This window comes from Myotis yumanensis, unplaced genomic scaffold (assembly GCF_028538775.1).
Source record: "Myotis yumanensis isolate MYYU_CA2020_CCGP unplaced genomic scaffold, mMyoYum1.0.hap1 SCAF_10, whole genome shotgun sequence".
In the NCBI taxonomy this organism is placed as follows: Eukaryota; Metazoa; Chordata; class Mammalia; order Chiroptera; family Vespertilionidae; genus Myotis; species Myotis yumanensis.
This window is the reverse complement of record NW_027223761.1, coordinates 69,958,336-70,097,215: the sequence shown is the minus strand read 5'-3', so window position 1 is coordinate 70,097,215 and position 138,880 is coordinate 69,958,336. Positions and strand designations below refer to the sequence as shown.

General features: G+C 41.4%; 1 protein-coding gene across 2 annotated transcripts; it reads right to left on the bottom strand.

Annotated features, from left to right (window-relative positions):
• Positions 1–22,774: 22,774 nt before the first annotated feature.
• RDX (radixin) lies at positions 22,775–123,963 on the bottom strand. 2 transcript variants are annotated; one of them, XM_070425956.1, is made up of 17 exons: positions 123,837–123,963; positions 106,220–106,295; positions 95,293–95,376; positions 87,749–87,844; positions 86,498–86,772; positions 81,071–81,154; positions 80,732–80,878; positions 77,140–77,236; positions 76,131–76,294; positions 65,441–65,571; positions 56,876–57,036; positions 56,072–56,164; positions 51,166–51,408; positions 49,198–49,358; positions 40,739–40,791; positions 26,122–26,215; positions 22,775–24,023 (listed from the first exon to the last, which is right to left on the bottom strand). In XM_070425956.1, exons 2-16 carry the CDS (start codon positions 106,229–106,231, stop codon positions 26,160–26,162), a joined length of 1,857 nt encoding a protein of 618 aa, XP_070282057.1. In that variant the 5' UTR covers positions 106,232–106,295; positions 123,837–123,963; the 3' UTR covers positions 22,775–24,023; positions 26,122–26,159. The 2 variants fall into 2 exon arrangements, with proteins under 2 accessions (XP_070282057.1, XP_070282058.1); XM_070425957.1 differs by lacking the exon at positions 40,739–40,791 and having other exon boundaries at positions 22,776–24,023; positions 123,837–123,962.
• Between the last annotated feature and the right edge of the window lie 14,917 nt (positions 123,964–138,880).

Genomic DNA, 138,880 nt, shown 5'->3' with positions numbered 1-138,880 from the left:
TTTTTCCTAAAATTGCTTTTTGCCATTGTTAGGTATTTCTCTTTTTTTTTTTTTTCACTTCTCTTCAGCTGTTTACCGGGAATCTTATGGATTTAGGTAATTTATTTCAGCTCCTGAGCAGGTTGGATTTGATGTTCAGTTACAGTTGGCAGAGAACTCAGGATATCCAAAGCCAGTGTTAAGTGGGAGAGACGGAGCTGAGACGCTAGGGCAGCCGTGGGCAAACTACGGCCCGCGGGCCGGATCCAGCCCGTTTGAAATGAATAAAACTGAAAAAAAAAAAAAAGACCATACCCTTTTATGTAATGATGTTTACTTTGAATTTATATTAGTTCACACAAACATTCCATCCATGCTTTTGTTCCGGCCCTCCGGTCCAGTTTAAGAACCCATTGTGGCCCTCGAGTCAAAAAGTTTGCCCACCCCTGCCTAGGGGAATGTTCGTTTAGGCTACAGTGTGGCCTAGAGTTAGTAGTATATCCCTTACACTCCTCTCCCTGCCCTACCTAGTGGCTTTGTCTAAAGAGAAAGGACTCGTGCATATTGATGAATCAAGTCATGTTTGGAAAGAGAGAGTTGTAAAAGCAACTATAATGGTGAACTTATTGAATGTATTCAAAACAAAATACCTATCGTTGCACCTCATTAAACATATGTACTTAACTAATATTTGTGCCTCAAATACTGTTTTAGAGTTGATGATATTCATTAGGTGTTTATAAAGGCGTAAAGGACTTTTTAAAATCAACACTTTAAACGTTTTAAGGTTTTTAAACTAACTTTCTAAAAATGCATTCCTCCCTATGTGCAACCATCAGCCTGTGGAGGCTGCATCCCACTGCATATCCTACAGGTAGAGGGTAGGTCACTAACTGCAGGGAGCAACTGCCTATCACCTAGTGTGCTAAGACCAGGTAAGTAAACCCTTTCAACAGGCAGGTCCTTCGTGTGTGTGCAATACAGGACAGCGGTTATGTGAATGCTAGGCATTTAAATACACAGTCATTTTGAGGTGTTCTTATTAGAGCCTTCCTGTCTATACAGTTACGGTGGAAGAATTTTAATTCTAGCAACCCTGTAATGTAATACATTCCATCGTGAGGCTCATTTAGAGTGACATTTTAACCTTGAACTGAGGGCTAACAACAGCTTCTACAAAGCAAGTAAGAGGGACCTCAGGAACGGAGAGATAAACACCCCACCCTCAGTGCACCAACATGCAGCAGGGAGGTAGCACGGAGGGGCCCACACACAGACTCGCCCGTCCTGGGGCACCATGAAAAGACTGGTCTAAAGCGGATCTATTCCAGAAATAAATCCATTTACTAACCCTAGAGCATGCACCACACAGGAGGGGAGCTGCAGGAATTCCCCAGTGTCAGGTGAGGGCACCGCGTGTTGTGCTTCCCTTACCCCCCTTTGGCCACACAGGCAGCAGCACTATCCACGTGCCCTCACCATCACAGCACACCTGAGGCTCACCCCCGGGATTCCCACAGCCTCTCCAGCCACAATGCTGGGCTGTGGTATGCTTACCCTTGGGTCTCTCCTTAGCCTGCTCCAGCTACAGCTTTCATCCAGGCCACCAAGGTGGCTCCAGTGCCCTTATCTCTGAACTCCCACATGCCCACCCTAGCACAGCTCCCACCCAGTGCAGCGAGTTCCAGGGATGCCCTACAGACCACTCTCGCTTCAGCTACAGCACCAGGGTTTAGCACAGCTTGCCTCCGGGACTTCCGTGGTCTGAGCTCACTCCAGTTACAACTCCAACGGGCCTGCCAGGGCTTTCCCAGCACAGCTTGCCCGTGGGACTCACCAGGTCTCACACATGCTCCAGGTAAAACTGGGTCCCAGGGTGCCTTGCACCTAGGACTTTCCACAGCCCATGCTTACGCCAGCTATAGCTCCTGCCTCAGCCAGGCCTACTTCTGGGATTACCTTTGGCCCAAGCCTGATATAACTACAGCCCTGGCCACCCTGCCAGCACAGGTTGCTGTTTCACTTAATTCATACAAAAACACAGAGAGATAGCCAAAACGAAGAGACAAATGTGCTGCAAACAAAAGAACAGAACAAAACTCCAGAAAAAGAGATAAGCAATCTACCAGATAAAGAGTTCAAAACAATGGTTATGAAGATGCTCAATGAACTTGTGAAAGATAAACTCAGTGACAAAGAGATAGAAAATATAAAGAACCTGTCAAAACTGAAAAATACAATAATTAAAATGAAAATACATTAGAGGCAATAAATAGCCAATTAGATCATGTAGAAGAATGAGTCAGCAAGCTGGAAGACAAGGTAGTGGAAGTCACCCCACTGGAAGAGCAAAAGGAAAAGAATCAAAGCAAATGAAGATAATTTAAGGGACCTCTGGGACAACATCAAGCATACTAACATCAGGGTCCCAGAAGGAGAAGAGAGAGAGAAAAAGACAGTAAACATATTTGAAGAAAATCTCTAAAAACTTTCCTAACAAGTGAAGGAAATAGACATTCAAGTCCAGGAAGCACAGACTCCCCAAAAGATGAGTTCCACACCAAGACACATAATAATGCCAAAAGTTAAAGATAAACAGAGAAACTTAAATGCAGCAAGAGAAAAATAGTGACATACATAGATTTTTCCCCATAAGACTATAAACTGATTTTTTAGCAGAAATTTTGCAAGCCAGGAGGGAATGGTACAGTCTATTCAAACTGATGAAAGCTTACCACCAAGAAGACTCTACCCAGTAAGATAATCATTCAGAATTGAAGGAGTGAGAAAAAGTATCCCAGACAAACAATATCTAAAATTCATCACCACAAAACTGGCATTGCAAAAAATGTTAAAGAGCCTCTTTAAATTGAAAAGAAAAGGCCAAAACTAGAAATAAGAAAATAGCCCTAGCCAGTTTTGCTCAGTGGTTAGAGTATAGGGTCATGGGGTCAATTCTGGTCAAGGGCATTGTACCTTGGTGCAGGCTCTATCTCCAGCCCCAGTCAGGATGTGTGCAAGAGGCAACCAATCGATGTGTCTCTCTCCCACCAATGTTTCTCTCTCTCTCTGTCTCTCCCCCTCCCACTCTCTCTAAAAATCAATGAAAAAAAAATATCCTCAGGTGAGGATTAACATAAATTAAATAAATAAAATCTCACTGATAAAGGCAATCATTTTATAAATATAGTGGATCAACCAATTATAAAGTTACTATGAAAGTTAGACAAAAGTAGTAATGAATTAAGAAATACACATATGTACACACACACATACACACACACGAAAGATGTAAAATATGTTAAAAACATAAATGGGTTGAGTAAAAAATGTAGTGCTTTTAGAATGTGTTCAAACTGAAGTGACCATTAACTTAAAATAGACCGCTGTAAACATAGCTTGTTATATATTAGTCCCATAGTATCCAAAAATAGATGCCCAACAAATTTTACAAAGGAACCTAACCAAACAAATCACTATAAAAAGTCATCAATGTGAAAGAAAAGAGCAAGAGAAGAAGAAAGGGACAAAGGAGAACTACAAAAACAACTGGAAAATGCTAAAATGGAAATAAATACATACCTATCAATAATTATTTTAAAGGTAAGTGGACTAAATGCATCATTTAGGACAGCGGTTTTCAACCTGTGGGTCGCGACCCCTTTGGGGGTCGAACAACCCTTTCACAGGGGTCGCCTAAGACCATCGGAAAACACATATATAATTACATATTGTTTTTGTGATTAACCACTATGCTTTAATTATGTTCAATTTGTAACAATGAAAATACATCCTGCATATCAGATATTTACATTACGATTCATAACAGTAGCAAAAGTACAGTTATGAAGTAGCAATGAAAATAATTTTATGGTTGGGGGTCACCACAACATGAGGAACTGTATTAAAGGGTCTTGGCATTAGGAAGGTTGAGAACCACTGATTTAGGATGACCTGATTGATGTGGCTCAATGATTGAGTTTCAACCCATGAATCAGGAGTTCAGGGTTCAATTCCCAGTCAGGGCACCTGCCCACACTGCAGGCTCAATCACCAGTAGGGGGCATACAGAAGGCAGCCAATCAATGATTCTCTCTCGTCCTTGATGTTTCTCTTTCTCTCCCTTCCTCTCTCTGAAATCAATAAATATATATATTTTTTAAAAAGACATAGAATGGCTGAATGAATAAGAAAACAGGGCCCATGCTAATGCTGCCTATAGGAGACTACTTTAGATTGAAAGATACACAGAGACTGAAAGTAAAGAGATGAAAAGGATGTTGCATACAAATGGAAATGAAAATAAAGCTTGAATAAAAATACATCAGACTAAATGAACTTTAAAATGAAGACTAACAAGAAACAAAGAATGCCATTACATAATGATAAAAAGATCAACCTAACAAGAGGATAACACTTGTAAACATCTAAGCCCCTAATGTAGGGACACCTAATACATAAAGCAAATATTAACTGACGTAAAGGGAGAAATAATATTACAACAATAGTAAGAAACTTTAACACCCCACTTACAACTATGGATAGATTATCCAGATAAAATTTCAACAAGTAAACAGTGATAACACATTAGATAAGATGAACTTAATAGATATTTACAGAACATTCCACCCCAAAATAGCAGAATATGCTTTCTTTTCAAGTGCATATGGAACATTTTCCAGGATAGACCACATGTTAGGACACAAAACAAGTCTCTAAATTTAAGAAGACTGAAACAATATAAAATATTTTCTGTGATCACAATGGTATAGAACTAGATATCAATTACAAGAAAACTTGAAAAAAAAACACATAGTGACTAAACACATGCTACTAAATCATCAGTGGGTTAATGAAGAAATCAAGGAGGAAATGTAGAAATATCTTGAGACAAATGAAAATGAAAACTCAATACCAAATCACTGAAACACAGCAAAAGCAGTTCTAAGAGAGAAATTTATAGTGATAAATGCCTACATCAAGAAATAAGAAGAATCTCAAACAAATAATTAACTTTACACCTAAAGGAACTAGAAAAAGAAACAGACCAAAGCAAGTAGAAGGAGGGAAATAATAAAGGTCAGAGCAGAAACAAATGAAATACAGATGAAAAAAAAACAATAGAAAAGATGAACAAAACTAAGCTGGTTTTTTGAAAAGAAAAACAAAATAGATAAACCTATAGCCAGACTCATCAAGAAAAAAGAGCGAAGATCCTAGATGGCAGCAGAGTAGGTGGATGTTATACTCACCTCCCAGGACCAAAATGGAATTACAACTAAAATATAAAATATAAAACAATCACCCTGAATAACCACCTGAAGATTAGCTTAAGTCTTATAACTAAGGATTTATAGGGGAAAAAACACACTGAGACCAGTAGGAAGAGCAGAGATGTGAAAAGGGCTGGCCCACTGCCAGTCAGTGGTTGAGATTCCAGAGGGATATGTCAGCTTCAAAGGTTCCCCCTGAGAAGCATGAGGTCTCAACCCCAAACCCATCTCCCCAGCCACAACACCAGAGCTGAGAAGAGGCGCCCACATAACACTGGGCTGTGAAAATAAGCAGAGACCCTGTCTGCCAGGGAGAGACTAGAGTCTACTCGAGATGCAAGTGCCCTCTTAAACGACCAACACAAAATCCCATTCACAGCCACTCACCCTGGGCTCCAGCAAAGGGAGGGTGAAGTGGACCAGAATCCTGTGAAGAGACTGGGGTTTGTGGCTCAGCTGAAGGGACAGCCACCATGATACCTGTGCTAAGTCACTTTCCCACATGGCAGATGTCAACTCTCTTGGGTGGAACACTCCCCTCCATGCAGCATCAGCCTGGGGGAATGCAATAGCCCCACCCTGCAAAGCTTGTGCCCTGCTGAGGAGTCAGCAGCCTGGCCTGTCATGTAAAGGTCTGGGCAGACTCAGGGGGTATCAGTGACTAAATTGTGTGGCTTTGGGGTGGGGGTCATTCTCACTTTGCATAAAACTGACTAGTGCCTTCCCCTCAGGAGAGATCTGCTAGCCTTACTTTTCAGACTCCCAGCAGCCCCACCTTCCCAACTCCTGGTGGCTCCACATTACCAAGGCCTGGGCAGAATCTGGGATAGACTGAGTGGTGTGACGATAGGGCAGTGGCTATTTTTCCCATGCACACCTGAGCAGTTCAGAGCCCTCCCTTCACAGCCAAATCTTGGCCTTTGCACTGATAAACTCTGCAGGCCTCACCCTGATGACTCCCTGAGACTCCCCAACCCCACCACAAAGGTGTACAAGAACCCAGAGGGTGGCAGCGAGACTTGGTATACCCTGGGACATTTGCTCAGTGGCTTCAGCAACTAGCCCCAGGTTTGAACCTGTATCAATCTGGTGAACAATATTTGCCCCTACCTGGTGACTCTCTGAGAACCTACCACATGCCACCCGAGTACTGCCAGAGGCTCTTTCAGTGACTGAGCCTAACAGGCAACTGGCAAGCACAGGCAGGCAGAGTTGGATCTCGGAGTGCCTTGGAACTATTACTGATCTGCCCCCAGGCCCAGTGCTGGTAAAGCAAGCCTTGGTGAGCAGCTTAATCCTTTCTTCACACACCCAGGTCCAGCAGAGGAAGCCAGAAACTGTTGATCTTTTTTTTTTAGCTCCAAACAGGTTGCCCAGAGCCAGTCACGGACAACTCCAACACTGGCCTACAGCAGAGTCCTGCCCAAACCAACATAACCAGTGGCCAGCTTCAGACAACATCAGAGCAGGATCCAATCAGTGTCACAAGTGGCATATCCAAAGGGACATCTTGGCAGCCACCAGACTGTGCTTAGGCAAATTTGAGCCTCACAGTAAACCAGCCTAAAGATTGACTCCACACACAAATGGGCAATAGCAGTGAAGACTCAATTACAAAAGGAGAATCCATGTAACCTACACAAAGAACATTCCTGAAGCACCCAGCTCAAGTGATCAAGAAGACTGTGCCACTTGGTCCCACACAACATCTACTACATAAGGCCACCCTACCAATACCGGGAGTCATAGCAGTCTTGATACATAGACACAAACACAAAGAGGCAGCCCAAATGGGAAGACTAAGCAACATGCCTCAAATGAAAGAACAAGAGAAATCTCCAAAAAAGAACTAAAAAAATAGAGGCAAGCAATTTATCAAATACAGAATTAAAAAAAAATCATTATCAGGATGCTCAAGGAACTTAGTGAGAACTACAAAAGCATTAAAAAAAGACATAGAAATCATTAAGAAAAACAGTCAGAAATGAAAATCTGAAATGAAGAATACATTGGAAGGAATAAACAGTAGGTTGAATGAAGAATCAAATCATTGATTTGGAAGACAAGGTAACAGAAAACACCCAAGAAGAACAGAAAAAAAGAATAATTAAAAATAAGGATAGTTTAAGGGCATTGGAACAACATGAAGCATAACAACATCTATATCAATGCTGGGGTCCAACCCCAGCGGGTCCAGGGGTCCCCAAAGGTGTGGACGGAGTCGGCGATGAAAGAATGACACGGAGACAGCCTTCAGTTGATCAGCAGCCTAGTCAGGACCTCTAGCCAGGATCTCCAGCCAAAGTTCTGGTTAGGAACTCCAGCCAAGCTCTGGTCAGGATCTCCAACCAAGTTCTGGTGCCATGTTCTCTCGCTAGGTTCTCCAGCCAGGTTCTCCAGGTTCTCCAGCCAGGTTCAGTCACCAGGTTCTTTAGCCAGGTTCTATCCAGGTTCTTTAGCCAGGTTCTCCCGCTAGGTTCTGTCTCTTGGTTCTTCAGCCAGGTTCTAGCCCGGATCCCCAGTCAGGTTCTGTCTCCAGGTTCTAGCCAGGGTCTTTTGCCATGTTCTCTCCCTAGGTTCTCTCTCTAGGTTCTGTCTCTTGTTGTCTTGTTACATCTGTATTTATACCAGTTGATTTTAATCCTGCCAATTTCTATTGCAAAGGTTAGGGCGTTTCTTATCTCCATTCCAGGAAGTAAAGATTATGTAGCTTAAGCGTGATTGTTCATAGTTAAAGTGATTAACTACCCACCTGGCACTTAGTTAAGAGGTTTTATCCCCTCCCTAACTTCAGGGAAAAATCCCTACCTGGGAAACAACCTTTCTCGGAGAGGTGACCTTGGTTAAAACACATAGTGCTAAGGGGAGCAAACATATTAATAACAGTATGCTATATACACCAGGTCCCTTGAAACATATGCTGTGCAGATGTTTCTTCCCTGCAGCGACTGTGTCAAGCAGCAAGGATGGACCGGCTCCCGGCATATCATCAGGATACCAGAAGGAGAAAGGAGAAGAAAGAGAGCAAGGAATAAAAAAACTTAGTTGAAGAAACAATGACTGAAAACTTCCCTAACCAGGTAAAAAAAAAAGATACATAAGTCCAGGAAGTGCAAAGAGTTCCAAACAAGATGAAGCCAAAGAGGCCTATACCAAGACTCATCATAATTAAATTGCCAAAGGTTAATATTAGTTACCAACAAGGGAGCTCTCATAAGACTGTCAGCTGATTTCTCAACAAAAACATTTTCAGCCAGAATGAATTGGCATGAAATATTTAAAATGATGAAAACCAAGGATCTACAACCAAGACTATTTTACCCAGAAAGGCTATCATTTAAAATTGAGGAGAGATAAAGAGCTTCCCAGACAAAAAAAAAAAAAAGTGAAAGGAGTTTTTTATCATCAAACCATTATTACAATAAATGTTAAAGGGTCATCTTGAAGACGAAGACGAAGAAGAAGGAGAAGGAGGAAGAGGAGGAGGAGGAAAAAATCAGAGAAACATAGTTAAAAGATTAAAATAGCAATAAATATGTATTACCTATCAATAATTACTTTAAATGTAAATGACTTACCGAAAACCGGTTTGGCTCAGTGGATAGAGCGTCGGCCTGCGGACTGAAGAGTCCCGGGTTCGATTCCGGCCAAGGGCATGTGCCTGGGTTGTGGGCACGTCCCCAGTAGGGGGTGTGCAGGAGGCAGCTGATCGATGTTTCTCTCTCATCGATGTTTCTAATTCTCTATCTCTCTCCCTTCCTCTCTGTAAAAAATCAATAAAATATATTTTAAAAAAATAAAAATAAATGTAAATGACTTAAATGCCCAATCAAAAGTTATAGGATAACTGAATGGATAAGAAAACAAGACCCATACATATGCTGACTACAAAAGACCCACCTCAGAACAAAAGACACACACAGACTAAAAGTAAAGGGCTGGAAAAATATATTTCATGCCAATGGAAAGGGGAAAAAATTGAGGTAGCAATGCTAATATCAGATGAAAGAGACCTTTAAAACAAAGGCTATAAAAAAAGACAATGAAGGACACTACATAATGATAAAGGGAACAACCCAACAAGAGGGTATAACCCTTCTAAACATTTTTGCACTCAACATAGGAGTACCTAACTATGTAAAACAAATCTTGATGAACATAAAGGTAGAGATTGACAGTTACACATTCATAGTAGGTGATTTTTAATGCCCCATTGACATCAACGGATAGATTTTCCAGACAGGACACCAACAAGGAAACAGCAGCCTAAATGTCACACTAGAACAGATGGATTTAATTGATAACTTCAGAGCATTTTACACCAAAGCAGCAGAATATACATTCTCTCAAGTGCCCATGGAACATTTCTAGGAGAGACTACATGTTAGGACATAAAACACATCTTAGTCAACTTAAGAAGAAGGAAATCATATCATGCATCTCCTTTGACCACAAAGATATGAAACTATAAATCAATCACAAGGAAAAAACTGAACAACACACAAAGACACAGAGGCTAAATAACATGTCACTAAACAATGAATGTGTTAACAATGAGATCAAGGAAGAAATCACAAGATACCTTGAAACAAATCAAAATGAGACCATAGCAACCCCCAAATCAATGGGACACAGTTAAAGCAGACCTAAGAGAGAAATTCATAGCATTACAGGACTACCTCAAGAAAAAAAAAAACAACTCAAGTAAAGATTCTAACTTTATAATAAATGAACTAGAAAAAGAACAACAAAGAAAGCCCAAAATTGGCCCTACCTGGTTTGGCTCAGTGGATAGAGTGTCTGCCTGTGGACTGAAGGGTCCCAAGTTCAATTCCAATCAAGGGCACATGCTCAGGTTGTGGGCTTGATCCCCAGTGTGGGGCATGCAGAAGGCATGTGCTATTGATTGGAATTGAACCCAGGACTCTATATACCACATTAAGAATAAAAACACTTTCAGAGTGCTTGACTAATTTCCCTTGTGATGAAGTATTTACAACTTTAACTTTAATGTCACACACTCTTCAAACTGAGAGAAAGCAACATATAACTGACCATGTCCAAAAATGGGTTCAGGTCGGAATATTCCTACTCTGTCTAGAGCAGTGGTTCTCAACCTTCTGGCCCTTTAAATACAGTTCCTCATGTTGTGACCCAACCATAAAATTATTTTCGTTGCTACTTCATAACTGTAATGTTGCTACTGTTATGAATCATAATGTAAATATCTGATATGCAGGATGGTCTCAGGCGACCCCTGTGAAAGGGTCGTTCGACCGCCAAAGGTGTCTCGACCCACAGGTTGAGAACCGCTGGTCTAGAGTTTGTCCTTGTGATTTATTAATAGTCATCGCAAATGCTGGCATCACAGGAAACTTTCTTTGAATTAATTTAAATGAGAGGCCAGTGTCAGATGGGGACAGTTGTGCCAATTGTTGGTCTTCAGATATATTCTGTCAAGAACACCGCTTTCTTTCAGCTTCAGAATGTCAACAAAAACAACCAAATTCACAATTGACAATGACAGATCAAACATGCATGCGATTGGCGCCAGTGAGAGCTTTATATGTATTGTGCATGAGCGAGTCAACATTTATTTTTAAATTGCCAGTGCGCGTCATATGTACTGGCCAGTCAGTCAGTCAGTAGAATGGTTGGATAGTCAGATGGACGGACAGTTGGTCACTTAGCCTTTTATATATAGAGATAGTAACGGAAATCCTAGCCACAGCAATGAGACAAGAAGAATAAATAAAAGGCATCCAAGTTGGAAATAAATAAAACTGTCATTATTTGAATATGACATGATATTATATATAGAGAACCCTAAAGATTCCACCAAAAAAATTACTAGGACTGATAAGTGAATTCAGTAAAGTAGCAGGATACAAAATAAATGTCCATAAATCACTTGCATTTTTTAAAAATATATTTTATTGATTTTTTACAGAGAGGAAGGGAGAGGGATAGAGAGCCAAAAACATCGATGAGAGAGAAACATCGACCAGCTGCATCCCGCACATCTCCCACTGGGGATGTGCCCGCAACCCAGGCACATGCCCCTGACTGGAATCGAACCCGGGACCCTTCAGTCCGCAGGCCGACACTCTATCCACTGAGCCATACCGGTTTTGGCTATCAGTTGCATTTTTATACACCAATAATGAACTATCAGGAATGGAAACCAATGCACACAGACAGTACGGGGCTGAGGGCATGTGCTGGGGGGTGGGAATGTCTGGGGAGAGTCTAATGGGGGGAAAAGGAGACATATGTAATACTTTAAACAATAAAGAATTTTTTTAAAAAAGAAAATGGAAACTAAGAAAACAATTCAATTTACAAGTGAATATATATATATATATATATATATATATATATATATAACACTTAGGAATAAATTTAATCAAAAATGTAAAAAATCGACCCAAGTCATTATGCTCAATTAATATTTGACAAAGGAGGCAAGAGCATTCAATGGAGTCAAGACACTCTCTTCAATAAGTGGTGTTGGGAAAATTGGTCAGATACATGCCAAAAAATGAAACTAGACCACCAACTTACACCATTCACAAATAAACTTAAAATGGATAAAGGACTTAAACATAAGATGGGAAACCATAAAAATCTTGGAAGGGCCGAAACCGGTTTGGCTCAGTGGATAGAGCGTCGACCTGCGGACTGAAAGGTCCCAGGTTTGATTCCGGTCAAGGGCATGTACCTGGGTTGCGGGCACATCCCCAGTAGGAGATGTGCAGGAGGCAGCTGGTCGATGTTTCTCTCTCATCAATGTTTCTAACTCTCTATCTCTCTCCCTTCCTCTCTGTAAAAAATCAATAAAATATATTTTTTAAAAAAATCTTGGAAGAATCCACAGGCAGCAAAATATCAGACATATGTTATAGCAATATCTTTACCGATACAGCTCTTAGGGGGTTGGAAACCAAGGCGAAAATAAACAAATGGGACTACATCAAAATAAAAAGCTTCTGCACAGCAAAAGAAACCATCAACATAAGAAGAACGCCCACTGCATAAGAGAACATATTTGCCAATGTTATCTCCAAAAAGGATTTAATCTCCAAAATTTATAGGGAACTCATACAACTTAACAAAAGGAAGCTAAATAATCCAATCAAAAAATGGGCAAAGGACTAAATAGACACTTTTCGAAAGAGGACATACAGAAGGCTGAGAGACATAAGAAAACATGCTCAAAGTCACTAATCATCCGAGAGATGCAAATCAAAACAACAATGAGGTACCATCTCACACCTGTCAGAATGGCTATCATCAACAAATCAACAAACGACAAGTGCTGGTGAGGATGTGGAGAAAAAGGAACACTTGTGCACTGCTGGTGGGAATGCAGACTGGTGCAGCCACTGTTGAGAACAGTATGGAGTTTCCTCAAAAAGTTAAAAATGGAGCTCCCATTCAACCCAGTAATCCCACTTCTAGGAATATATCCCAAGAAATCAGAAACACCAATCAGAAAGGACATGTGCACCCCTATGTTCATAGCAACACAATTCACCATAGCTAAGATTTGGAAACAGCCTAAGTACCCAGCAGCAGATGAGTGGATTAAAAAACCATGGTACATCTATGGAATACTATCTATAATAATAAAAGCATAATATGCTAATTAGACCAGACGTTTTTCCTGATGACCTTCTGGACAAAGCCAGGGCTGCGAGGACCGAGGCAGAGGCGGTGGCAGGGAGTCGAGCCCCTTGCACGAATTTCATGCATTGGGCCTCTAGTGCTGCTATAAAAAAAGAAGGAACTTTTACCATTTGCAACAGCATGAATGGACCTGGGGAGAACTATGTTAAGCGAAATAAGCCAGTTGGAGAAAGATAAACATCACATGATCTCACTCATTTGTGGAATATAATGAACAACATAAACTGATGAACAAAAATAGATCCAGAGACAGAGAAACACCAAATGGACCATCAAACCTCAGAGGGAAGGTTGGGGAGGGGTGGGGGGGTGGGGGGGAGGAGGAGCAGGGGGCGAGGGGGGAGGGCATAAGAGATCAACCAAAGGACTTGTATGTGTGCATATAAGCATAACCAATGGACACGGACACTGGGGTGGTGGGGGCTTGTCCTGGGGGATGGGAGTGGCCAGGGAGGGTTCGATGGGGCGGGGGGGGGGGGGGGGGGGTAGGAGACATATGTAATACTTTAAACAATAAAAGAAAGAATTTTTTTTAAAAAAAGGTAAATACAAAAAAAGAAATAATTCAAAGAGAAAAAAAAGTAAAAGACCTGTACTTGGCTCTAACCGGTTTGGCTCAGTGGATAGTGTGTCGGCCTGAGGACCAAAGGGTCCCAGGTTCAGGGTTTAATTCCGGTCAAGGGCACTTGTCTTAAGTCCAGCTGGCATGGCTCAGTGGTTGAGCATCGACCTATGAACTAGGCAGTCAAGGTTCAATTCCCGGTCAGGGCACATGCCTGGGTTGCAGGCTCAATCCCCAGTTCAGGAGGCAGCCAATCAATGATTCCCTCTCATCACTGATATTTCTCTCTCTCTCTCTCTCTCTCTCCTTCTCCTTTCAATAAAATATATTTAAGAAAAAAAGACCTGTGCTTGGAAAATTATAAGATACCGAAGAAAGAAATTAAAGAAGATACAAATAAGTCGGAGCATATCCTGTGTGTTCATGGATAGGAATAATTAACATCATTAAAATGTCCTTACTACCCAAAGCAATCTATAGATTGAATGCAATTCCTATCAAGATAACAATGGTGTATTTCACAAAACTAGAACAAATATTCCAAAAATTTATGTGAAACCACAAAAGACCCTGAATAGCCACAGCAATCTTGAGAAAGAAGAACAAAGTTGGAGGAATCATACTACCTGATATCAAACTATACTACAAGGCCATTGTAATCAAAACAGCAGGATACTGCATAAAAACAGGCATATGAATCAATGGAACAGAACAAACCCATACCTCTATGGTCAATTAATATTTGACAAAGTAGGCAAAAATATGTAATGAGGCAAATATAGTTTATTCAACAAATGGTGTTGGGAAAATTGGACAGATAGGTACAAAAATGAAATTAAACCACCTTCTTATACCATACACAAGAATAAACTCTAAATAAATTAAAGACTTAAATGTCAGATTCTAAACCATAAAAATTCTAGAAGAAAATATAGGCAGTAAGATCTCAAACATTTCTCATAGCAATACTTTTTCTGGTATATATTCTCAGGCAAGGGAAACAAAAGAAAAAATTAACAAATGGGACTACATCAATCTAAAACCTTTTGCACAGCAAAGGAAGCCATCAACAAAATGAAAAGACAACTCACTGAATGGGAAAACATATTCACCAATGATATCCTATCTAATAATAGAGAAACATGGTAATTAACCGTACCTCTGCTACCCTTCCCATTGGCTAATCAGCAAAATATGCAAATTAACTGCCAATCAAGATGGCGGCCGGCAGCCAGGCAGCTTGAAGCGAACAGGAGGCTTGCTTGCTTCAGTGATGGAGGAAGCCAACGTTCCCCGTCTGCCACTGCCGGCCTCTGAGCTTCCAGTTTAAGAAACATTATTGCAAATATAGAAGCTAAAAAAAACCCCAGAAACCTGCTTTCAGCCAGCCGGGCCTCAGAGCTGGAGTTGAAACAGTGTTTCAATTATAGAACCCAAACAAACCAGATACTTGCTTTCAGCAGCCGAGTGCTCAGAGCTAGAACCAAGCCTCAGAGAGAAAGCCGGCTCTCAGTTCCAGTGACAGCCATAGAAGGTAAATAAATCCAAGAATAAAAAAAAAAAAAGGAGAGGTTTGGAGCTTCAGTCACCCGCCAGCCTGAAATGGCCCTCAGCCCCTCACCCAGACTGGCCAGGCACCCCAGTGGGGACCCCCACCCTGAAGGGGGTGTGACCAGATGCAAACAGCCATCATCCCCTCATCCAGGCTGGCCAGGCACCCCAGTGGGGACCCCCACCCTGATCCAGGACACCCTTCAGGGCAAACCAGCCAGCCCCCACCCATGCACCAGGCCTCTATTCTATATAGTAAAAGGGTAATATGCCTCCCGGCACCGGGATCAGCGGAGCCGTGAGGCCTCCTGGCCCCTGGAGCAGCGTGACAGGGGGCAGAGCCCAAACCCCCTGATCGCCCTGCGGCTCTGTGTGTGACAGGGGGGGGGGGGGGGGGGGGGGGCGGGGCCACAACCTCCCTATCCGCCCTGCTCTGTTCGTGACAGTGGCGGCGCCCCAACCCCCTGATCGGCCCTGCTCTGTGCCTGATAGGGGGGAGCTCCCCAACCCACTGATCAGCCCTGCTCTGTGTGTGACAGGGTGTGGCGCCCCAACCCCGCCATGGGCCCTGCTCTGTGTGTGACGGGGTGGAGCCACAACCTCCCCATTGGCCCTGCCCTGAGTGTGACAGGAGGGAGCTCCCCAACCCCCTGATCAGCCCTGCTCTGTGGGTGACAGAGGGCGGCGCCCCAACCTCCTGATCGGCCCTGCTCTGTGTGTGACAGGGTACGGAGCCCCAACCCCCCTGATGGGCCCTGCTCTGTGCATGACAGGGGGTGGCACGGCAACCTCCCCATCGACCCTGCCTTGAGTGTGACAGGGGACAGCGTCCCAACCCCCCAATCGGCCCTGCTCTGAGCCCAACCAGGGGCTGCACCTAGGGATTGGGCCTGCCCTCTGCCACCCGGAAGCGGGCCTAAGCCAGCAGGTCGTTATCTCCCAAGGGGTCTCAGACTGTGAGAGGGCACAAGTGGGGCTGAGGGACATGCCCCACCCCCTGCCAGTGCACAAATTTTTGTGCACTGGGCCTCTAGTATCTAATAAGAGGTTAAAATCCAAAATTTATAAAGAACTTGTGCAACACAACATAAAAACAAACAAACAATCCAATTGAAAAATGGGCAAAGGATCTGAAAAAACACTTCTCCAAAGATAATGCCACCTTTGTCTCAGCAGCAGAAATGCCACCTCTGCCTCCCGCCTTCCCCAGGCCTCTGACAGGAGTTGGACTCCCTCTCCTTCTGCAGGCCTCTGCTGGGTCCTGAGGCTGCATTTAGGTTAGTTGCTTGCTTACCTGCCATCTTTCTCCCTTTGCCCACATCAGCAGTGACTGACACGAGAGCGGTGGCTGCATTGGGTTCCATTTTTTTTTCTTTGATTGATTTATTCATTCATTCATGTAGCAATTGCTGAATGAGCAGTTGCAAAACAAGGTGCCAAAGGAGAAGAAAATGGGGAGAGAACTAATGATTAGCATCACCTACTTCATGCTCAGGGCTATACTTTAGCTGTCATTCTCTTGGCTTCTGCCCTTGAGGAGATCACAGTCCAAGAGCAGCAAGGGAAGTGGTCCAGCATACCTGCCATCAAGAATAATGCTGTGACCTTGGACCTGGGCCCCGGAGGTTGGTTGCTTTTGGGGAGCAGAACATATAAAAGTTCTAAGAAACCGTGCACAAGGCAAGGAGGCGGGACGGAGCACCTCCCAAGGACAGAGAGGTGTCCACAGTGACTGGCTCCTGGGGAGGAAGCTGGGAGGCAGGCTGAGGCCAGATTGTGGACACTTGGGATTGGGTCTTACACTAAGGGTTACAAGTAGGGGTGCAGGAGCCTGACAGGATGATGGAGACAGTCACTTGGCCAGCACGACTTCCTCCTTGCACTCTCCACGGACAGCCTCTGGCCAGGGTATGCACTCTCCCCTGGGGCCCCCCACCCCAGCCCCTGATTTCAGCATGCCTGAAAACAGGCAATATTAGGGCCACTAAAAATGCTGAAGATTTTTAAACAGGAAGTAAATAGCGGATCACAGTTTTGAAAAGGACAATAACAATATTTATTTTTTTAAAATACCCCCCAAAAAGAAAGAAAAGGACAATAAAACTAGAGGAGGGTCAGCAGTGGGGAGATCCCCTGGGAGATCCACTGATCCCAGTGGGCAAAAGGAAAAGAAGCTGGGGGAGCAGGGGGCGGGGCGGGGGGCCAACCTCTAAGCAGAATCACACCGCATTGTTACTGGGTGAATATTGGACCTGCGTTTTGCCTTGTGGCCACAGTTCCATGTAAAATCAGCACTAATACCGCACTCTAAGCATTACACTGGCCCAGAGCAGTTGCCCAGCAAATGGCCATTCCCGCCACCGCCCTGGCCTATGCATTCTCTCTAGAACACTGAGAACTCATCTTCCCAATTCCACTCTTCCCCCCACCCCCACCCCCCCCACCCCCGTTCACCCCCCACATAGCAACCAGCATATTGTAAAGAAGGCCAGTCAGTAGCCTACTGCAAACCCTCCGGGGGTTGCAGACTTGCGGGAGATGCGTCCTCCTTTAGGCCGCTCTGCCTGCCCTGCATGAAAGCTGCCCGTTGCCAAGTCTGCGGCCAAGTGTGCAGGTTCACCCTGTCCTTCAGCTCATCATGCCATGAGCCTGCCAGCGGAGCCACATCCTCTTCCTTCAACACCCAGGTTTTCCCTGTTAGCTGCTGGGCCTGGCCTTGCTCCTCCTTGGCCCCACCTTTCAGAAGCTTCCCCATCTCTCCGGTCAGACCTGAAGGAAGCATCCCCTGCCAACATGCTCTCCTGCCCCCTCCCTCACAGCAGGTGTCACCTACCTGTCACCCTTTCCTCTGCAGCTCTGCACTCCCAGGCCTTGTCCGTGAGCCTTCCCCAGCACCAGTGATCAGCCCGCCCCCAGCATCGCCCTGCCAGGCGCCACTTCCTGTCTGCTCACCACCCAACACACCTGTGGCTCCTCCGTCGCTCATCTCCCTCAGCTGGAAGGGTGAAGGCCACGAAGGCAGGGACTTGAATTATTTGTCTGCTCCGTACACATATGATGAGCAAATCAACAAAGCTCCGTTGGAATGTGTCTGGATCCGCCTGACAGAGCAGTGAGCACCGCTGGGGTGGCTGGGACCCAGCCCTCCTCGGTCCTGAGCCACCTGAGGCTGGCCCCTCCCTACAATCTCCCACGGCCCATCTTGGGTGGGCAGGAGGGGGAGGTGAGCCTCAGGGCTTGGCCAGGAATGGGGCCTTGACCCTGGGCCCTGTGACGTGGGTTTGAAGGCAATTCCTGGGGAGGGGAATGTGTAGTCAGGCCCTCGGTTGTGCCGTCCAGAGCTGAGCCAGCACCTCCCAGCAGAGCAAGGAAAGGGAGCAGCTGCACCGGTTACCACCGCACAGGTGAGAGGTACTAGGGCAGAGTCGCTTCTAATCAGCTCCCCCCTCCCCCACCCTCACCCCCACCCAGTGGCCTGGAGAAAGGGCTGCGTTTACTCCCCAACATTGTTCACCACCTCCCACTCGGGCCCAGGAAACACCCAGGAGTCAACGCTTGATGATTTGGACATAAGCCTCGTTCACATGGCCCCACAGAGGGGTCACTGTTGACCCCTCCAGTCCCTCTCACAGCCGCCTGGCCCTCCCCGGCTGGTCTCTGGACCAGGGCCAAGCTCAGGGAAGGTGGACACAGCAGCTGGGCTCAGCGCCCGAGCAGCGCTCTCAGAGCAAAGTGCTGCCATGTCTAAGTCTACATGGACTGCCAGCTCACACTCTGCCTGGAGCCGCCAGCGAGTGAGGACGAAGGAACACCACCAGCCTGCCCAGCGCCACTGGAAGAGAAGAGGAGAAACTCCAGGACAGGGGTCCTTTCCAACTACTGATCAGACAGCCGTGCCCAGGGACACAGCCGAGGGTCCTAAGTCGTTCTCAAATGAATGGATCGTGCATGGCATTCTCCGGTGACCCTGTGTTTCCGAACCTGTACCAAAGTCCCTGCACTTGTCCGAGGGCCCTCCTGGCACAGGTCCCACAGGACCAACACCGCACCTGAGCAGCATTGCTGTGTCAAATGAACACGAAGGGAACCCAATGTAGGTTCTGAGCACCTACAGACTTTATCAAGTCGAAGAGGAAAATGTATGTTATAGAAATCAATGATTTTACCGGTAGAAATAACCTCCAGAGAGGTTAACAACTTGCTGAAAGTCACAGCAGAAAGTGATAACTTGGCATTAGAATGAGTCTCCTCTTCCGGCCACAGCGGCCTGTTCAGCCTGTTGGCTGTGAGGACAGGGAAGAGGATGACTCACTGGCTCTAACTTGAGTTGCCTTTGCCTTCGTTCAACCACCAGCAAACCAGAAAAGGGGAGGGGGGGAGCAGTGCCGTAGAGAGGGGGCACAGGCTTCCGCTGCGGTGGCTCCCAGGTGCCCGGGGCCTGCCGGCCTGTGCGCAGCGAGGGGAGGCCGGAGCGGGCCCTGGGCGTGCTGCCCGCTGAACTGTTGAGGCTGGAGGAGGCGGGATAGCACTCAGGCTTCCTTCTTCTCAAAGGGCGAAGGGAATCATGCTCGGGTTTTAGGAAAGTGGGTGGCAGAGACCGGGAAGCTCAGCAGCATCCCCTGCCGGCCGGGCCCCTGCGCCAAGCGTGGCCCGCACTGCTTCTGTGAATAACCGGGAAGAAGCGGGAGCTCCTGGGCCGGCGGTGGGAAGGCCCTGTGGGCAGCGCCCGCTCTGCGCCCCACGCGGGGCCAGAAACCCGGTCCCCAGGCCTGGGAGAAGCAAGGCCGCCCCAGCGCCCGGATCCGGGGCTGAGCCGCGGAGCCGCGGGCGCCGTGCGGACCGTGGCCTTGACCTTTGTGAGGAATGGAACCTGACGCAGGGGAAGCTTGGAGAAAGGCCGGGGTGGGAGGCCCAGTGTTGACAGTCAAGGGGCAGCCGGGCTCTGGAACAGCCGCTCTGCGGAGGGAAGCGGAGGAGGGAGCAGCAGGCGGCGTAGCCCCCTCACCCCACCCCACCCCACCCCGGACGGGAGCCTGCGAGCAGCTCCGTGCCGTGCGCGGTGGGCGGGGCGGTGGGCGGCAGTGAGTGCGGGGAGCTCGGGCGCGGCTGAGTGAAGGGAACCAAGCCCGGAGAGCAGGCGCCGAGCGGGGCATTTGCAGGAGGTGCCCATGGGGGCGGGGAGCGCGGCATTTGCAGGAGGTGCCCATGGGGGCGGGGAGCGCGGCATTTGCAGGAGGTGCCCATGGGGGCGGGGAGCGCGGCATTTGCAGGAGGTGCCCATGGGGGCGGGGGACCGGGCGCTGCTCTCCCGGCCGAGCGGGGCGCGCGGCTGCGGGGACCAGGCTCTCCGTGCCGACCAGCGCTGATCCCGCGCGGGCTCAGTCCGTAGAGACCTGCTCACTCACCCGCACGTGTTTGTGTTTTGTGTTTCAATTAAAAGCGTTTTCAGGGCACGAGCGCCATCGCTGTGGCACAGCCCCGCCCGGGCGTCCATGGGCGCGCGAAGTTTTCCGGCGGGAGAGCGGCCCGCGCCGAGGGAGTCTTTCTAGCGCGGCGTTTCGGGCGGATGGATGGCTGGCCTTGGCTCCCCGCTGTTCTCCTTAGAACAGAAGTGCGTTTGCTCCATAACCATTCGTCTCTCCCAAGGCCGCGGGCGCGGGGACGATATTGATTTGCAGGTTACTCATGCGGCCCGAGAACGCTGCCCGCCTTCCCACGGACGCCGCCGACTGGACGCTCCGTTCCGCCCGGCGCCCCCTTCCCCGCCCCCCCGCTCCCCGCCTGTGAGTGTGGTCCCGTCCAGCGGCCGGGCTCACAGCCTGTTCTGCGCGGGGGGGGGGCCTTAACACAAGTGAGAACCATGTGCTCATCAGTGGGGAATTACAGCAAAATAAAAGCAGGTGGAGGCCATGGGCCTTGGTGGCTGATGGAGCTAGTACTGGAGAGCGCGGGCTCACCCCTGCAACTAGCTTCCTGTGTGGAGGGCCCGGGCCTGCCTCTGTGAAACTAAGCTCTGGGGGAGCAGCCTGCAGACCTCGGCTCCACGGGGGAGAGAGGAGGGCTGGCCCACCCCTCCCCACACTCGCCTGTCAAGCGCCGCATCCCACCTGCTGGGAGGGGGCTGAGGGCGGCTGGAGGGCGGGAGCCAGTGCTGACCCGCCTTGTGTCCGCCCTGAAGGAGGGAAACGTCCCATCCACGTGCTCCCTTGGGTGGGTGCGGTTGTCCCTGATGGGAAGGGTGCGTTTCCCCCTCTCGGTGGCCACCCTCCCTCAGCTCTGTCTGTTGACCTGCACTGAAGTCCACTCTTTCCAAGGGCCAGGGGTGCTCTTCGGGGGGCCTTGGGGGGGCTGGGCGGCCCAGGAAGAGAAGTGGACTCTTATTTTGAGGTTTCAGTATCCACCGGTTTGTCCTGGTGACAAGTGCGGACGGCAGTCCTGCTGCCTGCCCTCACGGAAGGTACCCCAAGAAGAAATCCAGTGGATGGATGTGCACAGGGAAAGCCCAATAGATGGTCTCCCAGAGGGGGCTGGCCTGGTGCTGCTCTGACTTGTTCTTTTCATGCATCTTGGTACCTGAAAACCAGTGGCCGTCACACCTGTGTCCTGCCTCTCCGTTGCCCATGTTGGCCATCCCATGACCTTCCTTTTTAGCGTTAAAAAGTATGCCTCTCCCTCCCCATTCCCACAGGAGGAGAGACTCAAGGAACAAGAACCTTAGAAATCATTGACTCCAAACACTTCGTGTTCCAGCAACGAATTAGAGGCCCGGAGAGCGGGAGTGACGTGTCCCGGTTTAACCTCTAATTAGTGGCAGAACCACAGCCCACATCCAGGTTTAACGCCACAGGCTGCACGCCCTCAGCTCCGCAGACAAGCTCATGAACCGTTGCTGATACAGCATTACCCACAGTGGGCTCATCCTGTACCACACTATCACCAGCAGCAACTGGTTCTTTGTCATGTATCTTTTTTTATTTTTTATTTTAAATATATTTTTATTGATTTCAGAGAGGAAGGGAGAGGGAGAGAGAGAAACATCAATGATGAGAGAGAATCATTGATCCGCTGCCTTCTGCACACCCCCCACCGGGGATTGAGCCCGCAACCGGGGAATGTGCCCTTGACTGGAATCGAACCTGGGACCCTTTGGTCCTCAAGCCGAGGCTCTATCCACTGAGCAAAACCAGCCAGGGCTGTCATGTATCTTTTAAAATGATTTCTCCCTGTGGCACCAGTCCTGCCAGAAACGTCCGTGTAGAGGAGGGTGTGTCCCTCGGACGTTTGCTGTGGAAGGCGGCAGCCCACACTGTGCCACTTTATCTTTGGACCCTGAGCCTCGGGTCTATTAAAAGGTGAAAGTGAGACTAGACCTGGCTTGATGGATCCTTCAGATAGTTATCTGATCAGTGGCTCTAAGGGCTCAACCAGGTGACTTCGTCAAGTGCTTCCGGTCTGTATGTTTTAATACATAAGAGGTAGTGTTGCAAGTGCTGCCTCCGGGCCCTGCCCTGGCACACGCCTCTGGCTCCACGGTGCTCCCAGGCCTTGTGGCAGGAGGAGGAGAGACCTGAGAAACAGCAATTTGATAAGAAACCACAACAAAGTGTTTTTTAAGTGATAGCAGTGCCTGCTAACCATAGACTTCAAATAAATTATGAGACTACGTTGGGAACCAATAGTCTTTAATGTTAGACAAACAACATTAGTTCTGCCAAACAAAAAGTTATTATCTTATGCGTCCCCTGTAGGAGGACACTGTTTCTAAAACACCCAGACTCAGTATTCTTGGAAAACATCAGGTTCAGATGGAAAATTCAGTATCGCATTGTGACATGAGTCAGCTATTTTTGTACTCACTCTTACATCCTTCAAGAATGCATTGTGGGGCCATTATGTGGCAGGTACTTACCTGCTGGGCACAAAGATACCCCTTAAAGACTTTCAGAGAAACTACACAAAATCTGCCAATGTGATATTGAATTTTCCATCTCTGTAGTTTCTCTGAAAGGCTTTAATGGGTATCCTTGTGCCCAGCAGGTAAGCACCTGCCACATGATGGCCATGCAATGCATTCTTGGAGGATGTAAGAGTGATTACAAAAATAGCTGACTCATGTCTCAAACTGTCACCCAATCCTCTGAGCTTCAGTCCCGGACATTCAAGCCACCTCGGGGTGCCAGGGATAGTGCCACCTAGTGAATTAATCATGCTGCTTCGTGTCCCAGTTCTGCTACCGGACTCCCCAACCTTCTTTCTCCACACCCGGGCCAACTCAAACTAACACTTTGTGAAATCAGAGAAGGTGAGAACCTGAGATGGGGCAATAGGGCAGGCCCTTGAGAACGCGATATGCGCTGTGCCATCACCATGCAGAATCGAGTGGAAAGCAGTGCCCAGCTGCTGTTAGAATAGATTTATTGCTACATTTATATACAATTATACAAACAGCCCAGACAGGAAGAGGAATGTTGCATCAGTGTCTCCAGATTTCACAGATGGGCGCAAGTAATCAGAGCTGTTGAAAAAGTGGAAAATTCTTGGAAATTCTCTCTCTCTCTCTCTCTCTCTCTCTCCCCGTTCAAGCTAGTCATGCAGAGAAAAAGTGGGCTCTCAGAAGCTGGTGCCTTCCGGCGCGCCTGGGGCACGGTGCTTTGGAGATGGGATGCAGTAGACGCTGGCTCAGGGCTGCCGGGAGCAATGCAGCGTCCTCCAGTCCCGGCCCATCTTTCCAGGTTGTGTCCCTAGGAAAGGCAGCTGAGAGGGGTGTGGAGAGAGAGAGGATAACAAGAAAGGGAAACGAACAGTAAACTGAGATGTGGAGAGAACCCTCTGTAAGAGCCCTGGTTTCAGGACATGTGCCCATCCAGCTGAGACTCTGGCTTTGGGTGGGGGGTATTCACATTCAGAACATCAGACATGTCTTGGTAAGTCTGTATCCCAAAGCTCGCCATATGTCAGATGCCAGGGACCTGCATGAAGACATAGAAAGGGAACAGGAAAGTTAAGTAAGAAAGAAGACAATGAGACAAATATTACCATAATAGGGTTGAAATGGGCACGAGACCCTGAAAACCTTTCCACAGGTCATAAGTAGCAGTTAGCTGGTTGCGTTCACTGTTGAATTACGAAGGCGAATGGATGCAATGCCATGACGTACAGATTGCTCCCAGTGGGGTGGGCCACAGACTCTGCCCTCTGAGCTCAGCCAGGCTAGAATGATGTTTGGGAACCTAACATAGATCTTGCAACCTGCAGGTCCAGAATCTGGATGTGGATATGAGATCCCGGTATAAACACACTTCCTTTCACGTCAGTCATATAAACCTTTGTGACATGAATCACCAGAGAGGTCGCAGAGCAGCCCGGGGGGCATGTGTGCCCAGGGGGTGAGCTCACTGTATTTACACCAGCTCCGTCTTACCCTCGTCAGGCCACTCCCCAACACCGGGGTCCAGGAGAGAGTGTCTTCAGGTCTAACCGCCTCCTGAGCTGAAATCAGCCTCGTGCTCAGAGAAAGGACAAGGCCTGCAGGTTGCGAGCAAGAAGCCTGTGGGCCTGAATACACCAGGCTGCAGGGCATCCTACCGCTGGAGAAACCACCAGCTCTAGCTTGCCTGTGCCTTTAGATGGCCCCCTGATTTCTCACCACCACAATCCCACAGGCCACAAAAAGGCAGGATGAGAGTTTGGTGGAGAAAGCCCAAAGTCTGGAGGAGAAGGACCAGAAAATCACTGAGAAGTCCCTGTCTTTTTTCTTGGGTCAGTAACATTATGATCACTTGTGGAGGGAGGGCCCCAGCACTTCTGAGGCTGCCCACTCTGTGCCAATTCTGTGATCCTTTGATAAATTCATCTCTGGATAACTCCAAATCTCTGTCATTTGATCTTGACTTTTCCGGTGAGTCATTCAGAAAATTTACTTTCCTACTTCTGACAGCAACAGGATGGAGTCAAACTCACTTGAAGTCTTTGCTCTAAAAAGCAAAACCATTATCGGATAAAAGTCAGTGAGGAAAAACTGCAAGACATCAGGCAAATTTTAATTTGGGGGATTTTACCAATCACAGACCCTGGGGAGGCTGAATCAGCAAGCTGAAGGAACTCAAGAGAACCATTCAAGATCTACTAGATAAACTGCATCGCTGTGGTTTTATTTAGAAAGGGGTGAGCCAACACAGTGTCTGCCAAAGAAATTAATGAATTGCAAAACAAGCTGCTGTCATGGTAATCACGTTGATCAATGATTTTTAAACATTTCCAAATTGAGATCAATGCATAACAGTAACCTGGCTTATGAACCAGTTCTGGAATTTGTTTACTCAATATGTATGTGTGGCCCTTCATTTTTAAGTATATCTAAATATTTTCTCAAAATAAGAGAAAAACCAACAGCAGCACACAAGTGGCCTATGTGTGAGCTCGCACCATAATACTCCCCATCAAGGGTGTTCCTTCACACCGGTAAGAGAACAGTCTAAAGCAGCCGGTGCAATCAGGCAGCACTTCACCAGGATTATAAGTAAAATCTCAGTTGAATAAACTATCTGGCCCTAGCCTGTGTTTCTCAGTGGTTAGAGCACTGGCCTGCACACGGAAGGGTCATATGTAGGTTTGATTCCTGGCCCTGGTTGGGGCATGTGTGGGAGGCAACCAATCGATATGTCTCTCTCACATTGAAGTCTCTCTCTCTCTCTCTCTCTCTCTCTCTCTCTCTCTCTCTCTCTCTTCCTCCCTCCTTCCCTTACATTCTCTAAAAATCACTGGGAAAAATATCCTCAGGTGAGGATTAACAACAACAAAAATAATAATAAGATAAACTATCTGACCTCAAAATTATTCAATTGGAAGAAGATGTTTTTGACTGGCAAAGAGCCCAAGAGATGTAAATAGCTGAGAAAGATCTGGAAGGGGTGGAATTAGATGCTATAATGGTAGGGTTGCTCTGAGTCAGGTCCTTTGACTGAGAATTCTGATACTGTGGAGTCCTAGCATCTTGGCAGTAGACAGATGTGGCAGGTCTAATGGGAAGGTGGGCTGGCCCTGGCCACAGCTGCTACTAGTACTTACCTAGTGAAGGAGGGAGCCTTCTTCCTGTTACATTTGCTTTATGCTGTTTTGGCAAGAACGGATCTGGAAGAATGCGTACAGTTTGGGTCCCCACCTTTCAAAAGAGACATCAAGAGGTTAGAAAGCATTTAGCAAAAGAACACAGAAGGAAGCTAAGTAGTATGGAATGCCAGGAGGACGGGTCACCCTGGATTGGGGAGGGCCTCTTGGTAACCAAATTGCCCATGTAATCTCCTTCTTAATCTTTTTTCCAATCCACTTATGAATCTCCCATTATTACAATATAAAAATAAAAACATTAAATCTTCCTTTTAAATAGATGTTAGAATTCTAACAGTTGCAGCAACTCTACACAAACTAGTCCGTTTCACAAAAATAATGGATCTCAAAGCCATAAACATCAAAGCTTTGTATTAAAATACTGTTTGAGAGTGAGTGTATATGTTATCTGCAGTTCTCTTGGTTAGCGGGCACTTTTAAAATGTTTTTTAAGCCGAAACCGGTTTGGCTCAGTGGATAGAGTGTCAGCCTTTGGACTGAAAGGTCCCAGGTTCGATTCTGGTCAAGGGCATGTACCTGGGTTTCGGGCACGTCCCCAGTAGGAGATGTGCAGGAGGCAGCTGATCGATGTTTCTCTCTCATCGATGTTTCTCTCATCAATGTTTCTAACTCTCTATCTCTCTCCCTTCTTCTCTGTAAAAAATCAATAAAATATATTTAAAAAATAAATAAATAAATAAAAATAAAATGTTTTTTAAGCACCAATCAGACTTACGGACCCAAGATACTCTGTGGGGCCTACTTTGAAGTCAACAGTTGCTACCCTGGAATAAGCAAATGCTCCCTAGCCTCAACCTGCCAACTAAAAGCCTGGTGTGGGGGAAGACAAACAAACAATAAAAGCAACCTCTCCTGCGGCCATGTCGGCTCAGGAGATCAGGGTCAGCCCTCCTTTCTCTGGTCTGTCTTCTCCAGCTGGCTCGCCAGCCATTCTCAGATACAGCCCTGAGACACCAGGACAGTCACAGTTAACTCCACAAAGCAACTGCTACCCCAGCCACAGGGAGCCCAGTGCCAGCCCTCTGGGTGGGAAGAGCATTGCTCACAGTATTTTCATGCTTAGGGTTAAACAAGTAGAAAGTCAGCGACTGGCGATTTCTATCTTATAAATCAGTTATGTGCCACAAGAGCACCTGCGGTGGGCTGTTGCCCATGGAAACCATGCTATAGAGGGCAGTTCGGTTGCCAGGCAGTGTAACCCATAATGAAAAACTGAGTTATTGCAGTAAAATGCAAATTTGTCCGGGCCAGTAATAAAGGAAGATAGAAACAATGAAACATATTAACACTATTATAATTTTTCTTTGATACTTTGGCTTAATGTTAAACTGGGCAAAATTAATTAGATGACTAAGTAGTGCTGGAAATTTAAGAACATTTTAAAGGGACTTTGAAGTATTTTGAGGATTTGGAAGGTTAGCAGAGCTGGCACTTTATCATATCAAATGTCATTTAAAAAGGTATTACTGTATTTTTCCTCAGTCACCATGATTAACTGTAACTGAGGTTGATTTATGCTCATAACTGAGGAATGAAGGAAGAAAGAGCAAAGGAAGGAAATGTGAATGATTTACATGGACATCAAGAGAAAGGAGAGTGAAGTGGATAAATGTAAGGTACCAGAAAGAAAACAGAATACAGTGATAACCCAGGAAACTCCATTTCCTTGAGAAGAAAGGTGAATATCAAGTCCGAAATTTCCAAAGTTTGCCACCAGATGGCGCCATGAGACTAAAACTACTTGGTTTGAAGGGGAGTGATGGGGAGATACACACAAATCAGAGGAGTAGAATATTCTCAGCACAGGGGCTCAGGATTGGAGGAGCGCCAAGCCATAGGTTAGATCCTATATCAGGTGAGCCCAGGCCCGAAAACTTGGTTTAATAGTAGAAAATCTACTTATCTGATCCAGTAAATTACAAACAAAAAGCACATACACATGATCTCACTATACACAAGACGTGACATTTGACAAATTTTAAACCTTTTTATTTAAAAAAAAAAAACACAGCTCACAAACGAAATGAAACAAAAAACCTCCAGCAGAACAGGCAAATGTATATAACAGGACGTTTCATTAACCCGATAAAGGGCATGTACCGAACACCCACAGCAAACGTAGTGGCTAATGTTGGAAAAGTTAGAAGCATTCCTCTTAAATCAGAAATGAGAGGCCACTTATGTCGAACATTGTACTGAATGCTTCCGTCAATTCGAAAAGATAAGGAAAAGAAGTCAATGTTCTATGGATTGCGAAAGACTGACAACTGTCATTATTTGCAGGAGATGACTATTCTTGTAGAAAGCCCCAACGATTTCACAACGGCTTAGAAACAATAAGAGTTAAGCAAGGTTCCTGAATATAAGCAAACAATCTATTTCATTTCTACACACCAGCCACCAGGAGTTTTAAAATGTAACTCTTAAAAGATAGTAAAGAATGAGATGCTTAATAATAAACCTAACAAAAAATATATTATCTTAATGGAAAATGTTAAACTTTACTGAAAGGCATTAAGGGAGACATCAATAAGTAGAGCAAATTAACATATTCATGACCAGGAATATTTAATATTAAACAGATGTAACTTCCTCCCAAATTAGTCTATTAATACATCTCAAACCAAAAGTCTTTTTTTTCTCATACACTTTAGGAATTCTAAAATTTATGTAGAAGAACAAAGAGCCCAAACTAACCAGGAGTTATTAACAAAACAAGCTGGAGAGACTTTTAAAGAAAGCTCTGTCAGTCATTAGGGCTCATAGAAAGCTAAGGATACAGGAACTAAGACAGAATGGTATGGACACAGGTGTAGACAAGTTGGCCGTGGTACAGAGACTATCCATGTGCTCCCTTGACACAGGTAAGAAATGGCAATGCCATCGGTAGGGGAGGGGTGGACTGCCAAAGTATTAAGACACTAGTCATCCAGACAGAAAACAATGTATTCACACTTCACACCATAAACAAAAGTTATTTCTAGCTGGACTAAAGACTCAAGAGTAAGAACACGGAAACTTTTAGAAGAAATTTTTTTAAACTCAATACTTTTAGAAGAAAATATAGAAGACATCTTCATGACCTCAAAGAAGAGAATTTTCTAAACAAGATACCCATCAAAAAAATCTCCCCAAATCACAAGGGCAAAATTTTCTAAATTAAGCTACAATAAAATTTAAAACTTTTATCCATAATAAAAATGTGAAAAGAGAAGGCACAGCAAGAAAGGAAATAGCTGTAAAAATTCAAATGTCAAAATATTAAATCAGCCAGGCCAGTGTGGCTCAGTGATTCAGTGTAGGCCCATGAACAAGAAGTCATAGGTTCTGCCCTGACCGGTTTGGCTCAATGGATAGAGCATCGGCCTGCGGGCTGAAGGGTCCCAGGTTCGATTCCAGTCAAGGGCATGTATCTTGGTTGCAGGCACATCCCCAGTAGGGGGTGTGCAGGAGACAGCTGATCGATGTTTCTCATCGATATTTCTGACTCTCTATCCCTCTCCCTTCCTCTCTATAAAAAAATCAATAAAATATATTTTTAAAAAAGTCATAGGTTCAAGGTTCGATTCCTGGTTAGGGCATGTGCCCAGGTTTCAGGCTCCATTCCCAGAAGGGAGTGTGCAGGAGGCAGCCGATCAATGATTCTCTCTCATCATCGATGTTTCTAACCCTCTCTCCCTCTCCCTCTCTCTGAAACCAATAAAAACATATTAAGAAATAAAAACTGGTACAAGGTATCTATTACATATATAATTACATGTTTTCATAATATATACTATACATAATAATATATATTCCTTTATTTATAATTCTCCTAGGTACACATCTTTCCCCAACACTGTTGTAAAACAATCTCTAGTTCTTAGGTGTTTAAAACAGAAATTGATGGCAGAAAAATACTAAAATAGATGGGGAAGTTATACATTTGGTTCAAATTACCTTTGGCCGCGAACTATTAGAATTTTGGATTCTCACAGAAATCATCGAGGCAGCAAAGTCAATAGTTACTCTAGGGCCACTGAGTAGAGGCCACCTGTTGTTCCCACAGTGCTGGGCACCCTCAGCTCTAAACCAGAGGTTCTCAAAGTGCTAGCCCAGAACAGCAGCTGCCTCACCTGCTTAAAATGCAAGTGCTTGGGCCCCACGTGGATGTACTGAACCAGAAAATCAGGGTGCGGGACCTCAGCCTGCATTTTAGCAAACTCTCAGGTGATCCTGATGCAAGCCAGTTTGAGAATCACTACTGGAAGTTTTTTGTGTGTGTTTTTTAAATATATATATATATATTTTTACTTCAGAGAGGGAAAGATAGAGACATCAATAATGAGAGAGAATCATTGGTCAGCTGCCTCTTGCACACCCCCTACTGGGGATCGAGCCTGCAACCTAGGGATGTGCTCTGACTGGGAATCGAACCGTGATCTCCTCAACCACTGAGCCACTGAGGCCGGGCTGCTTTGTTTTTTATTTCTTTCTCCATCAACATTCATCCCCTCTATGCCCTCTTCCACCTCCACCCTGGAAGTTTTTCTAATGTGTAAGGAAACCTCTTCATTCCAACAAAACAAGACCCCCCTGATCAGAACTATGGAGAGCTGAGAAAAGCAGACCATGGCCTTGGGAAAAACATGACTGTTTTATAACACCTCCAATGCAGGGTCAGCAACTGTAGCTCATGGACCAAATTTGCTCCCCACCTGTTTTTGTAGAGACTGTATTTTTTTTAAGTTGATTTCAGAGAGGAAGGGAGAGATAGAAATATCAATGATGAGAGAGAATCATTGATCAGCTGCCTCCTGCACACCCCACACTGGGGATCAAGCTTGCAACCCAGGCCTGTGCCCTGACCAGGAATTGCACCGTGACCGCCTGGTTCATAGGTTGATGCTCAACCACTGAGCCATGCCGGCCAGGTGAGACCGTAATTTTTTAAATTTAATCCAAAGACAAATATTTCATAACAGGTGAAAATTAATTACAATGCAGATTTCAGTGTCTGTAAATAGTCTTATTGGCAGGCAGCCAGCGGCATTCATTACATATGCCCATAGCTGCTTTTGTACTAAAACAGCAACGTGTGTAGTTGCAACAGACAATTTGGCCTACGATGTTGAAAACCTTTAATATCGGCACCTTTACAGAAAAGGTTTGCCAACTTCTGCTTTAATTTGATTATGACCCTATCAATCTAAAAGCAAAATATAGGCATGTTGATTTTTATTTTAAAAATGCAATTTTCATTTTAATTCTACAGACAAAAACATCTATCAGCTTAAAACATAATAAAAATAATTAAATCAGACCCATTTTTATCTACAAAGTAAATTAAATAACCCTATATAGAGCATCGGGGAAATGTCATTAATTATGCTTTCTCTCCTCAAATATTCTAATACTTGAACTGGCGGTGGGTTTTCATGAAGAGCTCTACACATTTAGTGCTGAAAGCTAACTCAGCCTCCTCCCACCCCCACCCTCGGGTGCTTCATTTAAACTGCAAGCTCTCTCCGTGCTGCACGCGGACTTCTTTCCCGGGCCTCACACTGTGACCACCGCCCTCCTTTTCCTGACGCCCTAGCCTTGCTCCCTCTGATCCTCGGCCTCTTGAACATTTCCAGGCCAAGTTCATATCGCATCACTAAAGACCTGCTCACTGAATTCCTGAAATGTTTTATTCAACACCTATTGGGTGGCCGAAAAATCCCATTTTTATCCATATCCATCTTTACTTCTGGAATTTCATCTTCCTCTAGGTTTCTAAGATCCCTGAGCAGAGACCCTTTTGATTTTGAGGGCTTCCGCACTCATAAGAAAAGGATGCTGTCTCACAAGAGTAGTTCATATATTTCAACTGTACATCTTTAAGCTACACTCCCCTTTCCTTGAAAATGAGGCATTAACCCTTAACAGGTTGGTGTCACTAGCCCCACACAACATAGTTGAAGGAGCCTGGGCTTCAGTGTGCTGGGGTTGAGTCTCCAGCTGTTACTCTATATGCAACTTAATATTTAAAGTCCTTCTTTGCCCTCTACATTAATGGGTGCATTCCCTTTGAGTGACGCAGACGAGCACCCGCCAAAGGGCACTGTCATGGACTCAGATCTCAATTGGAAAGGTAGTTAGTGTTTCATGGTCAAAGGACATGGGCCTCCAATTCCAAGAAAACCAAAGCCAGATGTAGACCCGGCCACTACGGTTGCCTTTGGGGCTTTTACTGAACTGTAAAGTGGGAAAATGCAGGGAGACCTGCAGCATTCATGGCATCTTTGTGTGGCTTAGGAAAAGGTACCCCTTCCTCCAGGCAGATGCAGCTCTGTCGTCCTGGGTACACGCTTGTGGAGTGGAGCACCCACTAAACTTGTACTTCTGTCCTGCACTTCTGCCCCTATACTGCAGTGAGCTCCTGGGGTCTGGCTCCCTTCCAACCTCACTCACACACCCTCTCCTACGGGTTCATTCAGCTCTGGACATACTGCCCTCTTTTCTGTTCCCTGAACAAGTCAAGCCCTCTCTTGCCTACAGTCTTTGCACATGCTGTTCCCTCTACCCGGAATGCTTTCAAGTGAAAATTGCAAATTGGTGTCGAGCTGGCCGCTCCTGGCAAGCAGCTACATTCTTTGGCTTGCAAAACATTTTTTAAATAAATGAATCTTATATAATAAAAGGGTAATATGCAAATTGACCATAATGGCAGAATGACCAGGAACAACTGGTCGCTATGATACACACTGACCACCAGGGGGCAGATGCTCAACACAGGAGCTGTCCCCTGGTGGTCAGTGCACTCCCACAGGGGGAGCTCTGCTCAGCCACAAGCCGGGCTGACGGCTGTGAGTGCAGCCGCGGTGGCAGGAGCCTCTCCCGCTTCCTTGATAGTGCTAAGGATATCCAACTGCAGCTTAGACCCGCTTCCCGTGGGGAGTGGGCCTAAGCCGTCGGTCACACATCCCCCAAGGGATCTCGGGCTGCCAGAGGGATGTCTGACTGCCAGCTTAGGCCCGATCCCCAGGGGAGCGGGCCTAAACCAGCAGGTGGACATCCCCTGAGGGGTCCCAAACTGTGAGAGGGTGCAAGCCAGATTGAGGGACCCCCTCCTCCAAGTGCACAAATTTTCGTACACTAGGCCTCTAGTAAATAAATAAAAGCTAACATAAAATTTGGGAAATTTCAGATAAAACTACATTTCAATTTAAATATCTAAAGCATTATTCTTTAAATGCTTTTTTTTAAAAGCCATGTTGGCTTATCTTAGGAAATAAAAAGGTGCAGCAACTGCGCCTGAGGAGCTGGGCCGTCCAGACAGGCGTGAGGCCTGGCTGCAGCCCCACAGGCCCAGGGCAGCCATGGCCCCTGGCACTGCATCACCATCGTGATTTAAATAAAAGAGGAGTCCCTAGCTGATTTTCTCAGTGGATAGAGCATCAGCCTGTGGACTGAAGGGTCTCAGGTTCAATTCTGGTCAAGGGCACATGCCTGGATTGTGGACTCGATCCCCAGTATGGGGCGTGGAGGAGGCAGCCGATCAATCATTCTCTCTCATCATTGATGTTTCTATCTCTCTCTCCCTCTCCCTCTGAAATCAATAAAAATATATTTAAAAAATAAAGCAGAGGACCTAGCCATCTCTTCTTCCACTTATATGCCACCTTCTCACAGACTTTTTGTGATCTTCCCACCCCAAATTACCATTCCTGTATTTTCCCCAACTCAGTCCCTTGTTTCTTTCATATCAACTTGTGTGAATTTGCTGTTTTACAGGTCAAAAATGGTTCAATATTGGCAATTTCACGATTTGATCTAATACAATTTTAAACTTTTATTTTGCTTTCCTATAGGTAACTAAGCCCATTGGGATAAGGATTAAGTCTTAGTTGCTGTTATATTCTCAATGACTAGGACTTACTGAGCACCTGGCAGATCTGAGGCACTGAAATATTTGGATGAATAAGTGAAAGGACTCTCCCCACCAAAAGCTTTTCAGCAGCCCCAGAACATTCATGACATGCATTTTCCTGGCGTGAGATCTCTAGAATTAGCCCACGTTAACAGTGGGCTTTCCCGACCACAGTCCAGAGCAGTCCTACCACTCCTCGCCTGCCCACTCGGCGCTGGAGCTGACTCTAGTCCGACTCCGTCAGCCTCGGCTCACAGAGCTGATGCCCCTGGTCCTGGTGCTGGAAATTACTCCCAAAGTGTGATTTTTCCTGGAGCGCCTGTGCAAACCAGCACTGAGGTCAGGGCTGCACAGACACCTACATGTCCCTCAGCCCTGCAACAAGCTGGGGAAATGACACTTGTTCCTGAGGTGAATGCTGACAATTACAACAGCCTCAGAGATGTCAGCAAGAGGTGGGTGGCTCCCCTGACCTTCATGTGCAGGCTCTTGTTTGCTTGCCTTGTCACACTTAACTCTCCTGTTTCCTCCTCTACACTACGCCTGCTTTTAAAAATTACCTATGAATCCTCAGGACCTAACTTTAGGCACTTAATGGTAAGTGAATGGGTAAAATTATTTGAATGGATTAAATCATGCAAGTGCCACACAGCGCATCCCTAGAAGGCAAATACGGGGGCATTTTTATTTCGTAGGTATAATCCCAGGGACGTGAGCAGGGGTGAGGGGTGGGGTTCATGCTGGAGTGCCAGCTTCCGACAGAGGACACCCCTAGAAAGAGGGTTTTCCTGTTCTTTGCATAGGTTTGTGGGAAACGCTTGGAGAAAACACTGCAGTTACTAGTAAGCTAAGTAAAAACTTCTAATGCCAAGAAAGTGCTTTTTCAATGTTGCTAAAACATGGGCACATTTTAAATACTGTATTAAGCCTTATTTTCTGGCACTGGGGGGTGGTGGGGGATCACACAGGCTAGCCACCTCTCTGTCCAGTAATTCTGTGCAGTCCTCCCCGCTGTGGTCCTCGCCATCCTTTCCTGGACCAGATCACCCCTCTTGCTCTGGCGGGACACACACGGTGGTGCGCACCAAGATTCTGTATTCAGCCGTTTCCTCACAGGGTCCCGGGGGGAATTTCATCGGACACCATCAGCATTCCAAACTAAGTGTCCGAGGAAATAGCAGCCCATCCACACCTGCTTCCCGCATGATTTCCTGGTGTTCCACTGTGCCCTCTTCTGAATCTCAAACTTTATATTTCTTCAGTATAGACTGGCAGGTGGACTACTCTAGGTCTGTGTGTGCCTTGATGTGTTTATATATATAGTTCCTTCTGTCTGGAGTCTTCCTATCTTTGCCCCTGACAAGAACAACTTGTCCTTAAAGACTTGGTCTAGGGATCACCTCCTCCAGGAAGTCTCCCTGGAGCCCTCCAGCAAGACTAGGTAGGTGCCTTCCTTCTGAGATCCCGGAACCCACTCATCCCATTTATTTAACAAGAAATACTATCTACCATGTGCCAGGCATTGGTGGCTCTAGCACTGAGCACATACTGCACAAAAAAGCAAAACTCCTACCCTCACGGAGCTTGCCTTCTAGTGTGAGGAGACAGGCAATAAACCACACAAATAGGTAAAATATGTTAATGATAAGCTATAGAGAAAAATAATGAAAGCAACTGGGCAGAGGATACCGGGCAAGGTACACTTTTAAACAGGGCAGTAAGGGAAGGCCACATGGAAGCAGAATCCCGCAGTTGGCATAAAAGTATCTGGGGGGAAAGGCATCCCAGCTGAGGGAACAGGAACACTGGCTAAAGAACGAACCAGGAAGCCGCCGGCTTCAAGGAGAGAAGGGGAAACGGCAGATGAGGCCCCAGCGACAGGCCAGACTGTTCGGCTCTGCCTGGCCATCGAGAAGGATGAGGCTACTGCTCTTGCTGGGAAACCTGGAGGAATTTGTGAAGCGATGGGATCAGATGGACCTTTTTAAGGCACTTAGACTGTAGAAAGCAAATCAGAAATCAAGAAAACCCAGCAGAAGGCTCTCATGGGAGGGTGATCGCTGTGGAGGAGGATGAAGTGGCCATATTCTGGATATACTGTATATTTTGAATGTCGGGCCAATAGTTTAGGGTTGGGTTGGATGTGGGTTAGAAGAGGAAAAATAAGAGTAAACAAATTTTAGGCCTGATTCACTGAAAAAAATGGACTTGCCATTCATCGGCTGATGCATGGGCAAGCTGTGAGGGGTAGAATTCTTGAGTTTGGATTGACATAGTAAGTATGAGATGATTATTAGATATCAAAGTGGAAAGTTCAGGTAGATACAAGCCCCAAGTTCAGGGGCCAAGTCTGACTGGAGGCTCACGGATGGAAGGAACACCGGAGAAGGTCACTAAGAGAGCCAAGTGTAGACCTGGGCCTTGGAGCACCCCCATAGTAACAGGTTGAGAAAGGAACCCCATTTATCCATAAAATGCAAACACAAATTATGTTTACTGGGCATAAACCGTAAACTGTTTACTGCTCTGGACAGACCCCACACTTAAGGCCTGGCACACATTCTAATAACATGCAGAGCAAGACCTTCCACGAGTCACAAGTAAAATCTCTAAAAGGCAAACAGAAGACATTAAAAATGGAATCCAGAGGACTTGGGTACACACATGAGTATCCATAATACTGACAGACGTACAAAAATATTATGAAAAACAAATGACAGAAGTTACTATTTATTAAAACTTTTAATATGCCAAGCTGTAAACAAAGTATTTCATGTATTTTATTACAATCAGTGCTCACAAGATCACAATTGTTACTCTCACTTAAGAGACAAGGAAATTGAGGTTCCGAATGGCTGAGTGGCTTCCCCAGGTCACGCGGAGAGTGAGTGGCTGGGCCTTTTGAACACAAATGTGGGACTCCACACCCACGCGATTACTGTCCATTATGCTACCTCACTTCTACCCCGAACTCTCTCTGAATGCCAATCAGACAGGCTATGCATCTAATGTGCTCTGAACTGATAAAACCTAGGGCTCAGGATCTTTGGTAAAACAACCAGAACGTGTGCTGCAGCAGCAGGAGAATGTGGGCAAGATCCTTAAACCCTCGCTGGGGAGAGCCAGGGTACATAGCTTGACTACTGACAGTATCTGAGCTTTTCTAGAAAAACTGCAGAAACAGAGGGGCACTGGGCAGCTGAAAGGGCACCAGAGGATGGTGAATTCTGAGCCTCTCATATATCAGCTTCGGGTTCAGTGTGAATCTTGGGAAGGGGAGAGGGAAACTGTACACCACTGAAATGGATGTTTCTTCCGATTAACATGAGATAGCATTAGAACTTCTGAAACAAATCTAGGCTATCTGTGGCCCAAGAAAATCATTTGAGAACTTAGCCAAAGTTAAATACGAGAGCTAGTTTACAGACACAAAAGAAAGCCCTGAAATCAAAGGACACTTTAACTTCAGGAAGAAGAATTACAGTACTACATTGAATGAAAAGATGATGCATATGTTCAGCCGGTGTGGCTCAGTGGTGGAGCATCAACCCATAAACCAGGAGGTCACAGTTCGATTCCCAGTCAGGGTACATGCCTGGATTGCAGGCTTGATCCCCAGTAGGGAGAGTGCAGGAGGCAGCCGATCAATGATTCCCTCTCATCATTGATGTTTCTCTCCCTCTCCCTTCCTGTCTGAAATCAATAAAAACATATTTTAAAAAGAAAAGAGCCCTAACCGATTTGGCTCAGTGGATAGAGCGTCGGCCTATGGACTGAAGGGTCCCAGGTTCGATTCTGGTCAAGGGCATGTACCTTAGTTGCAGGCACATCCCCAGTAGGAGGTGTGCAGAAGGCAGCTGGTCGATGTTTCTCTCTCATCGATGTTTCTAACTCTCTATCCCTCTCCCTTCCTCTCTGTACAAAATTAATAAAATATATATATATATATATAAAGAAATGATGTATATTTATTGTAACTTAAAAGATGTTATGTTAAAAAAACTCAAATTGATCTACTTCCTTAAAAATCATCGAAAACAGGCAGAATCAATTTTTTTTCTAAATATTTCTGCTGTCGTTTGGTGGCATGGTGGTGTCTTACATTATGTATTAGCATGTTGAGTAATGGTCTGAGTTTGTCTTTTGCCATTTTAACAAAAGCAGGCAAACGAAAACTCTAATCACTGAGGAAATGGTGGTAAATTAGATTAAAAACTAAAAAGCTACCAAAGTTAGGGGGGATAAATGGTGATGGAAGGAAATTTGACTTGGGGTGGTGAACACACAATACAGTGTACAGATGACGTGTCATAGAATTGTGCACCTGAAACCTGTATAATTTTGTTAACCAGTGTCACCTTAATAAATTCAAGAAAAAAGAAAAAAAAGAATGTAAGCAATAGTGCTTAATAAATTTAAGCCAAAATAAATAGGTATCTGATCCCAAACATAAAAAAAACGCTACCACAGTATACTTAGAAAATCCTACCATACTGATTTGCTTCTTTTTAAAAATAATGTTTTCTGTTATAGAATTTGCAGAAATCAGAATATTAGTTACTGACAGAACTTTTTCACTTGGGCTCTCAAAAATGAAACATGACCACTATAGCTGTGTCAGCTTTTAAGCAAGCCTGACGTACACAGAAATCCAACTTATGAAAAGAATTGTACAATAAGCATACTACTACTTAACTTTTAAATGAAAAAGTACACCCACATCATTTATGTAAAAAACGTCCTATATTTTAGAAATGTGTAAGATGTAGAAAATCTTACATAAACGTAACCTATTCACTGACTAAAAAGCAATTTCTTAAGAGGATAAAACACAAGCAGTGTTTGTATAAGAACATATCAGTCTTCCTTGTAACAGAAAAGGCTTGGTCAAAACGTAAATGTTCAGGGGGAAAAAGGAGACATATGCAATACTTTACACATAAATGCTCATCAGAAGTTAAGGTGCACATATTTTTGTACTGATATGTAATGATTGCTAAAATACACAGTATTCCCTGAAAGAAGTGCGAAATCATGTTTATAGAATGCCATAACTTATATATGAATAGCAAAAACTACATAGTACATGTATGCTTGTGCGTGTCTAGGTAATCTCCAGAAAGCGGCACAAGCTGAAAACAGTAGCCTCTGGGAGAGCTGGAGACTAGAGGACAGAGAAAGGCTTGTTTTTAAATGTTACCCTATTGCACCTACTGAATTTTGTTTATGTATCATTTTTTTTTGGTAGGCACACTTTTATTAATTATATTTTAAAAGAATTTTAATGATTTCACCAAGTCTTTTGAACTGAGGCTTTAGCCATAAAATATATGACTTAAAGCACCTTCACTATTGGGCAGCTTTGTAATATAATACCAGAAGCCAATGAAAAATATATGCTCCTAAAAATATCTGTCATTTAATACTTTTCTAAGTAAAAAACAACACAATTTTCTTTAGGTGGAAGCTGGAAAATAATTTTAATGAGAAAGGAGAAAATTTGGTAATAACTTAATGATTTAATGCTTTAAAAAATCTCCAATTAAAAATATACTTAAAAAAATCCTTAGCTCCTGGGAGCAGTCCTGTCTTTCCCTTCTCCCTCCCTCCACTCCAGAAAAAAAAAAAAAATCCTTAAATAGCCGTTTTCTGATACTTTGCTATGATACAAGCTATTACTACATAAACTTGCAAAAATCCACACAATTAACAATTGGTAGAAGGAAATTCTACCTGTACTGCTTGAGATAATGGATATCCTGCTATGTAAAGTAGAAAAATAATTTGTAGTAAAAAACTGTAAACTTATTGGCAAGTTAAATGCAGTAAACAAGAAAGGCCACTGAGAAACTTTATGTTTCAATGTTGGCTATCCTATATAAAAAAGAGCTAATATGTTAATTAGACCGAACAGCCAGACAACCTTCCAGACGAAGCCGGGGCTGCGAGGGCCGGCCGAGACAGCCAGGGTTGAGAGGGCCGAGCCCCTTGCATGAATTTTGTGCATCGAGCCTCTAGTTCTAATATAAACCATTATCTATCAAGTTGCTCATATTCAAGACTCCATTATAAGAAAACCACATTTATATTTGATATGAAAGGATATGCAATTTCTTAGTGGCAGACAACTAAGTCAACAAATCTAAAATATTTGCTGGCCTACGTAGTGATGGAGTTATACCTTGTGATGCTCCCCAGCAGCTGTAATTTACAAATGAAGAAAACTTTTTCCAGCCTTATTAGTTAATATCATGCTTATTTGCTAATTAGCACCTACCAAGTGACTTCTCATTTCTCTAACCCCTGAACATTTTATCTCATTTTTTCTTCCAGTATTTCACTATTTTATTTTCTATATCTTAATTTGAGTCCATGTCTCAACTCCCTGACTTAACAACAATTTCCACAATATAGTCACAGGGTCTTATCTATCTCCCATAACTAATAGCCGCTACCCTGTAAGCGTCTGGAAGAATGAATGACTATATGTACTTATGTATTACTCTTGTTACTTTATGAGGGGAAATGCCATGCCGCCTTGTCGTCTCCCATTCAGCATTCCTTTCATAACACTATTAAACTGAAAACTTTTTAAATTTCTAATATTTAAGAACTAAAGCATAATGGTTCAAAAATAAGAGGTGGTAGAGAACATTTTCTTACCTGTACACATACCAGTAATCTGGATGACATACTTGCTTCCAGTCTTCCTAATGCTAGGGAACATTCCAAAAATATTAATGCCAATAATCTCCTCTAAAGATGCAAACCTCCTTTTCTAATGGATACAGTGTCTACATTTGATGCAAAGCCTTTGGCACAGCTGATATCCCCCAAACTCATGATAAATATCCTTAAAACGTCAGCTTGTCTTAGAATGTGATGTGTCCTAGTACATGAAACTATATTATAAACTTTCAGATGATTAGGTTTGGGTTCTAATTCTAGGTTTTATACTGCTTGGTACTCTATTTTTACAAAATGGAGGTATTTTCTCAGGACATTTTAAGAATGCATATAAACTACCAAATAATGATTTTAGTTTGTACCTACCAACAAAAACATTTTCCATACTTATGATCAACTACTTTTAAAAGATATTAATATTCTGGGGTGGGGGGAGGGATGATAGTTTAATCAACTTAAAAGTTCTAAGAAACTAAAATGAGCTACTGTCAAGTACTATCTACATACCTGCAGTAAGTTGTTATATTTTGTAAATCTAGTGGAGGAAAACCATCCACTTGTAACTTAGATTACCAAAATATTCTATTTACCTATATTCAAACACTTTTATAGCCTAAAAATTGAGAAACATATTGTATTAGGAATTATATGGGGAAAATAACAAGAGGAAAAAAAACATGTCATTTGAGCATAAGCAGATGCATCAAATCACACCTCTAGAAAAGCTAAGTTGATGAAGCATGATCACATGTGATCCCCAACTTGAAAACACCTACAGAAATATCCTGTTGCTCAAAGCTGTCAAAGCAAGTGAATAATTAATTGTTCATATATTCTGAGATAATCTTCACTAAGCTGTTTTAGTGAATGTAATTTCTTCATAATGATCTTTTAAGAACGATTTTTCTAACTCCTTAAAAACCCTTCAAGTGTCTTCCAGTCACAACACTATTAGGACCACCTGGGAGCAGAAAGAACACTGATAGAACTGTTGTTGTAAGCATGCTCTGTGTCAACTATAAGCCAGCACTAAAACTTAAAGTACACGGGGTCTGGCATGACATTTTGGGGAAGACAATGCATCTGGAATAGAAGTGTCTGAATCTGACTCCAGAGAAATGTTCTGAAATAATCTAATTCAGAATTATGAACCTGCTTATAAAAGTTAGACAAGAGGGAATAACATCTGGAATTAGAACTCAGAATCCAATCTATTTTTTCTTGGGTGTCTCTCCAGTTCTTTTGTGCCACTGAAGAACCCATCCCCAAAAGGTTGGATGAAAGAATAAAAATGGAGGTCTTAACTGTCCCAGATATTTCCTTTAGGTTCTCAGAAGGTAGTGCTTTAATTGTCGTGACCACAGCCTTTCTTCCGGCTAATCACAGTGCACGCAGTTCTACTAGGCTTTCTTTATTCCCTGAACTTCTTAGTAGACCTTACACAGCAACATGTATGTTCCTTTGGACCTAAGTTTGGAAATTGTTCCCTTCTGTCAGTCAGTCCCAAAGTCACCAGATGTTTGTAAATCAGACCCAAACCACCTCAGCACAGGTTTCAAGGCTCCATAAATCTGACCCAACCCACGCCAGCTCTACCATCGCGTGAGTGCACAGTGACCCCGTCTACTCCAGTCAAGACGGTCTTCTTTTCATCCCTCGACTCTAGCCAGTGTACACCATATCCACCCCGGTCTGCCTCTCTTTAGTAATAAATTTGGCTTCATCAAAATTTAAAATTTTTGTGCATCAGAGGATATTATCAACAGAGTGAAAAGGCAACCCCCAGAATGAGAGGATATTTGCAACTCATATATCTGATAAGGGATTATGATCCAGAAAACATAAAGAACTGCAACTCAGTAACAACAAAAAACAAACTCAATTTAAAAAATGGACAGCCGAACCGGTTTGGCTCAGTGGATAGAGCGTCGGCCTGCGGACTGAAGGGTCCCGGGTTCGATTCCGGTCAGGGGCATGTACCTTGGTTGCGGGCACATCCCCAGTGGGGGGTGTGCAGGAGGCAGCTGATCGATGTTTCTCTCTCATCGATGTTTCTAACTCTCTAGCTCTCTCTCCCTCCCTCTCTGTAAAAAAAATCAATAAAATATATTTAAAATAAACAAATAAATAAATATGGTGAATAAGCACATGAAAAGATTGGTTCAACATCATAGAGAAATGCATCCATGGGAAATGCAATTCAAAACCACAATGACATACCACTTAACCCATTAAAATAGTTATTATCAACAAACTAACAAACATAACAACTGTTGATGAGGATGTGGAGAAACTGGAATGTAGAATGGCACAGCTGTTATGAAAGACGGTATGGCAGCTCCTAAAAAAATTATACACAGCAATTGCATTTGTGGGTGTATGCCCAAAAGAATTGAATGCAAGGACTTGAACAGATATTTATACACCAATGTACACGGTAGCATTGTTGGCAAGTGTTAAAATGTGAAAGCAATCCACATGTCCACTGACTGATGAAAGGATAAACAAAATGCGGTACATAAATACGATGGAATGTATTCAGCCTTAAACAAAACTCTGGTACATGCAATAATAGAAATGAACCCCGAAAACATTACGTTAAGTGGAATAAGTCAGACACAAAAGGACAAATATTATGAGTTCACTTATAAGCGGTACCTAGAATAGTCAAATTCAGAGACAGAAAGTAGAACAGTGGTTACCAGGGACTAAGACCAAGGAGGGATGGGAAGTTAATTAATGGTTAATGAACAGAGATTCTGTTTGGGATGATGGGAAAGTTCTGGAGAGGAGAGTGGTGATGGTTGCAAAAACAAAGTGCCTGTATTAGTATTACTGAACTGTGTACACTTGAAAAATGGTTAAAATTTTCTGTGTATTTTAAATGCAATAAAAAAAATTCAAACCCAAACTTCTAACGCCATCAAACTTCTCAAATACTTATACAGATTATTATTGATTATGATACTTGAATGGTTTATCAACCGGATATAGAACGAATCTTCCTATAGTGTTAGAAAAACTTAAAATTAGGCACTGTTTAAAAGATATCTTTAAATACTGACCAGTGTTTAATATTTGAGCTGTAAAATGAAAAGTAATTTATCAAAGAAAAAGCATACTTGAGAAACTATACTGTGTATTCTTATTCTCTCTCCGTCACTAATTTTCCTCTATTGATCCTCTTTACGTTGTAGTTTCCTTCATCACAAAACTGCATCTTTTATCCAAAATAGCTAAAATTTTAAAGTAACTAATAATATAAATGGAATGATGGCATAGAGATTCAAATGCTAGATGTGAATTATAGACTTTTCAGTATAAACAACAGAAAAGGGAGGAGGATGTATCGCCTTGCAAGTCTAAGGCATTCATGCATTTCCAGGTCTAAAACAGAAGATAAAACATCGTAATGTGTAAAAAACTAAAACGGATATTATGGCATACATTATAAAAATGCAAAAATTTCATATAATAAATCCACGCTTTATCAAAAGGAATTCTTCCAAGGGTTGTCACATAAATCTCAGAAACTCTGATCCCCTATTTACCACTTGGAAGATAGACTGTTGGCTATATTGATTAAGTAAAAATAAACTAAAACCAGTATCACTATTTTTAAGAGCAAACTAAATGACATGCATAAATATCAAAGTACATCTAAATTTTACATGAACATTAAATAAACATAACATACAAATAATAAATTACATGATGGAAGCAACTGACTAGATACAAGCGCGGAGGAATCTGGGCATACAAATAATATGAATCAACAAAATGGTACTGCTATTTTAAAAACAATCCAGTATTTGTAACAGATTAAGGCAAATGGTCTAGGAGCTAATTTAATATTTGAAGTTCCACATTTGAGCAGGGCCATAACAAAGGGTCACAGCCATTCTAACCTGGCTTCTATATCCCAGAACAGAGCTGGTACTTAATGAAAGCATATTGGCTACATGATGATCATTAAATAAAAACCTGAAGCCATGTAGCAGCTAGGGAAGTCCAGAGCCAAACATAAACCTGAATTTAAAAGGTGTGCCACAGGGTAATTATCTCAGTCATGATCTTTGACCTTAAAATTCTGTGGAAAATAGTGATGGATATTTTAACTCCTACAGCAGTGTATGTAACCTGAAATCAGAAAAGTCTCCTATCACAGAGTTTAAGAGAGATCAAAATATTGAGGCAACCAAGCAAGAAGTTATTATTTCCAGAGGGAAAATGGCAGCTCTTAAAATCTTGAGAGATGGACATATTAAGAAGTAGGTCCACTAGGTAAAAATGAGAGTTGATATTATTTAAGTGAAAAAGTCAAGGATGGGAAAGTGATAAGCTTTGATAAAGGAAACGCTATGAGCCAATTTTTCCTGGTTACCAGTGTAGAATGGGAGGAGTCAGATTGCCTTGACATTTTATGAAGTTATCAAAACATCTGCAGAATCCACTGAGCTTTTGAAATGTACCAGAATACTGTCATTCTACATGATAAACCACCTCAGAACATTTGATGCATAATCTTCTAGTTAAAAAAAGTACAGAATAAGAAAATGCTAAAGATCTGTTCACTTAGAACGTAAGAAACTTGTCTACTAGTGTAGTTCCATATTTAAATGTTTTCTCTTATCCTTATTAAAGATATCTAATCAGTTCAGAAAATTAATGCTAAAGGTGGTAATTCCTTATACTTCAACTTTAAGCTTTAGATTTTTAATAAAAACTAATTGGCCCTACCCAGTTTGGCTCAGTGGATAGAGCATCGGTCTGCGGACTCAAGGGTCCCAGGTTCGATTCTTGTCAGGGGCATGTACCTTGGTTGCAGGCACATCCCCAGTAGGGGGTGTGCAGGAGGCAGCTGATCTATGTTTCTCTCTCATCGATGTTTCTAACTCTCTATCCCTCTCCCTTCCTCTCTGTAAAAAATCAACAAAATATATATTTTTAAAAACCAAAAAAAAAAAAAACTAATTGTTCTTATCATACATACAAAGAATGGGAGGCTTTTGGATCCAAAATGTTTTTATCTTCATTGCTAACAAGATCATGATAATGAAAACTGAGAAAGTGGTAAGCATATTTTATTTTTAATCAGAATACTCATATTGAAACTCTTCTAATAATAATTGGGAGTGAGAGTTCCAATTCGTTCGAAGATACTTTGTAAGTGAAAATTCTAATTAAGAAAAATTCTGATTAGGTACAAAGCAAAATCTTGTAAAATTCCCCCTTCTGACAAGATCAGAAGAAATCACTACCCGCCTTTGAGAATAGCAATAAAAAAGTAAGTTAAATATTACTATAGCCTGGCCTGTGTGCTCAGTGGTTGAGCATCAACCTGTGAATGAGGAGGTCACAGTTCGATTCCCGGTCAGGGCACATGCCTGGGTTGCGGTCTTGATCGCCAGGGTGGGGTGTGCAGGCAGACTCCATCCCCAGTGTGGGGTGTGCAGAAGGCAGCTGATCAATGACTCTCTCTCATCACTGATGTTTCTCTCTCTCTCTCCCTCCTTCTCCCTTCCTCTCTGAAATCAATAAAAATATTTTTAAAAAATATTACTATAAACTGAGAAGACATTTGGCTTTTCCTATTTTTACACTTAGCTCTTATTTAAAAATAATCTTTATGTTAAGAATTAGTAAGAAGCTTTTTAAAAAAGTTAACTTCTAGATTTATGGTAATGGCTCTGTAATACTACAAAATAAGAATATGTATTTAAATAGATGTACTTTGTGTTCAGTTCTTTACAGAGTATTAGCATTTTAAGTGAGATTAATTAATGACAATGAATCTATATCTTCCTTAGGAAGAAGGAAACTAAACACTATACAATAAAAGCAATGACTAAAAATCCTAATTTGTTTTATCAAATTATTTGTCAATTTAATTTTTCCACAGAATTAATAAGCACTATTATTTCCATATTAGAATAGGTATAATTTAGGGGAAAGAGTAACTCCATGAGGATTTTGACATTTTTCCTAACCACTTTTCATTTTTAAGATGAGATTATAATTTTCAGGAAATATACCAAAAAAAATCCATGTTAAATAACAACAGTGGACCTTAAAGGCATGAGCTTTTGTCACTTTATTGTTAACCAATGAATGTTATCCAAAATTATAGATGTAACTGTAACTTAATTGTACAACACAAAATTATGCTACTGGTAAAAGCCTGCTGGAATTTACCGAATACTCATTAATATATTTTTACATTGCTATATGAACATGTGCTCTCAATTGCTAATAATAAAAGTTATAATTGGTTAATCACTATGAAAATCCATATCGCAAATAGTTTTTCCTGTTTAGAAAAATTCACACAGCTTTAAAAATGGATTAACTCCATTTTAATCCTAATCTACAAATAGATTATAAACAGCCAATATAACTGGTAATTTTTCAACACTGATATCAAACTCATGTAGCAATGGTAGTGCACAATATTCAAAAAGGAAAAAATTAATAAAAATTCACGTTTTCCCGTCATGGCAATTGCTTTAATGTTTTGGAGAAGCATGGCCAGAAGGTTCACCTCTATGTGCTGAAAGTAGAAACTCTTTCCTCCACAGCGTTTTGAAGCATGTGCACAACCACTGTACAACAGTCACTTCAACGTTAACCAGTTATATTTTGTCCTACAAAGTCCAAAAAATATATTAAATGCAACCTTTCCTTTTCATAATGTCTGCCCAGATTAATCCTTTTAAAGTCAGCAAAATCAAAAAAGCACAAGAGATATTTTCAGACACAACTTGAATCTACTGTGCATGAAAATGTCTTAATAAAATGGCAATTCTAATAGATAAATGTCAATTTGAATGCATAATACCAAAAAAAAAAGTAGCTGAACCACACAGAGAAAAAAAGGCTTTCCTTATTTCCAAATCCAGATGTTTACACAATAAAGAAAATGTTAGAACATGTGAATATTAGAACATCTTTCAAACTGGAAAGATTTCTTCTTAAGACATAATTGAACTTAGTATTGCCTAAAATTATAATTTCTAAAACAGGATTAACAAACCAAATTTAAGTACTCTTAATTAGAAACTGAAGGAAAAAAAAGCATGATGATTTAGGAACCAAATATGCTAAAATGATCATGTAACAATTATATCAAGAAATGAAGGTACAGACACTCTTCAGATGGTACAAGGCAACATCTCTCTTACACACACACACACACACACACACACACACACACACACACTTCTTCAGACATACAACACCTCTCCAGGAAGATTGTATACCAGTGAGAGCTTACAATTTTAATACAATTCAGAGTCCCACAATTCAGCTCAACAAAAAGGCAGCTAAAAATTTAGCACTCTAAGATATTCTGAAGGAAAAAGAAACCTGAAACATAGTTGTTCATGATTGGAAGTATTCTATGCTTATAAAACATTAGCTTGAACAACCATTGCAGGTGCAGTAGTGAGGTAGTGTCACTGTGGCCTCAGGGGACTGATGTTTGCATATGCTGCCCTTTCAGGAAGGCCCAAGGTTTTTAATGATTATAAATCAATTACCAACAAATGCGTATTTTCTTTTAGTAAATGTCTGTTTGCCTAAACTAATCTATGAGAGAGCAAAACTTTTTAAATCAGACAACTGATTTATTTGCAGGGAGTATTTCACCAATACACTCTCCTAGGGCACTATTACCTGCTATCTATACCTTTGTGAAATGGTAGGCAAAGAAAACCAAAGGATGACAGAAGATGAAACTCAGATCAATTCAGCTGTCAAAGATGACTGTAAGTATCAAATACCCAATAACATAATAAAATTGGGATTTTAAAAAATTAACCACCAGTTGCACACTACAGTTAAACTTTCTTAACCTTTCATAATTCACAACCATCTTCTACACAATGATCAAAAACTGTGTACTTGTGACCTACCTTCATTTTAAACACTGCCAATGATCTGTATGGTGGCAGAGTTATGGCTATGGGCATGGCAAGATATGAGAAGGGCACACTGAGGAAACATAATGAAAAAGAATGGGGAACTACATGCAGGTAAAATTTGAAAGGGGCAAGGGAAAAACCTAATCATTAAATAAATCACCATCAGCCTTTGAAATGTACAAAGTGCTTAAATCACACCTACACATTTGTCAGACATGATAATTAGTGTTAATTTTCAACAGAAAAAAAAAAAATGGAAAATGCAAAATATGAAAGGAGATGATGAACACTGTTCTCCAGTCCCTGGCTCAAAAGAAAAAGAAAACCAAGCATGATGTCACACTGCCTTAATGCTGAAGAGCTCCCCTCAAATATGTCTGTTAGCCACCGCAGTCAAACTGGTATAAGTGCTTTGGCAAGGTGGGATGCATTCCATCACATCTGCAAAGGCCTGCTTTTCTCTGTTGGTGGTTCAGCTTATGAAGAACATGTATGCAAAATAACAGCTCTCACATTGCTTCAAACTCATCAATACGTTGCTTTGTATTGCCTTGTCGAATCTGTCGCAGAGTCTTGTACTTATCACGGCCTGCTTTAACATTCTCAGCATGAAGAACATCATTTTGTGTTTTCTTAGTTTCATCTCTGGCTTGGGCTAATTCTGAACTTAATGCCTATGTTTAAAAAATTTAAAAAAGTATGAAGATTATTTTTCTTAGACTTTACAAACAAGAAAAAGGCTTAAAGACAAAAATATACATAAAAGAAACCTGCTTTTTAGTATATTTAGCATTCAACTGTGAAATCTTTAAAGTCTGTAAGTTTGTTTTACTTTTAGTAATCATGGGGACCGTGGTTAGGGAAGAATACACATGGCCTTTCATTTCTACACCCATTAACCATTATGATTTTGTGTATTAACCTAAATTTCCTTAACTTTCCCACCATACTTGAAATGACTACCAAAAGATTTAATGTAGCCATTACAAAATAATGTTACTGTAAGATCTAAAATCTATACCAGTGATGGTGAACCTTTTGAGCTCGGCGTGTCAGCATTTTGAAAAACCCTAACTTAACTCTGGTGCCGTGTCACATGTAGAAATTTTTTTATATTTGCAACCATAGTAAAACAAAGACATATTTTTTATATTTATTTTATATATTTAAATGCCATTTAACAAAAGAAAAATCAACCAAAAAAAAATGAGTTCGCGTGTCACCTCTGACATGCGTGTCATAGGTTCGCCATCACTGACCTATACCATGAGAGAAGCTTTCTTCAAAAATCTTAATATATTTATTATAATAATCACCCTATTCTCTTTTAATATCTGAAGATTTCACCAATTAAAAAATTAGAGAACTTAATGACAAAAAAGTCTAGAAATATTAAAATATCCTATTTTGATCTAATTATAATTAGATCAATAAGTAAATAATTCAGATTATGTAATGCCATACAGGTAATCTATTACATTACTGCTTTTTAATATATACTTTGTTTAAAACCTAAATTCATTTGTTTTTTCAAACACAGCATTAAGTATTTTTTTTTTTAATCTTTAAACATGGGTAAACCTATAATCTTCTATACTAATAAAAGGGTAATATGCTAATTAGACCAGATAGACCGGATATCCTTCTGGTGGCAGGGGTCAAGGCAGAGGTGGTTAGCGGTGATCAGGAAGGCAGGCAGGCAGAGCAGTTAGGGGCGATCAGGCCAGCAGGGGAGAGCAGTTAAGGGCAGTTCAGGCCAGCAGGCAGAGCAGTTAGGGGCAATCAGGCTGGCAGGGGAGAGCAGTTAGGGGCGATCAGGCTGGCAGGGGAGAGCAGTTAAGGGTATCAGATAGGCAGTTAGGGGTGATCAGGCAGGCAGGCAGGCAGAGGCAGTTAGGGGCGATCAGGCAGGCAGGCAGGTGAGCGCTTAGGAGCCAGTGGTCCCAGATTGGAGAGGGTGCAGGCCGACTGAGGGACACCCCTCCACCTGTGCACAAATATCATGCACCAGGCCTCTAGTTAAAGAATAACTGCCTGGCTGGCATGGCTCAGTGGATGAGCATCAACATATGAACCAGAAAGTCACGATTCCCGGTCAGGGCACATGCCTGCTTTACCTGTGTGGGCATGCAGGAGGCAGCCGATCAATGCTTCTCTCTCATCACTGATGTTTCTCTCTCTCTCTCTCTCCCTCTTCCTTCCTCTCTGAAATCAATAAAAAATATATTTTTAAAAAAAGAGAAAAGAATAACTTACTAGCTAAAGGCTGATCACACAAGGTAACAAACACTTGCTAATGGAGTCATAGAATGAAAGAAATGATAGATGTGCCTGTAGGCCAAGCACCCACAAACCAATCACAAGGCCAGCTAGTGTTAAAGCTTCCAAAAATCAAATATTCCTTTTTAATAAGTTTGTCTTAATAAATGAGGAAAATGAAAACTATATTTTAATATGTGTACAACTGTAAATTTTAAATACCTGCAGTTGCTTCTTAACACGCTCATTTTTCTGTGTTTCTGTTACACGTTCCTCTTCACTTCTATGGTTCATTACCCCATCACTTGATAATTCAGCACTAGCTTCAGCATTATTCTCATCATGTTCATCATGTTCATTTTCTGTTGGAGGAATGACTGGTGGAGGTGGAGGTGGAGGTGGGCCAGACATCACACTTTTTAACTCTTCTTTGGTCTTTTCCAAGTCTTCCTGGGCTGCATATGCCTGAATAAAAATAAAAATAAGTATATCGGCAATTTTAAAAATCAGTAACTTAAAAAAAATCAAGTACATCTTCCTAATAGAAACTATTTTTCAGATAATGAAAATAGGCCCTATTGATGAAAATTCTATGTCTGGTGAAGAATGCCATTGGGTAGGAATGACAGAATTTTTTAAAAAAAACATTACTTTGGAAACCCTAATAAAATTATTGGTTCTGGCAAGGATTATTGCTGCTAAAATTGTTTTGTAAATGGTTGATGAAAAATGGATATTAGTATAATGCCAAAGAATGCCACACTTAATAGATTACATTTTTCTTTTAGCCACAAGGGGGAAATTGTAACCAATGAAGGAATCAAACTGCTATTACTCTAATCCAAATAATCAATTAAAATTCTTAATGGTGAGTTAACTAGATATTGTCATCTGATATGATGCAACAGAAGTATCCACTATCACCAATTACTTGAGTGATCATAATGTGCTGGTCTTCTTGAAAAGTTCTGCTTTACACTGTTGTCCTAGAGTAATTATTATTATTTTTTAAAATATATTTTATTGATTTTTTACAGAGAGGAAGGGAGAGGGATAGAGAGTTAGAAACATCGATCAGCTGCCTCCTGCACACCTCCCACTGGGGATGTGCCTGCAACCAAAGTACAACCAAGGCCCTTGACCAGAATCGAACCCAGGACCCCTCAGTCCAAAGGCCAACACTCTATCCACTGAGCCAAACTGGTTAGGGCCTGGAGTAATTATTAATAACACCCCCTGCCTTTCACTTTCAAAAATATTCTAATTTGGATGATAAATTATATGGAAATCTCACCTATGAGACATTATAGCCAAAAACTTTTAACTGAGTCCTTTAAGCTTTTAGGTCTATCTTCCACTTTACAGAAAATATTGATGATAAAAGGACAAACTGAAAGACACCATGAAAAAGCAACTGGTCAAATACAAAAGGAGGGAAAATCTGGGTGCTTGCAACAATTCGGTATCATAAAAAGAACTGTCCTACTTAAACATAGACTCAGAGCAAACAGATGCAATTCAAAGTCCTACTTTGGACACTGGTAAATTAACTATAAAATACCTTTTGGGTCAATTTTGAATATAGCCTGCCCAGAAATAAATCCACCCATATGTGTTCAATTAATTGGTGATAAAGCAGACAAGAATATGCAATGAAGAAAGGACAAGTCAGGCCGGTGTGGCTCAGTGGCTGAGTGTCAACCTATGAACCAGGAGCTCAGGGTTCAGTTCCCAGTCAGGGCACATGCTCAGGTTGCAGGCTTTATTCCCAGTGGGGGGTGTGTAGGAGGCAGCCAATCGATGGTTTTCTCTTATCATTGATGTTTTTCTCTCTCTCTCCTGCTCTCTTCCTCCCTGAAATCAATAAAAATATATGTATTTTTTAAAAGGACAATCCTTCAATAAATGGTGTTGGAAAACTGGACAGCCACATGCAAAAGAAGGAAACTGGACCACTATGTCACACCAAACACAAAAGTCAACTCAAAGATTTAAATTGAAGACATAAAACTCCTAGAAGAAATCACAAGCAACAAGTTTCCTTGACACTGGTTTTGGTGATGATTTTTTGGATTTGATACCAAAAGAAAAGACAACAAAAATAAAAATAAACAAGTGAAACTCTATCAAACTAAAAAGCTTCCACACAACAGAGGAAACCATCAACAAAACAATAGGACAACCTACCAAGTGGGAGATAGTATTTACAAATTATGTAACTGATAAGGGGTTAATTCCCAACATATATTAAAAACTCATGCAACAACAGTTTAAAAGAGCAAACAATTCAATTAAAAAATGGGCAGAGAATTGAATAGACATTTTTCCAAAGACAGAGAGATGACTAATAGGTACATGAAAAGGTGCTCAACATCACTAATCAGAAGAAAGATGAACATGGAACCACGGTGAGATAGTACCTCACACCAATTAGAATGGCTATTATAAAAAATAATAAGTGTTGGCGAAGATGTTGGGGGGAAAGTACCCTTGTGTATGTACTATTGATGGGACTTGTAAATTGGTGCCGCCACTACGGAAAACAGTATGGAGATTGTTCAAAAAATTAAAAATAAAATGATGATATGACCCAGCAATTCTACTTCTGGGTATTTCTCCAAAGGAAACAAAAACATTAACCTGAAAAGAGATATGGATCCTCATATGCACTGCAGCATTATTAACAGTAGCCATGATAAGAAAGCAACGTGAGCCGAAACTGGTTTGGCTCAGTGGATAGAGCATCGGCCTGCGGATTGAAGGGTCCCGTGTTCGATTCCGGTCAAGGGCATGTGCCTGGGTTGCGGGCGCATCCCCAGTGGGAGATGTGCAGGAGGTATCTGATCGATGTTTCTCTCTCATCGATGTTTCTAGCTCTCTCTCTCCCTTCCTCTCTGTAAGAAAATCAATAAAATATATTTAAAAAAAAAAAAAAAAAGAAAGCAACGTGAGTATCCATTGATGAATAAATGATGTGGTGTGTGTGTGTGTGTGTGTGTGTGTGTGTATATATACACCTACACATAAACACACACACACATACACACACACACACACACACACAGAATGGAATATTCTTCAGTCATAAAAAAGAAGGAAATCTTGCCACGTGTAACATGAATGATGGACCTTGAGGGCATTGTGCCAAGTGAAATAAGTCAGAGAAAGACAAAGATCATACTAGTATGATCTCACATATTTGTGGAAGGTTCAGGGGGAGATAGATGGTGATGGAACATAATAACATAAAGAAAAAATAAATAAACAAGAAAACAAGACAAAACACTGAGCTTATGAATACAGAGAACAGACTAGTGGTTACCGGAGGCAGGGTTGGGCAAAATACGACAGAGAGTACAAACTCCCAGCTTTAAAATAAGTCACGGGATGTAATGTGCAGCATGACAACTGTAGTTAGCAATACTGTACTGCATATCGGAAAGTCGCTAAGAGAGTTAACTTAAAAGTTTTTATTACAAAGGAAAAAATTTGTAGTTATGTATGGTGGCTTATTGTGGTGATAATTTCACAATGTATACAAATATGAATTTTATGTTGTATATCTAAAACTAATATAATGTAAATTACATCTAAATTAAAAAATTTTTTTTGAATAGTCTAAAACAGCGGTTCTCTACCTGTGGGTCATGACCCCTTTGGGGGTTGGACGACCCTTTCACAGGAGTCGCCTAAGACCATCAGAAAACATATATAATTACATACTGTTTTTGTGATTAATCACTATGCTTTAATTATGTTCAATTTGTAACAATGAAATTGGGGGTCACCACAACATGAGGAACTGTATTAAAGGGTCGCGGCATTAGGAAGGTTGAGAACCACTGGTCTAAGATGAGATGAAAACTGACTGAAATGAAGTTGTCTATATAGGATGACCTCACTCTGAACATATATGTGACACACCTATGCAAACAGAAAGAGACCCTCAAGGGACATGCACGGAGGCGTCACAACATGATGACAGTGTGCGAGAATGTGACTCCTTGTGTGAATTTTCTAATCTCCATAATTCACAGGATTTGACCCAGGATGTTATTTTTTAAGTTTATGTGTTTCTATCAAATTCTAATAAAAAAGTGTTAACAGGTAGCTTAAGAGAGTTTTATTCATTTTGTATAATTATATACACATAATTCTTAATATATAAAAAACTTTCCTATGAAATTTAAACTGCTACAAAGAAAATATAAGAATGAAGAAAACCATATTCATTTTATTGTAGAAAAGTCATGTAAGTATACATTTAAGAATTAATGTTATCTAAAGTTTGAATTAAGCTCTCATTATCTTATATTTCCCACTCCTCCAACTATAGCCTTAGTTTTCACTTTTGTGCAATTTCAGGCAATAGTGGCTTCAAACAAATTTTTTTTCAAAACAAAAAAAAAATCTCAGTATCATCTTCACTGCATCCCTCTAATTCCACTTTATAACCAATCATCTGGTTGCCATGCCCCTTTGAATCCACCACACAACATCTCTCAAAATTCCTGTTCCTCTTTATTCCTGTTCTCATGGCCACATCCTTAGTTTGGGTCTTTAGTTCTATAGTAATCCTACTCACTATCCCAATCCATCCTTCACACTGACTGCCAACTTAATTTTATAAAACTACACCTGATCATGTTACAATCCTGTTTTAAAATCTACGGAACCCAGCGTCTATACAGATATTCCCCACCATCTTGCCTTAGCAGGGCATTTATATAAAGCCTTTCACAACTTCTACCTCTCCCAAATTTTCTGAGTTGCTTGCTCACTGGCTAGCCTCAAATCTGTCGTGTACTTCCATGCTTCTTACACTCATTCAGTTCCCTCTGTCTGGAATGACTTCCTCTTCAGTCCTCTAACCATTCCCAATCTTTTCTACCCCAAAATTGAGTTTGTTATTCAAGACCCAGCTTAAACTTATGTTTCCTGAACACCTGCCGCATTCACCTTTCCTGTGTTTCCAAAGTACTTAGCTTACAACAATAGATTAATATTTACTACAATACACACAAGCATCTTTCCCCCCTAAATTGTAACAGATCCTATTATTCATCTCTATAAAATCGTACAAAATAAGTATTCAATAAATGATAGTAATGAACAAATAAATGATTACTTTTTGTTGCCATTCATTAGCTTCCTCTTCCTTTTTCTTCTTGGCTACTTCTAGAAGTGTAATCCTGGCAGTGAATTCAGCAAGTTCTGCTGCCTAAAATAAACAATATAATTACCCAAACTAAAAAGCAATATATTTTCAATAATTCATATTAAGTCAACAAAGCTTATATGAACATGATTGGGCTGTTTCATGTTTTCTTAATCTTCCATTTTAAAAAAGGTAGTATTTCTTTAAGATGATAAATATCTTATTCACAGATCTAATAAGGAGAAAAAGTGAAAGAATTTTTACAGGCAAGAACTCATTCTTGTTTCAGTACCAGGAATTCAAAATGTGCAACATAGGAGCTATTTTTTAACTTTTATCAATAAAGTATTTGCTAAAGCCTACAAAAGAAAAAATTGTTTTTATTCAAATCCAGTATCTTCTAAGTGTCATGCCTATTCCTTATTATTTGCAAAGAATAATAATAATAATAATAATGATAATAAACAAAACCCAATCAATTATGACCTAAGTTATCTTATAGGAGCTATAATGTATTGTCAATTTATCTAAAGCAAAACATGCCAGTGGCTTATGTGAAGTTTAAGGCGAACCAGAATCTTCTGTTAGCAATAGGCTTCATTTGTATTTTATTCTGTTTCATTTGTAGGTTTATAACCATACTTTGTTATTAAGTTACTTGTATCTTTAGTTTGCTTTCCAGAAGCCATAATAACATACTTAGTTTTACAAGGTTCACTCCCCGCTTTTGTCTACATTTTTCTTTTTCTCTAAGATAGAGCTAAGGCTCCTTACCAGCTGCTCTTGATTCTTCATCTGGTCCGCAGCTTGTTTTGCTATGGCTGACTTAGCCTCTTCAGCAGCTCGACGCTCCTTTTCAAGCCTTTCTGCCTCTTCTTTTGCTCGTTTTCGTTCCTGTTCTAATTCCAGAGCTTTTCGAGTCTGTTCTTCTAGTTCTGTAAATATATGCAAGTGCCATCCCCAACAACAGTTAATTCCAATTATACTCATTATCAAAAGAAGCCAAAATAGTAGCAAGGAATCTAAGCTGTATAGTTTTTTAAAAATTAGCACATCTGCAAATGAACATATATTTCATTTTTAACTTACCAAGAAGCCTAGTAATTTTTAAAAATTATAACAAAGAAATGAAAATCCACACAACTGTTTTTAAAAAAATAGTCTTTCCAGCCCTAGCTGGTTTGGCTCAGTGGATAGAGCGTTGGCCTGTGGACTGAAGGGTCCCAGGTCAAGGGCATGTACCTCCGTTGCAGGTTACCCAACCCTGGTCGGGGTACATGCAGGAGGCAACCAATTGATGTGTCTCTCTCACATCAATGTTTCTTTCTGTCTCTCCCTCTCCCTTCCACTCTCTCTAAAAAATCAATGGAAAAATATCTTCAGGTGAGAATCAAACCAAATAATAATATTATTAATAATAATAATCTTTCCAAAGCTTTTCTTATAATTTTAAATTTATTGGGGTGGCACTAATGAATACATAATAAATACAAATTAATACATAATAAAACCATATAGGTGTCAAGTGTACAATTCTATACTACATTATCTATATATTGTATAGTGTATCAAGTCTCCTTCTATCACCACCACCCCTTTGCCCTCTTCCTAGTAGAGTGGAATAGAGATAGAGGTGGAGCAGAACACAGAGGAGGCCAGCAGGGATCTACCAGGCTGAGAAGACAGATTTTATTTAGACTTTGGGGCTGCCAAGGCAGCCAAAGCTTGAGATGCCAATATCCTGATGAGGAGTGAATAGAAAAGTCCCCAAATCTGTTTGCTACTTCCCTTCAAGATGTTTGTCAACTCCTAAAATATACACATATGGCTAAGACACTGCTAAACAAGGAAAAGGCAGCTGTAAGGCTAAACAGCTGAGCAAAGAGATCATCGCTCTCTTGTAGCTGCAGAATCAAAGGTTGGAGTTCAGATACAAAGACCCTCACAAATATGCAGTCTTTCAGATGGCACCCAAAGGACTACAGACCAGAGAGACCAACCAAACAAAGCCTGAGACTCAGTTCAACTCCATCAAGATAACCTGCACATATTCTTCCAGGCAAAGGAAAATTAAAGTCTCTCTAAAGGAAAATATCATCACCCAGTCTCATACACAATGGTAGGCATTCAACCAAAATTACCAAGCATACCAGGACATGGGACCAAAAAGACAGACTATAGACTAGGCCCATAGATTATCCAGTATTATAATGGACTAGAGGCCCGGTGCACGGATTCGTGCACGGGTTGGGTCCCTTTGCCTGGCCTGTGCCCCCTCGCAATCCGGGACCCCTCGGGGGATGTTGGAGACCGGGTGCACGGATTCACCCTGATTCCTGCAGGCCAGGCCAAGAGACCCAACCGGTGCACGAATCCCCTTCTCCCTCCCCGCTTCCCTCTGAGATTCATGAGTCTGTTCCATGTTTCCATGCCTGTGCGTTGAGTGTCTGCCCCCTGGTGGTCTCTTCCTAGTACAGTGGAATAGAGATAGAGGTGGAGCAGAACCCCCTGGTGGTCAGTGCACATAATAGCTACTGGTCGAACAAGCGAACAGTCACTTAGGCTTTTATATATATAGATTGTAATGGAGTTAGCAAATAAGGACGTTATCATAATTCTGATGACTATCTAGGAGAGCCAGGAAACGAGCAAAGCGGGAAGAAAGGATCCAAGTCCAGAGGAACACTTACAATAATGTAGAAAATGATCTTCACACATCTTACAAACCCCCTTAAAAGACGCCAAGGGCCAGAGCCCCCTTTATAATGATAAAGCTCAATGTATCAATCTTTTCACCTTATGGTATGAACATATTCTCCTTCCCTATCTTCTAGAAACTTCATTTTACCTCTAACATTTAGGTTCATAATCCAAAACCCATCCACAGAGAAACATCTACTAAAAATTCATGAGCTCTTTGACACAGACCCAGATACACTACCAAATGTATTTTAGCGAAACAGTGAGCCACTAGAATCATGCATTGAAACTCCACCCCGAAAAAAGATAAAATATTTATAACCACCAAATAATCAGCAAAACTGCAAGTGTAAAATAAAGAGCATCGGAAGCTCCTCCTGTGGCCAAGGAGGAAAGGATAAGGAAAGAACATCTTTAAAAGCCAGACTTGAGAGGTAGGGAATCCCGCCCGCCCCCGCCCCTCCAAAAAAGAGCTGCATTCAGAAACTGTTATGACATCTTCAGCTCACAGAAGTTTGCAGCAAAGGCATCTGAACAACTGATCTTCCTCTTGGACTCCCCATCTCCAGAACTTCCTCTTCAGAAGCTCTCTATTCAGAAAAGGATTACAAATAAATAGAATGGGGGGCTATGGAAGATGAGAGGAAAAGGATAGCTAACACAGTAAACAGAGAGGGAAAACTCCCAACAAGGAATGGCCCAGGGAAGACATCACCTAGCAATACAACAGGAGGAGAGGGAACATGCTGCAAAATAAGCAGAAGGTCTGAACTGTTGACTTCCACCAAGGAGCCCAGTCTTGGCAGACATGAAACTCATCTGGAGATTTAACTTGTCCTCTCATAAACTCAATGACTCCCTATAAAACACCTGTCAAGTGATTATTTTCCTTTTCTCAACTTTAGGATTATAATTTATAAAAGTGTGCAATGTGCAACAATAATCTTACCTAATAATAGACAAACATGCAAATTGGTGTCACTACGCTACACCCACCAGCCAATCAGAGCAACTATGCAAATTAATGCAAAAAAAAAGATGACAGTTAATTTGCATATGTAGGCGCCCAGCAGCCTGGGTCCCTGGCCTAGGTCCCGGGAACATCATCGGCACCCAGGTCACTCTGAGGTAGGCCCCGTGTGGGCTCTGAGCAGCCTAGGAAGGGGGCTCCTGGGCAGGGCCGAGCCTATCATCGGAGCCGAGGGGGCCCTGCCCAAGCCTAGAGCCTCGGCAGTGACGGAGCCGGTGATCAGAGGGAGCTGGGGGTTCCTTGCCCAGACCTAAAGTCTCTGGCCAAAGGCTTTAGGCCTGGGCAGGGGCGGAGCCCGAGATCAGAGTGTTTGGGGGTCACAGAGGCTTTAGGCCTGGGCCGGGACGGAGCCCGCGATCGGTGTGAACTACAGAGAAAACACCTTTCTGACCGCTCATTGGCTAAGCTCCCTGTATGCCACCGGCAATATTCTTAGTAACTTGGGTAATAAGAATTCAAAAAGGTGATCTAGGGTTTTTCCACCTCACTCCTGGAGAAAAAAAGAAGGTCCGCTGCTGGAGGGCTAAGAAATGCCATATCATGCCCTAGCCGGTTTGGCTCAGCAGATAATGCCTCAGCCTGTCGACTGCAGGGTCTGGGTTCAATTCTGACCAAGGGCATGTACCTAGGTTGCAGACTCCTCCCTGGCCGGGGCCCAGGTCAGGGCTCATGCAAGAGGCAACCAATCAAAGTGTTCCTCTCACTTTGATGTTTCTCTCTGTTTTTCGTTTTCTCTTCCACATTCTCTAAAAATCAATGGAAACATATCCTCAGGTGAGGATAAAAAAAAAATAAAGAAATAAATGTCATATCCTATGAAAGACACATCTTAAAAATGCCTAAAGAAAGTTGTCATTTTTTCATGGTGAAGGGACTGGAGTCCCGTGTTGATGAAAACGCCTTGGTGGCTGCAGTGACTGGCAGTGGCTGCAACAGCGGGGTGATGGGGCTGGTGCCTTCCCCTGATCAGTCCGGTCGTCTCCCACAAAAAGAGGCCAGACTGCGGCTTAGGCCCACTCCCCAAGGGGAGCAGAGAGCGGCTAAGCCGTCAGTAGGACATCCCCTGAGGGCTCCCAGTATGTGAGAGGGGCTAGGCTGGGCTGACGGACCCCCCCCAACCCCTGCGCAGTGCACAAATTTCGTGCACCGGGCCCCTAGTTAATGCCATAAAAGGTAATGTAAAATCTAAGTAATATGTAAGCCCAAGAGCTGTCTAGTCTTTGACAATCACTGTACATTTATTGCATGTGTTTTGTTAGACACCTATTATTTCTTTACAAGATGTCAGGTGCAAATCTTTGTAAATACAACTGGTAATTGAACAGTGTGGTACTGGCAATAGGATAGACAAATAAGTGGAACAGAACTGAGTCTAGAAACAGACCCACACACATAACATTCTTTTGAATTTATGACAAAGGTGATACTGTAGTGCATTAGGGAAAGGACAGTCTTTGCAATAAGTGGGTCTGGGTGAACTGGAACTATGCTTGGGAAAACCCTGACCCTTACAAAAATCAGTTACATATAGATTGTGGACCTAAACGTGAAAGGCAAAACAAAGCATTTAGAAGGTAGTACAGAATAACATACAACTATAAAGAGTTTGGTAAATGGAACTTAAAATTAAACAGTCTTAATGAAAAGACACCCTTAAGAAAGTAAAAATGTAAACCACACAAAGAATATATTTTACAAAACATGTAAAGAACTCCTACATCAATCTGAAAAAGAAGAAAAATCAAATTTTTTTTTAATGGACAAAGATGTGAAAGGGCACATCACAGATAGTTATAAGCATTTGCAAAAGTGTTCAAAATAATCAAGAAAATGTACTGTATTCACTAGAATGACTAAGCAAACAAAACAAAACAAAAACCCTGACAATAACAAGTAGTGGGAGTAATGGTGAAGATACAGTGCAAATGAACTTTCATTCACTACTGGTAGGAAAGAAAACTGATATAACACTGGAAAAATTGTGGCAGTGTCTTCTATAGCTGAGTAGAGCCGTTATCTAGCAACTCCACTCTTAGGGTATACCTCCCCAAAATTAATACATATGTGTTATGTGCTCATGGCAGCCTTATCTACCTATCTATCTATCAATCTATCTATCTATCTGAAAGGCTAAGTGACTGACTGTCCGTCCATCTGACCAGCCAGTACATATGATATGCACTGGCAATTTAAAAATAAACACTGACTCACGCATGTGCGATACAAATAAAGCTCTCGACAATGTGCACAAATCCGTGCACCGGGCCTCTAGTTTTATAATAACCCCAAACAGAAAATACCTCAAAGGTCCATCACCAGTAGAATGTGCAATAGAATATTTCACAACAATGTAAAAGAGCAAACTATAGCCACATAAACAAGTTTAAGCAAAAAAAATAAAGCCAAACATAAGAGTGCATGAATTCACCATAGTACAAAAACAGACAAGGCATGACACCAAAATCACAAGCAACAAGGACAAAAAAATAAATAAACTGGACTCCAACCAAATTTAAAACCACTGAGCTTCAAAGAATACCATCAACAAAGTAAAAAGATAACACATTCATTGAATGGGAGAAAATATTTGCAAAACATATATTTGATATCTGATAAAGGATTTTTATCCACATACACAAAATATTCTTACATCTCAACAATAAAAACACAAAAAATGCAACTAAAAACTGCACCATGAGCCCTGCCTGGACCCTGTGGCTCAGTTATTTGGAGCACTGCCCTATATCCACAAAGATCTTGGGTTTGATTCTCAGTCAGGGCACAAACCCAGTCTCGGGTTTCATCCCCAGTCTAGGCGCACGTGGGAGGCAACCAAGCAATGTGTCTCTCTTACATAGATGTTTCTCTCTTCTCTCTCTCCCTCCCCTTCCCTCTCACCCACTCTCTCTAAAAATCAATGAACAAAATATCCTTGGGTGAGGACTAACAAAAAATATATAAAATATAACAAATTTTTTAAAAATAAAATGACAATAATAAAATATAGACAAGTTTCTTCTCAAAAAAATTTTTATGGGCCCTAGTCGGTTTGGCTCAGTGGATAGAGCATCGGCCCGGGGATTAAAGGGTCCCAGGTTCGATTCCAGTCAGGGGCATGTACCTTGGTTGCAGGCACATCCCCAGTAGGGAGTGTGCAGGAGGCAGCTCATCGATGTTTCTCTCTCATTGATGTTTCTAACTCTCTATCCCTCTCCCTTCCTCTCTGTAAAAAAATCAATAAAATATATTTAAAAAAAAATTTTTTATGGGTTTATCTACTAAATATCAGGACTTAAATATGGCCAGAATTACTGCATTTGAATGAGAATTTAGCATAATTTACAAGACAATCATACAGATTTTAGGACAGCCTGGAAAATCTTTATTAGGGAAAAAAATGAATGCCCTTTGCCTTAAGATGACTGACTTAAAATTATCTTAATAGGGATGCTCTATATTCTTTCTTAAGTTCCATTTTCCTTATATTCCTTAGTGTTTGAGTAGTTTTCTGTGTGAAAATTATGTTTATTATACATCCGAAATAAATGAGATTAAAGGATTTAGTAAGTAGCTATTCTCTCAGAGAAGGTATTGTATAAATAAAAGTGCTATCATTCAATTTTTTCTTTAAAATCAGACCAATATCATAAATTTCTTTAAATGTTTTTTTAAAAACACACTTGGTATATTCCAGGATTTTTTGTGGTTTTTTAAAATATATTTTTATTGATTTCAGAGAGGAAAGGAGAGGGAGAGAGAGAAACATCAATGAGAGAGAATCACTGATCAGCTGCCTCCTGCACACCCCACATTGGAAATTGAGCCCGAAACCCAGGCATGTGCCCTGACCAGGAATTGAACCGCAACCTCCTGGTTCATAGGTCGATGCTCAACCACTGAGCAACACCCACGTGGGCTAGTCCAGGGTTTTTACAGCATTCTTCCTCAAAAAGTATTGCATCTCACTCATTCATGGATAACAGAGACCATTATAAACTTTTGAACAATAATAGATACAGAGGCAGAGCTGCCTCACACAGATTGTCCAACTGCAGCGAGAAGGCCGGGGAGGGTTGGGGGGCAGGAGGGAGGGGGTTAAGAGATCAACTGAAGGGCTTGTATGCATGCATATGAGCATAACCAATGGACATAAGACACTGGGGGGTAGGGGAAGCCGGGGTATTGTCAAGGGCGGGGGGGGGGGGGGGGGGGGGAAGGACACATATGTAATACCCTTTGTAATGCTTTAAGAAATAAAAAAAAAAAAAAAGTATTGCTTATACGATTCACATGGCACTTAGCACTCACACCTCACTGTTAATATTTTTATATCTGCCAACCACAGACTTCACTGTCATGCACACCATGTATTTGTATTCCTAAAATGCAGAATAAAATTCACTTCATAAATGTCCACTTTAATTAATGAAAAAGGCACCTGACATGACAGAAAAAACATGGAGCTGGAATTCAGGAAACAAGTTCTGTCCTTGGGCTGTGGCCTGTGAACACGTCTCTGCTTCCTCTGGAGTTTGAACTAAATAGTTCCTAGGTCTTTTAGCTCTAAGAAGTGAGGCTTCTAATGAGTCAGAAAAAAAGGCCATGTTTTTTTCCCTTAGAAATTGTTTATAATCTCCTTAGAAATTAGAATGATCAACCAGTTTGTGGATTTATAGCAATCTTTGTGACTTCATTCTCTAGATCCCCATTTGCAAACTACTAACGCACTGCTCAAGAGAACTCCCCCCTATGGGAGGCTGGTGTAAGGAATGAAAATAAAATTTATTCAAGGTTATTATTTAATAAACCTTAAATAGAATAATATCCTTATTCTATTTCAAACAGAACTAATGGCTGATTCTATGAGTTGTCAGGAAAGCAAGCAGGTATTAATTCTAGCTTTATAAAGCATAGATTTCATGTTAGCCCCGAGATACTACTCCTTAGTAAGGAGGAAAACATCTTATTTTGCTCAACACCATTTTTCTTTTGTCCTTCCCACTATTTGTTGTTTTGAATGTAGTAAATCCTAGAATTATTTAATATAAACCACTCTCTCCAAATCCAATCTAACCTTTCTATACACTGTAGTATTTTTTTAATATTTACTTATTGATTTAGAAAGACAACTAATTTGTTGTTCTGCTTATTTATGCATTCATTGGTTGACTCTTGTATGTGCCCTAACCAGGACTCAAACCCACAACCTTGACATATTGGGACAACTCTCTAATCAACTGAGTTACTCAGCCAGAGTCTAAACTGCAGAGTTTTGTTGTGCTGTGTATTTTTTAAATATACTGAAATCAAATTTAGAGACTGAGATCCAAAAGAGTTTACAGTCAGAATAGCTTAAAAATGCCTTAAAATACTTAGGTGTCATAAGGTATTTAAGTTTCCATAAAGCACTGCATAAATTCTTTTGTTTACATGCTAGGAAGTATTGAAAAGTGTTCTTGTTTAAGGAACCCTGAACAAGAGAAATAAATTAATATGCATAGTCATTTACAATATAGAGTAATAGTACACTTGAAAATACTTATTTAAGTAATACTATACCTAACAAAAGAACAACAATTTTGAATCCAATGTCAAAAAGCGACTTTTACCTTTCTGGGCTTTCAATGTCTGCTCTTCAATTTGCCTTAGACGTTCCATTAGCTCTTCCTTTTCACGTTCTATTTTTTCCTTTTCCTTTTCTGCTATTTCTCTTTTCTTCTTTTCATTCTCTAATTGCGCCCTTAAAAGGAATTGCAATTGCTTTGTTACAAATTAATAACTAGAAATATTCACATGAAGCCTAAGTACTGTGAATCAACTAAGAAGAAACTACAGATGGCAAGGTAGGTAAATGAGGTACTCGTCTCCTCCCACAACCACATCAAAATCACAACAAAAATACAGGGCAACCAACATTCAAAACAACCTGATAGCTGGTTGAATAGAAGTCCTACAACTAGGGAAGTGAAGAAAATACATCGAGACTAGTAAGAGGGGCACAGGCGTGGAAGAGGCTGGTCTGACACCCGCTTGTGGAATTTTTTTAAATTGGGAGGAATATCTTGGCTGCAGAGGCCTCCCATGGGGAGTAAGAGGTCCCAGCCCCACACCAGACTCCCAGCTCAGGATTCCAGAGCTGGGAAGAGAAGTCCATGTAACTTCAGGCTGTAAAAACCAGTGAAGTTTGTGGTTGAGTGACACAGGCTAATGGAGTCCCAGGCAGTTCCTCTTAAAGGGCCAGTGCACAAAATTACTTGGACTTGCTCTCTCTGAGCTCCTGCACTGGGGTAGCAACTTGGGGAGATCCAGGGACATATAGGAAGAAACTGGATTGTCTGGCATCAGAGCAAGAACTCAGAGGCAGCTTTCTCCCAGATGGAAGTGTTCATAGGCATCATTGTTCTTATGCTGAGATCTCTCTTGTCGGAAAGGTGACTGGCAGGAACCATATCTGAGTCTCCATCCACCTGGCTCACACTGTTCCCTCTGCCCTGGTGATTCCCTGAGGCCCCACCCCACCCAATTTACAGCCTCACCCAAGCTGTTTGTAGCAGCTTTTCCATATGAATGGTCTGTCCTAGCTCAGGCTTCGAAGTTTGCCCAAATCTCTCAAATAAGCAAGAGCTGCCATCAGTGTGTCCCATACTTCTCAATATGAGGCCCAGGCCCAGCACTAGCAGCAGCCTGCCTTGCTTCACAGATTGGTCTCTCTTGGGCACTTCTAAGCCCAACACAAGTAGCAGCCATCCGCAGATTGCTCTGTAGCTCCTGACCGGTGGCCTGAGATGGGGCACGGACAGTAGCTGACTATGCACCTGCAAGGAAGCCCCAGAGCCAGTGCACCCAATGGACAGCTTCAGACCATGCCAGATTACAACTCTACACATTCACAAGTGACACACTCAACGAGCAGACTTAGTGAGCATCTGCTCCATAAGGGTGTCTCCTGCACAGCAGCTTTTCCACTATAGTCGCAGTTGGTCCTCACAGCCAATTGGTTTGGAGGTCAATTCCTCCAAATGACGCCAACAACAATCAAGGCTCAACTACAAGATAGGGCATACAGCCCACAGAGGGGCTCACATAGAGTGACCAGCTCAGATGACTGTGGAAGCTGAGCCACTGGGCAATACAGAGCACCTACTACACAAGGTCTCTCTACCAATTCCAGGAGACATGGCAGCTCTACCTAATACACAGAAACAAACACAGGGAAGCAGCCAAAATGAGGAGACAAAAAAACATGTCACAAATGAAAGAACAGAAGAAAACTCCAGAAAAAGAACTAAATGAAATGGAAGCAAGCAAACTACTAAAAACAGAGTTCAAAATAATGGTTGTAATGATGCTCAAGGATCTTAATGAGAGCTTCAAGGGACTTAGCGAAAATTTTAAGGATCTTAGAATTAAAAGGAAATTAGTAGTAACATAAAAAACATTTAAAAAGACAGTAAAAAATGAAGGATACACTAACTAAAATAAAGAATAATTTACAGGAAATCAGCAGTACAGGTTATTGAGAATTAAATAAATGATTTGGAATATGAGGAAGCAAAAATCACCTAATCAGAAGAGCAAAAAGAATCCAAAAATATAAAGATAGTGTAAGGAGCTTTTGGGACAACTTCAAGTGTACCAACATTTGCATCATGGGGATGCCAGAAGGAGAAGAGAGGAAGCAAGATATTGAAAACTATTTAAAGAAATAATAACAGAAAACTTCCCCTACCTAGTAAAAGAAATAGACTTACAAGTCCAGGAAGCACACAGAGTCCCAAACAAGAGAAACCCAAAGAGGGCCACACCAAGACACATCATAATTAAAATACCAAAAGTTAAATACAAAGATAGAATCTTAAAAGCAGCAAGAGAAAAGCAGTTAGTTACCCTATAAGTGAGCACCGATATGACTGTCAGCTGATTTCTCAACAGAAACTTTGCAAGCCAGAAGGGACTAGCAAGAAATATTCAAAGAGATGAAAAGCAAAGACCTACAACCAAGATTACTCTACCCAGCAAAGCTATCATTTAGAATTGAAGGTCAGATAATGAGCTTCATGGACCAAAAACAAAACAAAACAAAACAAAACACCTAAGAGAAGAAAGGGGGGAAAAAAAGATAAAAAACATAAATAATAAAATGACAAAAAATACATTTCTATCAACAATTGAATCAAAAAATCAAAATAAAGGAACAAGGAATCTAATGAACAAAATAAACTGATGAATGAATAGAACCAGAGGCATGGGGGGGGGGGGGGGAGGATGGGCGGGAAGAGATTAACCAAAGAACTTATATACATATATGTATTATGCATTACCTAGGACACAAACAATAGGGTGATAAAGGCCTGGGGTGGGGCAGGAACCAGGTGAAGGGGGTTAATTGGGGGACATCTGTAATACTCAACAATGAAGATTTTTAAACAAGAAACTACAGCATGAATATTATGTCTTCATTATATTCAGCTGTGTTCAAAAAAGCATATTGTTAAAAATACATGCCCTGCCAGCGTGGCTCAGTGGTTGAGTGTTTACCTATGAACCAGGAGATCAGGGTTCAATTCCTGGTCAGGGCACATCCCCAGGGTGAGTGTGCAGGAGGCAGCTAATCAATGATTCTTTCTCATTATTGATGTTTCTATCTCTCTCTCCCTCTCTGAAACCAATAAAAATATAAATAAATCTACACTAATAAAAGACAAACATGCAAATTGAAAATACCTTCGCTACACCTTAAGCCACGCCCACCAGCCAATCAGAGCAACTATATGCAAATTAACCCACCCAAGATGGCGGCCGGCAGCCACAGAGCTGAAGCGAGCAAGCTTGGTTGCTCCAGTGATGGAGGAAGCCAAGCTTCCTGGCTGGCTCTGAGCTCCACTGAAGGAAACAAAGTTTCAATTATAGAAGGAAAATAAACCCAGATACCTGCTTTCAGCCGGCCATAGCCACGGAGCTGGAGTGAGCAGGAGCCAGCTCTGAGCTCCACTGAAGGCAACAAAGTTTCAATTATAGAAGGTAAATAAATCCCAGAATAAAATTTAAAAAAAGGAAAAAAGGAGAGGCTGGGAGCTTCCGTAGCCAGGGGGCTTGGCCAGCTTGAAAACGGCCCTCAGCCCCTCACCCAGACTGGCCAGGCACCCCAGTGGGGACCCCCACCCTGAAGGGGGCGTGACCAGCCTGCAAACAGCCATCAGCCCCTCACCCAGGCTGGCCAGGTACCCCAGTGGGGACCTCCACCCTGAAGGGGGTGTGACCAGCTGCAAACACCCATCAGCCCCTCACCCAGGCTGGCCAGGCACCCCAGCGGGACTCCCACCCTGATCCGGGACACCCTTCAGGGCAAACCAGCCAGCCCCCACCCGTGCACCAGGCCTTTATCTATATAATAAAAGGGTAATATGCAAACTGACCCTAACAGCAGAAAGCCTGGGAATGACTGGTCACTATGACACACACTGACCACCAGGGGGCAGACACTCAATGCAGGAGCTGCCCCCTGGTGGTCAGTGCACTCCCACAGGGGCTCTGCTCAGCCACAAGCCAGGCTGATGGCTGCCAGTACAGCGGTGGTGGTAGAAGCCTCTCCTGCCTCCTCAGCAGCGCTAAGGATGTCTGACTGCAGCTTAGGCCTGCTCCCTGCTGGCAAGTGGACATCCCCTGAGGGCTCCCGGGCTGCCAGAGTGATGTCTGACTGCCAGCTTAGGCCCAATTCCCCAGGGAGTGGGCCTAAACCAGCAGGTGGTCATCCCCCAAGGAGTCCCAGACTGCGAGAGGGCACAGGCCAGGCTGAGGGATCCCCCTGAGTGCACAAATTTTTGTGCACCGGGCCTCTAGTAATAAATAAAAGAAGGAGCTCTTACCCCCCCCCCCCCCCCAAAAAAAATCCACTAGCCAGTTTGGCTCAGTGGACAGAATATTGGACCACAGACTGAAGGGTCCCAGGTTTGATTCCGGTCAAGGACATGTACCTTGGTTGCAGGCCGCTGCCCTCGTTGGGAGCATGCAGGAAGCAACTAATCTATGTGTCTCTCTCACATAGGTGTTTCTCCGTCTCTCCCTCTCCCCTCCACTCTCTCTAAAAATCAATGGAAAAAATATCCTTGGATAAGGATTTAAAAAAAAATACAGGAGTACCCTGTTACATACACATATACTGGATTATAATGTGGTTCTTAATGTGGGGTCACAATAAATACAGTCAATCACTATTTTTAAAATATTAAAAACAGCCATTTTAGAGACTCAAAGGACAAATTTTCAAAACTGCTAGGAAAGTAAAACTGTCAGATACATCCCTTGTATGCACAGCATTTTTTTAATGCAAACTTGTATGGAGAAAAAGGAAGTAGACTTATCACTTGCATACTCCATGAACTTTGACAATAAATTAGAGGTCAGCACAAAAGGAGTTAACTACACAGTTGACATACCAAAAATATTATTTCTTTAGCTTATTAGCAGGAACTTCAAGGGAACACACAAGGCTGTTTTATTTTAAACAGTAAAATACTGGGAGAGCATCAATTTTCAATCATTAATAAATTAATGTAAGTTTAATTTCTACAGTAGATTCAATTCATGTTTAGATACAAGATGACAAATCAGTTATGTCTCCTTTGGCAATTCCATCAGAATGAGGTAGGTATCTACTGCTATTTTTAAAAGGTCATGAAAGCTAGGTGGAAAAGACAGCCTCCCTCATTTAGCTGCATTTGCCATGGGCCTAATGAGACAGCTTCTTTTAAATACAGTCAAATTTACTCACTGAACATCTACCAAGAACCTACAATGGGTCTGCCTGCATGTTGAGGGCCAGAAATATAAAGATAAATAAGAATTAGGTGAGATGTTGTATTAATCATCAGAAATATTACCATTTAATAAGTTCAATCAATATTCAATATCACCATTACTTTAATCGAAATAATTTTCTTTAGTTAAAAATGGATTATATTTTCATTTCTCAAACTTATCTGAATATGTCTAAATACTCCCCAAAAAAGACATCACTGCCATCTGATGTCATTCTGAATGCCAGGCATAAAGCCATGTAGTTTCTCAACTTTCAGTCTCTGATAATGTTATCAGCAAAGTTTCATCAGTTTTTTCCTTTACCCTGTAAAACCCAAGTTTAAAAACTCCTGCAACTCCTACATACCTATCTGCCTCCAATAAAGAGGATCCAGCTTTGGGGTAAACAGCTAGAATTGTGACAAGTCTGCAAGAGTAAGACACATAACTAATGGTGATCTCCTACGCACCAAACCAAACATTAGGAGTCACCACATCTCCCCACTAGTTGAATGAAACCTCACAGCATTTAAGATTTTAGATACTCTTTTATCATGCCAAGCTGCCTTTTGCCCTTGATGTTGATTAGCCTCCCAGCCTCTGCCACAGTCCTCCCTCCCTCCCCGAGGCCCACACCACAAACCAGATCTCAAGATTTAAAGGCTACAATAATATTCCATTAATTCTTGGGGGCTGGTTTCATTTAGTTTTTCCCTACTGACATTTAATTCATTCTTCTGCAAGGATGGAGGTAAGGAGATACGGAAACAGAAAGAAAAGAATGAAGGTAACTTGGCCACAAACAAGTTAGGGAGTGGGAAGATTAGTCTTTGTACCAAAAATGGAATAAATGTGCAGCAGATATTTTATTGATTATAATATTTATAATAACATACACAGTTTACTCTGTTGCACTTTTATGAAGCTTATGTCTCACATCTTACAAGAATTCTCCCCTGACTACAGCCATCACTAAGTAACACTGTATTCAATTAAAACAAATGCCTTTGGCTCTCCACATCTCTTAGTTAAACCTAGTTTCGCAGGTCTGTCTTATCTCCCTCATGAAACTGAAGAGCTTGCTTCTCCCCTAAACAATGTTCAGTTAGGAGGACCAAGCAGGTATAGTCACTGGCCCCTAGGCAAGCCATGCATATTCTCATCTCTACATGTTTGCTTATGTTGGCTTCCTCTTCTGAAAGTATCTTCCCCCTCTCTAACTCTCAAGCCTATTTCTAAGTTTAAAGCCTTAGTAAAGTCCCACTTTCCCCATGAAGCCTCTTGTGTAATGATGTAAATCTAAATCATAGATATAAATATTTTTGTTTAGAGTTTATGTTTGGAAACCAAGTTTTTCTATTTCAAGAATGTAAGTAACATATTAATAAACTATAAATTCTCTGTACTAACATGCAAAAAATATTTTAGAATACTTTACTTTTTAAAGACTATCCGATGGATCCAATTACAGTTTTAAGTGAAGATTAAAAACTAACATAAAACTTCTATTCAGACTACCTATACTAATAAAAGGGTAATATGCTAATTAGACCGGGAGACCGGACACCTTCCTACTGTGGACTTCCTTCCAGACAAAGCCATGGTGGTGGGGGCCGAGGCACAGGCAGTTAGGGACGATCAGGCCAGCAGGGAAGGGCAGTTGGGGGCCATGAGGCCGGCAGGGGAGGGCAGTTGGGGGCCATGAGGCCGGCAGGGGAGGGCAGTTGGGGGCCATGAGGCCGGCAGGGGAGGGCAGTTGGGGGCCATGAGGCCGGCAGGGGAGGGCAGTTGGGGTCCATGAGGCCGGCAGGGGAGGGCAGTTGGGGGCCATGAGGCCGGCAGGGGAGGGCAGTTGGGGTCCATGAGGCCGGCAGGGGAGGGCAGTTGGGGGCCATGAGGCCGGCAGGGGAGCAGTTAGGCGGCAATCAGGCTGCTAGGCAGGCAAGTGGTTAGGAGCCAGCGGTCCCAGATTGCAAGAGGGATGTCTGACTGCCAGTTTAAACCGGCAGTTGGGCATCCCCAAGGGGTCACGAATTGGAGAGGGTGCAGGCCTGGCTGAGGGACCCCCCCCCCCCACCCCCGCATGATTTTCGTGCATCGGGCCTCTAGTGTATTAATAATATTAAAAATTAGCCCTGGCCAGTTTGGCTCAGTGGCTAGAGTGTCAGCTTTCGGACCAAAGGGTCAAGGGCATACATCTCAGTTGCAGGTTCAATCCCTGGCCCTGGGCCAGCAGAAAGCAATGAACTGATGTGTCACTCTTATGTCAATGCTGCTCCGCTCCCCCGCCCCCTCCATTCTCTCTAAAAATCAATGGCAAAATATCCTCACTCCTTGGGTGAGGAATAAAATTAAAAAAAAAAAAAAAAAAAAGAATTACCTTAATAGCTACTACTTATTAAATGTTTGTATAACACTGTCATTATTTCTCATAAAAAAAACCTTGAAGGTAGAACTATTATTTTCAGTAAGAGAATAGTGGCTCATGAGTTTTTCTCAGCAAGTGTAGATGAGGATTGAAACCTAGATTTATCTAGTTCCAAAGGCTATATTCTCTGGGTGACACCAGCTGGGTCCTAGTGATATAGGCAGCCAGCCATGACACAAAACATCCAATTGGTGCGTAAGTACCTGAATCTAAATTGTAAACTCGCGGCTCTTCATTTTTAAATTTGGTGACAATTTTAGCCATACAAAAAACTTCCAGAATTACAGAATGAATTATCACCAATTTGGATGTAAATAACTTCAGAGCACAGACCACAGAGATCAGTAACCCATGGTATGTAACATCTAACGCCATTTTCATTGTGGAAAACCCAAAGTGAGGAGAGTTACGGGGAAAGAACAGGACCTCATACACCAACGTATGGTAGGGAAAGCAGCTTCCTTGCTGCCCTGCCCCTTCCCAGCTACTGTTCTTGCCCAGGAGAGTCCAGCAGCACAGGCAGCATACCTCCGAGCATTCCCCCAAGTATGTCTGCTGGCTACTTTGCCATTGGGCTTGACCAAAATTGTTTCCACATATACAGCTGTCATTTCTGTCTCTCTGACCTGTAAAGCAGGGAATAAATGAAGACTTGGCATGCTATGTCCGACACCTGCCAAATCCCTATGTTGCTAATATAAAACATCCTCTAGGCATTCAAGTGAATTAAACAGTTACTGAATTCCCACTGTGTACAATGCTCGCTAATGAAAGGCTATACAAGTTATCTAAGAGAGGAACCATAGGATTCTTATTGTGGCAAAAAAGAAACAAAGTCTTCCACTTTCATCTAGACCTTAGACCAGTGATGGCGAACCTATGGCATGCATGTCAGAGGTAACATGTGAACTCATTTTTTTGTTTTTTTTTGTTAAATGGCATTTAAATATATAAAATAAATATCAAAAATATAAGTCTTTGTTTTACTATGGTTGCAAATATCAAAAAATTTCTATATGTGACACGGCACCAGAGTTAAGTTAGGGTTTTTCAAAATGCTGACATGCCGAGCTCAAAAGGTTCGCCATCACTGATCTAGACCTTAGAGTAAACTACCTCCAAATGGTACTTATTACCCATACTACATATATTAAAACCATATAGCACTCCTCTCTACATGTAAGAAATAAAGAACAAGTAGACAAATATTAAGAATATAAATAACATATGAACATTACAGATAAGCAGAGCAGTCAGGACACTGAGTGATGAGTATGCAATACCAGTCTGCTCTCTGTATCTGCAGGTTCCTCATCCACTGATGTGTACTATGTAGTTAGGCCTACAATGGTTGTGTCTATACTGAACATGTACAGACTTTTTCCCTTGTCATTGTTCCCTAAACAATACAGTATTACATTAACATAGCATTTACATTGTATTAGATATCCTAAGAAATCTAGAGATAATGTAAAGCATACATAGGTCATATGCAAATACTACACCATCCTATCTAATAAAAGGCTAATTTGCAAATCAACCGATCACTATGACGCACACTGACCTCCAGGGGACAGATGCTCAATACAGGAGCTGCCCCCTGGTGGTCAGTGCGCTCAGCCAGAGGCCAGGCTCATGGTTGGCTAGCACAGCGGCGGTGGCAGGAGCCTCTCCCGCCTCCACAGCAGCACTAAGCTATCAGTAGGGCATCCCCTGAGACCTTCTGGACTGTGAGAGGGCGCAGGCCAGGCTGAGGGACTCCCCCTCCCCCCAAGTGCATGATTCTTGTACACCGGGCCTCTAGTTTTATATAAGGGAATGGATATCTATGGGGGTCCTAGAACCAATCCCCCATGAAGGATGACTGTAATTTCTAAATATATAGAAAGTAATGCCCAAAAAAGAACTATTTCAAAAGATATGTAATACTAGAGCCACATGTGATCCTAAACCACCTGAGAACAGTAAAAAAGAGAGCCAGTCAAAGTAACAATCCAACGGAGTATCTTTAATGGTATGAAAATTAAATTACTAGAAAGTTTCATGCCTATATAAAGTATATTTTAAATACAGTAAACTTCTCTAAGGCATGTAAGCTGAGGAGAGTAATCTGAATTAATAAAAGTTCTGAACTACACAGAACATTTAAGAAAAAAATACATCATTAAATACAAACACTGAAAGAATAGAAAGCAAAATTATATTCAGTAGAGAGCCTATTTATTAGATTCAAATCATGTAATTTTAGTATGTTTGAAATATGTAAATCTACACATATTTAGGTCTCCTCAATTTTGTTTTCTTTCGAACCTACTCTATTTCACAGATTGTCATGCTATTCTACAAAGATTTCTTTAATGAAGGTTAACTTTAATTTGGTGTCTAAATTTTTTCGAATAAAGCATAAAGTTTAAATTAATCTAGAATCAGATTTGGGAATTTTGTTTCAGACCCAATAATCTGGTTCTAGGCTCAACAAGAATTATACTCAATCTTTGCATTTCAAAAATTCTCAATTTAATATAGTTAACTAGAGGCCCGATGCACGAAATTCATGCAAGGGGCTTGGCCTTTGCAGTGGTGGTAGCTTGCCTCGGCCCTCGCAGCCTCGCCTTCGTCTGGACTGTCTGGTCTAATTAGCATATTATGCTTTTATTATTATAGATAGTATCTTCTTTTGAAGTCTAAATGAACCATGGTTAAAAAGATCAGTGTTACTGACAGGGAGAACTGGTATTACTATACTCTGTACAATGACTTTTTGAGTTCTACAATGTCCATGACATTGTTGCAAAAAAAAACACCCAAACATTCAGCATAGTCTCACCCTGAAAAATTAAAAATGTAAGTCACAAACAGAACCTGAAAATTTCATACTACATCCAAGCCAATGTCTGTCAGTGAGAAGCAAGCATGATAAAGGAAAGGCACATCTGTGAAATCATGAAAAGCTACTTACTCAGAAATATCTGTCAGATCTCTAACCTGAAAATTGTAACTGTCATTCGATTTTAATACAATGAAAACATCGTTAAAATGTAAATGTTGAGTATGAAAGACTGTAAATTCCATACCTTTCCAACTGTTTCTGGTGTTTCTCCTCCCTAGCCTGAGCCTTCATCTGTTGCACTTCAATGGTATCAGGCTTCCTTCTCCGCATGTACAGTTCGTGGTTTCCCATACATAAGGCCAAAATCCGCTTATTGATCCTCAGGCGAGGCGCGTAAAAAACAAAATCCTAAACATAAAGTACTCCGAGTTTAAAATCTTCCTAAAGGATAGTTTCTCACACAATAATCTGTAGATAAATCTCAATATGTGGCATGAATTCTTACGTCACATTACATCAAGCTTAGATATCATAAAGTTTCTGATCTCTTATGAGTATGCCATACGTTCATGTAACTGGTTCCCAACCTTTCCATTCCCCACCAGTTTTGTGAAGAGGATAATAATAATCTTATAGTCTCAATACATTAAATGTCATTTATTATTTTTTATTCTCCAAAGTAACTATTAGTATCTGTTCCTCCACCTCAGGGTTTGTTTTAATCTTTATGACATTTATCTCAAAACCGTCCTTTGTTCAAGGCTGTCAAGTTTTTTAACCTAGAACTGTCCTCCTCATCTTTTGCCTTTTCAGTAACTGACAGAATGTGAGCTACGTTTGACACGACAGGAATCAAAAAATCTATTTAAATATAAATATTTAAGTTTAAGGCTTCCAATTATAAAGATACAACATTCATGATGCAAATCTCTATTAACAGAACAGGGCTACCTCTGTTACATTCCAAACACCAATACCAACATTCCTAAATTGCTTCTTAGGAATGGTGATTATTTTCAACCACCTCCTGACAGCTAATAGTTAAATTTCAGCTAAAATAAAACTCTAATAGTTGTATGGTATAATAAAATTAGAACCTTGAATTTTTAATAACATTTATTATACAATACAAGGCGAAAAAGAATATTCCTCAGGAGCAATTCAATAAATGAACAATGTCATTCTTCAAGTAATACCATAGCAAAGTCACAGAAATTTACAATACATAAAACATATTTAAAAAATTTACTTACAGGTGCCTTTTTGTCGATTGGCTTTATAACAAACTTTTTGTCATTAAATGAAATATTTCTGATTTCACTCCAGGGAAAACCAATTTTAGGTGTTAACCTTAAAAAATGAGAGCATCCCTTTAGTTAGAAGCAGGAAACAATGGACAAAATCCCTATCAATTTTTTTGGGCCAATTTATCCAAATGACCGATCTTAAGAGTTCCAGATTTTCAAAATGTATTAACTTACTCATAACATACTGTTGACATTATCTTTTAAGGGGAAAATTTGATCAGTTACATTACATAAAACAAAGAATAACCATCCCCCAAAAATTCATGTTTCATGAACCTTGATTTTCCTAAAATTACCTGGAGAAAACTATCTAGTTCTAGAGTGTTAAACTGAGCTCTCAGAGTTTGCACTGGTTTTATTTAGAGTCAAGACACTACAACTATTAAGCTTAAATATGTTTAATGAGAGAGGGGGGAAAAAAGATAGCTTTTATAACTTTTCATGTGAATTATGGACATAAGTTACGAAGTATTAAAAATGTTTTCCTTCCTGTTTAATTTTAAAATGTTTGCATTATTTATAAATATACTAAAAACTGAATTTGCAGTACACAAACAGACAACAGTGCAGTGAAGGCAGAAAGGGCAGGATAGGGGGTGGGAGGGAAGTCAATGGGGTGAAAAAATGGGGACATCTATAATACTTTCACCAATAAAGATTTTTTTTTAAATTAGGCTTAATTTTAGCCAGGCTGGAGTGGCTCAGTTGGTTAAGCGTCGGTCATCCTATGCACCGAAAGGCTGCCAGTTCTAGTTCCGGTCAGGGCACATACCTGGGCTTGATCCCTGGTCGGGTGCATTTAAAAGGCAACTAATTGATCTCTCTCGATCTCTCTCTCTCTCTCTCTCTTTCTCTCTCTCTCTCTCAGCATGTCCTCGGGAAAGGATTAATAATAATAAAAAATAAATAAAAGGCTTAGTTTTATCGTATGTGACATATCTCCCACAAGAAATTTTAAACACTTATATACACAGTATTTGGAAAAATAGAACTAAATTCCAACTCTATGACGATAAAACAGATGCCCCTGTTTACCACCCTATATACAAAGATTTAGGAAATCAGACTGGAACAAGTAATTTTGTTTCTGCTTTTCATATATTTTACTGTTTCAGACTACCCATCAAATGCATCACTGCTTCCAATAACAAGAACACAAAATGACTGTAACACCTATGTTGGCCAAAAGGCATATTTAGTCAGTGTTCTGATTACAAACTATGAATTTCTATCTATTTATAGTCCTTTTAATTCTTAACCTGACTGCTGTACAGCAAATAATTTTTTCTACAAAAAACTTTATTCAATATGCATGCTTTATACTGTCCCCTAGTGGCCACCAAACTAAGTCAAAAATACCTACTTAAAAGGGAGGCTGTTAGAACACTGCTTTTAAGGTAACATTATACTACATTTACATGTTTCTTTTACAAATTCTAAAGCAATTTCCTCATATAATTCTCACAACAATCCTGTAAGGTGACCCTAGCAGTTATACAAATTTCAGTTAATAATGTGACCAGGGTCACAAAGATAACCAGTAATAGAGACGGTAAAAGAACCTAACTAACCTTTAAAGTTGAACCCTATTTTTAAAAAAATTTGGGCCTGACTGGTGTGGCTCAGGGGATGAGTGCCAACCTATAAACCAGGAGGTCACAGTTCGATTTCTGATCAGGGCACATGCCAGGGTTGCACACTCAATTCCTGGTAGGGAGGCGTGCAGGAGGCAGCCAATCAATGATTCTCTCTCATCACTGATGTTTCTCTCTCTCTCCTTTACCCTTCCTCTCTGAAATCAATAAAAATATATATTTATGAAAAGGAAATATAAATGATACATTCTCATCATAAAAAGAAAGTAGCCCGGCCGGTGTGGTTCAGTGGTTGAGCATCGACCCATGCACCAGGAGGTCACGGTTCGATTCCAGATTAGGGCACATGCCCGGGTTGCAGGCTCGATCCCCAGTAGGGGGCATAAAGGAGGCAGCCAATAGATGATGTTTCTCTCTATTCTATGTTTCTCTCCCTCTCTCTGAAATCATTAAAAACATATTTTTAAATAAGAAATTAGCCCTAACCAGTTTGGCTCAGTGGATAGAGTGTCAAGGGTCCCAGGTTCAAGGGCCTGTACCTCGGTTGCGGGTACATACCCAGTAGGGAGTGTGCAGGAGGCAGCTGATCGATGTTTCTCTCTCATCAATGCTTCTAACTCTCTATCCCGCTTCCCTCCCTCTTTGTAAAAAATCAATAAAATATATTTTAAAAAATAAAAGTAAAAATCATCATTCTCCCCTTTAAAAAAATAAATAAAAATAACAAATTAAACCATTGCATAAAAGACCAAAGAACCCTTTGTCCACAATCCCCAATCCCTCCCTCCTGCACTGAGCTAACCCTATCTCTTTCATATTCCCCATCTTTATATACTATGAGTACTCTGATGGAAACTAATTCAATAACTTTTCAAAGAAAAAAAAAAAAAAGACTAGGCCTTAATAGTCTTAAAGTTATTTTTGCTTTTCAAAAATTTCAAAACTTTCCCTTCTGAATATTAACATAAATGAAAAAACATACCAGTGTAAACTTAATAAAATGCTCTCTTTTAGAATCATCATGTATATGCTTAGAAATGTGTGTTTTATTAGATATGTGTAATAATAAAACTAAAATTTTGGAGCCAACCCAGAATAGAGAAATGCCTTTGTAAAAGATTGTACTGGCAGACTTGAATGCTTACATGGTTTGGTAAATAAATTAAAGAAAGGTATGAAGCAACTGCAGCTATCATTCCTGAAAAGGGCTGAAAGAGCTCGATGGATTTTATATTAATATAAAAATACCTGGTCAATTTCAAAATAAAATTACATATTTTTAACACAGGAATATTCTACTTTAATAATGTCAAAAGGTGTCACAAAACAATAAATCACACATCTTTTAATTCCGTTGTCTCATTGCTCCTGATTTCTTATAGATGCTAATTTCAATTTCAACCTATATGCCAGGCATGACATTTAGAGAATTATTCTTCAACTATTGAGGGGACAAATTTTAATAGTTACTAGACATAACTTACAAGGGACCAAGAAGCATACTTAAAATAAAAATGAATCCTCTCATTTTGATAAATATACTAAGTAAAATCTAAAACTGCAAGATGTTGAGCACCTGGCCAAGGTGGCTCTCACTGGTTGAGCGTCGTCAGTGGTTGAGAGTCAATCTGTGCACCGGGTTTGATTCATGATCAGGGCACATGCTCAAGGTGTGGGCTACACCCCCAGTGTGGGGTGTGCAGGAGGCATCTGATCAATGATTCTCTCATCATTGATGTTGCTATCTCTCTCTCTCTCCCCCTCCCTGAAATCAATAAATTTTTCTTTTTAAATTAAAAAATAAAACTGCAAGATGTTGAGACAATAAAAATATGATATCTGAAAGCCTACCAGTATGAGACATTAACTGATCTTTTAATTTAGAAAAAAGCAGTAAGGGTAATCAAGCCAACTGATTAATGACTAGTTCACTACTTACTTACTTGTCATCATGCTCATAAATATTGAGACCCAAAGCATCAACACCTAGCCACAATTCAGTTCCTTTTTTATTTTTTATTTCAAAATAGTTGACTCCATACATTTCTAGATCTTGTGCAATCTTCAGGTATTCCATCATAGAATCTTCCCTGTTGAAATAAAGCTTATTACAATATGTTTAAGTAAGAGTAATAGCAAATTACAAAAATACTTTGAATTAAAATTCAGTGCTTTATTCATGTCAACTGATCTTTTGAGGATAATCTGATGTAATAATTAATGTTACAGAATAAAAATACTTTAATTTGAGAAAAACACTAAGAAAACAGCCATCCAAATACCTTAGCATTCCTCTATGTTCTTCATGCCAGTTCTGTATTCTTTCTTCCCACTGCTCTTTTGTCAATTTGTGTTGCTCCAAAACACTACAATGAAAAAAAGAAAAAAAAACACCAATGAAAATGCCCCTATAACTGAAAAGTCAATATTCTTAGAAGTTTAGAATCAGACCCTCACTGTGATGGTTGTCAAACAAATCTATACACAATAAACCTGCCTAGAATAAACACACACAAATGACTACATGTAAAACTGGTGAAATCTGAGTAAGTTAGGTGGATTGTATCAATGTCAGTATTATGACTGCGGTACTGTATTGAAGATATGCAAGGGAGAGCTGGAAGGATACACAGGATCTTTCCACAATTTTAAGAACGCACACGAATCTACAATTATCTAAAAACAAAACGTTTCTAGGATCCTGAAATTATTTTAAATAACTTGCTTTAAAAGTTATTATACAGATAGGTTATAAGAATTCAAATGTTTCAAATGAATAAAATATTGGACAGAAAGGAAAAATAACTCATTACTAACGGAAAAATTAGAGAACAGATTGAAAATCAGAATTCTTAGGCCTTAATTTTTCTTTTACTGTATGTATTTTTTGTGCTGCTGAATTTAATTTTCTATAGGCAATACTTTATATAAAAGTGAAAAGTTATACTTTTTCTCACCACCATTACCTCCAAATAACTTTTCATTAGGTTTTTTTAATCCTTCCAGTGTTTATTATGCAAATATAAAAACACACAAACTGTATTCAGCAGATTCAACATGCATATAACTTACCTACTCTGCAAGCTATAGAGTATGTATTTCTATTCTCTTTGGGTCATATAATAATTATCTTTCTTTATTGGTGAATCCCCAAATCCTACTTTATTGATTGCAAAAGCTGTGGTGTTAAAATATTGTTTTGTGCCCTAACTGGTTTGGCTCAGTGGATAGAGCGTTGGCCTATGGACTCAAGGGTCCCAGGTTAGATTCCGGTCAAGGGCATGTACCTGGGTTGCTGGCACATCCCCAGTATGTAGTGTGCAGGAGGCAACTGATCTATATTTCTCTCTCATCGATGTTTCTAACTCTCTATCCCTCTCCCTTCCTCTCTGTAAAAATCAATAAAACATAAATTGTTTTTTTAAATAAAATATTGTTTTGCTATATTAAAAGTTTACATAAAACCTAGGAATTTCTTGGCAATACAAAGAAATCTTCGGGTGCAATATTCCCTTGGACGAATATTGAGAGTAGATTCCTTAATGGATGGGGTCTCAGACCATTATTTTCTTATTATAAACTGCTCCTTTCTCTATGTATTCTTTTTTGAAGCCCTTGCTTTTTGGGGAAGAAGTTTTGACTTCTTCCTCAGAGCACTTAAGTTTCCACATTTTTCTTGTCTATCCTTTCTCTTGCTATCTGACCCCTGCTCACCAAACAGGAGTGCAAACAGCCTGGAACGCATAATCAATTCAGCTAACTGCTGGTATCCAGATGTTAACTAAATCTGAAGATATGGATTAAATTGGATGCCACTAAGATTTCTGCTATAGGTTTTTATATCCTGTATTTCAGATATCATGTGTTTGCATTTTTGCATAATGCCCTTGTATTATTAAATATGCATGGCTGATTTGCAAGTACCCAAAACTTCCTTCCCCCCTTTTTCTTCTGTCCAGAAAGAGCCCTTCTTCACGCCTAAGGCCAATCTATCCAACTTGACTGTTACTCTATGTGGGCCTTTAAATGACTTCTCTCCACTTCTTCAGCATCTTCACTCCACCCTTTATGGCAGGAGACATATTTATTGTTCCTTGCCTATATTTTTAGCAGCTATACTATGTGTTACAGAGGGCAAAGACCACATCGATATTGCTCACCACTATATGCCCTTGTCAGCACTGAAGAGTACTCAAAAATTTGTACAGGAAATTAAAAATCAATTCTTTCCCATCTTTTACAGAACATGTCTATAAACCCATGCTTTGCTACTCCTAGTTTTCTTCTTTTAAATAGCAAACTTCATTTGAAAACTGTCTATATTCACTACCCTTCAATTCCATACCTCATGGCCACTGCCCCTGGTCTACCACGATCTGGCTTCACTCCCCAACACTCTACTGAAAATGCTCTTTCTAAGGACATTACCCATCACTTTACTGTTATTCCCAACAGACACATTCGTTGCCCTCATACTCGACCTCTTTGCATTATCTGACACTGCTGACCTTAAAGCATTCTTTTACCTTGGCTTCCATGATGTAACACTCCCCTGGTATTAATCTCAATATACTTTACAGGAGCCTCTTTCTCTGTACTTAAAAGTAAAGTTCCAACAAGGTCTATCCCATGCCTTTCTCTTATTCTGTGTATCCAAGAGGACTTTAAGGTCCATCTCTTTCATTCCCATTTTTGTGCTAATTACTCCCAAAACTATCATAGCTCAAACTTCTCTCCAAGATCTGAACACACATTGACAAATGAATGCTAGCTCTCTCTTGATTAAACTATAGATATTTCAAACTCAATAGGTTCAAAACTGAAATCTCCCTCCTGTGAAATGTATCCCCCCCGCCCCCCACCCACCCGCCACCTTGTCAAAAGGGTATTACTAACCATCCAGATGGCCAAGTCAGAAACCTGGGATATAAAAATCTATGTATATCAAGCTCTTTTTAAAGGAGAAAGGTACTATCTAGTGGAGCTAAGTATTCATATCACCAGGAAACTAAATTCTACTGTGGGAGAACAGATGGCTTATCTGGGTTTTTTAATGTAAGAATTAAAGGCATCCATCAAAATCATCAAATTACTATGATTTATGATCGCCAAATAATCTTCTGATTACTAATTCCTCATACTTAGATAATGAGTAAAAGTGTGCTACATACCAAACATGAAATTAGCAATCACTGTGAAAGTATTTTCTCCATTCTGAACTGAAAAATTAGTAGTATTCTAACATTAGAGTGAGTCACTTTTAATCTTAGATAGCTGGAATTAGTTCTCCACAGACTATTAACTTGAAGACCAACTGACTGTACTTTCAATAGCAAAGATCAAATTTTAAAGAGCATGTGCTATCTTCTTTTTCAATAGAGTGGTTACAGCACACATGCATTTAAAATAAGAAATTGGCCCTAGCCAGTTTTCTCAGTGGTTGGAGCATCAGCCTGCAGACTAAAGGGTCCCGGGTTCAATTCCGGTCAAGGGCATATGCCCAGGTTGTGGGCTTGATCCCCAGTTGGGGGCATGCAGGAGGCAGTCAATCAATGATTCTTTCTCATCACTGATGTTTCTATCTCTCTCTCTCCCTCTCCCTTCCTCTTGGAGATCAATAAAAATATTTTTTTAAATTGTTTTTTAAAAAATAAATGAGAAATTGTGCTTAAGTGTGATTTCAGTGTTTATAATTTTTTAAAATCACATGACTATGAACTGTAAGCCAATTAATTCATCTGGTGCTCAACCAAATTAGAATCTGATTTAACACTGAAAGAACAACTATGTTATATATACTTGTTGAGATAAAATGATTATTATTTTTTTAAAATATATTTTATTGATTTTTTGCAGAGAGGAAGGGAGAGGGATAGAAAGTTAGAAACATCGATCAGCTGCCTCCTGCACACTCCCCACTGGGGATGTGCCTGCAACCCAGGTACATGCCCTTGGCCGGAATCGAACCCGGGACCCTTCAGTCTGCAGGCCGACGCTCTATCCACTGAGCCAAACCGGTTAGGGCAAGATAAAATTATTTTTGACGAACAATTAAATTGTTCAGGATAATTTTGATTATATATAATATTTGCCTTATGTACTGGCTTAAAACTTAATCTGCTGTACATTTTATTATATATAAATTATACCTCAATTAAAAATAAAAAACCTTATCTGAAATGAAATTCTACTGTGCCAATACTCAATTTCTTAATTCAGTGCTTAAAAAATTCTGAGAAGCCCAGCCAGCGTAGTTCAGTGGATGAACATCGACCCATGAACCAAGAGGCCCCTGGTTTGATTCCCAGGCAGGGCACACTCCTGGGTTGTGGGCTCAATCTCCAGTGGTGGGCTGCAGGCCGCAGCCAACCAATGATGTTTCTCTCATGGATGTTTCTATCTCTCTATCCCTCGCCCTTCCTCTCTCTAAAAAAAATAAAATAAAATAAATGAAAACATATTTTTAAAAATCTGAGAAAAAGAATTTTGGGTTAGAATAGTAATGAAAAGCAGACAAACACATAGACTGTAAGTATCTCATATTCCTGATTCTTTTGGTAAACAACATGCATTGTTTTACCTTCAAAGATAACTATTACTGCAATATTAATATTTAATAATCAAATATTAAAGCTATTGCACTTAATAACTTATAAAGCTTATATCAACAGAGTACACTTTGTTAGATGAAAATAAACACTGATGCCTAAAATCAAAGGAAATTAATAAAAGTAGACATAACACAGCTTAATCTTTCTTCATATTTAGTACCTGGAAAAGAAACTACATCTAAGAGTGTAACTACTATGAGAAGTGGTGCAGAACTGAATTTTTAGATTAAAAGATATACAGTTTTGATTTTAAATGGAAATTTTATAACTTGAGAATTTGAACTAAGAACAGTAACAACTTCTCTCCAGTTCTAAAAGATCTCCACGCATATTCCAATATCAGAGACATGTGTGCTACAATTAAGCACTGAGATCATTAAAAGTAATATCTGATGCTATACTTCCTAAATTTCTTAAGTAATGCTATCAACTAACACTTGTATCACACTTCACAGTTAAAACTGTACACCGTATAGTTCATGTACAGTCATCATAAACTAAAAGGTAGGCAGAGCAGAATTGTTATCCCCATTATGCAGATTCAGATTTCAAGACTCAGAGATGTTGGGTTTTTGCACCCAAGATCACACAACTAGCAAAGAGCAGAATCAGTACTCAAAATCTAGGTCTCCTGCTAATGATTTTTTTCTCATGCCATGCCACTTTAAGCTTATAGAGGCAGCAGTGTATGCAGATAAGAACACAGCACAGGACTGTTAGTCTGAAGACTAGGCTTCAAATGCCTTTTCAAGTTAGAAACATAATTTTTATTCTATGGAGGGCACACAGGCTGTTACTTATTATTCTCAGAAGCATTTATTAAACACGTATCTGCCTTTGTTTTTACCAAGCAGTGACAGCGGCATCCTCCAAGCTCAAATCTCTATTTATTGCTTATCTTGTGGAAAGGAGGAGAGAAGAGGCTGAAGGTTTAGTAGTTGCAGACTATATAAACCTACGTAGCTACTAAGTCATGATTTTTAAAACTATACTCCAATTCACCTGACAACCTGAAACCTAAAAAAAAAAAATTTTGATTTACAAACTTCTGAAATGTAATTTTTCAGAGAATATAACCTAGGAACATGTTTCACTTACCGCTGGGGGAGGAGTCTATCATTAGCCAGGTAGCCTGGTTTGTGAACCTCTTTGTTATAGTCTCCATACTTGGCTTGGACAGCATAGGAAGCCAGAAGGACTGCGGTTTCTGGTGGGCAATAGATCTCATCATTTAAGATAGCTTCTTTAACTTGCAAGAAGAAGAGTCTCTGGGTTATTTCTTGAATTAATTCCTCAGAAACATCTTCAGGAAAGAATTTAGCCCTAAATTTGAACTGTAAAGGATTCTCTTTTTTAACGTCTTGCTGTGTCACCTGGAACAGTAATTTAAGAATAATCAACAAAAATCTTAAGTTCAAAATAACTGCATCTAGTCACATCAAATTCTTTCTAGAAGTAGGATGTAAAACAGCAATAAGATTCTAATATTTAGATTCTTATTTACAGGTTTAGATTCTAAACCTGTAAAAAATATATGAGAAAAGATTGTATGCTCACAAATATGATCTATCACTCACAGATCCTATCTAGTAACCAAACTGAAACTTCTCCTGAGAAGCTTATGCTACAAATGTTTACATCAAAGTCAGTAGTTAGTTATACTAATAATATTTCTTATATTGTAAATTTTCAAATAGAAAAAGTGAACATTTCTTTTTCTAAGATAAGTTGATGGTACCTTATTCAATTAAAAGACATGACACCTTTAATGATCCAAAGATACAAAAGGAGGCCTGATCAGTACCTAAGCTTTTCTGACACAAATTCAAGATAATTAACCTCGGAGTAGCCTAACTATTAGTTAACTAGAGGCCCAGCGTGCGATTGAAATCGCGTGAGGAGGTGCCCCATGGGGGGCCAGGACCCGCGTCTGATGCGTCTGATTCGTGCAGCGCCAGCCACCGCAAGAGTCAGGTCAGACCAACGCCTCGAGGGGCTGGAACCTATGTCTGACTCGCAGCTTCCCCCGGCCACCCTGCCTGTGTCTGCTCCAGGGCCACCTGAGCCACAGCACCAGCTTGGGCAGGCCCCCTGTCTCCCCTTCAGGCCTTGAAGCAGCTGCAGCTGCTGCTGATCAGGCCCTCCCCTCCCCCAGAGCAGGTGCGTGGAGGCCCCTGCTGCTCCGACCCCGATGCTGCGCGCACAACCTCCTCCTATCAGGTCAACCTGTTATGGCGTCCTGGTTAATTAGCATATTTCTCTATTATATATATATATACACACACACACACACACACATATACACACATACACACACACACACAGATTGTCCCATTATACATACTTTACCTTTTTATTTAGTTTAAGCCATGTAGAATAACCTTTGCTGTCCACATACTGCAGCCCAAAAAACCAGACCTCACGCAAACCAACTGTTTTCACCACCTTAAAAAAAAAAAAAAAGTCAATTTCAGTTCTACATTCATACTTTAACTATGGCACTATACTGCAAAAGAAAAACAGAACAACATAGGTATTACAGGTAAATGCCTTTGCTATAGAGAAGCTCTTTCCTAAATTTAACATATTAATTAGAGGAACATTTCCTAAAACTTAAATTCAGGTTTGTATATTAAATTTGATAGTGTCAATTCAATCCTATTTGATCCATTTTTTTATACCCCCTTTTCCTGCTCACTCCCATCATGATCCCAACAAGAGTCTAGGGAAACAGGTACAGAATTGTCGTAATCCCATTTTCCTATTTAAATTTACCCCCATAACAAATGCAGGCTGGTGCAGCCACTGTGGAAAAGAGCATGAGATTCCTCCAAAAACTAAAAAAAATGGAACTGCCTTATGACCCAGCAACCCCACTTCTGGATATTTATCCAAAGAAACCCAAAACAGTAATTTGAAAAAGAATTTATGCACCCCTCTGTTCAATCTACCCTCACAACTACACTACTGGTTAAGGCAAGGCAAAAACAGAACCACTTTGGTGATAAGAGTCACTGAAAACATTTAAATGCCATGCTCCCTCATTCTTCCCTTCACTCACCATTGTATGTTCTTCCTTCACTGAGCAAGAAACCATTATTGGAACATGCCATGAATTTTACCCTTCTACGGCTTTGCTCATGCTTTTTCTTCTGCCTAGAATGTTTCTTCTGTACTTTTACCACCTGTTGAATAATTTATTCCTCAAGGCTCAGCTCAACTGACATACCTTCTGTGAATTAAGCTCTCCTATTATCCAGATAAAATGAATCACTTGTCCCTTGACGTTCCCATGGTACTTCACCTATACTAGAACATTTACTGTATCGTATCATAATTAACTGAATTAGCAGTATATCTATTTATTCTCCTTGCCTGTTTAAAATTACAGACAGAGATTATTTGCCTTATTTATCTTAATATACATGTCATCTCCAAAGTATTAAGAGTAAATAAAGTGGTGAGCTAGGTCCCACAGTCAGGATTGTCCCAACACTTAGCATAGCATATTTCTTAAAATCTATATTTAAAATAAAATGAGGGAATAGAGCTAGAGGAGCTGAGAGTTTGTTAACATTTTAAAAGCTTTACAGAAAGAGTCAACAATAGTTCTTAAGTGATAAATATTCTTGGTTTTTTACTTTTAAATCTAAAAGCACGCCAGGCTTTTGGTTTTAAGATAGCAAGCTGAACCCTTTAGTTCACTTTCCCTCTCTTGAAAAATTTCACTGAAATGATACACACAAAATTAAAAATAGGAAAATCACTTAGCTATGTTAAGGAAGGTTACCATAAAAAAAAAACAAAAAAAAAAACCCCAGAAATTTCTGGATGATGTGGGATATAAACACTCATACTGATGCAAAAGTTAATCAATGCCAAACAACAAAACTTTAACGTGGACAAAGAAGACCAGATCATTTAACTTTGGCAAAATAAAGGTCCCAACAGAGCCACAGCAAACATTCCAGCTCGGAGTGGCAGAGGTAGGGAATTTATCCAGGTCAAGAGCAATTGACAGCTGTGTATTCAGGTAGCTGGCCTATGCTGTTGCCCCAAGGCGTTGTGTGATTCTAAATAAGGGGTATTTGCCACAGCAGGCAGCAGGGACAGTACCTTAACTTTAGACCAGGGGTCCTCAAACTTTTTAAACAGAGAACCAGTTCACTGTCCCTCAAACCGTTGGAGGGCCGGACTATAGTTTAAAAAAAAACTATGAACAAATTCCTATGCACACAGCGGCGGCAAAAACACCCGGCGGGCCGCATGTGGCCCTCGGGCTGTAGTTTGAGGACCCCTGCTTTAGACTATGACAACAAACACCAGGAAAAGCAAGAAAGCTCAGCTGTGCAGTTCCTGAGGAGGCCTTGTATTTTCAGCAGCTCTTTGCCCACTTCTGGAAATGTTCTCAGAAACTTTCGATCACATACCTTTCAAGGTGGGGCAAAAGTAGGTTTCCAGTTGTGAGCACACAAAACAGTGTTTTTTTCTTGTGTTCTAAGTATTATATTATTTTCCATATGAATTATAAACCTACTTTTGCCCCACCTTGTGTAAGTAAAAAAATGCTTGGGCACATAACTACAACACATGAATATTCATAAATTATACACATACTGTCACACATCTACTAGTCCAATGATGGCGAACCTTTTGAGCTCGGCGTGTCAGCATTTTGAAAAACCCTAACTTAACTCTGGTGCTGTGTCACATATAGAAATTTTTTGATATTTGCAACCATAGTAAAACAAAGATTTATATTTTTGATATTTATTTTATATATTTAAATGCTATTTAACAAAGAAAAATCAACCAAAAAAAAATGAGTTCACGGGTCACCTCTGACACGCGTATCATAGGTTCGCCATCACTGTACTAGTCTACACTAATAAAAGGGAAACATGGTAATTGGCGTACGACCGCTACCCTTCCCATTGGCTAATCAGCATATCCTTATGCAAATTAACTGTCAGCCAAGATGGCGGCCGGCAGCCAGGCAGCTGGAAGCAAACATGAGGCTTGCTTGCTCCAGTGATGGCAGACTCCAACGTTCCCCACCTGACTTGCTGGCCTCTGAGCTGGCAGTTTGAAACATTCTAACAAATATAGGCCGGGATCTCAGAGCTGGAGTTATACATTGTTTCGATTATAGAACCGAAACAAACCAGATACCTGCTCTCAGAGCTAGAGCCAGAGCTAAAGCTGGCCCAGAATGAAATAAAAAAAAGGAGCGGTTGGGAGCTTCAATCAACAACTGCCAGCCTGAAAGCAGCCCTCAGCCCCTCACCCAGACTGGCCAGGCACCTCAGTGGGGACCCCCACCCTGAAGGGGGTGTGACCAGCTGCAAACAGCCATCATCCCCTCATCCAGGCTGGCCAGGCACCCCAGGGGGGACCCCCACCCTGATCCAGGACACCCTTCAGGGCAAACCAGCCGGCCCCCAGGCCTCTATCCTATATAGTAAAAGGGTAATATGCCTCCCGGCACCGGGATCAGCATGACAGGGGGCAGCGCCCAAACCCCCTGATCGCCCTGCGGCTCTGTGTGTGACGGTGCGGCGCCCCAACCTCCCCCCACCCCCCCCACCACAGGCCCAACTCTGTGTTTGACAGGGTAGAGCCATAACCTCCCCATCGGCCCTGCCCTGAGTGTGACAGTGGCTGCGCCCCAAACCCCTGATTGGCCCTGCTCTGTGAGTGATAGAGGGCGGCGCCCCAACCCCCCCTCCCCCACGGGCCCTGCTCTGTGTGTGACGGGGTAGAGCCATAACCTCCCCATCAGCCCTGCCCTGAGTGTGACAGTGGTGGCGCCCAACCCCCTGATCGGCCCTGCTCTGTGGGTGATAGAGGGCGGTGCCCTAACTCCCCTATCGGCCCTACTCTGTGCGTGACAGGGGGGAGCTCCCCAACCCCCTGATGGGCCCTGTTCTGTGCGTGACACGGGGGAGCTCCTCAACCCCCTGATCGGCCCTGCTCTGTGCATGACAGGGGGGAGCTCCCCAACCCCCTGATTGGCCCTGCTCTGTGCATGACAGGGGGGAGCTCCCCAACCCCCTGATCGGCCCTGCTCTGTGCATGACAGGGGGGAGCTCCCCAACCCCCTGATCGGCCCTGCTCTGTGCATGACAGGGGGGAGCTCCCCAACCCCCTGATGGGCCCTGCTCTGTGCATGACAGGGGGCAGTGCCCAACCCCGATTGGCCCTGCTCTGTGCGTGACAGGGGGGAGCTCCTCAACCCCGATTGGCCCTGCTCTGTGCGTGACAGGGGGTGGCGCCGCAACCTCCCCATCGACCCTGCCTTGAGTGTGATAGGGGGCGGTGCCCCAACCCCCCAATCGGCCCTACCCTGAGCGTGACTGAGGGTGGCATCGCAACCTCCCGATCCGCCCTGCTCTGTGCATGATGGGGCGGCGCCCCAACTCCCCAATCAGCCCTGCTCTGAGCCCGACCAGGGGCTGCACCTAGGGATTGGGCCTGCCCTCTGCCACCCGGGAGCAGGCCTAAGCCAGCAGGTCGTTATCTCCCGAGGGGTCCCAGACTTCAAGAGGGCACAGGCCGGGCTGAGGCCCCCCCACCCCCCCAGTGCACAAATTTTTGTGCACTGGGCCTCTAGTCTATATAATAAAAACCTAAGCAAACGTTACAGCAGAACAATCGGAACGACCGGTCTATGATGCACACTGACCACCAGAGGGCAGATGCTCAATGCAGGAGCTGCCCCCTGGTGGTATGTTCCCACAGGGGGAGCACCGCTCAGCCAGAAGCCAGGCTCACGACTGGCAAGTGCAGCTGCCACAGCGGGAGCCTCTCCCGACTCCGCAGCAGCAGGCACAGAGGGCTGGGATGAGCAGGAGTGGCGTGGGATCTGGCCCCAATTCAGGCTCCTCCCTGGCCGCCTGCCAATTAGCACACTGCTACATCCCTCAGAGGATGTCCATCTGCTGGTTTAGGCAGTCGGACATCCCGAGGGATCCCAGACTGCGAGAGGGATCCGGACTGCGAGAGGGCATAGGCCGGGCTGAGAGCTCCCCTCTCACCGTGCACGCATTTCGTGCCCCGGGCCTCTAGTATACTATAAAGCACATATTTTTAAAATAATTTGAAAGAGGAAAAACAAAAATATAATTTTTTTTCTTGCATCCTAACAAATCATGTTGGACACTCCTTAGGGTATAAACACACTACTTTAATCCCACAGGTAGAGGCTGGAAGAGGAGGCTAGTGAAGGAAGAGTCAGCAGGGAGCAAACAAAGAACCATAAGCATTCAACTAGAGACCCTCCACACAACAGCTGGCCTCAAACCAACATCATCAGAAGAGAGACTGCTAAGGTGGACTCATGTAGCTCTGTACTCTTACTTGAGAGGACCCCGAACTCTAGGTTTGCTCCAGGCCGGACCCTGAGCCCACCTACCTGCCAGCTCACCCCATTATTCACTATACCCAAGTAAAGCCTGCTTTTAAATCCGTGCATTCTTGGATCAAGAGAATTTGTCAGGAAATAGAACAGCAATTATAAGCATTAACTGTCGAGCCTGGCCAATGTTGGCTCAGTGGTTGAATGGTCAACCCATGAACCAGGAGGTCAGGGTTCAATTCCCGGTGAGGGCACATGCCCAGGTTGTGGGCTCGATCCCCATTGGGATGGGGAGGGCGCATGCTAGACGCAGATCAAGGATTCTCTCTTATCACTGATCTATCTCTCTCTCCCTCTCCCTTCCTCTCCGAAATCAATAAAAACATATTTAAAATATTTTTTAAAGAACTGTTGAGAGAGCCCATAACAGATAACAATACTCCTTAATCTAGACCTCCATTTACGATATGTACATATGTGTGTGCTGTATGTATGTATGTAAAATACTGTTCTGTGTACTTTACGTGAAGTCTCAATTAATTCTCACAACCTTCAAAAGGAGTGAGGCTATCACCATCCTAACTGAGAAAGGAGAAAAATGAGGCAAAGACGGGAATCTGTCCAAAGTCGAACAGCTGTAGTCAGGACTCCAAAGCAGGCAGATGTGGCTCCAGAGCCCACGTTTCAAACTGCTACACGTTCTTGCACCAAATAAATGGGGTTTCCTTTTTCCTGATGGCCAAACTAAAACAATTCTGCTTAATAAAACACAAATATTTTATTTTTCAGTATCAATACCAAAAAGGCCCACTAGCTGGCTAGTTTTTGGCTACCACAAGCATTTCATTAATTATGTAAATAATATTTCAACTTGCTATGAAGTACAATAAATGCTAACTCTATTTACATTTTTATTTCAAATAAAGGTAGGCTATATGTTTACAAACAGAAGGCCTACAAGAATCAACGAAGAGGGTATTAGTTCACAAGATATTAGTTCACTATGTATGGTGAATGCAGCTGCTTATCATTTTGTTTTAAAAATTTGGTCACTCACACACAAAAAAAGCCTTTCACCTTCCAAAAAGACTTTCTCGGGGCTATCAAGATCTTAATCACCTAACCAGGAGATTAAGTATACCACTTTGTCAAGGAAAGGAACAACTTTCCAGGAATTTTAAATTTTTATTACATTGTATTTATTTCATTGATATTTGTATGTGATAAAATGACACCTAGTAAAACCAAGATATGTGATTGGTTATTTATTGCTGTAATGCAAGAAACTCACCCCCACTCTCTCAAGCAGTGATTTTCAACCTTTATCATGGTACACATAAACTAATTATTAAAATTCTGTGGCACACCAAAACATATATTTTTTGCCAACCTGACATAAATATAGGTATAATTATTTTACTTATTGAGTTGAGAGAGGAGGGAAAAGAGTGAGAAACTTTGATTTGCCGTTCCACTTATTTATGCATTTATTGATTGATTCTTTTATGTACCCTGACAGGGGATGAAACCCACAACCTTGGCATATGGGCACGACACTCTAAGCAACTGAGCTACCTCACCAGGACAAAATAGATGTAATTTTGGCTCATTCACACTGGACAGCTCTTGTTGTGTTGGCTGTTGTCGTTTTTTATTTGACAACCTAAGGAGAAAGAGGTCAGTGCCCCTGACCAAATAGTCAGGTATTGCATGTCTTTAAAAATCGCTGCTCTAAGGTCACATTAGTCTGACTACAGACTGTTGCTCTTGCACATACTAAAAGTTTATGCGAAAGTTAGAAATCTCAGGCCATGGAAAATATATCACTTTCCTCCTCTTTGCAATCATCGATTCACCTTTATCACTTGACCCCCAGGGCACCAATCCTGTTCTCCTTTCCGCAATAAAATTTTATTACTTAGAACATTACATACAGCATCACCTAGGGAGCTTAAATTAAAAAACAAAACAAAAAACTAATGGTTTAAAGTAGGCACCAGATAATTAAATCAGGATCTCTGGAGGCAGTTTCCAAGTATTGACTTTTCTTTTTTTAAGGCCAGAAGGGACTCAAATGTGCACTCCGGAGAGAAAAAAGACAAGATCGTAATCCATGTTCCTTAACATGACATCCATGCTCTAACTCCAGGCTAACAAATGAGCCACTAACCTCCTGTTAGGTGCTACTTATAGCCTCTAATTCCCGTCTTTGCTACTGCCATCCCCGCTGCCTAGTGCACCCATTCCACTTTGTAAATGTCTGAATTCCTTTTAGTCTTCATTACAATGATTTGCATAGCAGATATTAAATAAATACCTGCTAACAGTTATTTTTTTAAAATCCTACTCCTCAAACCTGGGAATGAGAAGAGTATCTCTACAGCTATTCAAGATACCTGAATAGGTATTGTGAAAAGTTCCAGTGCTACAATGAGCTTATCAGTAAAGGTATAGAAAAACACAGAAGTGCAACAGAAGTGCAATAGCATACACACTATGGTGTCAAAAGTTGCATACTTCATATGGTTAATGATACCTGGTCAAAAAGTTGTTTGCCAGTCGTATTGGGCTGGATGGCAAATTCCAGCTCAGCGTCCATCGTGGTTACTCTCACGTTGATCTGTAATAAGGAAAAAGAAAAGTCAGTAGGAAAGAAAATACACTTATTAAGTATTAGGCAGGAGAAAACACTTTTATCTGATTTCTAAAATAAAGTGATATAATATGCAGGTAGTAAAGAACAATTGCATAATTGCACCTAATCCTTTCTTTAATAGATAAAGTAATAAGGTTTGATTTTAATCACAGGAAATCTTAAATCTACTTGCAAAACAAAGACCTTATGAAGTCTTCTTTTAAGAACATTTACTGAATACCTAACGTATACTAGTCACTAGGCCATGAGCTTCCCATATTCCCATTTAGCCCCAGCAATAATACTAGGAGGTATGTTCATTTCCACAGAAACTGAAAGAGTTCCAATTATTTGGCCATCGACACATGGATATGAAAGGCAGAGTAGGTATTTAAACTGAGGTATAACTCGAAATTCTTCGAATGTCATTCATTATCTCATATTTCTTTAAACACAAAAATCAGTTTTATTTATACTGAAAATGTATTCTTCACTTTATAAAAAGCATTCATCGAATGCCCTTTGCTAGATTCTATTTTATACTCTAATTTGTTTTGTGTAAACACCTTTCTAGTTGGATTATCTCACCAAAAACGTAACATGCCTTTACCAAAATAATTTTAACTCCAAAGTAGCATCTTTACTGAGGATTCACCATGACGTGGTACAAATATATCTTTTAAACTTTAACTCCACTATTAGAACTCTAAATCAGACTTATTTCTTCTTACATGTTTTACTCATTCTAACAACCACAATCTCTACACATATAGACCCTCTACCTCCTCCAATCAAATAAATCTTATAGATCGTTTCTTCTTTAAAGTAATATCTATTAGGAACTATTGTTACACATAAAACAATACATTAAGATATGTAAACAATGAACCATAATAAAATCAAACCAATTGTGACATAATGCATATTTGGTCTTCATCCTGGGTCTTGACAAAGCTCCTAAAACCCCTGGAATTTCCTGAGTGACAGATGTGAGGAGCATCTTTTGTTAATCATAATAAGCCCCTTTCATCCAACCAGAGTTTATGCTAATGACTTAACTCCAGAAGGGCTGGCTCCTAGACAGCTTCAGGGTGGGGAGTGGTAGCCAGAGAAACCAACCATGTGATTAGAGGAACCAACCATGTGATTAGAGCCACTTACCCCAACCTCCAGGGAGAAGAGACAATGGGATCTGAGCTTATCATCAATGGCCCGTGATTTAATCAATCATGCCTACATAATAGAACTTTGATAAAAATCCTCAAGGAAGGGGGAGTTCAGCTGAGTTGGTGAGTGCACCCACATACAAAGAAGAGGGTGGATCCAAATTCGACAAGTACAGAAGCTCCTGAACTCAGGACAGTTCTGGACCACACCCTATCTTCTTCCTCTACATCTGTATCTTTCATTTGTATCCTTTACAATATCCTCTATATTAACCAGTAACAATAACTTAAGTGTTTCCCTGAATTCTGTGAGTTATTATAACAAATTATAGAAACTGATGAGGGGATCATGGAAATCCCCAATTTGTAAACAAATTAGACAGGGCTACTCCTTAATTTTCTAATTGGGTTGTGTCTTTTCTTACTCCTGTGTCGGAAATCTTTATGTATCCTAGATACTTTGTCAGTTATTTTTGTTGCAAAATTTTTTTCTCCAAGTTTGTCATTCTACTTTATAAATTGCCCTTCTTTTTGGTAAACACATCCTTAATTTTAATATTGAATTTATCAATGTTTTTGTGCACATTTAAGAAATATTTCCCTACTCTGGAATCATGAAAATATTAACTAATCAGCATACATTTAATATATTTCCTACTAAAGTTTTATCATAAGCTGTCTTCAATTTTTGCTTATGATTTGAAATAGAGGTCCAATTTCATTTTTTAATCCCCATAAGGATAAAGACTACTCTTTCACAAATCAAATGTCTATAGGTATGCATCTGATTTTGTGCTAATTCTGTTGCATTTAACTATTCTGCCAATATCGTACTGTCTTGATTACTGTATCTTTAAATAAGTCCTTATATCTGGTAGAGCAAGTCTCCCCTCATTATCTTCAGAACTGTCTTAGCTATTCTTGGCACTTTGTTTTTGCTCTTGACTTCATATGAAATTGGAAACTTTTCATTATAAATAATCATTACTCTATCATGATTTAAACTGAAACTACACTAAGTTCATTAATACAACAAATTCTCTTGGAGGAGAAATGACATCTTTCAAAAATTGACTCTCCTATTCATGACTATGGTTCTCTCTATGCATTAAGCCTTCTTTAATATCTTTCCAAAAGAGTGTTAAAAATCACATTAATCATTTGCTAGATATCTTTCCCCTAGTTCATTATAATTTTTCAGCTATTATAAATACAGGTCCACCATTTCTTGATATCCTAAAAACGTTGAAAACTGAAGTTTATTAGCTAATTTCTAGCAAAAATTTGACATGGAGTAATGTGACTGACTAGTGAATTAATTCATCCTACTTCAAATGAATATTCATGCACTGACCTATAGAAGTATTAACGTTTTTGAGGTAATGCAAAGACCTCAATGGAAGTTTCATGATATAATGGCATGTACACATAAATATAGTATATTCACCTAAAATCCAAAATAGCGCAAACAGTGAAACTCATCTAGCATAAGGGATTCAAATACAGGATTGTGAAAATGAAAAATATCTTTCCAATTCCAATTTTTTTTCTGGTTTTGCTTCTGTAGAAATGCAATTTATTTTTATAACGATCCTTCTATGAGTTCCCTTGCCAACTGTTATAATGAGCCTGTAAATCTTTGTGTTTATATAAACCAGGGGCCAAAAAACGTTTTCTGTAAAGGACCAAAGAGTAAATATTTTAGGCTTTGCAGACTATACAGTCTGCTGCATCTACTCAACTATGCTGCTATAGCAACAAAGCAGTTATCCTATATAACTGCTCCCGTCACCGCTACTGTGCTTGCCAGCCCTGAGCCCGGCTTCTGGCTGAGCGGCGTTCCCCCTGTGGGAGCGCACTGACCACCAGGGGGAAGCTACTGCATTGAGCGTCTGCCCCCTGGTGGTCAGTGTGTGCCATAGTGACCAGTTGTTCCACCATTCGGTCGATTTGCATATTAGCTTTTTTTTTTTTTTTTTTTTATAATAATTTTTATTTCTTAAAGTATTACAAAGAGTATTACATATGTCTCCTTTTTCCCCCCCATGACATTCCCCCGGCCCCTACCCCCCGCCCCCCCCCCGCCCCGTGTCTTGTGTCCATTGGTTAATCTTATATGCATGCATATAAGTCCTTCAGTTGGTCTCTTAATCCCCCCCCCAACCCTCCCCAGGCTCCCCATTGTAGTTTAACATTCTGTTCAATGTTGCTCTGCTTCTGTATCTACCCCTGTTCTTCAGTCCATACTGGTCCCCTTTATTTGTCCCAACCTCACTGGAGTAGTCTCAACCTCACCAGGGCCGTCTGAGCCTCACCAGGGCCGTTTCAACCTCACCGGGGTCGTCCCTACCTCACGGGGGCCGTTTCAACCTCACCGGGGTCGTCCCTACCACACCAGGGCCGTTTCAACCTGACTGGGGTTGTCGCTACCACACCGGGGCCTTTTCAACCTGACCGGGGTTGTCCCTACCACACCGGGGCCGTTTCGACCTGACTGGGGTCGTCCCTACCTCACGGGGGCCGTTTCAACCTCACCGGGGTTGTCCCTACCACACCGGGGCTGTTTCAACCTGACCGGGGTTGTCCCTACCACACCGGGGCCGTTTCGACCTGATTGGGGTCGTCCCTACCTCACGGGGGCCGTTTCAACCTGACCGGGGTTGTCCCTACCACGCCGGGGCCGTTTCGACCTGACTGGGGTCGTCCCTACCTCACGGGGGCTGTTTCAACCTCACCGGGGTCGTCCCTACCTCACGGGGGCCGTTTCAACCTGACCGGGGTTGTCCCTACCACGCCGGGGCCGTTTCGACCTGACTGGGGTCGTCCCTACCTCACGGGGGCCGTTTCAACCTCACCGGGGTTGTCCCTACCACACCGGGGCTGTTTCAACCTGACCGGGGTTGTCCCTACCACACCGGGGCCGTTTCGACCTGACTGGGGTTGTCCCTACCTCACGGGGGCTGTTTCAACCTCACCGGGGTCGTCCCTACCTCACGGGGGCCGTTTCAACCTGACCGGGGTTGTCCCTACCACGCCGGGGCCGTTTCGACCTGACTGGGGTCGTCCCTACCTCACGGGGGCCGTTTCAACCTCACCGGGGTTGTCCCTACCACACCGGGGCTGTTTCAACCTGACCGGGGTTGTCCCTACCACACCGGGGCCGTTTCGACCTGACTGGGGTCGTCCCTACCTCACGGGGGCCGTTTCAACCTGACCGGGGTTGTCCCTACCACGCCGGGGCCGTTTCGACCTGACTGGGGTCGTCCCTACCTCACGGGGGCCGTTTCAACCTCACCGGGGTTGTCCCTACCACACCGGGGCTGTTTCAACCTGACCGGAGTTGTCCCTACCACACCGGGGCCGTTTCGACCTGACTGGGGTCGTCCCTACCTCACGGGGGCCGTTTCAACCTCACCGGGGTTGTCCCTACCACGCCGGGGCCGTTTCGACCTGACTAGGGTTGTCCCTACCTCACGGGGGCCGTTTCAACCTCACCGGGGTCGTCCCTACCTCACGGGGGCCGTTTCAACCTGACCGGGGTTGTCCCTACCACGCCGGGGCCGTTTCGACCTGACTGGGGTCGTCCCTACCTCACGGGGGCTGTTTCAACCTCACCGGGGTCGTCCCTACCACACCGGGGCCGTTTCGACCTGACTGGGGTCGTCCCTACCTCACGGGGGCTGTTTCAACCTCACCGGGGTCGTCCCTACCACACCGGGGCCGTTTCGACCAGACTGGGGTCGTCCCTACCTCACGGGGGCCGTTTCAACCTCACCGGGGTTGTCCCTACCACACCGGGGCTGTTCCAACCTGACCGGGGTTGTCCCTACCACGCCGGGGCCGTTTCGACCTGACTGGGGTCGTCCCTACCTCACGGGGGCTGTTTCAACCTCACTGGGGTCGTCCCTACCACACCGGGGCCGTTTCGACCTGACTGGGGTCGTCCCTACCTCACGGGGGCTGTTTCAACCTCACCGGGGTCGTCCCTACCACACCGGGGCCGTTTCGACCAGACTGGGGTCGTCCCTACCTCACGGGGGCCGTTTCAACCTCACCGGGGTTGTCCCTACCACACCGGGGCTGTTCCAACCTGACCGGGGTTGTCCCTACCACGCCGGGGCCGTTTCGACCTGACTGGGGTCGTCCCTACCTCACGGGGGCTGTTTCAACCTCACTGGGGTCGTCCCTACCACACCGGGGCCGTTTCGACCTGACTGGGGTCGTCCCTACCTCACGGGGGCTGTTTCAACCTCACCGGGGTCGTCCCTACCACACCGGGGCCGTTTCGACCTGACTGGGGTCGTCCCTACCTCACGGGGGCCGTTTCAACCTCACCGGGGTTGTCCCTACCACACCGGGGCCGTTGCGACCTGACTGGGGTCGTCCCTACCTCACGGGGGCTGTTTCAACCTCGCTGGGGTCGTCCCTACCACACCCGGGCCGTTTCAACCTCACCGGGGCCATCCCAGCCTTACCGGGGAAACAGGAAGTTTGGCCCTCTGTCCCCTGCCTGAGGCTCCCCACTAGACAAAATCTCCAGGCATTCCTGGTGGTTGCACATCCAGCGCTCCTGCCCTCCACCAAGTGCACAGACTGCCTGTCTGCTGTCCCCCAGCGCCCCACCAGAGACTGGGACCAGTGGGCATGTTTGTGCGCTTGCTGGTACAGCAGTTCCACAGTGCCGGCCGAGTCAGGCCCAGCCCTGGCCGGCCCCGGCCCCGACTCTGCCCCCCGATTGCGTCCCTCCCTATGCAAGGAGCTGAAATCTGCAGCCTGCTGGGATGGGCTCTGTACTTGGTGCTTCAGCACATCCTACTCAGTCTCAATGCGCTTCTTTCTATGCGAGGAGTTGAAATCTGCAGTTTGTTGGGTTGGGCTCTGTACTTGGTGTCACATCCTACTCAGTCTCAATGTTCTTTCTCTCCTTCCAGTTGTAGAGCTTCCACTGGGCCAACTTTCCCATGGTTCTGTATGATAGGTGTTTGTCTGATATTTGGTAGTTTCGATGTTGTTGTGTGAGGTAGCACGCACAGGTCTCTTCCTTATGCCGCCATCCTGGTTCTCCTGGGTCTGCTTCTTGAGTGTGTCTCCCATGGCTGCGAGCAGTTGAAGTCTGCAATTTGTTGGGATAGGCTGCAAAAGCGCAGGTGGGTCTTTTTGTGCACCTGGCACAGCTTGGATGGGGATGTAAATTGATTAAGGCTGAGACTCAGGGAGTTGCCATGGCGGAGCAAATAGCACTGGCTGAGTCTCCGTGGCCCCTTGACTCTCTGCCAGGGCTTTGTGTCCCCCAGTGCCGGCGAGCAGCTGTGCAACAGAGTCTCCCTCGCTTTCTGATGGCTGCAAGGCCGTGCTGCCTCTCCCCGTAGGGTCTGGTGCTTCATGATCCCGCCTGAACCAGCTCAGTGGATTTGAAAGTTTGCAGAAGAAAAGGCGCTTCTACTTGTGGGTCTGGCACAGCCCAGATGGGAATGTAAATCGCGTAGGGCGGGATCACAGGGAGTCGCCGGGGCGGAGACTCAGCGGCCCCTTGCCTATCCAGGACACCAGGACTTTGCGTCCCCCAGTGCCGGCGAGCAGCCGAGCGCCAGAGCCTCCCTCGCTTTCTGACCGCTGGAAGGCCGTGCCGTCTCTCGCCTTGGTGCCTGGGGCCTCAGAGACCCGCCCGAACCAGCTCAGTGGATTTGAGAGTTTGTAAAAGCACAGTCATTCCCTCTTGTGCCTCTGGCACAGCCCTGAGGGTAGGGCGGGGTCACAGGGAGTCACCAGCGTGGATGAAATAGCGATGGCGGCGTCTCCGCGCCCCTCGCCTCCCCGGGACACCAGGATTTCTTGTCCCTCGGTGCCGGCGAGCAGCCGCGTATCAGAGCTTCCCTTGCTCTCCGACCACTGCAAGGCCGTGGCCGCCTCTCCCTGTGGGATCTGGGGCCTCAGAGACCCGCCCCGAGCAAGCCCAGAGGATTCGAGGGTTCGTAAAAAACCGAGAATCCATTTGCAGCCCGCGTGGCGTGTGACTGCGTACCTCTGGTTTTGGTGCCTCCGTAGCTCCCACTCAGTCTCACTGCGCTTCTTTCTTTTCCTCCAGTTGTAGATCTCCCACTGGGCCAACTTCCCCATGGTTCTGAGTGGCGGTTGTTTACTTCATAGTTGATAGTTTCAATGATGCTGTGAGAGAGCAGCACACACAGGTCCGCTCCCTACGCCGCCATCTTGGTTCTCCCGCATATTAGCTTTTTATTATATAGGACTAGAGGTCTGGTGCACAAAAATTCGTGCACTAGGTGGGGGTTCCCTCAGCCCGGCCAGCCCCCTCTAACAGTTCGGGAGCCCTCAGAGGATGTCCTATTGACAGCTTAGGCCTGCTCCCCATGGGAGGCAACCAGGCCAATCAGGGGAAGGCGCTGCCCCCATCACCCTGCCACTGCTGCTGCCTCTGGCCTCCCTTTGTGGGAGGCAACCGGGCCAATCAGGGGAAGGCGCTGCCCCCATCACCCCGCTACTGCTGCCACTGCCAGTCGCCGTGGGGTGACTTGTGGATTTAAATCTGTATACTATAGTTGTAGATATTAATATTTATTTATGTTGGTGAAATTACTAAAGTTTTTTCCAACATGTTATTCACTAAAATTTGTTAAAAATAAGTTATTAATAACAAAAAATAACCTTTTAATTATAAGCAAATCTTGCTTAAAAGCATTTTAAAATTAACAGAGTGTTAATTTTCACATATAACATACGGACCAGAAATTTTGTCTGTTAAATCCAAAATCTGTTAAATCGAGTCAGTTCAATCCCAGCAGTTACAGTCTATTAAATCACATTAGGTCCACAAAATCGAGGGTTTTTCAAAGAGCAAAAGTTTTTAATTTTGATAAAATCCAATTTTTTAAAAATGATTCAAACATTCTGTGTTCTATAAGAAACTTTGCTACCCCAAGGTTGCAAAAACGTTTTCTTATGTCTTCTAGCAGCTTTATAATATGGGCTTTTGAATTTCGGTCTATGATCCACTCAGAGCTAACTTTTTGTGTATATTATGGGATATACACAAAAATGTTCGTTTTATTGTATGGATAACTTTTTGTTCCAATACTATTTGTTGGAAATAATTTAATTTCCCCATTGAATTGTGTGATAACCTTGTTGAAAGCATAATAATATTTTCATTATAATATATGTCGTTTCACTGATCCTATTTCAACAATACCACACTTTCTTATTTTCATAGCCTGCAAATAAGTATTAAAATTCAGGAGTGTTAAATTTTCCAACTTGATTCTTTTTAAAAATTGCTTTAGCTATTGTGTCCCCATTTTCCTTCCTTTGCCCACTTTGCCCACTTCCACCTAGCCCAGCCGTGGGCAAACTACGGCCCGCGGGCTGGATCCGGCCGTCTGAAATGAATAAAACTAAAAAAAAAAAAAAAAAAAAAAAAAAAAGACCGTACCCTTCTATATAATGTTTACTTTGAATTTATATTAGTTCACACAAACACTCCACCCATGCTTTTGTTCCGGCCCTCCGGTCCAGTTTAAGAACCCATTGTGGCCCTCGAGTCAAAAAGTTTGCCCACCCCTGACCTAGCCCCTTCCCCCTTTCCCTCTGGCTATCACCACGCTGTTGCTTGCTCAGGGCAGTGGGCACACGATGCAGTGTGCAGATGATATTTATTGAGTTTGTACACTTGAGACTTGTATGGTTTTGAGAGCTAATGTCACGTCAATAAATTCAATTAATAAAAAATAATAAAAGAAACATAAAAACTTGCTTTAGCTATTCCATATAAATTTTGGTTTGGCAGTTCCATAAACATTTCACAACCAGCTAGTCAATTTTAGTTAAAGAAGCCTGCTGGGACTTAAATGACTGAAAGTGTATTCAATATACAATTGCATTTAAGGAGAATTGACATCTTAATGTTTTCCAGACATACCTAGACAATATATACTTTTTTGTGCATTTTAAGTCTTTAATTTCTCAGTTTTCAGTATAGAGATCTTGTACAGTTTCTATAAATTTATTTTTAAGTATTTTATATCTTCGATGCTGCTGCAAATGATTTTTCAAATTTTACTGCTATTATATAACAAAGACAACTGATTTTTAATAATATAACCTCTGTCCAACAATCTTAAATTCAGTTATTAGTTCTAGTAGCTGTTCTTTCTGAAGATTTTCTACATAAACAATCATGTCATCATCTGAAAATAGAAAAATTTACTTCTTCCTTTTTCATGGTTATGACTTTTATTTCTTTATATTCTTCTTTCCCTCAAACAGTAAATGAACACTCTGTTACCTGCTGAGTCTTTAAAGTAATTCCAAAGCAATATCCATGCCAGAAAATTCCAATAATTATAACCAATAATTTTTTTTAAAAAGGTAATTGGCCAAAAGAAAATTACAAAAACAACAACAACCCTATTTTCTTAAAGAACATTTATCCTTAAATAAAACATCTAAGACTATCTAATGTCAGCATAGGTATCATGAGTATCAAAACCAGAATTATGAACTCTGGTCGGTTGCTCATTCGTTAGAGCACTGGTCCTCGGACTGAAGGGTCTCGGGTTCAATTCTGGTAAAGAGCACGTACCTCGGTTGCAGGAGCACACAGGGAGGCAACTGATCGATGTGTCTCTCTCACGATGATCTCTCTCTCTCTCTCTCTCTCCCCCTCCCTCCTTCTTTCTCCCCCTCCCTTCTACTCTCTCTAGAAAGCAATAAAAAAGATATCCTCACCCTAACCAGTATGGCTCAGTGGATAGAGCGTTGGCCTGGGGACTCAAGGGTCCCAGGTTCGATTCAGGTGAAGGGCATGTACCTTGGTTGCAGGCACATCCCTAGTTGGGAGTGTGCAGGAGGCAGCTGATTGATATTTCTCTCTCATTGATGTTTCTAACTCTCTATCCCTCTCCCTTCCTCTCTGTAAAAAACCAATAAAATATACTTTTTTTAAAAAAAGATATCCTCAGGTGAGGATTTAAAAAAACAACAACAGAATTATGAGAAAAATAATAATGAATGAACCTCTCATTCCTCCTATTATTTACTGACCACTGAATATGTAACTTCTTCTAAATCCTCACCATATGTATCTCCATTTCATACATAAGGAAATTAAGAATGGAGAGACTGAACTAATCTAACAAAAACACTCAAATTAAGTAACAGAGTCTAAACAAGAGCTAGGACAGTTTGATGTAGAACCCATGAATTTTAATCTTAACTACAACGTTACCATACCTCTTCTTCACCGGCCCACATAATACTGCACTTTACCCACATTAATCTAAACCAGTTAATAATAATATCAATGCCTTCTTCTTCCCAACAATTCTACCACAATACTTTGCCTTGTTCCAAAAGGAACTTACTGCCGGGCTGGCATGGCTCAGTGGTTGAATGTCGACCTATGAACCAGGAGGTCATGGTTTGATTCCTGGTCAGAGCACATGCCCGGGTTGCTGGCCTGATCTCCAGTATGGGGCATGCAAGAGGCTGCCAATCAATGATTCTGTCTCATCATTGATGTTTCTCTCTCCCCCTCTCCCTTCCTCTCTAAAGCAATAAAAAAAAAATATTTAAAACAAAATAAAACAAAAGAAGGAACTTAGTGCTATTTATTAAGTAGTGGCAAAAGTAAAATAAAATATACTTACTGGTTTCGGCATTTTCCTTCTCTTTTTGTCACCTTCTTTAAAAATTCTTCACTTCTATAAATCCTATTGTCACCTTCTGTTAAAAAAAAGCATAATTGATCTATTATATTCTTAATATAATGCTTTTATTTAAACATGTGTATAAAATAAAATTCAAATATTTTATTTTTTTCAATGTTTACTGAATTTATTGGGGTTACTGGTTAATAAAATTACGTTTCAGGTGTACAATTCTAAAAACTTAAAACATTTTAAAATGTTAAAGTAACATACATAGTAGTCTCTTGTTTTATTGCCATTTTCAATGTTTTCTATTATCATTTCACATTCTCTAAAAATATTTATAGTTATGATTTAAAATAGCATGCATCTCAAATAGCATAATGTAAAGCATATTGATCACCAACTAAAACTTTAGAGACAACATACAGTAAGGAAACAAGATTGCTCTGGGGCCAAATGCTGTCTCTGAGTCAGGTTCACCCCAGACCCCGACTGCTAGACACAGAGAGTAAAGATGAGGAGAGGTGGATTCAGAGGTTAAAGAAATGAATCAAAACATACTTTCCAACCTTTTCTCGGTATTGCCAAAGATCAAAGGAAATTCTGATTAATGTAAACTATAAAAGATAACTTTTTAAAGAAAATTATTTTTTCTCTTTGAAAGTTTAAAAATCCAATAGAGAAAATACACAAGTAAGCTTATTCACCTAAGGTTTATAAAACAGTCATGGTCTGCACAATTGCAATTTGCATGCTACTCACCAACAAATTAGTGGCCTTCACTGAAATGTAGATAAAACTAAAGTTAAATTGTATCTTTTCACCCCTATGGCTACAGAAGTGAATCCTAATCCAGGAAAACCATAATGCTACTGCAACTTAGGATAAATGTTCTTACAAACATCTAAAAAATTGGTCTTCACCCTACAAATCTACCAAAAAATCAAACATTCTTAATCATTATTCACTATCCATAAAAAAAAGATTGTCATTCCAATTTGAAAATCTATAGTAAGTATATCAGATAAATTATTACTTGAAATCAGCATATATTGGTAGTATCTTTGCCAAGAAACTTTGTTCATTATACTAGCTTCAACTAAATTAATATACAATTAATTTTGTGTTTCAAAATTATATTACCAGTTGCTTTTTAAGATGCTATAATTAATAAATCTGAAAATTCTCCAACCTGAAATAAAAGTAAAGCATTGAAGTAAGGTAATTTCGCTAAACTGTACTCAATCAATCACATGCCAATAAACCTCCCTACAGAGGGAACTTCCTTCCAAATTATTTTTTATCTATTAAACTCATTTCCTAACTCACCTACTTTCACAGACCTAAACGTACTTCAGTTCTATCTTCTAATTCTATACCCTCTTCGTCCCACTACCATCTTCTTAGTTCAGATCCTTATCATCTCAGGTCTTAAAACAGCCTCTAATGGATCTGCTCTTAACATCATCTATAAGCTAATAACCCCCAAATCTGTACATTTCTCCAAAACTTGCTTGGCTAACTTGGCTTGCTCAACATCTAAAGATTATCTCAAATATAAAGTGGCCCAAACACTTCAACCCCTACCCTATAGATGAGTCTGCTTTTCCATAAAAGTATTGATGATATCCTATATCAGGGGTGGGCAACCTTTTTGTGAGTGCATGCCAAAACCAGCAAAATCTCTGACTCAAAATTCTTCTGCGTGCCATCCCTAATTTTTTGAGAACATGTTATGCCTACTTGATATCTCTTAAGGTGTACATATGTGAAGAACCTTGAAGAAATAATAAAATTCATTTGAGCGACAAAAACACAGTATATGATGATGAAAAATACATTTATTTTTTAATGTATACATGTTATGTAAAGTTATTTATCTAAGATGCACCTACAATGAATTTATCTGAAAAATAAAGAAGTTGATATTAAGAAAAAAATTGTAAATGGAAGATTATAAGAGAGGGTTTCGTGAAACCAAGATGGCGGCATAGGTAAACACCGAATATTGCTGCCTCGCACAACCACTTCAAAACTACAACTAAAAGACAAAACGGACATCATCCAGAACCACAGGAAGGCTGGCTGAGTGGAAATTCTACAACTAGAAGGAAAAAGAAAAGCACACTGAGACTCAGAGGAGGTGTGGAAGTAAAGTGCAGAGGTACGGAGGCGCATGTGGAAGGGCTGGCAACTGAGGACACGGTTGTCTTTTTTAGTAGGGAGGGAGTCTCAAGCTCCCGACTGCTCTGAACTCCAGTTCCAAGCGAGTCTCTGGGGACCCAGACTCATATGGGGAGAAAATGGACTGTCTGGCAGAGGGCGGAACTCGAGGGCGGCTTTCTCTCAGAGGTGCTTGCAGCGATTACCGGGACACTGAGACTCGGGGCCTATCAGGGTAGGACTGAGGATCAGCCATAGTTGTTTGCTCCGCCCTGTTGATTCTCTGAGACCCCGCCCCACCCAAGCGGTGTGCAGAGGCTTTTGCATATGAATGCCCTGGCCCTTTGCAATCTGAAAATTACCTAACAACTGCAGCTGGGACAGAGTGACCCAGAACTTCCAAAAGAAGGCGCAAGGCCCCACAGCAGCTTGCATTGCTTCACAGCTGGGCTTCATCTGGGCACCTCCAAATCCCCCCAAAAAAAGAGGAATCTGCAGATCTCTCCGTACCTCCTGCTGGGTAGCCTCAGGCAGAGGCTAAATTAGCACCTCTTTAGAGATCCAAGAGCCAGTGTACCCAGTGGTCAGAGTGGGACCATCCAATTACAACTCCTCAGATCCATAAAGGACACACTCAGGGGGCAGACTCAGTGAGCACTAAAGCCCCACTGAATCAAGTCTTGCCCCAGAAGGATGTCTCCAGCACAGAAGTTCTCCCACTGCAGACACAGCTGATTCTCACAGCCAATTGGCCTGGAGGTCAATTCCTCCCAGTGATACCTACAACAATCAAGGCTTAACTACAACAAGACTATGCAAAAAGCCCACAAAGGGGTGCACCAAGAGTGTCCACCTCAGGTAACTGGGGAGGCTGAGCCACTGGGCCCTATAGGACACCTAGCACACAAAGCCACTCTATCAACACAAGGAAGCATAAAAAATGCGGAGACAGCCGAAACTGGTTTGGCTCAGTGGATAGAGCGTCGGCCTGCGGAAAGGTCCCAGGTTCGATTCTGGTCAAGGGCATGTACCTGGGTTGCAGGCACATCCCCAGCAGGAGATGTGCAGAAGGCAGCTAATGGATGTTTCTCTCTCATCGATGTTTCTAACTCTCTATCTCCTCTCCCTTCCTCTCTGTAAAAAATCAATAAAATATATTAAATTAAAAAAAATGCGGAGACAAAGAAACAGGTCACAAATGACAGAAATGGAGGAAAGTAAACTACTAGATACAGAGTTCAAAACCAAACTTATAAGGTTTTTCAAGAATTTTCTAGAAACTGCCAATAAAATTAGTGAGACCCTCAAGAAATCTAGTGAGACCCTCGAGAATATGAACAAGGACCAACTAGAAATTAAGCATACACTGACTGAAATAAAGAATATTATACAGAGTTCCAACAGCAGACCAGAGGATCGCAAGAATCAAGTCAAAGATTTGAAATACGAAGAAGCAAAAATCACCCAACCAGAAAAGCAAAATGATAAAAGAATCCAAAAATATGAAGATAGTGTAAGGAGCCTCTGGGACAACTTCAAGCGTACCAACATCCGAATTATGGGGGTGCCAGAAGAAGAGAGAGAGCAAGATATTGAAAACCTATTTGAAGAAATAATGACAGAGAACTTCCCCTACCTGGTGAAAGAAATAGACTTCCAATTCCAGGAAGCACAGAAACCCCAAACAAAAGGAATCCAAAGAGGATCACACCAAGACACATCATAATTAAAATCCCAAGAGCAGAAGACAAAGAAGAGAATCTTAAAAGCAGCAAGAGAAAAAAGTCAGTCACCTACAAGGGAGTACCCATATGACTATCAGCTGATTTCTCAACAGAAACTATGCAGGCCAGAAGGGAGTGGCAAGAAATATTCAAAGTGATGAATAGTAAGAACCTACAACCAAGATTACTTTATCCAGCAAAGCTATCATTCAGAATTAAAGGTCAGATAAAGAGCTTCACAGATAAGAAAAAGCTAAAGGAGTTCATCACCACCAAACCAGTATTATATGAAATGCTGAAAGGTATCCTTTAAGAAGAGGAAGAAGAAAAGGTAAAGATACAAATTATGAACAACAAATACACATCTATCAACAAGTGAATCTAAAAATCAAGTGAATAAATAATCTGATGAACAGAATAAACTGGTGAATATAATAGAATCAGGGGCATAGAAAGGGAGTGGACTGACAATTCTCGGGGGGAAAGGGGTGTGGGGGTTCGGGAAGAGACTGAACAAAAATCGTACACCTAGGAAGAGGACAGTGGGGGGCAGGTAAGGGCAGAGGGTGGGGTGGGAACCAGGTGGAGGGGAGCTATGGGGGGAAAAAGAGGAACAACTCTAATAATCTGAACAAAAAAGATTTAATTTAAAAATAAAAATAACTTACTAAGGGGAAATTTAATAAAATTAATTCTTAAAAAAAAAGGAGAGAGAGAGGGTTTTGCATGCCAGCAAAAGTTACTGGCGTGCCATGTTTGGCAGGCGTGCCAGGGGTTGCCCACCCCTGTCCTACATAAGAGCCCAATATGCTAAGTGTCCAGTTGTCCATTCAATCAATCAAAATGTAATATGCTAATGATACGCTAAGCCACTCAACCACTCGCTGATGTGCACTGACCACCAGGGGGCAGATAGTAGACCGGTCGACCAGTCACTATGACGTGCACGACCACCAGGGGGCAGACGCTGACTGGTAGGTTAGCTTGTGGCTGGGGTCTGGCTAATCGGGACTAAGCGAGACAGGCTGGACATGCCCTGGAGCCCTCCCTCGGTAACTCCCCTGCCCTGACTGTGCCCTCTCGCAATCTGGGACCCCTCGGAGGTTGTCAGAGAGCCAATTTCGGCCTGATCCCGCAGGCCAGGCCGAGGGACTCCACTGGTGCACAAATTCATGCACCAGGCCTCTAGTATTTCTAGAAAACTACTCACTGTATTCGCTCTTTTTTTTTATAGCTCTACTACATCTGCAGGTATAATCCTCTTTTCATTTCACTTTTGCCTTCCATTTTGTTTGATTAATTTTGCCAGAAGTTTGCTTAGTTTATTGGTCTAAAGGCCAGCTTTCAGTTTTGATATTGTTTCTTATATGATTTTCTCTGTTGTTAATTTGTGTCCTTTTCCTCATTTTTTTTCTCATTAGTTGGCTTTACTCTGTGGCTCATTTTCTAATCCCTAAAATTGAAAGGTTACCTAAGTAATTTCCAATCTTTTTTCTTTTCTAATACATGCATTAAGGTCATAAACTAAGCATGTCCAAGTATAAGGCAGCTCCAAATATAAAGTGATTCTATTTTTCCAGTTAGAATATTTTAAAATAATTTTTATCTGAATATGTAAAATAAACAAATATATATTTATTAGTATACTTAACACATTGCGAACAAGTAGTTTTATTGCTAGCTTTACCCAGTGGCCAGGTAAGTTTCTATTGAATGAGTACAAAAAAACATTTTACATAAATGTTAAAGGCACGCTTTAAAATTAAATACCCATTGCATGTTGAAGTGAGAATTCTCGTGATCCATCCTCAATGTGTTAAATGTAGACTATTGATTTTGTCAGACAGAATACTGTTTGCTTTATCTCGTATTTCACAGAAAATTTTTGACACAAGACATGAGTGCATCAAAACTTTCTGAATCACAGTAAATTTTCCAAATTACATAAGCATTTTTTTAATCACTGTATTATACTATCACTAAAATTTTTATCCCAAGCCACAACTACCCATTTATATAAAATATTAGGACTGTCTTGCTTATTTGTACCCTTTAAATATATTTTACTATCTACAGTGTAGCCAGAGTGTATTATTTTTTAGTGATTTTTTTTAGCACCAGATCTGTGCTAGATTTCTTTGCCTCTTATCAGATGAGTTCTGAGCTTTCCAAACTCACAGGTACTAAAAGGCACTTCAGGTCAACGTGCCAGTCTTGAACTTTCATGTTCAAAACAAAGAGAAGGGACGCGAGGATTTCTTATGCTCAAGAGAAAGAGAACATGAGAATTACAATGAGAGTTTCTAAGAACAGATATAAATAAATTTGTCTGAGGGATATTTTTTGAGAAAATATCTTACCTTCTATTTGAATCCATAATATTTTTCTAAGTCATTATAGTGGTTTTCCACATGTTTTTATATGTACTTTTTCATGGTTGTTTAACTCTAAATGTTTCATTTTTCCAATTATAATTTCTAATCACTACTAAGAACTTTAAGTTTTCAAATGTACTATCTTTTTATTACTTATTCTAAGTTTACTATACTAGAGTCAAATAGTTCATTTAGATATCCTTTATGTTTAGAACTTGGTCAGTTTAGTTTCTTTTTTTTTTTTTTTACCAAAAAAAGTTTCTTTAACATAAATAAAAACATATTTGCTGCATCTGATAAGCTAGATCAAGCTAGACCAAGTATTTAATGTTTTATTTATAGTCTTTCTACTATTATTCATTTTAGGGTACTTAATCAATTTGAGAAAAAAAAATGGATTAAATTTTCCCAAGTCTGATTGTGGATATTAATTTCTTCTTGTAAAATGTATACGCTTTAGGCTATGTTATTAGGTGCACATAGGTTTACAAGTGTTACATCTTTCCAGTGGATACTTTCCTTTTCCACTAAGTAGTAATTTAATTGCATATAGAATTCTACATTGACGGTTATTCCCTCAGCATTTGGAAGATATTCTTTTTCTGGGATCTGTTACCGCTGATGAGAAGTCCGCTGTCAATCTAACTCATTCCTTTGAGGTAATATGCCTTTCATCTCTGCTTCCCTTTTAAGATTTTTTTTGGGGGGGATGGAAGTGTTCTTCAGAATTGCTTTTATTTACCTAGTTCAAAATTAGGTAAGCTTTCTGACAACTGTGGCTTTTCTAAACTATGAAAAGTATTAGCCATTATTTCTTTCCCATTTTATATTTCCATTCAGCAGTTCTTCTTATATACATAATGGGTATCTAATATCTCTAATCAGGTAAATAAATATCAAGTGTGTGGGTATGCAGAATTTCTGAAGCTACGTTATCACTCAAATATTAATGGTAGGATTGTGTTCTTTTCCTTTAAGAAATAATTTACCCACGTTTTCAATATCAGAATTACTTCAAGTTATATTCTATTGCAGCGGTTCTCAACCTGTGAGTCGCGACCCCTTTGGTGGTCGAACGACCCTTTCACAGGGGTCGCCTAAGACCATCCTGCATATCAGATATTTACATTACGATTCATAACAGTAGCAACATAACAGTTATGAAGTAGCAATGAAAATAATTTTATGGTTGGGTCACAACATGAGGAACTGTATTTTAAAGGGCCAGACAGTTGAGAACCACTGTTCTATTGGAAAGGACCTTTGAAGCAAAATAATACATTATTAAAGTTTTAGATTTATAAAGAACTCTGATGACATAAAAGTATATGATACATCAATATACATGAACCAGGTTTTTACACAAGTTAATTACATTTTTTAAACCTCCAACAAGCCTAACTGATCTAAATAAACTGTGGGAAGTGCAGGACCTAACCAAAGCTTTTGCAAATACAGATTCAGTTAACTTCTAAAAGAAGCTTCTAAAAATGTATATTTTCAGGTTAGTGTTCTCTCTTAAAATTCTAGTTAGCCTTCACCCTATTTTCCTGCAGTTAATTGTAAGTTATATGAGAATAACTTATTTAACAGTTGAATATAGAGTGATTATTCAACAATGCCTTATATTTACAGAATACTTCATAGTTGTATGTTCTTATACATCAATTTTCTACTAACAAAAATTAGGAGACAATAAGACAGGTCGCATCATGGATACTTTATAGAAACATGTGCATAAAAGTGATTTTTCCTAAATCACATGGGCAATAAGTGACCAAGTCTTTTTGACACATAGAATCCAGAGTTCTATCATATACTAACCTGTCTTCCTCATTTTAAAAATCAGATGAGAATTTATTTCACTAAATTGCTTATATATCAGTTACTAGCTTATCTATATATATAAAAGCCTAAGCAACCGGTCGACCAGATGACTGGATGATCAGATGACCAGCTGGTAGCTATGACGTGCACTGACCACCAGGGAGCAGACACTTACTGCGGGAGCTGCCCCCTGGTGGTCAGTGTCCTTCCACAGTGGGAGCACCACTCAGCTGACCAACGGGCGCCAGATGGCGAGCTCATGGCTGACGAATGCAGCTGTGGTGGCATGAGTCGTTCCCCCCTCCCACCTCTGCAGCAGTGCTACTGAGCAGTGGAAGCAGCAGGTGCAGCAGGGCCTGGATGAGCAGGAGCGGCGCCCCGGCCACCTGCCACCTGTTGCTTCACGCACTACTACATCCCTCAGGGGATGTCAGACTGCCAGTTTCCAACATCCCCTGAGGGGTTCCAGATTGCTAGAGGGCACAGGCCAGGCTGAGAGACCCCACCAGTGCATGAATCCATGCACTGGGCCTCTAGTCCTATATAATAAAAGTCTAATATGCTAAGTGTCCGACCGTTCATTCCACCATTCCACCAGCTGCATGATGCACACTGACCACCAGGGGGGCAGACGCTCTGACTGGTAGGTTAGCTTGCTGTTGGGGTCTGGCCGATCGGGACTGGGTGAGACGGGCCAGACATGCCCTAGACCAGTGGTCGGCAAACTGCGGCCCCTTGAGTGTGGCTCTTCCACAAAATACCACGTGCGGGCACACACATACAGTGCGATTGAAACTTCGTGGCTACACTCAAAGGACCAAAGAGCCGCATGTGGCTCACGAGCCGCAGTTTGCCAACCAATGCCCTAGACGAATCCATGCACTGGGCGGTTTTGGCCCGATTCCTGCAGGACAAGCCAAGGGACCCCACCAGTGTACGAATGCGTGCACTGGGCCTCTAGTATACTATGATACAGATAAGAATTCTGCCTTATATTTTTTAGGATGAGGCTGTGTATATATGTAATTAAAACATACGTTTTTAGCCAATTACGTGATTATTGAAAAATATATCACAAAATTATTTAACCTCAATTGAACATTTCTAGAACTTCTGATTGTATTAGTATATTATTCTTGAAACTGGCATCATTTGTTAGTAGAACAGACAAATGTCACGTGAAAAGACATGATACCTAGATACATGTCATAGGGTTCCACCTCCAATTGAGTCATCTTGAATACTGTCAGTGTCTTCCTTTCTTTCCTTTCTAAAAAATGGCAATATATAATCACCTAAGCCACTGTGTATCAAAGATATATAATAAATATCAACTATTCTTCCCTCCTCCCACTCTTCATAAATTTCTTAGAGTGGGCTGACCCTACCTTTTGTCCTTACTGACTCCCCATAAGCAATGAAACACAATCATGGCAGCAAAATAACCAAAAATTAAGAGATGCTGCCAGAATACATGTCCCACTTCCAGAAAATTTCATGTATGAATATGTCCTCAACACTAAATGTGTCACATTTTATAAATAAAACATTCTCTTCTTTGTCCTTTAACGGGGACCCTAAAACAGCCTCCTCTCTACCTCACACAATGGAAAAACAGCCTCGTACTCAACACCTTGAGCTCTAGTAAGTCAGCAGCAAAACAGACTCTTTCCCACCTGTCAGGTGGTAAAACAGGTGTTAAGTCTAGGCCAGGGGTCCTCAAACTACGGCCCGCGGGCCACATGCAAATACAAATATTGTATTTGTTCCCGTTTTGTTTTTTTACTTCAAAATAAGATATGTGCAGTGTGCATAGGAATTTGTTCATCGTTTTTTTTAAAACTATAGTTCGGCCCTCCAACGGTCTGAGGGACAGTGAACTGGCCCCCTGTTTAAAAAGTTTGAGGACCCCTGGTCTAGTCCATACTAGGCCTACATTAAAGCTTCAATAATTTTTACCAGGCTGCCTAATTTTACTCTTGATATTCTTTTCCCCAAGCCTAAATGTAATTTTTCCTGTCTTTTACCCAAACCTACCTGTAAATTTTTTTGTTTTTGTTCTTTTTTCTCGACACAAAAGAAATCTCTGAACGCAATTTTGGTCTCTCCACAGACTAAAAAAAATGACAAAAGAATTCCTCTGCCAATAAACTAAATTAATAAGGTGACTCTGGCAGTCAAATCAACACAATAACAGCATCTACAAAAAACAAGTTCTTAATCTTCTGCCACCACAGGCCCCTCTGGAGAAGCCTGCGAAGCTCTTCCTAAGAAAGTATTTTTAAATGCACACAGTAGTCCTGGCCTGGTAGGTCAGTTGGTTAGCACTGTCCCAACAAGGTTGTGGGCTCAATCCCTGGTCAGGACGCATACAAGAATCAACCAATGAACACACAAACACGTGGAATAACAAATCAATGTTTCTCCCTCCCTTCCTTTCTCTCAAAAATCAATCAATAAATGACACTTAAAACGCACACACTAAAAACACCAAAAATAATTACATTGAAATTATCAAAATATAAAAAGCACAAATTTATAAAATAGTAGTATATGTGCTTCTTTATTAATCTTTAAACAATATCTACTAGTGGGCCTAATAATTAAGCTTCTAAGTAATGATGAGTATGAATGTCGTTTTAAGATATCTGCAACAGTAATGGATCTGCAATTTCTATTGGAAACAGTCTCTGCTACTGCTAATTGCTACCGCTGCCCACTTTCATAATGAAAGGAAATATGTAAAGATGTAACCTTTTTCCCTATCCAAGTTCACAGACCCATAGGCTTAAAACCTCTAATATACACAGAAATATGTTTATTATCTTTAGCTCAGTGTTAAGACTGTATTTAATAGCAATAATAATGCACTTTTACCTATATAATGCCATGTGATCCCCTAAGTGAAACAAAAAGGACAAGAATTTTAAGCTCCATTTTGCAAATAAAGAAATAGGCCAAAGGCAAGGACAAGGGTAGTGAATGGAGGGAGGAGTTGTAGAATGCTCACTATTCAACCACTGTATCTACATTATATAATTTTTTTAACAGCTCTTCCTCCCCCTGTCCAACATAGGTGCCACAATCCCTCATTCTTCTAATAAGGAAATGCAGGTTCAGGTAAGTGACTTGCACCAAGTACTAAGGCTAGTTAACAAAGTCAGAGGTCCATGGAAATCCTAGTCCTGGGCTCTTGACATTCTGCCCTTCTCTAACATCATTCTAGACAAGTTCATCCCAAGCAATGACTAGAACACATTAATACTGGTATAATCACCTCTGTAAATGAATTTCGTGTAAGGGTGATATGCAGTTCTAAATAAGAAATTAAGTACTTTTTTTGTAGGAAATTATATTTGTTCAAGAATATTTTCAAGGGCCCTAACCGGCTTGGCTCAGTGGATAGTGTCAGCCTGCGGACTGAAGGGTCGGTCGCAGGCTCGATTCCGGTCAAGGGCATATGCCTGGGTTGCAGGCTCGATCCCCAGAAGGGGGCGTACAAGAGGCAGCCGATCAATGATTCTCTCTCTTCACTGATGTGTCTATCTCTCTCCCTCTCCCTTCCTCTCTGAAATCAATAAAAATATTTTTTAAAAAGAATATTTTCAAGGAAATGAAATATTCAACGTTTTTAGCAAAATATACATGTTACTGAAAATGCAATGTCTAGAACTTAAATATAGAGGAAAACTGCAATATTTTTAAAATTTTTATATTGAATTTACATTCTCTTCTAAATTAATTTTATAAATTTAAAAGAAACACCATATCTGTATTATTCCCAAGGTAGGTAGAAAAATAACATTATCACTCACAATGATTAATTTTAAACACCAAAAGATAAGAAAGTTAAATCCAGTCCAATTTCCTCATTTTACCTTTATGAAAACATAAAAAATTCATATAATAAATGTTTAAAATAGAAAAACAAAGATAGGTTCAAATCTGTTGCACTGAAATATTTACTCGTTTATACACACAAAAGTGCATAACATACTTTATGATGTACAATATGGCACAACTATATTCCATCAGAGTGTGACCTCTGTAGTTTACACCTCAAATGTAAAGAATATTTGGCATATGATTATAAATATCTGAATGTATGAAAGATATCTTAAAGCAGGGGTTGGCAAACTTTTTCAGTAAAGGACCAGAGAAGTAAACTTTTTAAGTTTTGTGGATCTTAAGGTCTATGTTGCAACACCTCTGTTGTTGTAGCCTGAAAGCAGACATAGGTAATACGTAAACAAATGAGTTATAATGTATTCAAATAAAACTTTATTTACAAAAACAGGCAGCAGGTTGGATTTGGCTCATAGGCCATAGTTTGTCAACTCCTGCCTTAAAATATTTTAGCAGGAAATCAATGCTTTTATTACATAATTTAAGTAAATGTGGTACCCATAAAGATATGAACTCACATATTCATGCTAGATTATGTATGACTGATCAATCTTGGATCTGATCTTGAATGGGCATAAGAAAGAACCCAAGACATTTGGTATATGACTAAGGAAAATAATCTAATGGGAACAGTTAGAAGAAGGGCAATTCCATTACCATCGCCCGTGACTGGTTAGGTATATAAAGTACCCAATCCTGACCAAGGAGACTAGGTATCTGCTGGGGGGGGGGGGCTTCTGGGAGAGAGACAGTTGGATACTGAAGGGAATGGGATGCTAGCCCTGCTGCAGCCATACTGGAAGCAAGGGAAAGCAGTTTTAACTATGAAGCTGAAAGGAAGACCACAGGGCAGAGAATTGGTACAAGAATGAGTCCTTTATGTCATTATTGTTATTCTTATGTAAGATGGTAAATTTCTTTATTATTGAAGCACGTTTGAGACTTTTCTGTTATAAGAGCCAAAGCATCTTAAATGATATAAGGAGTTGAAAGTGAAGATTGCTCACTTCACAATTTCACCTGCAGCCATCCTTATTAATTACAACTCTTCACAAAGACATATTTAAGGTCCTAAAAGCCCAGAGACTACCTACAACTCAGAAAAATATATATATCAATCACGGATACTGAAACTCATAACTTTATAGTTTCTGTAATTGTGGAGAAAATAAAACAATGCAGTACCTCCTTCTTTGATACTGTATCTAAGACATTCTTTCATTAATATTTTTTTTTTCTCTCTAAAGCAGGGGTTAGCAAACTTTTTCTATAGAGGGCCACAGAGTATTTACCTTAGGTTTTGCAAAAAGTACAAACTCTGCTATTATATCTCAAGAGCAACCAATATGTAAACAAATGGCATTTCTGTGTTCCAATAAAACTTTATTTACATCCCTGCCCCACGTGGCTCAGTTGGTTGGAGCATCATGCCATACAGGGAAAGGTCATGGGTTTGATTCCCATCAGGGCACATACCGAGGTTGCAGTTCTGTCCCCAGGTGGGGCACCTACACCTATGAGAGGCAATCTATCAATGTTTCTCTCTCACATGGATGTTACTTTCTTTCTCTCCCTCCCTTCCTCTAAAATCAATGAAAACATATCCTCTGGTGAGAATTAAGATTTTTAAAAAATTTTATTTACAAAAGCAGGCTGGATTTGGCCTTGCAAACCAGTTTGCTGACCTGATCTCTAAATGGTTAACAGTAAAGAGATTATCTCTCTTAAATCAATTTTACTAGAACTTAAAAATAGTTTATTTAAAATGTGTACAAATTATGTAGAAACGTAAAGTAACAAACTTTCCTTGCGCATTCTATTCATACCCATTCGATCATTTGATACAGTCTAGTTACCTTATTTATATATAACATACTGTTAAAATGTAACAATATTTTGTTATCAGATATTACAGTAGAAAAAAATATAAAACTTAATTCATATGCAAATTTGCATCTACTCACCAAATAAAAATAAATATTTTAAATTAGTGAATTTGAAAAATTTCTCTACATACATAGTAATTATTCAAAGAAAAAAAAATCACCCCCTATATCTAACCTGAATGAACAGCTCTCTTCCAGGAGGCTGACATTAGAGTTAAAAATAGAATAAGGAAGTGAATCAAATGGACCATATTTTCCTTCCAATCAGATCCGTGGTACAAAGATACACATTATATGACCATTTCACCACCCAAAGCCATAAACCCTTTTTCAAAGGACACCATTTTCCACTGGCATTTTATATACCATACTCTAAGAAAACAGAAGGTGAATTTCACCTTTAATCATTAAGTCAAGAAAAAATGTGCACATAAACGTAAGCACATTTAAGAATTATTATAGGATAGCAATTTTAACCTTTTTCATCTCATGGTACACATAATTACTAAAATTCTGTGGCACTCCAAAAAACATATATTTTTGTCCATCTGACAAAAAAAATTGGTGTAATTTTGATTCATTCACACTGGACAGCTTTTGTTGTACTGGCTGTTGTCATTTTTTTATTTGACAAGCTAAGGGAAAAGAGGTCAGTGGCCCTGACTAAATAGTCAAGTATTGCATGTTTTAAAAATTCTTGCGGCACCCAGCTGAAAATAGCTGTTATAGGAAATTCCATTGTGTTATTCCATTCAAATGATAGAATTCTGAGAAACATTAATTAATGTTTAACAATAATAAACACCCTTTCAACGTCTGTTACAAAATAACCTTATTTTTACAGACTTTAAAGTAAAAAATAAGATCTATAAAGTACATATATATAAGTACTGGCATTTTCTATATACAAGGAATTGTTAGTAGCAATTACCAATGAGAAATATGACTGGGAAAGAGGTTGGAGGGTTCTGGGGAGTGAGGACTTTTACTTTTCCCTTTACATCTTTTGGGGCCTTTAAACTTTCTCCTAAAATGTATTACTTTTTTAGTCTTTTATAATGGTTTAAAATATATGTTCAGTATAAGTTAATACTGAGACATATTCCAGGAACTAAAATGAAAAGGAAAGGCAGAAGTTCTCTGAAGGAAGCTAGACATCGAGGAACTCTCCAGGGTCAGGCTGGCCACTTCCACCACTGTTGAGAGGTGAGCAGACACTGACTGACTGCAGAAGCTAGGGGAGTTCCCCCACAGGATCAGCCTGAGGCTTAAAACCACCTGGGAAGGGTGGAGTCCACAGCAATTCAATCCAGTTCCACTGATCCAGTACCCAAGAGTATTATCTATGTAGGTAAGAAGTGCACCCTTGCCCTAGCTGGTTTGGTTCAGTGGATAGAGCATCGACCAGCCTGCCGACTGAAGGATCACCGGTTCAATTCCTGCCAGGGGCACATGCCCCCATTGGGGCTTGATCCCTAGTAGGGGGCATGCAGGAGACAGCCAATCAGTGATTCTCTCTCATCATTGATGTTTCAATGTCTCTCTCCCTCTCCCTTCCTCTCTGAAATCAATAAAAATATATTTAAAAAAAAAAGAAGTGCACCCTAGCTTTTGGTCTGCAGGAGGTCCACACCATCCACGAATCTACTTCCTAGATTCACAAAAGTAGCATAAAATTCCATTAGCTATACCCTATCAGGTATGCTCTACCAGCATAGCTCAGTCTTCACAATCTTAATAGAACACTTTTTTTTTTTAAGGCTTTGGTCTTTGGGAAGTATCAGTTAAAATTTGCCATTTTTAAATGGCGTAAGTTAAAATGCAGTAAGTTAGAAATGAATGAAAAGCAAGGCTCCCACCATCATCCAACATTTCAGACTCTACTATAGCAGACTATGCTTAGACTAAAGATTGAGCACTGAAATTAAAACGAAATATGTACACTTCCAACAGCCTGCAAAGAATAAAAATAGTAAAATCCAATTCTGCTCTTGGGAACAGTGAAGCAATAAACAAGAAACCCTTGTTCCCTCTCCCTGAGACTACTGAGAGTTCGAAAGAGGGAGAAAGAATAGTAAAGCCTGCCATTTCTTACACCAAGAAAAAGAATGAATTTAATTTCCCGTTAAGAAGTAATGCATAAAACGAAGGACAGATGCAATATACTCTCCATACACCAAAATTACACTTATTCTACAAATATTTCTGAGCTCTCGTACCTGGTCTTCCGTGTGTGAGGATACGGGAGTAAACAAAACAATGTATCAATCCACAAGCGCAATAATTTACTATTTCTAAATGCCATAGTCAAATTTTGTCTCATTTAAATGAAACTGTAAAGCATTCCAATGTATATATAGTAGATATCCATTCCTTACGAATAATGTACTGTTTATTAAATCCCATCCTATATAAAAGTGATTAAACAAAAGTCGGTGCAATCCTTTTTACAGCAAACTATTGACTTCAAAATGAGTGTTCAAAATGTCGACCTCCTGGAGGTAAACTATTACTGTTAGTCTCTCTGGAAGACAAGGCACACCGGTGAAAGCAATGAAATTCTGAAAATAAAGAAGTCTGAGTATTAATCTCTTCTCGAATCTAAGCATGCTGTTTTGGCAAATGGATTAAACCATTATTTATCCAGCAAAATGAACGGGGCAATTGTTCCTTCAGAGCTCCGTCAGCACTATAACAGGGTATTTAGTGTTCGTGTTCTAAAAAAAATGCAGCGTAAACAATAGATCGCAATGTCTACTATCGAATAAACCCTAACTATCTCGGGCTTTTAGGTTCACATCATGCCCGTCTTGGTGCCACCGGACTCGTTAAAATGTCTTCTGGAGAATCTCAACTGTTATTTCAACGTATGTATCTTTGATGAAGTTGACTTCACACTTCCAACCTCATGAATAACCACCACTAAAGGGGAAAAAAACCACACCAAATAGTGGGAGTGGCTAAAGAGCCACGGTGTCTGCATAGGAAGCGGGGTGCTTTTTTTAAACTGAAATCATGCCGTGCCCCCCTTTCCCAGGTGGCCCGGGAACTCAGTTCAGAGCCCTTTGCAGGAAGGGGGGCCGGGAGGTACTCAACCCGCCCGCTGGGGTCTAAGACACCAAAGCGGCTGCCCCGGCCCCGAAAGCAGAGGCTCCGAGGCCGCCGCCGCAGGTAGCGGGGCGGCGGGAGCGCGGCCCCGGCTCGGGGTGCGGGCGGCCGGGAGCGGTGCGCGCCCCAAGCCCGGAACGCGCCATCCCCGGGCCACGAGGGCGGCCGCACGCTCTCTAGTAACTCAACACCCTCCCCTGCACCCGAGGCCGGAGGCTCCTGAACGCCTCCCCGCCCGGCGCCGGCCCTCCTCGCGGCTGCATTTCCAAACTGCCCGCAGGACGCGCGGGCGGCCGGGCCGCGCCCAGGCGGTGGAACCCGCCCGCCCGGAGCTCCGGGTCCGGGCCGACGCCCGAGGCGGACCCCGCGCCCGCCGGGGGGAGAATCGCGCGGCGGCAGGTCCGGGCGGCGGCCGGGCACGACTCGGGCCGGCCTCGCGGGTCCCCCCGCCCCGGGAGCGGCCGGGCCGATAGGGCGGCGCCGCGGGGCGCGAACGGAGGCGCGCGAGGCCCTAGCAGCGCGGCCGACGGGGAGCGCGGGCCCCGCAACTTCTCGCCACCCCCGCGGCTGCGGCGGCGCGGGAGCGGGGAGCGGGGCGCGGGGCGGGGAGGCGCCGGCGGCTTACCCCACGGCGAGCGGTCCTCCACCCGAGCGCGGCGGGGCGCAGAGCGCGGGCCGGGCGTCGCGGCTGCGGCAGGAGGGAGGGAGACGCGCGGCAGGAGCCCGGGTCCGGAGAGCTGAGGCGCCGCCGCCGCAGACAGCTCCGCAATATGGCCGCCCGGCGGCTCCGGGCGGGGCGGGGTGGGGGGGGAAGGCGGGGCTGCCCCGGGCCCCCCGCCTCCCCCTGCCGGCGGCCGCCTCGCGCCGCGGCCAGAGCGCCAACGCCGCCGCCCGGCTGCCCCGCCCCGCCCCGCCCTGCGGCTCCCAGCTGCCCCCCTCGCGGGGCGTCGGCGGGGTTCGCCGGCCGGGGCTGGACCGCGGAGCCCGGAGGGAAGTGGGGCGCGCGCCGAGGAAGGGGGACCCCATCCGGGGGCCGGGCTAGAGCGAAGCGGGCTGTGCGGAGCCGCCCCACCCAGAGCGCGGAGCGCGCCCGCCGCTCCCCGCGAGTGGAAACTTGAAACTCCCGCTGGTGCCAGAAGACGCGCCGCGGGCGTCTGCGCGGCCCCCGAGGAGGAGCTCTTCCCGCAGGGAATCCGGGACCGAGTCGAGCGTGGTCGTTGGCTGTTGGGCTTGAAAAGCCTGGGTCAGGGGAGAAAAATGGGCCTTTCAGGAGAATTTGTATTTGCCACAAAGAACGTCTAAGTTATTTTGGCAGGTTTTACCCAACTAGAAAAACTTGCTTTCTCAGGGGCAGTGTTTAAACTCTTAACCAAAACCTCGATGGGTATGGCCTCAAACGAGAGTGCACATTTTTATCCAGGCAAGGATATTAGGTAATTTTGTATCACCACCCACATTCTTTGGCAGTTATGGAGCCCGTGAAAAAGTTGCAAGTGGGGGCCCCAAAGAGCCACCAAACCTAAATTATTCTAAATGTAGAGAAAGGCATTTGATGATAGTATAACACTAGCCTAGGCACGTTAGTGGCTAGGAGTAGATGGACTTCTGGCCAGTGTTGTGTCGCCTTGCTCCCTCTCCCCGCTATTTTCTGCTGGGATGCAAAGACCTAAACAGGCTTTTAATATTAAAAAACAGCAAGTGCACCAAATCAGATTAGCCTAGTTTGCCCTGTTTGCAATACTTCGTATAGTTTACCTTTTATGAACAAACTTTAGATTCAAATAAAACCTCACGAGTATACTTAACTTTTATAGAACAATAACTCATATCCTTCCTTCCTTACCGTTTGCCTTCCCTAAGACGGTAGCTTTTCCAGGAACTCTCTCCACAGATCACTTTGACTATGCTTACTTACTCTTCAGTGACTTTCCGCCATTGCCCTGCAAACAATGAAAAGCCCCGAGAGTTTAACTCAGAAGCCTTTAGATTGCTTATTTCTCAAGGATGGAAATCAGGTGTGCGTGTTTTAACTCAAAGATTGCTCCCTGGCCTTCCTGGGTGGGAAGAATTATCCACATCAAGTGTCATGCATAATAGTCAAAGTAATATGTAAATTCCTCGGTGGTACATGAATTAAAAGTATATAAAATACTTTTGCAATGGAAAATGGATTCACTGTTGCTCATCATGTGCCACCCACTGGTGTGAAATGCTTTTATATGACTTTCTTTTAATAATGGCAACAGCCCTGTGTTTGGGGATAGAGAGGGAAGGACAATGACTAAAGAAAAACCTCAAAGTAGTTAAGTAATTTGCTCAATGTAACAGCTGGAAAGTGGCAAAGCCATGACCAAACCAGTTACATTTTGACTCCAAAACCTTCATTTTACTCCATCCCAGGCCACAGTAACCAGACCAGAAATTGTAACATTTCCCTTGGCTATCATATTAGTAAATGTTTAAGTAAAAGATAATATCCAAGACTAATGAGATAAATAGGATACTCCCAGACATTGAGTGGGAGTATAAACAGAAACAACCTGTTTAAAAAGCAATTTGGCACTGTGATTCAACTTACAAAAATGTACGTGGAAACCTCGTCCCATGTCTGGGATTCTTTCTGAATGCAAAAATCTGAAACTGAGCAAAAGCTTTATTCATAATCTCTACATCACAGTATTATTATAAGTTGCAAAAATAAAAAGTATGTCTACTCTGTAGCATTTCAGTAACAAATTTAAATGTTTATATGTTATAGCATAACATCATGGCAAGTGGGATTTTATAGTATTAAGTGGGGAAAAAGTTATAAAACTATCCATGCAGTATGATCACATCCACGTTTAAACACACACACACACACACACATACACACACACACACATACACACACACACACACCAAAAACAACAACAACAACAAAAAACAAAACACTGCCCTAGCCGGTTTTGTTCAGTTGATAGAACATTGAACTACAGACGGAAAAGTCCGGGGTTTGATTCCAGTCAAGGGCACAGGCCTGGGTTTCGGGCTCCATCCCCAGTAGGGGGCGTGCAGGAGGCAGCTGATCAATGGTTCTCATCCTTGATGTTTCTATCTCCCTCTCCCTTCCTCTCTGAAATCAATAAAAATACATTTTTAAAAAAGCAATAGAAAAATATCCACGGGTGAGGATTAAAGCAAACAAACAAAAAAAAAACAACTATGAGGTGTTAGGGAAAAAAGAAAGATTGAAACCAGAGTTGTCTTTAGATAGTGTTTCTATGGGCATGTTTTTCCTTTATTCTGTTCTTCAGTATTTTCCACATTACTTTCGCAGTGTAAAGAAATCTAAGTGTTGCTACAATGTGGGTTGTCAGTTACACGAAAATAGCAAAGCTGAGGCAGGATAGTAGGAAGCTTGGAAAAGTCCTTGGCAAGTGGAATAGGGAAATGCAGACAGGTGGCTGATTCAGACGTGCCTCATCCAGCACCCTGACTCACCTGACTCCTTTCCTCTTGCATGACCACTCCCTTAAGCATTAAGCCCTCAAGACAATGGGGTCCTGATCAGCATCAGATAATCTTGGGAACAAGCCTCGGGTCTGTTGACCATAGAGACAGAGTTCTGGTCAAACTAGAGATACCATCTAGGTTTCAGCTCCAGGCCCAGAAAAGCAGCAAAACCAGAGGAAACTACATGACAGCTGACATGACCAGGTGCAATGATTACTGACCCCCCTACCCTAGTGCCGACCAATAGGTAGAAACCATGACTCTGACTCTATAAGCTCATTTTGATGAATCAGCATATTAAAGGTCACGCCTGGAAAGCTGATGAATATTCTACTGAGATCCTTTCCTGAGATCTCCTCTAGAATTCCTGCCTTTAGAAAACAGATTTTAAAATCCCTTAAGAGGACCCAGGTGCATTGCTTTCTCTTTTTAGACTAGAGCAGTGGTTCTCAAACTTGGCTGCACATTAGAATCACCTGGGAATCTTTTTAAAATCCTGATTCCTAAGCCTCATCCTCCGGAAATTCTGTTTCTTTGTTATGGGGTGGGGCCACAACATTAGTAACAAAGAAACAGAATTTCCGGAGGATGAGGCCCAGGAATCAGGATTTTAAAAAGATTCCCAGGTGATTCTAATGTGCAGCCAAGGTTGAGAACCACTGGCCTAGAGCAAACCCATACCTTCTTTCTTCAGGCATTTATCTTTGCTTTCTTTCTCCTAAGCCAGTGATGGCGAACCTTTTGAGCTCACGTGTCAGCATTTTGAAAAACCCTAACTTAACTCTGGTGCCGTGTCACATATAGAAATTTTTTGATATTTGCAACCATAGTAAAACAAAGACATATTTTTGATATTTACTTTATATATTTGAATGCCATTTAACAAAGAAAAATCAACCAAAAAAATGAGTTCACGTGTCACCTCTGACACACGTGTCATAGGTTCGCCATCACTGTCCTAAGCTCTAAGAGGCCCCATGAGCCTTGCAGCCAGGGGAGCAGCAGGCCGAGGCAGCTAACCCCCTGAACCTGTCTCCAAGGGCCCCTCCCCCCCTTTTTTTTGCCTCTGTAATTTGTTTCCTGAATCCATGCAGCCCAGCTGGCTCACTTCTGCATCTGGGACTCTCTTTCTAAAGGAACAAGGCAGTTCTCTGAGCAGCCCACTCAAATCTTCCCTTGGAGTGTACCTTTGCTTTGCATAATAGATAAACTTCCTTTTGCACTCTGAATTTTTTCTTTGCCAAACTCAAGAACCAGGAGCCAACATCACTGGTAACAAAGCCACTGTTTCCTAAGTGTGAGGTTCTTCTGTGAAGAACTGGGAACTGAATGGACAGGATTTTATAGTCAGGAGTCAAGTTTACTATTGATTATAACTTAATCTACACATCACCATTGTTTTCTTGTTACTTACATCAAATATATGCACCTTTAATGTGGTTTGGTTTTAATTTATCTCAGAGAGAGTGAAAGGGAGAGGGGGAGAGAGAGACAGAGAGAGAGAGAAACATCAATGTGAGAGAGAAACATTAATTGGCCACCTCCTGCTTGCTCCTTACTGGGGATGGAGCCCACAACCCAGGCATGTGTCCTGACTGGGAATCGAACCAGCTAGCTCTTGGTACATAGGACCACACACAAACAACTGAGCCACACCAGCCAGGGCTATATGCACTTTTAAATGAAATATTAGAGACAATTGAAAATTGTCTTTCTCAGTTTAATTCCAACACTTCAGGTTTCAAAGGGGCAATATATATTTGCTGAAACTTTTTTCAGAAAAAAATAATCTGATGCTATTATCAGCAGTTACAAAAAAAATTTTTATATATAGCACAAAATATGTATAAAAAGGAAAGGCCAAACCAACCTATTACTAAGTCTTTTTGTTATAATCCTATGGTGCTCCACCACAATATGTTGTCTAATTCTGAATTCTGGAATAGTTACAAAGCATTTGTCTCACTAGCACATTTAAAAGTACTTCTTGAAAATGAAGAAAATTCCTTTTTGCAAGTATGGCTTATAAATGGAAATTTTTTGATACAGAACAAACTCAACCCTTTCCTACTGTAAATAAGACTTGGTCCCTACCCCCTAGATTCAGTAATGAGAAAATCAAACAAACTGCAACATGAGCTATTATAAAGATAGACAAAGTGTGTCAAGGGAGACAGAAGAGAAGGCAGTTGAGAGCCACAGAGGAGGGGAGATTAAAGGGAGAAGTGGTGGGGGGAATAAGCTTTGGAGACTGGGTAGCGAGATGGGGTTGATCTTTACAGAGACAAAGATGTTTATAACCAGAGGTTTCAGAAAGGTGAATTGAGATCAGGTTGGGAAGTACAGAATTTGCCCTTCATCTTTGAGGAACTAGGAATCCAAAAGAGGAATAATGTGACCTGAGTTGTGTTAGTCAGTAATGCAGCCATGCGGGTTGCTTGGGAAAGAGTGTGATAGCGAGAGAGGATGGTGAGGTCATCAGAGACAGCTGAGGTAGACTTTTGCTATAAAGGTCAAGGACCGAGAAGGACAACTTGGGAGGTTGTGAAGATGAAGTAGAATCTTTTAAAAGATTTGAGGAGTAAGAGAGAGATATTAAAATGATTTCAGGGTTGCTAATAGGTACCATTATGATAAGTAGGGAGTATAAAAGAAGTGGAGCTGAGAGATCAAGATAATTAGGCAGTTTAGGAAGATGCTGACTTTTAAGTGTCTCTGGGCAACCTACGAACAAATGTGTATTGAGTAACTGGAAATATAGGAACCATAAGAACAATGGCAAGTGAGACATCCAATAAATGCTTGTTAAGTAAATGAACTTATAGAGATAACATGATAAAGTACACCTTTCATTTCCTATTTCTTTGAAAAATATACTTTCATCCAATGATTTTACTAGAGTTAGATATTGAATTAAACTAAAGCATAGTAATGTAATAAAATTTTCCATCAAAAAATTTTATTTACCATTTTATAAAAGCCATAACCATGTAAAATGACAACTATTTTTAAAACCTTTGAATAGAAAGAAATGCAAAAGAAAAATTTTTATTATAAACCATGATATTTTACCCTATTCACACTATCTTGTATATTTAAGTACATATTCACAATTTGTTTGCCAATATAATAGCCCTTGAGAAAAAAATAGACAAGGTAAATAAAACTATCTTATCATTTGCTTTGTATGCCTATAAGGCCATACAAATTTAATTGCTGATATAAGCTATAAAATTTCAGTACAGTCAATAGAGGTTTCATGGCTAATGTACCTGAACTAAGAGTCAAAAAAACCGCAGACCTATTTCTAGCTTTATTCTCTCCCTATCTAAGATCAAATTATATATGTACATAGTTCATAATGTGTTCACAAATATGAGCATTTTAATCTTCAACTAAGACAAAGTAAAAGTTTTTACTCAATCATCTTTGCTTATATAAGGAAGCCAATTTAGTCTGTGATAACAGCAATAAAATTTCAGAGGTAAGTAATAAACGAGTGAAGAGAGTCTAAATGAGGCAATCTATACCTTTGGCTTGATTCCCAATGTCTATAAACAAGTTGCTAAGTAACCTGGAAAGAGCCAATGGACTAGTGACTAGTTCTGTAATTTACTTGCAACTAACATTAAAAGAGGGAGAATGTTACACCTATTGTGCCTTTCCTAGAGATTGTTTTCAGACATGCAGATTTGCAGGACTAAAAAAGCATTGAATTCCCTCCCCAACATTATTGTGAAATGGCCATCTCATCAACAGTGTTTTTCTGCCACTAACTGTGTGAAAGCTCTAGGAAAAAAAACACACATTTTTTAAAAAACTGGACTCTTATTTTTCTCATCTATTAAATAAGGGAGCTGGATTAGACAGACGGTCTGTAAACTTTCTTGAAGCTCCAAAATTCTTCAACTCTGATTCACATATAAAATATTTGACTCTCATATATAACAAGGTGTAATTTCTAGAATTCATTGTGTATTTTACAACATATGAATTAAACATTTATATACAGAATCACTTACTATGATATTTCATAATTTTTGACCCAAATATTCGTTCGTTTGTTGCTCAATGACACTCAATAATACAGATATGTAAATATATAAATCATAAAACTTGCCTGAACTTTAACACTGAGCATTCTAGGCAATTGTTTTCTAATTTATAGCACTTCCATTTTATTTTAATTTAGTTGAATCTATAAAACAGTGTTGCCCAGCTGGTGTTGCTCAATGGTTGAGCATTGACCCAGGAACCGGGAGGTCACCGGTTTGATTCTGGGTCAGGGCACATGCCTGGATTTCGGGCTCAATCCCTAGTAGGGGGCGTGCAGGAGGCAACTGATCAATGATTCTCATCATTTTTAAAAAAATATATTTTATTGATTTTTTACAGAGAGAAAGGGAGAGGGATAGAGAGTTAGAAACATCGATGAGAGAGAAACATCGATCAGCTGCCTCCTGCACACCCCCTACTGGGGATGTGCCCATAACCAAGGTACATGCCCTTGACTGGAATTAAACCTGGAACCTTTCAGTCCACAGGCCGACACTCTATCCACTGAGCCAAATCGGTTACGGCAGTTCTCTTTCATCATTGATGTTTCTCTCTTTCTCTCCCTTTCCTTTACCCTCTGAAATCAATATATATATATATATAGTGTTATTTGCTATAAAGAAAAGTGCCCAGCACTTTGCAAAATTTCAAGTATACAGTGGGGCCTTGACTTACGAGTGTCCCGACTAACGAGTTTTTTGAGATACCAGCTGTCTCTCCGCCAATTTTTTGCATTGAGTTGATAGAGTAATTTGAGTTAACGAGCTCCTTAACGAGCTTGGTCTCGGAACAAATTAAACTCGTAAGTCAAGGCCCCACTGTATGAGATTTAAATGTTACTGTGGTGATTTTTAATTACATCCATGAATTCATTGAGACTCCTTCCTTCAAGAGATAGAGCCTAATTCGCTACCCCATGAGTATGGGCTGCACATAGCGACTTGCTTCTAACAACTAGAATAAAGTAGAATTGATGTTATGTGACTTCTGAGACTAGATCATAAAAGGCACTGCACCCTCCTTCCCGGCTCTCTCTGGGATCACTGGGGCAAGCCAGGTGTCATGTGATGAGGACGCTCAAGCAACCTATGGAGAGGCCCAGAGGGGGAGAAATGAAGGCCTGCCAGGAGCCAGTGAGGACCTGAGGACTTCTGCCGACAGCCATGTGAGCCTCTATGGCAGCAGATGACTTTTCCCACTTCAGTCAAGCCTTCAGCTGGCTGTGGCCTGAGCCAGAACCACCCAGCTAAACTGTTCCGGAATCCCTGGCCCACAGAATATGCAAGATGAAAAGTGTTTCTTGTTTTAAGTCACTAAGGTTTGGAGTAACTTTTTATGTAACAATAGATAACTAATGCATTTACCTATGTTTCTACTCTAATTAGACCACACCTTATTCAGTATTTAATGAGAAATCTGACCTAACATGTTCATATCTATACATTGGAAACTACAAAAATGATTGAATTCTATGATACAGACATTCAATTTTAGAACTGGACAAGACTTGAAAGAAAAGAGTGCCTCTTGTTTTTCAGAAACAGCAATTAAGATCTGCAAAGTTTGTCTTGCTTAAATCTGGTGTGCTCCCGTTGTTCCCAAAGTCAGCTGGGAATGAAGGAGCCACTCTTAACACTTCACTCTCCTTCACATCCTTCATACTCAACCTCTTACTTATACTATTCCTTTATCTCCTCTTGCCTCTGTCCCCTCTTTTATATCTATACCACTTCCAGTCAGGTCACACCACAATAATTTCTTCTGGACTCCACACAATAGCCTCCTAATTAATCATCTCATGTCAACTTGTGCCGCCTACGATGACTTATCAATACTGAACCCAGAGTTAATTTGTTAAAATAGTTATTACAGTATCAGTAACTATATTCCATATGCTGTACTTTACCTCCCCATGACTATTTTGAAACTAACAATTTGTACTTCTTAATCCCTTCACCTTTATCACCCAACCCCCCAAACCATCAATTTGTTCTCTGTATCTAAACTCTGTTTCTATTTTGTTTGCTCATTTATTTTGTTCTCTGAATTCTACATATAAGCGAAGGCGGTGCCGGCAGCCAGGGGAAGGAAGGCCCATTCTTGCAGGAATCTTCGAGTATCGGGCCTCTAGTATGTTATATAATTTCAGTTTGACTATTCCAGGTACTTTGCATTTTCATATGAACTTTAGAATTAAAATATGAATTACTACAGATAAAAAGAATGCTAAGATTTTGATTGGGATTTTACTGAATCTATAGATCAATTCTGCAAGAATTGACATTTTAATAATACCATGTTTTCTAATTCATGAACACACCCTAGGCATCCACTAATTTAAGTCTTCTCTAATTTCTCTCAGCAATGTTTTGTAGTTTCCAATGTATAGATATGAACATATTAGGTCAGATTTCTCATTAAATACTGAATATTTTTGATGCTATTTTAAATGATATTCTTTCTTAAAAATTCAAGTTGCATTTTTTTCACTAATATTTAGAAATATGATTGATTTTTATACATTGATCTTATATCTTGCAATATTGATAAACTCAATTATTAGTTTTAGTAGTTTTTTTTGTAATTCCATAGGATTTTTCTATAGGTGATCATGTTGCCCGCAAATAAAGGCAATTTAACTTTTTTTTCAATATGTGTGCCTTCTATTTTTTTTTCTTACTGTATTGCACAGCCTAAGACCTCCACTTCTTACGTAGAAGTAGATATCTTTGCCTCATTCCTTCTGGGAAAGCATTCAGTCTTTACCATTAATATAATGTTAGCTGTAGTTTTTGTAGCTGCCCTTAATAAAATTTTACAAGAAGGAGTTCCTTATTCATATTTTGAATGGATTTTGAATATTTGAACATTTTGAACATTATTTGATGTTTGAGCGATTATTTTAGTGTAATTTAAAATTTTTCACTAAATACATACAAGAGTAAGTCATGTTTTAATTTTATTGGTAGACTTGTCAATGGGTTTAGAGTATGTATATTTGATTAATAAAAAAAAATGAATTTTCTTATTAATATTAGAAAACAAATATTTACCTTTTTTATGGCAACTTCAATATTAGGTATAACCTTAAATGATTTGAGGTTCAGGAATATTTTCTCTTCACAACCAACAACTTGAAAATTTCGTTTTGATATATTGTGTCAACAAGAAAAGTTACTTGAGCAGCAATTACTGCAAAGTGCTAATAAATACAGATACTGTATTGGACTTCAAATACATACATGAGTGACCCTTGAATTATATGTTGTAGGGAATGTTTGAGTAGCAGTGTTGTCTCTGCTTTGCTCTCCTCTTCTAATGAGAGAAAGCCAGGCTTCCATGGAGGCAATGTGACGCTCCTTATTTATTGCAGCAGAGCGTGGCAAAGCACATATTTCAAAGAAATTAGACGATAGTAAAGTCATCCTCGAGGTAGACTAACCAAGTCAAAAAAGAACCATTGAAAATAAAATTCTCCAAACGTGCAGAATAAAAAAGCTGATACCAAGAGCCCATTGTTTCTTATCATAGGTGCATAATGTACCATTTTATGAAAATATACAAAGATATTATCATAACTTCCTGACTGATTGTCAGGAAATCCTCTTTTTAAAAAAAGAAAAAAAAAAGAACCACACCTAATTTACTACTATTTGGAAAAATCCACTGGTTTGTGTGATAAATACTAAAATAGACTGATTATGCACCTGGCTAGGCGCCAAGTCATTTTTCTGTGAACTCTAAGATAATGGACCTTCATTGTTCTGTTTGTTATTGCTGCCAATTCCTGTCAGATTGGTCCTCGGCGGTTACACGGGCTTCTGCAATTTATCAAAAGCCTGAGGCTTAAAAGTCTCTGCTTGTCTAAAATAACAATTCATTGGTTTAATAAACATACATTGGATAAAACTTGCAAGGTTTACATGTGATGAGTATACTTCCACTACTGGTAAATAGAGAAAATGTGTAAAGCCATATTGCCTTAGCTATTATAAAATCGGCTACATTTCTCTTTGGCAGAGAAATTTTGTCCATTCTTTGATTTGACAACGAATCCTTTTAAATTTCACTAATATAAACAAAATCATATTTGGTAAACTGTGAGAAAACAAACTCCAGCACACAGAATTAGTGGTATTGTTACAAAATTATATAATCGTAAAAAAAAAAAGAGAGAGAGAGAGACCTGCTTTTATTTAGGAATAAATTCTCGTAGAATTCCTATGCTAGCTTTTATCTTCTAGAAATTAAGATTTCACTGTGTCCTCTGTTCTTTTTTCCCACCACTTAACTTCTATACTACCAGGGTTGTACAATTCTTTTGCTAAAATTTCCTTTACATTTTAATCACAAAATCCTCCACTTCTGCCCTCTTTAGAAATAAAAATATTTGTTCTATTAGACCCTAAGCCTGTTAACTGTATTTTTACAAATCTCTAAATGTGGTTTTATAAAAGCATGATAACAGAAACTATGCTATATAAATTTATAACTGTACTTTCTTCGGTTTGGCTGTGTGAATTTCTTATAGATAAGACTGCAGAGAAGAACAGTTAAAATAGGAAGACAGCCCGGCTGACATGCTCAGTGTTGGAGCATCGACCTATGAACAAGGAGGTCACGGTTCAATTCCTGGTCAGGGCACACGCCTGGATTGTGGGCTCTATCCCTAGTGTGGGGCGTGCAGGAAGCGGCTGATTAGTGATTCTCTCTCATCACTGACGTTTCTCTCTCTCTCTCTCTCTCTCTCTCTCTCTCTCTCTCTCCCTCTCCCTTCCTCTCTGAAATCAATAAAAATATATTTTAAAAATAAGAAGACAAAGACATTGCATTCCTAAATTTCCTTTGGAAAGGTGTTTTGAAAAGTGAGCATCACAATACAAAGTAAAGAAGAAAAAGAAAGTAGAATTGTAAATTATTTACATATTAGTCCCAAAATATTACAACTTTTTGTTAATATCATATTTCATCTATTTATATTATACAGAAGAGATTGAGGAAAAACAATGTATAAAATCTTAACACAAGGAGCCAGAAATGTATATTTTAAAAAACTAGAAATAGACTTTCACTCAACATCTGGGCAATTTCAGAGTTGTGAAAGCAGTTGTGCACCCACAACAGTATCCTAGTACTCTCTGGGTTATACAACTTTTTCTGGCTACCTCAGAGCTCTTAAACACACTAGGAGTTCACAGCAATATTTGTCAATGAGTTCTATTTCCCATCTTTGGGGTTGAGCCTTGATGCTCTACTCCAGGCTATAGCCTCCAAAATCCTGCTCCCTGGCAAGGGAGGAGCGGGAAAAGACAGGGCAGGACACATGATTGGAATCAGGTAAGAGGGTTTAATTTCATAGTCATGTTAACCTGAGCAGCTGTAGAGGTTGCTTTTGAACTTTGCCTCTGCCCTTGGATGGGTACCCATAGACAGGTCACCTAACCTTCTAGTGCTTACGGCTTTCCCTTGTATTAAAGGCACTAACCTTATTGTAATAATCATTTTTTAATATATACATGTATCAAATAAACATACACCTTAAACTTACACAATGTTATGTGTCAATTATCTCTCTATATAAAAGCCTAATATGAAAATTGTCCCCACAGGAGTTCGACCTGGAGACTAATTGCTTGCTATGATGTGCACTGACCACCAGGGGGCAGCGTGAAATAAAGGGAGGCCCTGACAGCAGCAGGGAGGCCCCAATCAGCCCTGATCACTGGCCAGGCCTAGGGACCCTAACCTTGCACAAATTTCATGCTCCGGGCCTTTAGTATTTCTATAAAGCTGGAAACAAAATAAATAAAGGCACTGAAGACTATTTTAGGGGCTGGTCTAAGATAAGAAGACAGAATTTCCCTGTGAGAGGAGACAAATGCTTTTCTTTAGGATGATAAACATTTTACAACTCCACAAAGGCAATTCTTTATTTGTTCTCCTGACAGTGGGAAGTCACAAGGTCTCCTTCACCTCCTGTCCAAGGCCACTGTGCAAGCACAAACTTCATGAAAAAGCACAAGGAAAGGTAAAAATTCCTAGGCAGGAAGGTCTCTGTATGTCTACTGTTGGAACTCTTTTCCACTGCACTTCCTCGAGTTCAGGTCCCGCTCCCCCACCGCTGCCTCTGGAGCATGTCCACTGTTTATCTTGATTTAGGTGTGGGAACCCAGCTTTCCTCTGGGTTCAGCTGGGACTTGCTGGAATTTTTTAAAAAAACAACAACAAACAAACAAAAAAAAAAACCAGAAGGAAAAGAAAGCAAATATGAGAGCAGACAAATGGATAGGTTTACAAACCCCAGATTTTTTATCCTAATCTCACCGAGGCCCAGCCATAGTCTGGTTGGATTGGCACCGTGTTCAGCTCCAGTTCTTTTTCCTGCCTCCACTCTGTCTGGCCCAACAGGGTGGAGGCTGGACCGAGCTCCTCAGATTTCTGGCCCAACGTTACTTTGGAACAAATGATCTCTGGTGGAATCTCAGAAAGGATTTTTCATTCCTTCTGGAACTTACTTCTGTGTCTGATCTCTGGGATCAGCCCTCTGGTTGTCAGTTCCAGCATGGACCTCACCTGGTTTTCCTTTATGCCGCCCCTGACTCTTGTGGCCCAGCTTCGTTTCTCTGTTCTTCTAAGTAGAAAAATCATTTCCCTCTCTGCTTTGTAAGGATTGTCTTCTGATCTTCGGCATTCGTACTTAGCACTGGCTCTCCACTTAGCCTTTATGGCTCTGGCCCACGGACACCCTGCTTTTGCTCTAATCCCTTCCTTCCTTCCTGCTTGGTTGGCTTATCTCAAGTGGGTTACAAGGGCTGGGTTTATGTTCATGTCTTCTCTGTATATCTCTACTAATTTTCTGTCTAGTTGTCCTATCAGTTACTATAAGAAGAGCACTGAAATCCCCAGCTACAATTGTTGAATTGTCTGTTTCTACTTTCAGTTCTGTCAGTTTTCCTTCATGTATTTTGGAACTGGTATTGTCCATTTACCACTGTTAAATCTTCCTAATGTATTGACCCTTTATCATGAAATATTCCTCTTGGTCTCAAGAAACATATTTTTAAAGTTTATTTTGACTGATAAAGCCAGTCCAGCACCATATAGTTTCTGTTTGCATTATGTATCTTTCCCCATCCTTTTTCTTTCAACCTATTTGAGTCTTTGATTTTAAAGTGTTACAAAGATACCCACACCTAGACAAAAAAAAAAGGGGGGGGGGATTTTATATATATATATTTTCCCCTTCTTTCAGGATTTTTTTCTTTGTCTAGGAGTGGCTATCTTTATGTTTATTCTACATAGGATTAGTTGAGCTTTTTGAATTTGTAGATTTATGTTTTTCATCAAATTTGAGAATTATGGGGCCATTATTTCTTTGTATCCAATTTTCTGCCCCATTCCATCTCTCCTTTCTTTCTGGAATTTCTAGTATATGTTTACATTGTCTCACAGGTCTTTGAGGCGCTGTTCATTTTTCCCTAATCTTTTTTTTTTCACTCTGTTGTTCAGATTGAATAATTTCTATTGCTCTATTATGAGTTCACTGATACCTCCTCCTTCTGCCATCTCTAATACGTTGTTGAGCCTATCTAGTGACTTTTAAAAAATTTCAATGTGGTATTTATCAACTCTAAATCTTTGTGTGTGTGTGTGTGTGTGTGTGTGTGTGTGGTTTTTATTTTTCCATCGATATTCTTGACTTGTTAAATTATCTCTTTTTTTCTCATTCTTTGAACTTATTTGTAATAGTTGTTTTGAAGTCTTTTTCTGATAAAGCAACATCTGGGCTCACTAAAAGTTAGTTTCTAGTGATTGCTTATTTCTCCTAAGTATGTGTCACACTTTCTTTGCATATTTCATATTTTTTTTAGAAAACTGGACATCTTAGCTAATATGTTATAGCAACTACAAATTTTGAGGGTTTTTTTTTTTTTTTGGGTGGGGGGGTGTAGCTCTCCTGAACTTAAACTGCAGGGTTTGTCTTCCCCGTAGTGTATAGCTGCTGATGTGTATGCTAGAATTTTAATTGTAATTTTTATTTCTTTCAGTCTAACCTCTTAGGGTTTATTTTTGTATCTACATAGCTTAGTAGCCGGCCAGTTATTTGGGCAGAGGTTG

Coding starts and splice junctions, on each gene's coding strand:
- RDX (XM_070425956.1), bottom strand. Junction 65,572..76,130: donor CACCAGAAACAGTTGGAAAG/GTATGGAATTTA, acceptor ATTCCTTTTAAG/GGCGCAATTAGAGAATGAAA. Junction 56,165..56,875: donor TGAAGAATCAAGAGCAGCTG/GTAAGGAGCCTT, acceptor TGTTTATTTTAG/GCAGCAGAACTTGCTGAATT.